This window comes from Vanellus vanellus (assembly GCF_965231255.1).
Source record: "Vanellus vanellus genome assembly, chromosome: 7".
Classification (NCBI taxonomy): domain Eukaryota; kingdom Metazoa; phylum Chordata; class Aves; order Charadriiformes; family Charadriidae; genus Vanellus; species Vanellus vanellus.
In genome coordinates this window covers 34,231,589-34,375,767 of record NC_138912.1, presented here as the reverse complement: position 1 = coordinate 34,375,767, position 144,179 = coordinate 34,231,589, and the positions used below count along the sequence as shown (strand labels likewise).

The window sequence follows — 144,179 nt, the reverse complement described above, 5'->3', positions numbered from 1 at the left end:
TTGCTGGGTCTGGGCCCCAGCGTACGGAAACATCCGGTTTTAGCAGCAGTCAGGGTTATATTTAAGTCTGGATGATGAATTCAGCTCGCTATAAAAAGCCTTGTATTTACACTTATCGCTGATTAGCTCAAACATTTGGCAATCAGATAAAATACGCCATCAGAAATTTCTGAGTAACAGAAGCATTACATACCTCCTCGCTTCTCCTCCCTCCTCGCAGCCACTAGCTGAATATTGTCACAGTGTCAATGCCGCGATTACAGAAAAGAGGCAGCGAGCTGCTTCTATTAATCATGCCACTAGAGCAGGTAGCCGCTAGCGCCGATGCCTAAATCTCCAGTGGGCTCCATCGCAAGCCCGCGATTCGACCACTTGCTCCCCTCACCAGCAATTTTATTGACAGCGAGTGCCCCTGTCGCCCTTTGCCTCAGACACCGCAGATGTGCAATATGTGTTTAAGCACTGGTTACTTCATCCCGGCTCCCTGAATGCAAGACAAGGTGTTTTACCCCCTCGGCAGTCCTACACCACAAACAAGGTCTACCCGGACAGTTATAAGCCGCCTCTGTCTCGAGAGCTGAGTCTTCTCCCGCAGAAGGAGCCCAGCCCGGAGTTCGGAAGCCCTGAGACCCCAGAGGCGGCCCTGCTTCCGCTTCGGGGACAATATGGATGTCATTTACCTAAGGACCCGCGACGGCGGGGTGGTTAGGTGAAACAGCCGCCCTGCGTGACGATGAAGCCTGTTACCCCCACCCCGAGAGGGCTTCGCAACGCGCCAGCCAGCACCCAGCCTTTGGTGTCCCTCGGCCGCCTGCGCGCGTCCCTGAGCAGAATTCGGATCGTTCCAAACTATTCAAAATCGATGGTAATAAAAACAAAACAAAACAAAAAATCATTCCATGTCTATAAACAAGTTAATGGAGTAAGTGAAAACAAAGTACATTTCTTAATGGGAGTGTTATGTTGCCCTCTCTAGGCCCTGGCTCTCAGCGCCGGTTTCTGTAGGCTCCCTGCCAGAGAAGTATCACTCAGAGCTGTTGCTGTTGCTGCTGCTGCTGCTGCTACTCTGCTAATGAATGACTAACTTAGGCCAGAGGGGAAATGACATCACCGGGGTGTAAAACACAACTGCATTAGGAAACTTTTTACCTGCTTTACATTTGTCATAATTATTCTACACAATACGGCCGGCATTTGCATAATTTCAAGGCGTGCCACTATCTTAATTGAAAATTGTTTTCATATGGTTGAATAATGCAGAATGACATCAGTTAAAGCCCCAATGAAATGCACAAGTATAATCACACGGCTAATTACTAGCGGTGTTTGCATGTAAAAATAAATAAAATTGTGCATATTATTAGGAAGGTACGCGCAGCTGAGAACTCTCGTACCGGAGCAGCGTTTTGCTCGTGATGGTAGGATTAATTTTCTCTGATGTTCTTACCACAGTAACATGAGCTGATCATTAAGGCGTATTAAAATGATTTGTGTCCCTTTCCCCAACCCCCCTTCCAAATATCTTTCATTTTACACACACGGACACACGCACACGAGACACACAGAGGCACAGTTTTAAATAGTCACCACGGGCAATTTCAGAGCATCCATTGCTCACTGTCATCTCCCTGATTCTTAGGAAAAGGCTCCCTTATCTCAGTGGCAAGCACAGAAAATTAAAGTGAAGAGGTGGCGGCGAGCGAAGGTGGCTCCGAAACGCGTTTCGACTGCGTACGCATGTGTACGGGTACACGGCTACGTCGGCACCTATAGCCACGCGTGCCTCCGAAAACAGCCCCTGCGGACAGCCGCCCCTCCTTGTACCTACACACCTCCTCCCCGGCATCTCCAACAGAAGTTACCCCAAAACACCTCGTGTGTGTGTGTGTGTGTGTGTCCCGCCTGGTTCCCAGCCCCTCTGGGGGACCTTCCCCATCCCTCATCCTTCCCCCTCCCCACACCCCGCACCGCGCAACCCAAGCAATCAATTTGAAAAGCAAATAACGGGAGGGAGCGGGAGGGTTGGTTTTTTTTTTTTTTGGGGGGGGGGGGGGGGGGAGGGTGAAGAGGAGGGAGGAGCGGCCCGGGGCGGGGTGGGGAGGGGGGGAGGGGGGGGTGCGCAACCTGCGCGGCTCGGCAGCCCCATCCCGGGCGGTGCGGGGGGCGGGCGCGGAGCCCGGCGGGGCTTGCGCGGGTCCCGGCGGTGGGTGCCGGCGCGCAGCGTGTTTGCACCGGCCGCACGGCGGCTCCGAAATACGCCCAGGCATATCTGCAAGTTATTTGAATGTATTATTCCCGTACCTGTCATTTATCACTTTATTCAACACGTCCCTGCCAGCTCAATAGCTTTTGATCTCCCTCAGCCTCCATTTCGTAATTTCCGCCCTCTTAAACATATCGAACACTAAAAAAAAGCCCCGAACAATATCGAACCCCCCCAACGGGGTCCGTCCGTCGTCCGTCCCCCCCCCCCCCTTTCTATGTGTTTTGGGTTTGGGGGAATTTTTTTTGTTAACGAAGCCGGAGAAAGGCAGGGCGAGCCCCGCACACACTCCGCTGCCCGCCGGCCCAGGGGGCGCCCCGCACCCCGATCCCCCCCCCCTCCCCCCGCAGCCGCCCGTACAAGTTCCCGGGCAGAGCGCACCGGAGCGCCCCGACGGCGCGGCCCCTCCGCGCTGCCCCGCCACGCACGGAGGGGAGGGGGGACGCGGGTGGGGGGTAAGGGGTGGGGGGGGTAGCCGAGCCCGGGCATGCAGGTGGGGACGGGCGCGTTGCGGGAAGGAGGGGGGGGGAAAGGGAAGGCGGGGGGGGGGGGGGAGAGAGGGGGGGTGCCGGCGCTGCGTTTACCACCTCGCCATGGTCACTGGTCCTGCCCTGGGGGGTGTCCTCGGGGAGAAAATAAAGTTTGGCGCTGGAGAGAAGTTGCCGGGTGGTGCGCTCCTCCCAGAGCAGCTGCAGCTCCGCGATGCAGGCGGGCTCCTCCGCGCGGCACCGCACGAAGAAGAAGTCGCCGAGGGAGAGGACCCGCGCCCGGCCGCCGCCGCCGCGGCGCTGGAAGCGGAACGCCCGGTAGAAGACGTAGGGGCCGTGCGAGCCGCACGGGGCGCCGACCCACTGCGGGGAACAACAACACGGCAGCGGCATCAGCGCCGGCTCCGCGCCGCGCCGCGCAGCGCCGCGCAGGAGGAGGGAGGGCGGGCGGGGTGTGTGTGCGGAGGGGGGGGGGGGGGCGGGCGGAGGGGAGGGTTGGGGGGGGTGTGGGCGCGCAGCGGCGCGGAGGCTCCGCGGCGGCGGGGGCGGGGGCGGGGCGGGGCGCGCGCGGGGCGGCGCGGTACCTGCAGTGCGCTGCGCTCCATCGCGGCTCCGGCGCGATTGAACTCAACATTCTCCCAAACTTGTTGGCGTGAATGGAGCCCGGCAGGTCCTGGCAGGGCGAAGCCGGCCCCGCCGCCCGCTTCCCCCCCCCCCCCCCGACTTCTCCTCAGCCGCTGCTGCCGCGCCGCCCCGACGGCGGCGCCGCCCCCCCCCCCCCCCCCCCGCCCCGCCGAGCGCGGCGACGCCCCCCTTTTCCCCCCACCCCCCCCCCCGACGCACGCCCCCCGCCCCGACGACGCCCCGACGCGCCCCGCCGACGCCGGCGCCCGACGCCGGCCGGCCCCCCCCTCCTACCCCCACGACGCCCGCCCCGGCCCGGAAAAAATGCCGCGGGGCGGCGGCGGGGGCTGGAGGGGTGGCGCGAGGGCGGCGGGGCGGTGGCGGGGCCCCCCGCGGCGCCCGGTGATTTTTGGGGAGCCGAAAGCGCTGGCGGGCGCGCTGCGGATCTGACAGGACCTGCCTGTATATGTCTAATATAAAGACCATTTCCTGCGGCGCGAGGGGCGCTGCGCGTCCCCGCGCGCGCCCGGCGGGGCCGCCGCGCTCCCACCGCCGGGCCCTGCGGAGCGGCGCGGAGCGGGGGCTGCCCTCCCGTCCCCGTGTCCTGCCGTGTGTGTCCCCCCCCTCCCCCGGCAGCCCTCGGGGGGGCGGCGGCTCGTCCTGGGTTTATTTATCGTTTTTCGCCGGGAAAAGGGGGAAACTGGGTTATCGATTATATAAACACATCAATATTCATGCGCCGCCGCGCTGCGCGGAGGGACGCGGCTCGGCCAGGAAAAAAACAACACCCAACACAACGGCACCGGGGGAGGGGGGCGCGGGGAGGCGCGTCCCGCGGCGGCGGGGGGTGGGAGCGCTTCCCTCCGCGCCCGCGGAGCAGCGCGCAGCGGGACGTGCCGGCACCGCTCCGCCGCCAGCGCGGGCGAGGAGGGGCGCGGGATGGCGGGCGGGGAAGGGGGGGCTCGCCTCTCACCTGCGCCCCCCTCTCCCCCTCCCGGGGAGATCCGCGGGCTCTGCGCATCCCGCGGAGCCTCCGCGGCTCCGCGCTAATGCGGGCAGCGCGGGGCGCCGCCGCCGCCAAGCCGAGCCCGAGGGGGGGGGGGGGGGGGCGCACAGCCGGCTCCGCGACTCTGCTCCCCGCACCGCACCCGCGCAGGGGCCGGGCACGGAAAGTTTCCACCGGGGCCCCGAAGGCTGGGGCCCCGATGCCCTCCGCGCCCGCGGAGACACCCCCGCACCCCACCCCGGGCAGTGACGGGTGGGTCAGTTTTGGGGGGGGGGGGGTCTGCCCCTTCCACCCTTTTCCGCGCCAGCGCAGCCAACCGCGGATCCGCGGGGCGGGGGGGAGCGGGGCAAAGCGGCTCCGCGGGGACCTGCCCCTCTCGCCCCCCCCCCCCCCCCCTCCGCTAATATCGTCACTTTCTCCCCATTTTTTTTGGCCTTTATCCCCCCAAACCCTCTCCGCGGACCCTGCTCCGGGGGGGGGGGGGGAGGGGACACGACACACGGACACACTCGAAGCCACCCCGGCGGGGCAGGTCCGGCCCTGCAGCCGCGAAACGGCGGGGACGGAGATAAATAAATAAATAAGCAAGCAAATAAATAAATAAAAATCCTTAATAATGACGACAGCGGTGACGTCAGCCCTGCGTGCATCACGACACGGTGCGGGGAGCAGCAACAAGTGCGTGGGGCGGCCGAGGGGGGGGAACCGGGAGCCCTCTCGGCGGGTGAGGGGCACCCCTGCTCGGGGGGGGCCGCAGCCCGAGTGAGCCCCCCAGCACCCGCTGCTTTTGGTTACATCGGGTATAGAAACGCGCCTGCCAGGTTACAACCCCCCTCCCCCCTCCCCCCCAGATTCCCACGTTGCCCATCCGGCCAAAATGGCTGCGATAAATCGGGGTGTATGGTGCCAACAGCCGGGGCTGCCCCACTGCTCCGGGCACCTCGGCGGGCACGAGGGGCCACCCCGCTGCCGTGAGCCCTGGGGGCGGGTCGCTGGTGAGTGGGAATAAGGAGCGAGCCCTGAAGGCCGACTTGGCCCCGGGCAGAGGGCACGGAGCGGGTACGGGAACGTGGGGGCTTCACCCCCCAACATCCTCGGCGCTCGCCTCCAGCCGGGCAACTGCTCCGGGTTCCCCTGGGATGTTGGGTGCTTCTCCAGAGGGAGGCTGAGTTTCTTCTGGATCCCCAAATTCTCCATTCCAGTTTGTAAAAGGTTTCATCTTTCCTGCCCCACGTCCTCCTAAGATGCCCCGAGCGTCCGTCCGCGCTGTGGCCCCACAGCCTCTCGCCTCATGCTGCGGCGAGGCGGAAGGAAGGCATCTTCAGCGCCAGAGAAGGGGAGTTTGCTTCAAGTGTTCAGCATGCCAGAGATGAAGACGGCCGGAGGTCGGGCTGTGGGAAAGCTGGTGTGCTCCCTCAGGGCTTCAGAAAGTGGGAGCAGGCAGGACAGATGCTAGAGCAGCTGGGCTGTGGGCGGCGGGGCTGGGCGGGAAGGCGGCAGGTACCAGCGCTTGGGCTTTCACCCAGCACCGGTGGCTCGTGTGTGTCTTAGATGGGCAAAATCAGCAGAATAGTCTAGGAGAGTTGTGGGGAGCAGCTCTTTTGGCCACCAAAGTCAGGTGCTTTGGTCTCAGGAGCTTGGTCACCTAAGGGGGGATATTTCGCGGGGGCTGGGCAGGTGATGCAAGGGAGACCCACACTCGGGCACATCCCCGCAGAATGGGGAGTGGTGCTCCATTTCACCCCCAGTGAACTCCTGGCTGGAATAACTCGCATTTCTTCAGAAATTCACCTTTGTTTTCACTGACCTTGGCATGTTTAATCAGGGTTATATTCTCATACAGATAAAACCCTCCTCAAACGATTGTTTCAATATATTGGGCACAAACAGGTTTTTATTTGTTTATTCATTTTCTTTATCTCAGGCAGGTAGGGCTGCTCCTTTCCCACAATATATAATCAAGCAGCAAAGAGAACCACCCATTTCCACCTGTGCCCGAATCCCTCTGCATCTGCCCCAGCAGCCATGGCCCCGGCACTGCCGGCAGCCACGGCGCTGGCCCTGAGCTCCTGCCCGCTGCACGGAGCATCACTCTGTTGCAGACCCCCATCCTTCCCTCCTAGCCATGGCACTACACCTGCTATCAGTTTTATATATATATAAGGTGGTGAAGCTGGATAACCACACAAAGGCACATTTTGGTCCTCTCAGCAGAGACTGCTTACGCGCGCAGCACGCTGGGAGGCAGGGGTTATGCTCCTGGGATGACCCAAGCCACCACTTGATGCATTCAGCTCCTGCGGGACTCCATCTCACCTCCAGATTCTGGGGGAGCTCAACTCCAGAGTCGGTGCTTGAATTTACTTCCTTAAGGGTTACATCTAAAGCCAAAACTCAAATGGTGGGACGAGCTGATGTTCGCTTCAAGACCCAGAATGTCTCAAAGGTCCCCTGAGTAGGCAGGTTTCTTCTCACTGAGCTTTGATTACCTGAGGGTTTGGTGTCCAGTGTGATCTGGTGGCCCAGCTTTCACACCTTTGACACCAGCAAAGGTAATTCCCAAGGGCCAGTCGCCACTCTCAGGGGACATCCTGTCTCCTGCAGGTGGAGATTTGCTTTGCAGAGAGCTGTCAGAAGAGGACGAGGTGTGTGGGGGCCATCTGCCCATCACCCCGCAGGTCCCTTCCCAGCCACATCCCCGTATCTGTGGGGCAGGGGAGGGAGCCCAGCATGGGCAAAAGGAGGGGTTCACCCTCCATCCCTGTGGCTCCAGCCCCCAGCACACGGTGTCCCTTCAGCCAGTGCTGCTGGCTGGTAGGACCATCAGCATCCTGCTGAAGTTCCTAATGTCGGTAGCATTTTCGAATGACACAGCGACAGAGGCTGTGGCAGTACAGAAGAGGACATCTTCCCAGCAGCAAGGGTGTGCATGTTCATCATTGCTCTGACATCAACTGTATAGGAGCCTTCTCTCCCCCCCCCCCCAAAAAAAAAACTCTCTATACTTCAAAATAATAATAATAATAAAAAATACATAGCTTGTTTATAGCAGAAATTGAAATTCCATGTATAATCAAAAGTTGGATTTTGTCCTGCAGGCACTGGATAAGTTTCTTCGTATGAATATTTTGTATCTTTCTCTGGCCAAAAGAAATGTGCAAAATGTTGTAATGTTTCCGTGCTTTCCTTTGGACATTCCAGGCTTTTGCTTAAGCTTCTCATAAAAGGCTATTTTCAGTGCAGGGAGGAAAAAAGAAAAAAAAAAGAAAAAAAAAGCAGCCTACAGTATGCCGAGTCAATAAAGTAATGCAAAACCATAAAGCACAGCAATGATAACAACAGAAGATCTGTAGATTACAAAGGAAATAAGATGGGGATCAGGCAGAGCGGTAGCTGGAAATGAATGCGTAAAAGCCGAAATAAGACTAGTCCTAATGGACAGCCGAAGTTGAACCAAAAAGCGTTTAAAGCGTTAATTTATTAAATAACTTGATTTTCCTGCCTTACAATTAAAAATAGTTGTGGTCAGGCATGTCAGGAGACAGGAAGCAGTTGGAGTCTTCAAGCCCAGTTTTGCGCTTGGAAGGACACCCACTGACCCGCTGGGCGAGCCGGGCTGTGCCGTGTGGTGCTGGCCAGCCAGCGTCACTTTGGGGTGCTGTCATTCACGTCCCCATCTTCTACTCAGAGCTGGCTTTTAAGACGCAGAGGAGCATTACGGGGAGCGCTCAGGGTGGGAGATGAAGCGGTGGCGGAGCTGCCAGGGCGATGCCACAGCCCCTGCGCCCGCTCGGTGCGTGGGGCGGGATGCAAAGCCCTTTGAAGTTGGCAGGAGGCCTCGTGTTCACTTCAGCAGGTTTTGGGATCAGTCTCTCGCTTCGGGAGCCTGTTGGATCAGAAGTTCGAATCACCAGTTTGGAGCATTAAAAATACTGGGAGGCAGAGCGTTTATCTTCCCTCCAAAAAATCCACCAGCCCCAATCAACGTCCTAACCGAACATAAAACCCCACGTGAGATCAGCTTTCGAATCCCAGCCTTTAATTCGTGTGTGCATTTGGAGTTACTTTCATTTACCTTGTGTTTCTTTTTGTCATCCTGGCATCGTGTTTTTAAGCTCCCCTGTAGGACTGCTAGCGGCTCGCCTGGAACAAGCACCCCACTGCCTCGGGGCTCCCAGAGCAGGCTGGTTAGGAAAAACAATCATCACTGAATATCGAGAGATATAACGGTTAAAAAAAAGTGACTGTGGTGGGACGGATTGCCTGAAAATGCAGAAAATAGGAGGGTGCCCAGCTGGCTGTAGAGCATTGCGAGCCCCATAACGAGGGGTGCAGCCGTGGGATGGGAAGAGCCACGGTGGTTTGGCAGCCCCCAAAATATTTGCTGAACTCTGCCGGCAACAGCAAGCCGAGGCGGCTGCTACCCACTGCCGGGAAAGCTGGTTTCGCGTAGTGGCACAGGGTGATGGGTCAGCTAAACCAGAGCCCGTGTGGTTTCTACCTGATCGGTTGCTAACCGAGATACACTTTTCAGATGCTGTTAATTGAGTCTGATGAATTTTGCTCCAGTGGGACCTATTACGGGCAAAAATACAAGTGACATCAGAGCCATAACTCATAAAAATCAAGTCCCCGAATTACATCTGAGAGCAATATGAAAATGCAAGTGGGATTTCAAATGGTATCAAATAACTTTCTGTCATACCTTATTAATACCACAGAGCTAATAGAAACAGCTATATTATCATCCTAATGTCATTATACATATATAATACACATGCGCGCATACACACAAACAGTGTGTGTAATTATAACAACATTATTTTGTTCACACAGCCTGAAAAATGTGATTAGATGGCGGCTCTGAAATGGCAATATTCAATCAGGTATGACTTGTATATTGGCTCAGAGCTCAGTCTTCTACTTATGTAAAATTATGCCTTGTTATGTGCGGCAGTAGCGCGGACGGCTGCGAAAGAAAGAGGGAGCCGAGGCCACAGAGATCATTTTGTCTCGAGTCGGAAGGACTGAATTGTCATTTCAAAGCTGAAATACCGTCACTGTCCAGCGCGCTATCCTCGGCTATCCTTTCTTGCCTATATCACTTCAGAAAACATGCTAATTTATCTGCTAGAAATAGCTGCCGTCTCACAAAATCCCGAATAAAATCTCTCCACTGGAAATGATCCTAAATATGACCAAACTATTTCTTTTTTTAACCGTAAAGCTCAGAAGGGGACGTCGCCTGGTAGGGCTTTAGATGGGCTTTGGTTTCCAAATGGTGCGCGGGAAACACGCACACCAGCCATTTCACATCCAGCTCCTGTCAAATAATTTACCTCAACTGTTTTTAGTGAAAATATACATATATATATATATAGCCCTGCATGACGGGGATAGCTGGAGCTGGAAATATCATCTCTAAGAATGCCAGGCCATATTTACCCAAATCAGTGGTCAAAGCGAGTTGCTATTCTCGGTGTGCCAGATTTAAATCGGTTTAAGTAAACAAGCTGACCTCTTTCCACTTAACAGGCCTGAGCTATCGTGGCTTTTTTGCTGAGTTTTTTTTTTTTTTTAATAAATTTGGTGGGCCCCGGAGGAGGGTAAGCAGCTATCTCAGAGGGAGCAGCCCGTGCTGCCGGGGAGCAAGCCAGGGAGAGCAAGGGGGGTTTCCCAGGTAAGGGATACTCCAGCCAAGCTCAAAATTTGCTTTTTTTCCTGCCCTGCCCTCATTTGAAAGCAGGAGACTTCACCTCCTCATTGACTCTGAATACCTTGCCCACGTCTGAGTGCTTATGACAACTCTCGCTCTTCTGTTTCGGGACTGAGCTTTTCCATTTTCCCCAGTTTGGTTTGTTCCAGGACATTTGACCTCTTGGTTACCAGGATCTTTTTTAACAGCACTAGGATGAGATGCAGTGACACAGAGAAAGGGCTCCCGAAGTCCCCCGCGTACCTGCCAGGCTGGTAGTCCCACGCTCGCAGCTGGAGGACATGGGGCTGGTGAGTCCACCGCCACGACCTCCCTCTTCCCTTGGCACGCAGAGTTCCCCCTGTACGCTCTAGCCGTCACTTCTACGCATTTATTCCCATGTCTTCATCCTTTATTGGACCTACAAATGCAACAAAACCGATGAGTCGATCACCCAGCACAGTTTCGCAGCGTTTAACCTTTGGCTAAGCTGTCTTTACACCGTTCCTACCTAAGCGCGCACTCGAGGCAGTGCAGCAAAGAGCCCGCTGGGGACTGCCCCGCAACTCCCCGCTTCCAAATTTTGCCTGGAAAAGGCTTTTGGCACCTGGTGCCAAGTGGCAGTAGAGGAGAAACAAAGCAAAACAGTCGCTGGTACCTCAACTGCTCGGCCTGAAGGCTGCTTCTTGCCTGGCAGGACAACCGGCTCAATAAGCAAGTGCTCCTCTGTGCCGACTGGCTGTGGTCCCCAGCACTGGCATCCGGGGGGGGATGGTCATTTCGGCACCTCCCGCTGAACCGGCCTTGCAGTCGCGTTGAAATTACTACAGATTATAAACACGAGGCTTGTCTGGTAAACACTGGAGAGGACGCAGGAATCATTCCTCTTCGTCCTCCTCTCAATTCAGGTACACACGTCAAACTAAACTACCAGAAGGGAAAAAGAATTGATCTGCAAGTCCAGCTCTGCCAAACGCCCGGGGTTATCCAGCCGCTGTTTCCAGGGAGCACGGATATCTGCCATACCAGAGAGTCGTTCTTCTCCTCCTTTCCAACTCCTTTCCTTACCCAAGTGAGCGTTGGACACGTTTCCAAAGTAGAAGAATCTCTGAGGTCTAACCACCGTGGATCCAAGCCTCTGGGGATGATAGAGTTGGTGTGTTGTTTTTTTTTTTTTTTTAAGTCCTCTTGAGAAACAGATGCTTTGGCTCATCTTCATTATACCTAGCCCGATTTATTTTAATTGCTCTGGGTATCCGGAATACTACGATTGCATAATCTCATGCACATGCCTTTAAAAGGAAGCCTTGGCTGCAGCGCCGGGAAGGCAATGTTAAATACGGAAAAAGTACTATGCAAAGTCTCATTTATTTTGGAAATCACTGGAAAGAGTTCTACTGAAAATTTGCAGCAAAACATATGCCACATTTGAATAACGATTTTGAGAGGTGCTTTACCTAGCTTTGCAATTGGAAGGGCTGTGAAAATTGCAGTCCTTCAAAAAGATGTGACTCCCAACCCCTGAATCTCAGTGAACCAGAGGGACAGCCAGGTCCCGGGTGGCAGCCCCGGGGCCGGGAGCCGATGGCGAGGCAAGAGCCGGCTGCCCGGCACCGCGCGCCTGAGCCATCGCTTCCACCGCGCAGGACAATAACCACAACACAGTAACCTAAGGGAAAAACCCATTTTGAGCAGTGTCGGTGGGAACTGTCGGCTCAGGACAGTGAGAAAGGAGGCGGCCGTGCTGAGATCTGCCCTTCCCGGGTTTAGAAATGCGGGACTCCATCTCAATAAAACAAAGCAGGAATAACAGGATCGCAGAGAAATACCTGAATATCATCCTCTTGCCTTATCTGATGCAATTCACAAGATGCCAAATATTGTCTGCTTGAGAAAAAAGGTCTGCAGAAACCTTCTTCCAATTAAAAAAAAATAAATATTATTTAAGGTACTTCATAATTGGACCTAGAAAAAGGATCTATTTTCAAGTCAGGTCAATATATGTTATCTGTTATTAAGACGCTGCTTTTCCGGAGAGAGATCCATATCTTACCAAAAGCTTTTTTTTTCCTCTGTATTTTTTTTAAAATTTATCTCATTGAACAAATTAATACCTGCCTTAAATACTGCCCCTGAAGACAGTGGGGGTATTCTGTGCAAAAATTTGACCAAGAACTCAAAAAAACCCTCACCCCCCTATACATGGCCCGTACCTTTGGTTTGTTGATATGCTTTCCTGTCTGCTAGGGAAAAGAAAAGCCATGAATTTTATAGGTTACCTACACTCTATTAATTATTTAAAAACATGCAACTGAGATTTGGGGTTGCAGGAAACATACTTGATTTATCCTCACCAGCTTTAGCATCCACGTAGGGAAATGCGTCTGTGGACCTGGATGCGCAGCAGACGCCGTGGGGGATGATTAACCAAATGGGCTCTGCACAACACTGAGATGAGCAAGCCCAGTAAACTTCACGGGTGACAGAGGAGACCCGTAATCGCATCTTCTGATCTTGAAGAGGAACCGTGAGCACTTTTCACTTGATTTCACGTGGTATCGTTTATCTGGGACCGAACCGTGTTTGCGTAGATTTGGCAACACCTATTTGCCACGCCAGAGCCCAGGAGTGCAGTCAGCGCTGCTGTACCCAGGTGCTCCCAAAATGGGTCGTATGAGGGGCTGGGAACAGGCAGCAATGCCGCAATTGACAGGCTACACCTTTAAAGGCCCACAAATTTACTTTGGGTTCGCAGACGATAATGAGATTCACGTTTGGGAGAAGGAGCCCACAGAGACTATCAGGAATATTAATGTTATCACAGAAGTTTATTAGTGCCTGTGTGTCGAGAAGTGGGTAAGGAAACCCTCTGGGTTTTGTTGTGCTATCAGCAATTATCATGCAAGAAGATTTCTGTTCCTGGTCCTCCCTCAGATAGGGTTGGGAAAAAAAACACTACAAGACTGATATTTGGGAAGTGTTTGGCTTTTTAAGCAGTGTGGATGTTTCCTCCACTGCCTTCTGCAAACCTCCAGTTCTCAAACAAGTGCTGAGGGCTTTCCCTGCCCATAGCTCTCCAAAGTGTTTCTAGCTCAACGAATCCATGTGCCTCTATGCTTGCGAAAATCCTATGTGCATCTGCCATCACCCAGAATTAAAATAACCCTTCAGATATGGGTCTGCACCTCTGTTTTGTTCACATCCTTAAAGCCAAGCTACAGCCCTTCGCTTTGTTCCCCTCTTTCTCCTTGTGCTCCCATCTCTGCTGGTGGAGAGATCTCACCAGGATTTGAGGTATGCTGGAAGTGATGTGGTGCTGTTGTTTATTCAGATGCCAAGAAGTCATCAGCAGTCAGCTTCACGAGGATGCCATGAAGATGTGAGCATGGGTTCTGGAAACCTGTCCCTGACACACCAGAAACCCTTTCCTTCCCTTCTCCTCTTTCTCTTTTAATGGGGTGAGGTCTATAAAACCTTGTGCCTCTTATCTAGGCTGGGATCTAGTGCTGTGATCAGTCTTTCTGAAAGGCTTGCATTCTTTTAAGCCCTTTATACATTAAAGAAGGGAAAAAAATAAAAAGGAAAGGAAGAAGCCGGCAGTCCAGCTGACCGGTGATCAGAGAGGAACCTCTCAGCACAGTTCAGGGCTGCTGCCCACGGAGGCGTCGCAGAAATCAATGGGCTGGTGGCAGGAGCGCTGGGGAAGAGGGATGTGTTGGGGAGCAGATCCATTTCTCCTGAAAGCGCTGTTAAGCCTCCTCCATTCAGGAGGTATGTACAGTTAAAGGTGAACCAGACTTCTCTGACTTTGGCACGAACCCACCCACGCTGGGTTCCAGAGGAGTCACAGCATGTGTGCCAAATTTCAACCCTGTTTACATTTTGGAACAAAATATGAGCACCCTCAGCCAGATGGTGCCTTCGCTGGTGGACGTGGTACCCCTTAGCATCCCCCTGACGCAGACGTACCAACAAACCTTCTGAACTACAGACAAGGCCTTTGGTCAGTGTTGGTTAAATGCGGTGTGCTTTGAGAAGTGGGGCATTTGCTGATGGAGGAGCTCCCAGCTGTTACATTTAATTAAGGATTCTGCTGAAAGTTCTGCTTAAAATCACAAAGCTTGCTGCTTAGAAAAGCGTAGGTGATTCCCCCAGAGGCCTGGCCAGCATTCCTGCTCCTATTGTACAACATTATTGATTAATCAAAACTAATGCTCACAGCTGTTGCCTGATGGATAATGTCTTTGGTGTTTGCCTGCATATAATTATTTACTACTTTATTGATGTTATTTATTTCTTCATTAAGTATTGTTGGCTGTTTAATTACGTGAAACACAACTGCAAGTGTCGCTGCTAAAAGCCACAGGAAGGGCTGCCCGGAGCTGAAATCTTTCAACCATAAACTCTAAAAATAAATCTAAAGATAAAAATATTTTAGCCAGCATTTTGAGTGAAGACCATCAAACCACAAGCGTGTTACATGTCATCTGGAGGCTGATGCCGGAGTGCCACGTTCAGATAGATTTGCAATGCTGATTTGATTGTGCGTGGCAAAGGACTTCTGCAGACGTGTATGCGGTGTTTTATGAGATCTCCAACACACCTAAGAAAGGTCCCTATCTTATTCTTGGTTGCTGAATGTTTGAAATAAATCCAAGGGGAACTCTGATTTCCCAAAGCTTACAGTCAAGAGTGCCTAACCAACCATCTTTCAAAAACCAACTCCTGTGCCAAGATCCGAGGACTTCCCCGGCCAGACGCTGGCCCTATCCAGTACCCCAGTGACAAACTGGGAGGGTCTCTCCAAGAGCTGCCTGCAGGCTCTCCCCTCTGTCCCCCCAGCTCTCTGCAAGTGATGCAGACCCCATGGCCCCTGTGCCCTCCCTGCCCCAGCACCCCACCACCCCTGCCCTCCTCAGAAGCACCAGGCATAGCTGCTGCCCCAGCTCTGTGCCCGGCCTCGCTGAATTAGGGAGCCGACATCTCATCCTTTGGTCCGCTTGGGACGAGAAGGGCTGCGCTGAGGCTGACTTAGCTCATGATGTAAGACCAACCTCAACAGAACCATTTTCCCTGCCAAGACCAAGCCATGGGGGTTCAGGGGCAAAATCAACACCTTAAATTCTGTCTGGAAACCAAGAGGCAGTAAGGACAAACTAGATTTAAGGCACATCGTGGCTTTCGGCAATCTCTAGGTACTTACCGTTTTAAAAAACCCAGCCAGGTACATGACTACAAATATGGTATTCGAGAACTTGGCAGGATCTTCTCAGTCTGCAAAAAACCCAGAGGACGCACAAACCATGCTGTAGCTCACAAATCATTAACGCACCTATAACAGATCAGAAATAGCTGCTGTATCTCCTTACTCATAAAACAAAAATTCCTTCCCTGACATCCTTTCCAAGCAGCCCTCATCAGGACCTTTCCCCAGGGCAGGAGAACAAATAGCTCTGGCAGTCCTTGCTTGGCCATCAGTGCGTTTGTTATTCAGTAGCTACTAGCCTGAACATTTCTACGCAGCTCCCTATAGATCTCTTTCTGAGGTAGTGCATTAAAACCGGTGGGGTCTTAGCTACTGCCTTGTGAAAAGTACGTCAGATGACCAGTTGCCAAACCTCCAACTTCCCTACGGCTTCTGTCCCAGGGCAGCAGCCTCTGATCTTTCTTTAGGAGCCTGGAGGAGGACCAGACTAACGCCTGGCACCCTTAGGTCACCTGCATCTCTTCCGACACGTCTCAAGCCCCGAGCATGAGCAGAAGTTGACTGTGGGCCTCAAGTTCTGCCCATGCTCTCAATGCACAGTGTACGCTTACCTCTTTTTCAACTAGGACACATGGAGGAGAACCTGAGAGAAATAGTAACCAGAGAGGAAGAATAAAAAAAGAAAAAGGAAGATAATGGGTCTAGAGAGTTTGATCTCCATTTCCCTCTTTGTTTCCTCCCCAAGCTCAACGTTTTCACATATTTCCTCTGTCTAAAGCCAGTTCTTCCTCCGCCTGTTTTTTGAAATGTCACAATCTTTCCTGTATCCCTTGTGCCCACATTGTGAGGGTACCATGGGCACCTTTCCAGCCGTGATGCATGGAGTGATGGGGAGCACAGCTAGGATTTTCAAAGGGAGCTGAGGAAATCTTTATGGAGAACTTGGTGAGAATTTGGCACTTGGCACATTTCTGTTCTTTTGAAAGTCCCACCCTACAGGAACAATCTAAACAAATGTATGCCCCAATGCTGATAAATCCATTTGGAAAGATATCAAAGAAAAGCTTGCTGGGTTTGGAGACCTTTGAAGAGAGGGAAATATCCTGCCAACCTGACGTTGAGATCTATCTTGTTCCACCATGTGGTCCGAATCATCAAGAGTCCTCCACAACTCCCCTTCCTTCTCGGGGCGTGGAGGGCAGCACTGCCTCGCTGAAGAAAGGAATTTGGGGGCCAAGAGGACAGCATAATTTGAGGAAAACTCAAATGAAAAATTACTTGACAATGGAAGTTGTTACTGTGTCTAAAAATACCTCAGTGAGTCACATTACTGAAAACAGCAAAGCTATGGAGCAAAACCATTGCCTCTTCTCAGCAGTCAGCTGGCTTCATTCACTAGCCTGGCATCTCTTTCCCCTTATGTTTTTAATATCATAAGAGTGGTTGTTTTTTTTTTAAGTCTACAATAAGTTAATGTTTAATGGATCGCCCTGTACAGTTCTTGGTGTTTACGTGTTCTCCAACTAACCAAATTTGTAGGGCGAATTAAAAGCCTGTAAGACTGGGACAAGTGAATTACAGATATTTGTTACTCAGAAACTATAGCCTCATGCAGTCCCACATGCCCCCCAAATAAACGGTTTCAATTATGTTTTCACCTTCCCCAGCAATATTAACATCTCTGGCCGGGGCTATCGGTCCTTTGTCTGCCGCCGTTACGGCTTTGTGCACACACGCTTCCTGTGAATGCGCAACTGTGCCCCGCGCCGCGGTTCCAGGGTAACCTATTAAACCAGGCTGGCTTGGGACCAGGCGCGCTGGAGAAGCATGGGAGAAGGAAAGGTGGAGACGACAGTGTCGTCGATGCCTTTTTTTTTATATTAATGAGATGGGTGGGTGTGGCCCCTTTCTTCCACCGACCAAAATATAAATAGCCGGCCAGAGTTTTCCACTTCCCAACAGGCAAATCTTCGCTGAGTGAGCTGTTCCCAGCCCCACACCACTCGCTTGGTTTCTCCAGACTTCACACATGGGTGACTTCACCCAGTTGGTCTAAAGGCCCCAAGACCCCTTCTTCCTTCAGACCCGGCCCAGGTGGGACCCCAGGCTCTGTCCCTGCACCTGCCCCGGCACCATCCCGCAGGCAGCTGTGAGGGAAGCCACCAAATTCCTCAACCCCCCCAACACTGATGGGAGAGCAGGGCAGCCCAGAGGCGCCACCTCCCCCATGCACATGCTGTAAATCTCACCATTATCCACCCTGTGTGACGTTTCGGGTTCATTTTCCAGGTTCCCAAGATCTCCCCGGCGATGCGACCCGAGGCAGCCAATGTCACCATGGAGGGCTGGGGGCAGCCAGAAAGCCAGTGGCCATAGTAACTTGGCACAGCAGGACCTAAGGAAACAAAATTATTTTTTTAGGTTTGAAATCAACAGAAAAAGGCAACGGGGCTCGTGTCATGAATGGTAAAATTCCCACTGGTGCTGATAGGACCAGGTTGAGGCCCAGGCTGCACCCCTGTGCTTTCCCAGGCTCCCGAGGACTTAAAATTCTGGATTTCAAATGATGGTGTATTTCTCGCTGACCCGTTTGGCTTGCACCGTTACCTGTTTTTGACTGTCAGGCTTATTTTTAATCTGCTGTATTAGTACACAAATTTAACTAATAACAAAACATTACCAGCATGGAGCGTTGTTCCTTCCCCTCCATCAGCTGAACGGTTTGAGGTCCCCCAGACCCATGGCGATCCCTGCGTGACACCCAGCTCCTCTTGGTCCATTAGTGCCTTCTTCACACTGTAACGACACCCAGGGGAGGGGAGGGCTGACGGCGATGGTGCACAAGGCGCTCCCCCCCGCCTAGAAATGCCCCCATGCAGAGCTTAGTTTGGTCAAAGAAACTTCTCTCACACACACACACGTTTGGGTCGGGTTTTGTCATTTGATGTCACCGGCGGGCTGTGACATTCCTCTGTGTTACTTTTTTTCCCTCTCCCCGCTATTTGAAGAAGGAGATTTTATCTTCCCTTCCCACTCCTCTTCCCCTTCACCCTGTGCCTATTTCACTAAAACCTGCCTTTCGGGTCAGCGTGCTGGTAAGAGATTAATTTTACACTGCAAGAAACACCGAGCAGAGTATTTCAGCTTTGACATACGAGACGCCTGTTATAATATTGCAGTTTTTCTAAATTAAATATTAGGAAAAATTAAACCCAATTGTGGTTCATATTCCTATGGAAAATATTTCTGTTCAAAACAGTCTCTCCACGCTAAATGACTTAAGTAACTGCAAACACAATAAATATGCAGCAAGTTAAAAACCCAGATTATTCAGGTTTTAAGGCTTATAACTAAAAGTGGTTTAATGTTTCATGCCTAATAATAGATTACTCCTATCACATTTCTAACCTTTATTTCTACCAGCTTTGAAGTCCAGCCATATAAAGGCTGTTTGTAGAACCACACTAAAGTTAAAGCAAATATTACTCAGAGTGATTCATATGAACAAGAATTTGCAATGAAGGCAGAGGGTTTTTTGTGTCTGTATCAAAGGAAATGAAATGTTTGCAATATTTTCCAGTTGATAAATGCATTAAAACATTTTAGTTGTGTAGTATGAACACTGCTGACATAAACAGACTTTGACCTGAAACAGATTGTACTAAAGCTCTGTGGGGGAGGCAGCATTAAAAGAAATAAAAATAAAATAAAAAATAGAAATTCCTAGATTTCAAAATCTGCCACAAGGTCACTGCAGTCCTTAATTAGCTGAATACATTAAGAGAAGGCTAGAACACAGATTCCGTAAAAAAGCAAAAGTATGTTTAATCCTCTGTTCTTTGCTTACAGATTACCCTTTCAGAACGAGTAACCTTATTTTCTTTTTAAATATCTATTTACCTTTTTGAGCTTTGCATAGCAAAGCAGGGTTTTCTTTTTTTTTTCCCCACTGTTGCAAAAGAAATTAATTTGTTGCTAGTTGCTATGCATTGGCAAGATTTCTGCATAAAGAATGTAAGCCATCTATCTTTGTATTCAAGATATAGTTAATCTGGCAGTTAAAATACTTTGGAAACATTTTGATGACTTATCTGGAAAAGTAGCTTTGCATTTTCAAAGAAAACTCAGAACTGTATTGCAAGGGGAAGATAAAAGATATATGGAGTGTTTGTTCCAAGCGATACTATTCATTTAAAGATCAGAATGTAACCCCACCCAAGCAATTATTGTGGAAAAACAAGACAAAAATCCTTATACAGCTTTCTGACACAGTCTTTATTTGGGAAACAAAATAACTATATTACAGTTATAGTCTAATGGATTGCAAGCTGTTTTATTAGAGTCAGCTGAATCCTGTTTAGCATAAAAAAGAACTCTGTTTGCTATCAAGAACACATTTACATTAATATGACTTTGACAAAGTAAAATAAAATCGCATTAAGATGATGTAAGCAGATAAGACAATGAAATCTCTGTGAGATAGTTTTGGCACACCAATTAGAGTCAAGTCCCTACAGGAAAGAAACATATTTTTACACCAAGTATCCATGTGTTTTTAAGTCCTGGAGTGGCCAAAATTAATTCCATGCTTAAAATATTTCCAGCAAGGGAAAAGAGAAAGTTTATTATTATTATTTTTATTTTTCCCTTGAAAGGTAACATTTTTGATAAACTACAATTTTATTTGCAATAATACAAACAAGTTTTGTTCTCCGCGCTAGCCTGTAATCATCCTGATTATTGCAAGGGACTTTCCAATATAGAGCAGCTGAAAACAAGGTTTTAGATTACATGGTAATTTAGGAATGCATGAAAAGCCAAGCAGTCACCATAATAGAGCACTGCATAAACTTCATGGCTTTTACAGCAAAACATAACATATGTTTTGTGATTCAGTCAAATGATTTTTCTATTTTTTCGGGCAAAAAATATGTCGAGCTCCAGTATTTGTCCTATATTTAGGGAACCTTACTCTCGAAAAACGACGCCGACGCCACCTCCCCACCCCCCCCAACTTTGATGTCTCTCTTTCTAGTTCGGTCATTAAAAGAACGGCAGTGATGGATGGTGATAATGCTGTGGATTTTATGAGTAATCAGGCCTTGGCAGCCGCAGCATTGCTTTTGTAGTGAAACTTTAATATTCCTTTGGCCATGGGTAAACTTTTTCTGCTTTTGGAACGATCTTACGCAAGCCGCTCGCTGAGCGGCGCAGAACAGTTATTGCCCCAAATGAGCGCCTTTTCATTTAACACCTGACAGGGTGAAGGTTGTGAGAGACGCAGCTCCCGGGGGGGCGGGGGGCAGAGGGCTGGGGGCAGACCCTGGGGCAGGGCACCCCGCAAGCCCCTCTCCCCTTCTCCCCCTTTCACGTGGCTTTAGTGAATTTGCTGCAACAAACACCAGGTGTCTCCACTTAGCTGGGCTACAGCTTAAAAAAGGGGCCTGCTCCAAAAAAAAAAAAAAAAAAAAAGAAAAGAAAAGAAATAAAAAATTAGGGCTGCTCTTTCCATTGCTTCTAATCTGCCTGTGTGCACGGGGAAGAGAACGTATGCAGGCGCTGATATTCTCCTACCGGGCTCGTATTTTATTTTGTCACTTGATACGCCTCTGTCAGGCAAGGCAGGACTTTCCAGAGTTTGAAATAATCCAAATTCAATCACTTTAAAGCTGCTACAATATGCAAGCCCTGGCAGCCGTTTTAAATTAATGGAACATCAGATGTGCTCTGATCCTCTCAATTTCCTTGGGCAAGGGAAATTCTGCTGTGGTGGTAGCGGGAGGGGAAATACAGGGCTATCAGTAAAATAAATGTCAGCTTTTGTCTGCTGATAAAAAAATGCATACAGCAAAAAAAAGGCACAATATTTATTGCTCCGTAATTAAAATGTATTCCTCTATGCAGTAAGGATTATCTTAGTGGTTTGGACAAGCGAACACTGTGCAGTCTGGTCTACATGAATGGACACTAAATTAAACCGAAAACCAAACCTGCTTTTTATTTGGGCTTTTACAAATACAGCTAAATGTTTTGTTTGGGTGTAGATATTAATTTTTGTGCCTGCTGGCGTGTTTATCAATAAAAATATTCGAATGCCAGCCTTGAAAGCCCCGTCCCAGGACATAGATGGGATTTTGGCAAGAACGGGGGAAAAAATAAATTCCCACAGCAAGATGCCAGCCCATGCAAATGCACTTGGTTTGGGGTTTACTTTGAAAGTGTAAACATTTGTCGGGTTTGTCAAAAGGTTTGCAGACTTGAGAACCTTTTGATCAAACCTGGGCTGTGTTTTGAGGAAACCTGCACTGGAATACGGTTTTCAAGATGCAGTTTGGTGGCTTTGCTTTTGAAATACAAACAAGCCCAAAAATTCAAATCAAGGCTCTGAGCCTTTGCACAAGCTGTTACGGTGCATGGTTTTGGCTGATCTGTAGGGCATATCACCCAGGGCTACGTCCTGGCTGCAAGGGCCCACGTTTCATCGAGTCTTTTTCCTGAAACAAAAGTACAATACCGGCTGTCAGAGTTAAATTGAGGACAAGGTATTTCTTTAATTCTGATTTTTTCAGTTACTTGCTTTGTATGAGGAGAGCCTGGCTGCTTCTGCGCTAACTGCGACTCGCGTTGCCAGACAGTATGTTTTAAGTTATTTTTAAAAATACTGGGTTTTTGAAGGCTCTTAAATCCTTTGATGTAAATGAAAATAAAATCATAGTTTGGAACCTAACAGAGACTTTTAATCTTAATCTTAAAAGCATGAATCATACTACAACATAGAGTAAAACTATTTTCTGTCCCCTGCACTCACCTTCTCTACACATACTGATATTTGATATTTATAGGTGGCAATTAGAGATCTCAGGTAGTCCCAGTGCCTCGTGCCAGGCTCTGTACACAGTTGCTGCTTCACAGTCTATGGCTGAGATTTCCACAGCCTTGCTGTTTTTCTCATTTAAATATGACATTTCAAGCAAGCCTGATTAAAACAAAGCAAAGCCGAAGCAAAATGTCTCAAATTCCACGTGCGTAACGTTATGGCATCAAAACTTAAACCGATTGCTGTCTCAGAGGAGAAAAACTAGTGGCAAGGTAGGGGCGTTGCAATAAAATTACAGAAAAACTTCTCCCATAGCCACCCTGGAAAACCCAGCTGTGGTTCTCCACCAGAGCTGGGGCAGAGCTGACCGGCTGCTCCCCTGGGACCCAGAAGCGCAGCCAGTGCAGGGATGGCAGGTTTCAAATACTGGATGAAGAATGACCACCTGAAATACATTTTATTTTTTTTTTAAATCAGATTTTCATGCTGTAAAATTCTGACTTGACACTACAAGGAGAGCATCCCCTCCCAAATCAGCTGGCAGAGGCATCCCTTCCCTTTGGCTACCTGGAGCGGGGGTTAGAGGCTGCCAGGATGCTCCCTCGGGATGGGCACTTGGCAGGGGCAGCACATACCAAACCCCATTGCCTCTTTCAGTGGTCCCCAAACAAAGGTAACAGTGAACTTGGCTGAGGATGCTCTCCTCAGCCCAAAGTGCTCCCCTGAGATCCTCCTCCAGCCTGACTGCCTGGCAGCTGCAAGGATGCAACGTGGCAGATGGAGCCAGGTATGCTGGAGGCCTTCATCCCAAAGGTCATCCCGAGAGCTGTCAGGAAGCTATTCACGGCCTTTGAGGGCCCCTGTCTGTGAGCAGATGTGTGCGGTGGTGGGAAGGGGGTACCAGGCCCTTGAGGTGTGCCATGGATGCTGACAGATTGCTTTTGTTCTCCAGGATCTTGCCATAGTTTTTGTCCCAGAAGAAGAGGCTATGATCAGCAAGAACTGAATTCCACTATTTGTTTACAAGTTGTGCAGTCAGCAAGTCTGAGGACGACTCAGGATGCTTTCCACGGCTACACCACCAAACCACAATAGAAGGAAACATCAAGATGGAAGTTCCTCCTACCTATATGAACCAGGCATTGAATCTTCATGTCTGAATCCTTCTGGATGTAAAACTCTCCATTACCTCCACTGGAGTTTTAAGGTGAAGAATTTAAAGATTTGTGCCTAAATAAAAAGTGCCAAATTAATATAACAGCATGTTGGAGTTTCCATTTACTGCACACAACAGTCAAGATATTCAGACTTATGGCTCCCACTGCAATTGTAATTCAGTTTCCTTGCCCATACATAATGTTTTTATCTACTCTGAATGGGGTTATCTTTAGTTCCTTAACAAGTCCATATAATTCAGCTGTCACAGTTTCCATAAGAACAATACCTTGGAATTTCCTGCCTTTAATTTGGACTAACTGCTGTCTATAACATCGCATTAGCAATGTTTCCAACGTGTGTGGTGACTATGAAATCAATCATTAAGTACACGTTACATATATATATTTATAATGTTCAAGTACTATTTGTAGAGGTAACATCTCAAAGTAATGTAAGGATCTCATCTCGATAACTCTGGATAAACACCCCAGCTGGGCTGCCTCCTCTCTGTTTCAGGCTCTGCAGCTGGGCTGTTCACTGTGAAGGAAATTCTCCTGCCCAAGCAGGCGGAGACAGCAGAGATGAACCTGCCCCAAGTCCTTTCCCTACCTTTTCTCCCATGGGGACTTTTCCTGTCACTTGACCACAGGAAGATGGTGGTCCTCAGGACAGAAACGCCTCCTGGCACAGGCAGCAGCATCCTACCTACCCCAGAAGCGTGTTAGGGGAGCTCACCCAGACACCCCATTGCACTGAGCTGTGCACAGTCCCCGAGGAGAGATTGCTGTTGCTGTCTCTGTTTTGTAAGGAAATGAAGCAGGACATTTAGCAGTTGAGACCTGAGGCTTCCCAATTAGCCATCCAGTAGCGTATTGACAGATGGCTGTTTCTATTTTTGCCTCCCTTACTCCAAGCCCATTCATTGAGTGCGCTCCTTTTAATTACACAGAACCATGTGCCCAAAACCTTGCCCACATTTTCCTGAGTGTATCAGTTGGTCCAACAGGAGATGCAGGGGTGGCACCTTTCCCTAAAACACCACTTTGGATTTCCAGAATTTGTTTTGCAGCATTGAAAAAGACCTCCAGTTTGACTGCGCCCATACTTGGCAGTTCCCCTGAGCTTCAGGAGACCAACAGCTCTTCACAGAAGAGCAACTGTCATCTCTCCCTTGCCCCAGAGTGTCCCCCTACATACCTGCAAGCCAAGCTGGCAAGAAGGAGCATCAGGACACAGCAGAAGGCAAGAAAGATTCACAGAATCACAGAATAGTCAGGGTTGGAAGGGACCTCTGGAGATCATCTAGTCCAACCCCCCTGCCAGAGCAGGGTCACCTACAACAGGTTGCACAGGACAGCGTCCAGGTGCGTTTTGAACGTCTCCAGAGTGGGAGACTCCACAACCTCTCTGGGCAGCCTGTTCCAGTGCTCCACTACCCTCAAAGTGAAGAAGTTCCTCCTCATGTTAAGATGGAACTTCCTATGTTCAAGCTTGTGCCCATTACCCCTCGTCCTATCAATGGGCGCCACTGAAAAAAGACTCCTCCCATCCCTCTGGCATCCTCCCTTTAAGTATTTGAAAGCATTAATAAGATCCCCCCTCAGTCTTCTTTTCTCTAGACTAAAGAGACCCAAGTTCTTCAGCCTTTCCTCATATGAAAGATGTTCTAATCCCCTAATCATCTTCGTAGCCCTTTGCTGGACCCTCTCCAGCAGATCCCTGTCTTTCTTGAACTGGGGAGCCCAGAACTGGACGCAGTACTCCAGATGCGGCCTCACCAGGGCAGAGTAGAGGTGGAGGATGACCTCCCTCGACCAGCTGGCCACACTCTTTTTGATGCACCCCAGGATGCCATCGGCCCTCTTGGTCGCCAGGGCACATTGCTGGCTCATGGTCATCCTGTTGTCCACCAGGACTCCCAGGTCCTTTTCCACAGAGCTGCTCTCCAGGAGGTCAGCCCCCAACCTGTACTGATGCGTGGGGTTATTCCTCCCCAGATGCAGTACCCTACATTTACCCTTGTTGAATTTCATTAGGTTCCTCCCTGCCCAACTCTCCAGCCTGTCCAGGTCACGCTGTAAAGCCGCACAGCCTTCTGGCGTGTCAGCCACTCCTCCCAGTTTAGTGTCATCAGCAAACTTGCTGATGGTACACTCTATCCCTTCATCCAGATCATCGATGAATATATTGAACAGGACTGGACCCAGTACTGACCCCTGAGGGATACCACTTGTTACTGACCTCCAACTAGACTCTGCACCACTAACCACAGCCCTCTGAGCTCTATATCTATCCTTATGATTCAGCACAAGGAAATCTGTATCAGCATAAATTCAAGCAAGGCAGCATCACATAAAGAGCTGATAAACCTCCCTTGCTAGGTGTCCTCCCTCAAAAGCACAGGTCCTCAAATTCAATGTCCAGTAGGGCCAAAAGATACACAAAGGCTACACAGCCCAGGAGTAGCATGTCATATCATCCCTCTTTCCCTGACTCCATTCTCATCCTAAAGGTTTTCTAAAACCTTGACTGTATTTTCAAACTAAGAATGTCCTGATTCGCAAAATAAAGAGAACTGGGGATGAAAAGTGAGACTGACAAAAGGCTGGTGTGGGTGACCTCCAGCATAGCTCTGGGGGGACCAAACTGCAAGCTGCCCTCTGTGGAAAACCAAAAAATGGCAGGTGCTTGGCCAAGGGCCTCAGGGCTACCTGAGCAGACCCAGCACCACACACAGAGTTTTAAAACAGCTTGCTGTTTCTGGAAGGATCTCAACCTGGAACCCACCATTGTTCTGCTGCTTACAGGGAATGGCTCTCACCCATTTATCTCCTGTCCACTTGTGATCAATGGCCCTATGGAAAAACAGCATCGATAATGAATCAGTAGCAAATGATGTGCTCTATCTTTCCAGCTCTGGCTATAATGAAGACCATCAGGTGGTACAAATTACTTCACCTTAGTAATGTTGTTTTTTACCAGCTGGGAATCTGGCCCAAGTTTCATTTGGTTCATGAAGGAAATAAACCATGTCATATCATTTCTGTGTTGACAACGCAGGTGGACCACAATTTCCGCAAAATCTGGCTGGAGGGAGGGTAAGGCTATTTGCATTGACCAGGTGGCGCAAGCACAGTTTACCAAGCGTGGAAAAAATATCCAGGCACAGAGAGGTTGCTGCCGGTTTGGCTGGGGCTCTGGCACCAAGTCTCTGCACAAACCCAAGCTTCCTAAAGAGTCTGCGAGAAGATGCGAAAGCCCATCCAAGGCCAAGCAGGCAGTGCCAGTGACACAGCACATGCATATGTTTCTCAGAATACTGTGGGGTAGCCTGGCACTCTGGCAAGTGCTGGAAGCCGCACTACACATGCATATGCAGCCATGGCTATCATTAGGGTTTTGCTACTTTGGCACCTCTTCCTAATTTACTTAATTTCTATTTATACCGTTCTGTTTATGTTTTGAGCCTTTATCAGATGCTGACATGTTTTGCGCTGAGCCAAACGCTGGAAGGAGGCTTTGGAAAGAAGTCATTTAAGGGGAGCTTAAAAATGTCAGAGCACTGGGAAGGGCCGTTCCCAAGGGAGGGGATGGCCACTGTACCTGCAAAAAGGCTATTGGGCCAGTCTTCCCCAGGGCTAAGCCAGTGGTGTCCTGCCTGGGGGAGACAGGTCCCCGAGGTTTTGTGGGACACACTGGAGAGTCTGTAAATGCTAATGGAGAAAAAAACTAACCTTGTTGACAGCAGCTTTCCACACCTGGGTCTGAAACTTCATTGGAAAATGGAGGTAGAGGTCTGCAAATCAAGAAAGGTGGAAAACCATAGCATAAGCATGTCCCAGCTCTGTCTCCGGGGTAGCTAGTAGTTGTGTCCGCCTGATGAGTACTTCTGAAATATATTGCTCAGTTATTGTGATCATACTGCAAAGCATAGGCAGAGGGTGTGGGGGGGGTAACACTTTCTTTCCTTTGCCTCCATCTGTGACCCAGTGACACGCTTGTCATGGCTTCGCTGGAGGACATATGGAGCTCCTGAGAAACTGCTTCTAGGGAAAAGCTATACATGCTGTGTCTGAATAGTGCCGATCGACAGTTTTGGTGGCTGAAACTCTGAGAGCTCAAATACTAGTAGCAGATGAGAACACCACAGCTGTTGATGTTGACATGTTGCTGGCCTTATGGAATGATGATAAACAGCTGGAAATGCACGTGATGCACTGGGGAATAGGGATGGAGTGACGAATTTCAGGCTTGCTGGAACATCACAAATGAAAAGGCAATCAACTGAGGATGCTGACTTCTTCCTTTGCAAGTCATTTGTAGATCTTTCACTGCTTCATGCTACAATGGGCTTCTGTCCCCTGGCTTCGGGAAGACGCATGTAGCAAGGCTGCAGGCTTCCAGGGCTGGCCAGGCCCACACAGGCAGCCCCAAAACCTCTCAATACAGCAAAAACATTTAAGGTGGATGGATATCTTCAGGCAGAAGAGGAGAAAAGAGAAACTCTGTTTCTCTGTTTGTGGATGACTGAGGAGAAGATGTAGAGTGGGTTCACAGTAGAAAATCTCCCTTCTTGAAGGAGCTTTTTTTCTTTTTATTTTCCTGAATAATTACACGTTAGCAAGTCCTCAATGCAGAGCAGTCCTAGGCTTCGGAGCACACTGCTCCCTGTACATCTCCAAGGCCAGGTGTGACACTGAGAGCTGTAGGACTTCTCTTCAAGCCATTCCTCCAGGGGACCAGCTACCAAAGTGTCAAAAGCCCTGTCTAGAGCTACCTTAAAACTGGGGGGCTTATCTCTGTATTTCAGTGGCGTCTGGTGTTGCACTTTGCCATAAGCTTTAATTGTTGCTGTTCTGAAGAAAGCCTTTGTTCGATACAACTGCCTACTTCACGGTGACATCATCCAAGACTGTGGAGAAAAAGCACAGCCTGGAGTAGTCAGGCATGTGATGATGTATAAATAGCACTGACAGAACAATATTATAAACTCTATTGGTACAGCTGAGACAAAAATAGCAAGTTGCTGATTCATCTAAGATATCGGCTAGAGGGATGGCATGAGGTTCAGCTACAATAAACCTCCTCAGCTAAAAGCATATTACTTCACCATGAATCAGCTGCTCAGATCTTTCATTCTTGTCAGGAAAGCACCTGTCTCTTCCTGCTTCGGTCCTCCATTACTGAGCACATGAAATATAGGGCCGGATTTTAGTTCTGCTTCCCTTATGCTGAAATACGTCGCAGTCAGAGAGTTCTCTAAGGCTTTATATACATGTAGCAAAAGCAGAAGCATTCCTAAAACTGCTTGCCAAGAGCTTGGTAACAGCAAGGTTTATGTTATTGTTCACAGCTATGTTTCTACTTTGCCTGCCTCTAGAAAAACAAACAAGGGACCATTATTTCAATAAACCTGGAAGTACTGAGCCATACTCCCAACACCTCTGGATGTGTAATGACTAGGTCATTTTATGGCTTTCAGTATAATACATGCAAAGTCAAGTACACATCCACATACAATGTGCTTTTCAAATAGAAAAAAGGAAACATCACAGATCAAGCCTAGAAATACAGGAATTAAAGGAAAACAAGAAGGCAAGAGATGGGTGACATGCTCCTCAGAACACATCAGCAGCCATTACTTGTGCTGTGTCTTGCTCGGCCCACAATTTTATGCTCTTGTTTGATTCGACTTTTTAAGTGTCTAAACTGTAACATCAGCCACGTTGATGGAGGAAAGTACACGGACTACAGTACCAAAAACTAGTGCTAGAGCTGCAAATTCTGGCGCAGCTCCTCTTGGGAAGCGGAGCCTCGGACCACAGCCTGTCTGCTTCCAGAGCACGCCATGTGGTACAAGCAGCTGCCCGGTGGAGGATGCTAACTGGCCCCAGCTACGGATAAACAGGCAGCTCCAGGAATCCCTCTCTTGTGGTAAATTCTTACCCACAACATGACCACCATATTTTTAGACACAATTAAAAGAGGTCTTAAATGTTTAACTTTAATTTGTTAACACTACAGCCAAATGGCAAAAAGAAGCACAGATCATAAATGATAACTTGTAAACAGGAAGATTATGAGGTTTCTCTCCCTCCATGTGGGGCAAGCTCCTCTGCAATCAGTACAGCACTGCTCAGTGCATTGACTTGGGCTAGTGTGTAGAGCCCAGGCGCTCCCAGCCTGCTCCTTGGCCTCCTGCACGACTCTCTCCCCCTCACAAAGCCTCCTATTGCTTGTGCATCACCTTGTGATCATTGCATAACGATGACAAACTCTCTAGCAGTGTGCAAGAATGCAGGTCACCCTCTACTTGCAAACGCCTTCCTGCTCAATCTCTGTGGACAGCGGGTGACAGAAACAAGCTCTAAGAAATGCAATTGCTTTGCAATTTACCACCCGTTATTCCACTTACTAGCAACCTATTAAGTGTCTGTGTGCCAGCAACTCAAGTCCACATTCTGTTCCTCAACAGCATGACCTTACACTGCGATCATCAGCCACATGACTATCAACTACATGGGCACGGACACACCAGCCCCACTAAAGCAGCTTGCTTTGTACAAGTGGAGCGCTTTATCTACCGACTGCATCTTGATTTGCGCCAAAGCTAAGCTGCTTGTTTAGGACCACTAAAACGAGCAAGGCTTATACAATTACAGAAGTTTATATTAATTTTTAAAACTTGCAGATGTTGCAATCTGTACATATGGGAATAGCGCCAAACGTTACGATGACAGGAAAAAGTTATATTGGCTGAGCGTTAAAAGTGAGGAAGCAGGAAAAAGGAAAATCTCACCCTACCACAAGCAAGGCATTACACGTATCTGGTTTTGCACACAACTGTTAGTTAACAACTTTGCATTTCTGATAGCGAGTTAATCAGCTAATGTTTTTATGTGCACAAAACAATTAAATAGTGGGAGGGGGAACGACAACAAAAAGCTCTTATTTGCTTTTGATGTATTTTTATATTCACTGAATCCTTCTCACTATGCCCAGGGAAGACTTCTGCTGCACATGAGTTTCAGAGCGCAATGCCAGCGGTGATCCTACATATCTGCCGCTTGTGTCAACATCCTTCTCTGGGGTGAGCAGCGCTGGGAGAAGCACACATCGGGATGCCACTGGGCCCCTGTGCAGCATCTCAAAGAATTAGGAGTTCTAGCGTTATTTTGGCTGAGGTCACTGGTTGATCAACACACCAAGGTGCTTTGCAGAGAGCATTTAAGTGACACGTTGCTTATGTAGATCATTGAGCATGTTTTCTGTTATCAACATCTCCTTTGTATTCCAATTGCATGTCAGTACTGGTAGAACCTACTGATGCTAAGACCAGCTTCAGCTTTGATGCTCGGGACAATAACAAAATAACCTGCTATTTGTTTATGTTAGTAATAAAATCTACTGGCAACTATTATTTGATCGTGGCCTTAACAAGCAGGCTAGCCAAAGGAAACTTTCTCAATAAATAGGAGATGAAGGAAACGGATGGGTTGTCTGTGGATTTCCTAAATCTAGTCCAAGAAGCTGATGGTTATGCTTTAAAGTCTTAAATTATTTTGGATCCCAGCTTTCCAAAAGATTGCTTGGAGGACAAAGAGAGATTGTAGCATTCGCCTCTTCCTAGGATAAAGGTTTTGAGAGATGGAGTAGAGCCAAACACTACAATTCCTGTTTACCCAAATCCATCAGAAGCAGCCAAGGAGGAGCAAGGGTGGATGAGCTGCCCCAGTGTGGCAGGCTCTCCTAACTGCTCTCTGCCCTGGGCATCACTCCCTGCTTCTCCTCCTGCCCTGCCTCTATTCCTTCTGCCATGTGGTCAGCCGTAGAGATTGTCCTCTCCCTTGGGGCTGGGAGAAGCCCTTGTATTGCACTACAAAGCCATCTCGGGGACTACAGCTGCATGTGCATAATCACCAGATAGCTTATTGAATTGAGATATATATATACAGATATCTAACATAGCAATACCACCAGAACCGTATTCATGCTACATGAGAACAGATCAAGTGTAGCTTTTAAATGTAATCAGTCCTTATGCATTAGTGTTGCATTTCTGAGGCAGAGAAAAGCTGGTTTATAGACCATGCCTAAGATCCCAATTTCAACTTTTGGCATCTCTTCCCCAATATCTCCACTGCCGGTGAACGCATGAATGTCATGTTGGTTCACCACAGCCTGGCTTGATGGATTTTACAACACAGCATTCTGATAACACTGTAGACTTACAAGTAAGACTTCTAGTGCACAATTTATTCCCATTTCTAGTTTAATCGAGCCTTTCTGATTATTTTCACAGCATTGTGCAAGGGTTCTTTTTTTTTTTTTTTCCTGCTGCACAAAAAGGAAAAAAAAAAGCTCCTAATGTGTTCCTGAAACGCCTTGTGAAGTTAATGTGTCTTATTCTATATCATCAAGAGAATGACACTGGAATGAATGAAAGTCAATATTTTTTCTCAAAGTTTCTTAACATTCAGTCCTCATGCAGCGTAAGGGAGTAAACTCTCAATTACACAAAGGCAAATACAGAGAAATCCGTCAAAGTCAATAGAGTTGTTCTGGACACGGGAGTAATTTGTCCCTTGGTATGATTTAGTCTCCAAAATCCACTCTGAATGTCCATAACGACTGTTTGCTATTCACTTACATTTTTAGCTCTGTTATAATTCTAATTTTTTCCATGTTTCACAAATAGCTGGAGTCAGTTTCTTTCAGATGATGCTGTTTCCCCAACTTGGCTTCCCTATGAATAACCTCCATCATCACTATGCTACTTTTGCTTGAATGTTTCGTTTTTAACAATAAACATTTATCCCAGATGCCTTATTTTCAGCTTCATTAAATGTTTTACTAGTTCATCTTGAGTCACGTCAATATTTACCTTGGACACGGTTCCGTATCCTTTAGTTTCTAATACCAGAATTCTCCAGACAAGCTTATTGTTCCTGGCTTGGCTTCTTCCAGTCACAGCTTAAAACTTTTTTTGACATACTAAATAAGATGCAAATTCACCCAACTATTTGTGTTGCTGCGTGCTGCCAGCTATGCCTATTCCAAACATCTCTGAACGGATTTACTTCAATTACTGTGTACACACGGGCCCCAAACCTGTACCCAGTTACTCTGAGCCACTTAATCACAGCAATTAGCAGAAAAGAAAACAGAAATCAGATATCAACCTTTCGGGCATAGTACCATTTCTACTGACCTTTTGCACCCCAGAGAAAGGGTGTCAGGAAAGCAGATGGGGTTGCCAGCCCCTGGGAGATGGGACTGTATTTCTTCACTCCAGCTCTCTGCCCTGCTCTTGACCAGCAGGACTGACAAGAAGGTCACCGTGCTGCTTCTTGCTCTCACCTGTGTACTGAGCAGGTCAGAAGAAACCTTGTTTAACAGTGAGCAGCAGCAGGATGCCATGTTCACCAGAGAGGAGGGCAGCAGCACTGTGGAAGTTTGTTCTCCAGCAATATCAGTAACATGGGTAACTAGTAAAAAAGAGAGAGGAGAGGTGGTGTTGAGGGTCACGTTGGAGCAATACAGAGCCCAGGAGGATGTAAAGGTGAGTGGAACATGTTCTGCCCCTTTGGCAGCTGCATAAGAGCAACCTCCGGCTTTGGCAAGAGGTTGGCAACAACTGGTGTACGGCAACGACAAGATGTGTAAAGGCAAGCGGCCATAGGCATGAGGAGGAGCAGCGCAGGTGTCAGGGGCATGGTGTTTGGGGAGGTAACGGAAGCCAGTCTGTCTGTGTGGGACCACAGTGCAAGGGATACCCGAAATAGCTCAGCGTGCTCATCCCCAAACAGTCCTGAGTTGTCACCCACAGATACATCTGCATCCAGGCTGCTCCTTACTGCTGTAAGCATGCTTGCTTGAGAAAAGTTGTTCTAAATACATACAAGACAATGGGGAACGAAAGTTTGAGAAGTGGAATTTTCATGATAATTTTCTCAGTCTTTACACTGAGTTTACTTCAGGTCCTTTTTCAAAGCAGTAGCACAAAAAAGGTACTGTGAGGTTTGATATATGTATATTTTATATTCATGTACTGCACTGGAATAAAGCATTTTGAATTTTATATTGGATATAAAAAAGCAAAGGTGTCAAGCTGGGAAAGTGCTTTGAAAATAACAAAGGACTTTATTGTGGGATTGTTTGAGGTCATTTTACCTGTTGTTCCCAACAGTATTTAAATACCTCCTCTCAGTTTGAGATGCCTGTGGTTGTCACTCACTGAAATCAGTGGTGGAGACTAGCAGGGCAGCTGGGCACGCACCACAAGGGGATACATGAGGAAAGAAGCACACAGATTTTTAGAGATCTCCAACACAAATATTATACCTGTGCCATCAACCCACGTATGTCATGAGGTGTCAACATGGCCTTGAGAAGCTGTGAGCCACCTTCTTGTGAGAGGGAAGACAATTTCACATAATGCTGACTTCCCTGAACAAGGTACTCCTAGGAGCAGGTCAAGGAGATGGCTTCAGATCTCAGCCCAAGCACGCAACAGTTTTAAGCAGAAATCCAGGGTATTAAGCTGAGTTCACAGTGCAACAATTTCAGCGATTGCCACACATGCAGATACACGGGGCTAGTTTTGAAATACCTTGCTTGGGTGCTTTAGCAATAGCAGCACAAGTAAAGAATTTCTGTAGTTTGCTCACATGCCATTGCTAATATCCCAGAAAGACTACATCTGCACAGTGTAATGAAGCTAATATTTCTGTGCGCCCTAGACCACATTATAGCTTACAGACTGTTCCCCTCTGCTTTGACCTAAAAGGGCTGTACTGCCAAGAGGACAATTGAGGTTTTATTTGTTTTTGAAAGAAATTGCTCACCTCTAAAGCAGAGGTGGTCATTTTCCTCTTTTGGTCTAAGTCAGAATCAGAAAGAGAGCTGAGTTTGAACTGGGATATTCAAATTCCCTTCTCTGCCCTATGTCCCCCTGCACGTATACTCCAGCGAAAAAAAGCAGCTCGGTACAGGAAGAGAGATCAGATGGGATGAGGGACCACTGTTTCCCACAAACACATGCAGCCAGAAGATAAAAGGGAATGCTTGAATACTAGATTAAATGCAAGTTTCATGTAAATGATCACTTACAGAGACCTAATAAGTGATTCTGTGCAATGCATTGTCAGAGATTTTTCTGTGCCATTTTTGTTTTGCATGTGTATTTAGGAGTTTTTTCCCCTTGGAGGATAATGTTCATGTTTTAAAATGTATATTAAGCTGTCACTACATTCATCTGTCACTCTGTGAAAGGGCTTCTTTTTTAATAAAGTGTCTTTTTTTTCTCTTTAATGTGTTGCCTTATCAGAATCGAGTATTTAGAATAAGCCCTTTCAACAGGAGGACTGCATAGGATGAGATGACACGTAGGAAGGCTGCTTTTTATATAGTATGATCTCTTTTGACCCAAACAACTAATTGGAGTTTTAGAGGTTTTGTAGTTATCCTGGCTGGGGACTGGCAAGGGTTTTCACTGCAAATCTCTCTGCTCCCAAGGACAGAGCAAAGGAGGACTCAACCAGCGACAGAGGCCTTGCTGACAGATCCCCAACATTTCTTTCAGGCAAGATTGCTGGCCCAAAAACTATCAGGGTGGGGTTTTTTTTTGTTTTGTTTTGTTGTTGTTTTTTTTTCCCATTGGGTCAGGGGTGCTCCTTTAAAGAATTTACGAACTGCTGCCTTCAGAGCAAAAGTCTTTGACAGCCTCTGCTGGGTACCATTAGATGTCCTTCCCTCCCCTCCCCTGCTCTCCATCCCACCTTCCAGCTAGAGGTTACCCCAGGCTGCGAGCTGCCCCTTACCCATCCTCACCTCCTCATCTGCTGTGGCTGTGAAGATCCCTCGGGCAGTTCAGCCTGTGTGTTGACTGAGGCATAGCGATCAGCTCTGTCCTTTCACCCCTCCTTGGAATATGGACAGGAAGGGGACAATATAGGAAGGCACTGAAAAAAAAGAAAGATTGCAGAGGATGCCCATGAAATCCTCATATTTCTTGTCGTTGCTGTCCTAGATAGCCTGGGCTGACAACTTGGCCAGGGTCTCACTCAGGTCTGTACATTTGAGCCCCTGTGCCCACAGAGGACACCTTTCTCTCACTGTCTGCTGTCTCGATGCTGCCTATTCTGAGTGCTCTACCTTGTGACCTAACTTAAAATGGCATCAGATACTGTGCCATGATCAGTGTGTTCACTTCCTCTCATTCACTCTTTGCCCGTATACCTTCAATATTCTTTCCCTCAATTGTTTTTTTCTTCCCATCAAAATACCTGGAAGCATTCCAATAACTTTTTCCTGCTGCTAAATATGAACATTTTATTTCCAAACGTCCACTTGAATTTGATCTTGAACAGCATGATGGCTTTACATCATATTTCACATAGGGTCCCTGCTTTCAGTGCTGATTTGAGGACAGAGACATGGTAGTCCCACCTGTTTGAGTTCTCTTTTCTCCTCAGCTCTGGGAATTTCCATTTCATTTGTCTTCATTCCCACCAGCCATCCTGCTTTTGGTCATATGATTGCTTTCCTCCTGGAACAGAGGGGACAATCATTCAGCCTGCAGGTCATACCTAGATTATCTTCTAATCACTAGGCAGCTTTGCTGATAGCAATCTCATTTCTTCTTTCAGAATAAGGGAAAAACCCTCCATGAAAAGACAGAGAGTGTGAGGGTGCTTTTGAATTAGTCACTGAAAAAAGGTCCATGGCTCAGTTCTTATTATCATTCTCTCCAGCAGAAATACAGAGTGACTCCAGTAAAATCAGTGGAGCTGCAATGGTGTAGCTGAGATCCAGATCAAGATACAGGTCTTGGAATACGCTGCTCTGAGGGTTTTTATTTTTTTATTACGGACATCTCATCTCCTGCTTTATGAGTTATTTTGAAGGTTTACTGTATCTGAGAAAGTAGAGCAGGAGTTCAGATTATGAACTTTGATTGCTCATGGTTTATTCAATATTTTTAATAAAGTTTGAAAAGGTTCCCTTCCATCAAAGAATGTCCCCTTTGATTAATCAATTGAATTTGATATTTTCTCCATGGAGAATACAAAGCAGTATACCCCTTTGCCAGTTGTTTACAGACTGCTTCACAGCACACAATAGAACAATTATTTTCTAAGTAAAGGAGCTGTGATCATAAATGTTAATAAACCACTTAATAGTGTAGCATCTTTTTCTTCTTTAAAAAAAAAACACACAATAAGGACATTTTTAATATAATCTGCATACTTTCCAAATAACATATTCAGGGAAACAGAGTTGTCTTAAATGGCCTTCTTCGCACTTAAATCTGTAACAGCTGCAGTAGCAGTTCTGTCGGGCTTGATTTTATTCAGTGTTGCAGGTTCAACATAAAATCTAGGCTGAAAATTGAAGGGAGCAAATGTCCCCCTGACAGTAAAGAGAATGATTTTGGGCCAAGAGTATTTCTGGCCACAACTCACTTTCAAAAGCAGCTGTCATTTGTGCCTGGCCTAGTCCCAATCACTGCTATTATGATTTGTTACATTTTCTATAGAACCAGGAGACCATTTATTAGCCCCATGGTATTGTATTGAGCTTCAATTATGTAATAGTCATTATTCTGCTCAATATCTGAAGCTTTGTAAGAAAGTTTTAGTTCTGGAAAGAAACGCACAAGGTTCTCAAATGATTTCGAGGAAGATCAAACTCCCCCTTTTTTGCTAGTTGAAAGAGGAAAGGTCCCTTCTTGATATAAATCATGAATAATTTGAATAGACTTTTTTTCCAAAGAAAAACTCCTTTTTCTTTGAAAGCCATTGATAGCTTGGGATTCAAGCAGGAAAGAATAAAAGAAGAAATAATAGTTTCTTCCTAGAAGAGAACGTGATAGGTATGCTTCCAAATTAGTGAGATTTTAATTTAATTATAACTGAGGAGCGCGTGTGCATGTGTGATTTGCCTGCTTATAAGTGAGGAAATTAAGGTTTCTCCCACGCGTAGTGTGGAAGAGGAGGGGGCAGGTCCCCAGGGGGTGTAAGCCTTGCTAAGGCCCCCTCGATGCTGTTTTTGCAGGTGACGTAAGTCAGGGATGTGCCCCACAGTCCTGCTGGCTTGTTTAGCTGCTCTTTACGGTTCAGCAATGCACATTCTTGACACCTAATCAAATCCCAGTGGCCTTCCATTTCCAAATGGTCTGAGCCACGCGCATCTCCCAGACTTGTCAACAAATTAACCACCATAAAATAACTAGTTAACATCCATAAAATAACTGTTACCTGACTGCCATAAAACAACTAATAATGAGTTACCTGACATCATCCTCTGTCATCCCTTGGTGTTTTTTCTAAAAAAAAAAAAAAGAAAAAAATCCCCAAACATAGCTTTTAAAAAGCACTGACCTCAAAATAAAAACTGATCAGCTCCAAGGAATTCTGCCCTTCACAAGCCATTTTACATGATTGAAGGCTTCAGCTTCCAGTTCTCCGAGGCTTCTCCAGTTCTCAATCACATGCACGTTTCCCTGCTCTCTGTCAACAGCCAGACACTACGGTGCCTGTAACCACCAGCCACCAGGTAAAAGTCAGTCCAGCTGTTGCCTCCGATTTTTATTTTTTTATTTTTAAACTAATAACAAATACATCACACACACAATGAACATACAACAATGCACACGCAACAGCTGCTCTGCCTCCGAGTAGCAAACCCAATTACTCCCAGGTATTCTCAGGAAATAGGAAAGCAATGTTCCCAAGGCTGACAGACTTCTGAAATGATCTTTCTTTAATGTGTGCTTAGTTTAACTGGTATTGTAGTAAAATGACTCTAGCTTTATGCCAGCTGAAGAGAAAGCAGAAAGTAAATCAACAAGCTTTTTTTCAGATAGACTTCAGTATCTCAAAAATTCCCAACCAATGGAAATTTGCTACCAAGGTTGCACCCCCATTACAAAAACAATCAATTCACACACTGCTGCTGCAAGTCGGAGTGACTACAGCCATTGCATAGCAAGCATATGTATGCTTGCATGCACGCTTTGCCCTCCGTGAGGGCAAGCAAGAATAAAGCAGGTGATAATACATTTTGACCACAACCATGTCATCCCCTGGTTATTTTTGCAGTATAAATGAGTTATATGTGGATCAGATGCATTTGCATTTCATTCACTAATTCCATTCAGAGCAGCATTTAAGCATCCTTAGTTTTCACCATAAGAGGAAAGAAGTTGGATACCCAGTTTATCTTAAAAAATGTGAATTGAAGTATTTGCAAGTTGCGCATTTATTGGATCAAGAGAAATAAGGCATCAAGCCAGAATCTGATCTTGTTTGCCACTATGTAAACGATGAGTAAGTCTGCTAGGGTCAACAGAGCAGCAGCGGAGTCACATGAGTCACAGCACACTGCTCTTTGGAAAGATTTCTCTGTGGCTAAATATACTATTACAGTTGCTTCAAGAAATGATCTGCATCAAGTTCTAATAAATGTTGGCAGTGATGCTGAGCTCTGAGAAGACACAAACCCAAAAGGATGAGCACGAATTAAAAAGTGGCCTTAAAAACCTATTGAAGAGAATGGAAGTTTTGTCTGCACAAGAACTGAAGAATCAGAACTTTTGTAATTAAAATCATGACCTAATTTTTACACTGCCCACATTTAGTCACCTTTCAAATGGGTTTGGGGGAAAAAAAAGTAGAAAAGGAAACAGAATTTTCTTCAGGATCACAGCCCAGAAAACACCACTAAACTTGACAGACTAAGTTTGTACAAGTTACCACTCAACTACCACTCGAGACTCTAATTTTAACCAGGCTTGTCCCAATAAATGATGTCTTGCTCCTCCCAGGGGAATACCTTGAACAAACCTACTGTTATCAGTCAACGGGAACAGCCACACCACCAGAAGCCAATCCAACACCCTGTCCCCATGATCCAGCAAAACGGCAATTCCAATAAATACCTTTTATAACTCCATCTGATACACACAGTGCTGAATCTGGAAAAATGAGAGCTCAATAAACCATAAAAGAGATGCCCTTTGGTCTTTTCTTTTTTCAGTGGGGTCATAATTTAGTGCTATTACAACAACAGTTTTAGGTAACTAAAATTGCTTATCAAATGTAGGTTTACATTCTCTATCAACAAAGTACTGAATTAAAAGAGATTTCATAATTCCTTATGAATTTCTCTCCTACCTAGTCTTTCCACTGGAAGCCTGATTAAATGAGTATTATTTCTTCTTAAGTGGTTTTACAGGTCATTTATCTTAGATTTATGAGTATCAACCTACTTTAGAAGGTATTAGATAGCTTTAACGTTTGACACGTATTCTCTAAATCATTTACAGTGCTCTCCATTTGCACTAGACGATCAGTAATCTTCTCAATATTAGGTTTTATTGACAATGCACCATATAGAGTCCTTATTATATGGTAATGATTTAAGATAGGTGCAAGATTGGGAACTAATAAATCCAAAAGCTCATTTTTGATTGTTGACACAGAGCTGAGGAATAATGTGCATCCATCTAAATCACTCTGTTTCTCAATAACATAACACACACACACACACACACGTTTAACCTGTTAGGAGCGCAGCGTGGGGATGTGCAAACAGATCCTAATTCCTGCTTTGAGCCCGAAGGACTCATGCTTAAAGCTCTGTATTTAGTCAGAGAAAACCACCAGTGGATGCGAGACTCCCCCATGGCATGGAAGCACCTGCGCCCGCCTTACACCGGGCAGTGGGTGCAGGTCATGGTGTGGCAGGGGGAGCAGGGGGCTCAGCCTGCGGTTCCCGGTTCATGCCTGGCTCTATCCGGCTCGTCGCAGGCGGCTGCCGCTGCTCTCCAAGCCTGACAGCCTCAAACAGCCCAAGCACGCCTCTGCTGTACTTGAGTCACGCCAAGGTAAATATGCCTATTGGGATCAAGAAGTATTTTGCCTGAGTAGGGAGTTAGTAAGACTGAGATCAAGGGCTTAAAAATCAGCCCCATGATTTATATTTGGGAGACAGTATCAAAAGCTGTCATACGTAACAAAGATATACCTTCCTGTAGCCCTACACAATAATAATTTCGCAGAAATATTGGCATTGGTAGTAAATGAATTCAATTGAATAATTGATTCAACTACTTCAATAGATCAGCCCCATATCTACATTACTCACAGAAAATTGGAGTAGAAGAAAAAAGAAATTAAAGCAAGAGCCTTTGTGAGCAAATGAACATTTCTCCGCTGAGTTCCACAGAATTAAAGTCTCATCTGCAACCCTGTAATCCAAAGGTATGTCTTTGAAATGCAGTCAAGAGATCTGTATCGGTCCTGCTTTTATAGCACGTCATTGGAAATGGTTTCTGGGGCGTCGGAGCTGCAGGAACTGGCAATTTGTTAAGTTGAAATGCGACATTTCAAAAAAAGGCTGGAATGATCTCGGTGCAAAACCAACACAAAATCTGAATCCTGCTTTTATCCCAACAGCCACCTGGTAAGAAAACTCCACAGAAAAATTGGTGTTAGTGGCAAAACTGTCCTGTGACAATTACACATGACTGTAATTGTGAATAGCAGGGAAATACAGTAAAGAGGTGGCTTTCTCTCACCTTGCTCATTCAGAAAACAAACAACCCAAAAATCCTTACTCAGGCTAGAGGCTTGGCAGCCTCGCTCAGCTGTCTACAAATGATTAAGTAGCAGAGGAACTGGTGCCACTAAACGTTGAGAACACCGAACTCCAATCAAAATAAAACAACTCGTTCAAAGCAACACAGTAAGCATGGCTGTTACTTTGTCTTACTTCGGTAAAACCAGGCACAGATTTGCTGGGCAAAGAGGAGAGGGGGAAAAAAAAAAAAAAGTAATAAAAGAATCTTCCCCAAATTAGCACTCCCCAGCTCAGTATGCACACTTCTGGCCTTGACACAAGGGAGCGCCTGCAGACCCCCAACCTAGTGACACATTAGCAGGCAATTTACTAACATACTGTGAAATAGCAGAAATATCACAAGTTCCATTTTTCTTATTAATGGAGCTAACTGCATTCTGCAATGCAGTATCTACATTTTTGTAAGCTTGTTTCATTCACCCAGTTCCTAAATCAGCAAAATATAGCAATCTTCAACATCTCTCAGTGATGACTGAAATTTCTTTTACTACTGTGAAGAAGGGAGGAGGTCAAGAAGGCTTGGGAAAATTTGTTAGTATGATCTGTAATATGAATTTGGCAGAAAAGAAATTGAGAACATTTCTTTGGAAAACAATCAAAGGGCAAAGTTCTCCTCTTGGAGCTGCATGGTAATTCATGACTTAGATGCTCCAAAGAAACTTGCTACTCTGATGATTAGGATAGCAAAATATTCACTGTCTGCCTGACAGACCAAAGATGGTCATTTTTCCTCCCTTTGTCAGTATTTTTCTGTTCAGGCAGGGCCACGCGTGCGTCCCTTGACAGACAGATAAAGATAGACCGATGCGTCTCTGCTCAGGAAGATTATAATCCAAGTTAGATATCGCACAAAAAGAGATGACAAAAAATAACAGGGCAGGTGGCAGAAATTTAGGCTCAGTCTTGCAGAGAATGACAGTGCTCTCTCTTACCTGGATCTCGTCTGCTCCTGGTGTACATGAAAAGTTGGCGTCTCCACGGTTCACCACTGACAGCACCTCAACACACACAAGTGACCAATAAAACTGAGGGCCTTGAGGGCCTCTGAGATGAGTAATCTTGAGCCTCCTGTATCTGTTTCAGCTGGGGTTAATCAACACAAAATTAAAGCATAGAATTTATTGCCATGGAATAGTAGGGTGGCCAGGAGTACAACTGAGTTCAAAAAAGTACTAGACAAATTCATGGAGGAGATGTCCTTTGATTTCAAACCACTGTTGGGACTGGGTGCACACTTTGGCTCCACAAGTTCCTAAAGCTCTGATCAATGGAAGGGTATGCCTTCATGTCGTGGATCACTCTCAGGGTGCCCCTTTCCTGTACTCTTCCATAAGCATCTCCCATAGCCAATGCCAAAGGATGGACCTTGGGACACCTGGGTCCTATTCTATGCAGACATGACATTTCTTACACTGTAATGAATGCAATCACAAAACCAGACTGTTTAGACAAGAAAACTGTGCTACCTGGAGTTTAAAAGAAATAAGATTCACATTTTAAGAAAATGTTGTAGGAGACATCTATGGAAAAGGTTAAAAAATAGCTCAATGAAAACTTTGAAATATTCATTTAGACTAACCTCAGTGGAGGGAGGCAAAATCCCAAAGCCGCCTTCTCAGTCACTGGAGGAACTGGCTCATCTAGAAGGTGCTTCAGAGCACCCTGCAGAGGCTCCCACCATGAATCATCATCCACATCAGCATCCCAAACTGATACAGCTCCAGCAGCCTTTTTCTAGGAACAGAGAATCATAGCATGGTTTAGGTTGGAATGGACTTTAAAGATCATCCAGTTCCACCCTCCCTGCCATGGGTAAGGACACCTCCCACCAGATAAGGTTGCTCAAAGCCCCATCCAGCCTGGCCTCGAACACTTTCCAGGGATGGGGCCTCAACAACCTCTCTGTGCCTCACCAACCTGACAGTAGACAATTTTTTCCTGGTATCTATTCTAAATCTCCCCTCTTCCAGTTTGAAGCCATTATCCCTCATTCTATCACTACATGACCTTGTAAAAAGTCCCTCCCCAGCTCTCCTGTAGCCCCCCTTTAAGTACTGGAAGGCTGTTATAAAGTTTCCCTTAATAAGCCTTCTCCTCCCCCTCTGGACAATCCCAACTCTCTCGGCCTGTCCTCATAGGAGAGGTGCTCCAGCCCTTGGATCATCTTTGTGGTCCTCCACTGGATCCCCTCCAACAGGTCCATGTCCTTCTTATGTTGGAGGTCCCAGAGCTGGACGCAGTAGTCCCGGTGGGGTCTCACCAGAGTGGAGGGGCAGAATCCACTCCCTTGACCTGCTAGCCATGCTTCTTTTGATGCAGCCCAGGATACGGTTGGCCTTCAGGGCTGCCAGTTCACACTGCCAGGTCAGGTTGAGCTTCTCATCCACCAACACCCCCAAGTCCTTCTCCTCAGGGCTGCTCTCAATCCATTCTCTGCCTGTATTTGTGCATGGGATTGCCCCGATCCACATGCAGGACCTTGCACTTGGTCTTGTTGAATGTCATGAGATTTGCATGGGGTCACCTCTTGAGCTTGTCAAGGTCCCTCTGGATGGCATCACTTCCCTCCAGCATGTTGACCGTGCCACACAGCTCGGTGTCGTCAGCAAACTTGCTGAAGGTGCACTGAATCCCACTGTCCATGCCACCAACAAAGATGTTAAACCACACCAATCCCAGTACCGACCCCCGAGGAACACCACTGGTCACTGGTCTCCACTTGGACATTGAGCCATTGACCATAGCTCTTTGAGTGTGACCGTCCAGCCAGTTCCTTATCCAAAGACTATACTAATTTTAGGTGAATAAATTTTGTGGACCATTCTTCCTTGTAGTCTCTAAATGATCTTCTGTCAGGCTCCAGTCTCCCCTCTTGCCCCTCCTACCCCGCCCAGTCGGGGTGCTTGCAGCAACTCACCTTTTCCTTTTTTATTCTTTGAGTCAGCTGCATAAATATGCAAAATACATACAACTACCTGCAGGCCTAGGCAAACACTGTGAGTGCAGAATTCTGCACGAACAAAAACCTCACATTTAATGCAGTATTTGCTGCAACAGTGACAGCGCAAGCTTTAATGCAGCGGGCTACTAAGTCTACTATGTAAAAAGTCAGGTTGTTTCTACCCTAGAAATAGTTAACATTCTGTTCTTTCTGCTGTATTACTAATTCCAAGTTCTGTTTAATGCTCTGCATTTGAATGGGACTCTCAATTACATGAGTCACTGCAACTATCCTTTGATTTTTTTTCCTTTTTTTTTGTCACGTACATGTAATCTGAATCCACAACTGTTGGAGCCTGAAGCTTGCTCTGCACACTTGAAGTGCCACAACAAAATGGGCTGAAATGTTACATTCAGCTTTGAGCTGCTGATGGCAAGCAATGCTGCCCGTGTGTTTTGTCACTGCTGTCACTTCCTTGTGAACGGTGGCAGAGAAGTGGAGGTGATTTCACCTTGAACACAACCCCTCCGTAGACTGCCAGTATACAGGAGAACTCTGTGGTTGCACATTATGGTAGGCGCAGGTAGAACAAACACCATTCTAAGATGAGGGAGGAGGGAGAGGAAAGAGGGTGAATGGTCCAGTTACCTAGAATCATCACAGAACCATAGAATGGTTTAGGTTGGAAGGGACCTTCACGATCATCTAGTTCCACCCCCTGTGCCATGGGCAGGGACACCTTCCACTAGACCAGGTTGCTCAAAGCCCCATCCAACCTGATCTTCCAGGGATGAACGCTTCCAGGGATGGGGCATCTACAACTTCTCTGGGCAACCTGTGCCAGCATCTCACCATCCTCACAGTAAAGAATTTCTTCCTAATATCTAATATAGATCTACCCTCTTCCAGTTTAAAACTGTTACCTCTTGCTGAGGGTGCACTCAATCCCACTGTCCATGCCAACAACAACGATTTTAAACCGCACCCGTCCCAGTACTGGCCCCTGAGGAACGCCACTCATCACTGGTCTCCACTTGGACATCGAGCCATTGACCACAACTCTTTGAGTGCCACCAGTCAATTCCTTATCCACCAATTGGTCCATCTGTCAAATCCATGTCTCTGATTTAGAGGCAAGGATGCCTGCAGGATACCTGCAGTATCTCTCGCTGCTGGGTGACATGCCACACTGACATAAGAGTACAAACATCCTTTTCACGCCCCAGTAAATCTATAGGTGTTAGCTATGAATTCTTTACCAGCCTTGCTAAGTATGTAACCCCTGTTAAAGTTCACCTGTCACATCCACACTCTGCCATAAACAGGTGCGAGCTGCAGATGAGCTGCAGATGCCCATGTTAGCATCCTCTCTTCCGAGCAGCTTTTCTGCACACTTCTGGATTAGACCAGCATCAAACCTATGCTCTGCAGGCTTTTCAGATAAATACAACATGTACATCTGGATGAATGTGTTTTGGTGGTGAACTGAATCATGCGTTTAAGAGTCTGATTTAGATGGACCAATGCTGACTTTGCACATATTTTGTGGTCAGGTTGGCAGTGGAGGTTATTGAAGAAAATGTCTTTTTCTCACTTGTGAAAAGCTGAATTTGAAGCCTACGCACAGTGGCTTTTCTGGGAAAGCAAATTTTCTAGGAATGCCAGTTACAATTTTAGGAAGGAAACAATGTGGTAATTTTCAAATTCAAATCAAGTTTTGGCACAGAAGAAGAGAAGCAAGGCTTGAGAAGAAAAGGTCATAGCAAAACACTGAAACAGGTAAAAAACTGTTTTCTCTTTTTGTCTCCTTTCCCATCTTTTTCAAGCCAGCTTCTTACTAGAAAAGCTGCTTTCCATCTCGTCTAAACTTCCATCACTCTGTCAGTATGATGCAGGAAGGCACTGCCTGAAAATAGAGCTTTTCTTTTACTAGAGGATAATTACTAGTTGTTCACTGTCTCATTATAAAATCCTAGTGAAGGCCAGGATTTTACCACGAAGACACTAGAAAACATCAATATTAGAACTTATACAGGAAAAACTGTACTGTTTCATCTGTCCCCTGTCCCCTGCAAAATCACCACTTCTCTGGCGGACAAGGTAGAACATAACACCTCCTTCCTTTCTACAAGATCCGTCTGATTTAAATTGAAAGCTCTGTAGGTTGGGAACCCGTTATGAACTACATTAAGAATGTGTATTGTTAAGAACTACTTACATCAACAGCATTGCAAAAAAAAAAAAAAATCAAAGATTAACCAAAGCCTCAACTGTAGGTCCCAGGAATGACAGTATAATTATTTTTAGAGATGACTATAGCAGTAACTCAACATGACACGAGAGACCTGAGAAACAGCAAGCTTGATTTAAACCAATGGAAAAGCCAGGAATGCAGAATGGAGACTGTTCTTAATGCACCATATTGCATCTGAACATTTTGTTCCTACCCATCTATCCAAAGTATGACGTTTTGCATTTCATATTAACATTCTGAAGACATTAAAGGATTCTTCAATTTGATGTTCATATGCTGTGTCAGAACATGCACTCTGACTGCTTTGAGAGATGTTATGCCTACCTTTTACCCATCTTCCCTCCTTCAGCCTCCTAACCATCCTCCCTCCTGCTCCCCCAAAATCCCTGGGGCTATTTTTATTGGTAGCATTATTTAGTTCAGCAGCAAGATAGTTACAAATATGGTTTGTGGGATTTGAACTTCACTGTGAATTTCTGCAATACCTCAGCTGTTATGCATATGTACTAAGACTGAACGCTAACAAATCATTGCAGTAATACTTGATGTTCATATACAATTTCTCATCTTCAAAGCACTTTAAAATTTCCCAGAGGTTCTACAAAATCTGGGAGAGGGAGGAAGAGATATGGGCAAAAGCCTTTGTTTAGCATTGGTCTTAACATAAATCATAGTCCCTCTCTGCTTAGCGCTATAGCAGGAACATTGTAGTCTTCAGATTTAAGTCTGAAGTGCTAAACAATGCTAAATTGCCAATAACACATTTTCACTAAAAAGTATTTAAAATACTCTTTTTTTTTTTTTTTCATACGGACAGTTCTCTTCAGAAGTTCTGTTCTCACCTTTGAGTTCAAAACCAGGGAAACTTGTGATATTAGCATAATGTGTTGGGAGATGAATTTATGTATCAAAATAAAGGACATTTTGATTTCAGAAAGTTTTGATAACAAAAAAATCACATATCAAAGCAATAAAACAACAAAGAACATAACCAAGACTCTTAACAATTGTAAAAGATTAAAACATTTTCAAAAGTGGTGGGTTTTTTTAATAGGTAAAACTAATAACCCTTCAGTGTTCAAAGCAGAACAGTTAGCTTTTAATAGCCGAGAGGACGCTCTCGCTAATTAGCTGGCCAGCGCTGGAAAGAGCAATCGAGAAAAACTTGCGAGCGGATTGTTCCGGAGCTTACCGCTCCTGATCACGTACCGGGGGAAGAAATTTTTCCTCCGGGCCTGAGACCAAGCGAAATGCCCTGCCCGCTTCAAAACAGCCGGCCGGGGCTGGGGCGGCGGCGGGGCGGGCAGGCGGTGCCCCCTCCCGGCTGCTGCCGGCGGCGGCCGCCCCCGGCCGGGCCCTGCAGCGAAACCGTCTCATGCGATTTTCTTTTCTTTCCTTTTACATTTTTTTTTTTTTTGGCTGGGCTGAGTCAGGCTTGCAACCTTTTTTTCATTATCACCATAAAAAATGGGGGTGAAATGAAACAAAAACTAACTCTTTACTTAATGGGAAACAAATATGAAGTCGTAATGAATAAAACATTCTATTTCTCAAATATTCCACTAAACGTGTAATCCAATCCAGCCTTTACGCTTGAAAGCATGACTTGCATTCAACATGCTTTCTAGGGCACAGAGTTCTGCAACATAGCAATTAGTACAGGCTACGATTGTGAAACATAGATGTTAAACCAGTTCTTCTGAGGTCATTTATTTGGTCAGATTCCTTTTGACTTTGACACATTTCTGTAAGGTCTGACAAAATATGGAAACATTCTCGGATGAAAGGTTACATGCATTCCAGAAAAATTTTCACAGAAATCACAAGGAACTCTTCTTGAGAACACTAAAAGTGCAAACTCTTTTTGTGCAATTTTAATACGGTGGAAATAAAGAAGTGTAAAATATGAAATTTGTTTTAAAGTTTAGGAAACAAGTTAAAATTAAATAACATACATATCATTAAGGAATAACTACAGTGAAAAGTGTGTAATTACATGTTAATTAAATTCTTTTTATATTATATCTGCAGTGCCTCAAAATGATGTTTTCTCTCTATGTACCTATGTATTCTCATTCGAGCAAAATTACCTGAAAAAAGCCATAGGTGTAAAGTAGAAACTGTTAAATAGTTCACAACTGGAAAAAGAAATTAGAATGAAACTAGAGCGATTTTTTTTTCTAAATTAGGATTTCTGCTCAGAAATAAACTGAACTTCAACATGTTTTAATTACATATCCTTCTGTTTATAATCTTCCTACTTAAGTCTAAACTAAATAACAACACTGGCAGAACACAGTAAATTTGAGGAACTGGGATGAACTATTTCTAGGTAAATGTTAACAGAACCATTTTCCTTTATACAAAAATAATTACGTTCAGGCAGGGAGCCAGTCTTGTGTGCACGCCATCCCCTACTGTCCAATTTCTGTAAAATTCAACATCACCTTTCTTATCTGGCTATTTAGGCCTTTTTAATTTTTCCGTTCACAAAGTATAAGCTTCTTCTTGCATTTGCAGCTTTTCATTTATCTCTGCCTGTAGAGAAAATCAGAAGAAAAAAGCGGTTGTGATGGAGCTATCTTAGGCTGCACATTGTCTTTGTGGTTTTGACACACTGTAGTGCAGTAAGACAGACATTATCCTACACACCTTCCTGTTTTGCAGACAGAACGGTGTTTCAGCCTGTACTTACGTGATAACACTTTATCATATTACTGTGCACAATCCCGATGTATGGTATGACTGCCATGAACAGGAAGTGATCTGGGACAGCCATTTCTCGTGTAACCTTGTCTTGGGAGATAGGCTAATTTGCCTCTACTCTCAGACAGCCTTTACCAATAAACACCAAATCAGAAAAATTGCTTTGGGATTTGGTTGTTGCCACTGTTTTCCTTTGCTGCAGATGTTTGTTCTCTAGTGTAATACATTTTATTGAAACACTGCTGAAATTAGAAAGCATTACTGAAAATGAACAATAAAAAAACATATTTCTATGATGTTGCTTGTCTTTCTTAATTACAAACACAATTATGAATGTGTATCTCATTCTGGAAACCCAGACTGCTGTAGACACTGTTTCATTTGCAGAGTAACATTTGTGGGAAAGGTACAAGCGTTGAGACATATTTTAGTGAAATCTTTGGCAGTGATAATGCATAGCAATCGTTAATTCTACAGCATTTGGCAATGTGGGATCACTGGAAAAAAGGCCACAAATACTGGGGGTTTATTGAGAAATATACATAAAATCCCCATATCAGCCTTCATCACAGCAAAGACACATGAGGAATGGAAGGAGTACAATGACAGTCTTTCCAAGAATCGCACAGTTTTTTTCAAACAACTGGAACGGGCTCAAAGGTCCTTTACAGACTCCACATAAACTGATCCAAAACTTAGAGTTACATTCTTAATGGACTTCATGTAATTTTGATAAAGTGAATTGATTTTGCCCAGAAAAGCTTGCAGTAACTTGCCATTTTTGGAACTTTTCGGCATGCCAGTCCTAAAAATCCCTACTAGTGCTATACTGCAACCTATCAGTGGATAATCACAGCTCAAATATTTTCAAAGTTCTCAGTAGCTCAGATTAGCATCAAAAAGCTGGAATTTCTACCTCAACTTTGTCTCTTTAGAGATGGCCCTCACCATGTTCATCCTCAAGCATCAACAGGTATGTCTCCATCCCTTTACATTATACGTATACTTAGCTGCTTTGCTGTGGAACACTGAACCTCCAGACTATTCCTCTCCCAGCCACCCCAGCTGCCTTTTCTTCTCCAGTTTTTATATCCCTCTGTCTCTGATTCTACCTTCAGTGAAAATCAGCTGCCACCATACTCACTATGGCTGAGATCACTGAGTGTCAGCACTGTGATTGCAGACTAGAAGTTATTTTCTAGACTCAACTACTAGAGCAAGAGATGCCTCATGTCCCCTGGAGATGTAATGCAGATTGTGAAATCACAGTTCACACATAACAACAGAATGGTATGAGTTTGACCAGGTATCAGGTAAAAATCCAATAAGATTACCTCAGAAGTCAACAAACTGAGAAATCAGGTGATATATTAGTGGAGGACTTTTAAAAACTAAAAGGAAATTATTTTCTGTGTATATAACCAGAGTTTCAAAAGAAGAAGAATAAAAAACATTTTTTCTAGTTGTGCAGCTCTTGTAAAGAAAAAGAGCTTTGAGCACTGACGCTAATGAAATCAAGGTCAAGTGAAAACTGGGCATTTCATTTTTTATGTAGGTGGGGACAGGACTAAGACAACATAGGCCAGGTTCCCCCTCCTGTTTCTAAAGACATGTTGAAATGGAATATGAAATCAAATAGGTACATCTAATGATGGCATCATTATTCCAATTTATATTCCCCAGTCATCTATAATCCACGTAAAGCAATTTATCAATTTAGATAGTTAATAAACTGTGGCTCAGTCAACAGTGTCCAGTGTGCTGCATCGAAAGTTTAAAGTGCCTAATGCTGCCTGGTTATTGCAAACAAGACCAAATTCCACCAGTTCCAGGGTGGAACAGAGTTCTAGCTGGTTTGCTTTTAATAATTTCATATGCTTGAGGAAGCAGTTTACAAAATAACAATGATCTACTCTGCTGGCTTTCCACATGTTTCAATTTATGGACCTCCCTGTAGAGAAGCAGATCACCCTACAACAAATTTAAGTCCACTGACAATAGCTTCCTTCCCTTTCATGAACCCCATAGAAAGGACTCATGGACTCCTCAGAGTCTGCAGACCATATACTGAAACCTGATCTGTTCCATTAAGGCAGCTCTTGTATAGTTATGCACCTATCAAATGAAGTCCAGAATTGGCATAAATGTGTTATTTCTTACACAGATTGAAGGATGCGTAACATAGATGCCTCTAACAATTTATATTAAGCACACATTGCATATACTCCATTGCAGTAAGCTGATCCTGAACCCCCGAAAAGGAATTTTACTGCTGACATCACTGAGAGCAGGATTTGGCCCATGTTTCTTAACACATAGTAATGCTGAAGATATATGTTGTTATATTACTGAATATTTTTTATCTTATCACATATAAGCTGACTAAACTAGGAGTTATTTATAGAGGCTAATTCACAATTTTACAGCATATGGATGTGCTTTTTGCCAGCTTAAGCATGAATACAGTTTATATTCATTAAGGCTGAGCTAGCTAATTAACCATAGACAGAATTAGCAAATAACTTTCTAGTAATAGTACCTCAAGGTTGCCAATAATTTCATTTGGGATTTCACCCACTGCAGACTTCTGATCTTCAGCAGTAACACCAGCCACAGCATCTGCCTTGAAGGACTCTACCTCTGGACAAGGCTCTTCCTCATGATCAGACCCCTAGCAGCAACCAACCACAGGAGAGACATGAGTTAGAACATCCTCCTGCTCTCTATAAGACCAAACAGCGTCAGCCCAAAGACACACAAAAAACCACGAAGGCTGCTTTTGAGAACTCCTGCTCTTACAGAGACCGTCAGAGTCTCTCTTTCACTGCCCAGCAGATCCGGAGGTTATGAAGTCACAAGGAGAGAGAGCCCAGAGGTGCTGACTCAAATATCCTCTGTTGACTGATTAATGCATTAAAAGCAACTTCATTCAGTCTTAGAAGAGAATGCATGGTATATTCTGGGGAACAAACAGCATTAGTGACTGGACTCCAATGAGAATAAATGAGGTAGGAGACTCACAGAAAAATAGCTTTTAGGAAAAAAAAAAACAACCCCAAAACAAAAGGAACAAAACTCTATACCTTAGATTCTGCCTCTGCAGCTGTTGGTGATATTATAAATGACGAATAGATATCTGAAGGTATGCCTTCTTCCAGCAGAGCAGGGAAGGGGAGAACTTCAGGTTGGGCAAGTTCAATCACATACTGTCAGTATTAAGAAAAAAAAAAAAAAGTAGTTCAGGTTTAATTATTGCTCAGAGGTTTATTGCAGATTTTTTAAAATGGAAATGAAATGACTCGCAAACAACAATACCTTTTTTGTTACTATCCAGGTGCTCAGAACTGGAAAACGTACTGAAAATGATTATAGATCAGCTTTAATTTCTAGCTGCATCTCAAGGGGCCCTCTTTATAATACTTGGAAAGAACAGATGATTTTCATAATTTCATAACACTACAGCTTCTTACTCATGTGAATAATTAAGTTTAGAAAACACAGAGCTTGGGTAACATGCAGTCTTCCCAATGCAAATTTGTCACTTCTGAACAGGGATCTTGTTGCATTTTGGAATTAAAGGGCCCAGCTGACCACCAGGGTATTCTTTCAAAGGGCTCGGCTGTAATAAAGTTGTAGTGACACTGCATCAAATAAGGCCCTAAGAAAAATATTTTAATATGTGACTATAATTTAAGAATTGCTAACAGTCCAAGTTTTGCTGCTTCATCAACTTGCTCCTATTTTGCTTTTCTGTGAACATGGGAACCTCACTGGTATTCTGCTGGCGTGTGAACTGCGACTCCAGGAATGCTCTGCCAAGGAAATGGCTTTTCCGCCCCAGAGAAGCTGGATGCCGCACTTAGTCCTTGCTCGGGCTCTCAGGAGTGATGCAGAAGGCAATTCTGCGTCCTCTAAAGGGACAAGGGTTTGTGGTGTTGTTTTGGGTTTTTTTTTGTTTTGTGGTTTGTTTTTTTTTTTTTAATGGATGACATAAAATACATGCCAAATAGGGTGACAAAAGGCATTTTTGAAGGAGCAAGGAAGAGGGTATAACACTAAAATTATATGTGTGGGGCCTCTACAATGGGAAGAGCCCACTGAGAATATCAGGCAGATGTTCCAGTTCTGAGTCAGCTATTACAAACATGATTTTGCTTGGATGGTGCAAGCCAACTACTTTAATTCACATCAGCGTAATTGCAGCTCCTGTAAATTAATTTCCTCAAACCTTTGAAATCAGTGAAGTCGATATTTGGCATATTTAGTTACTTGCTACAGTTAAGCATGCTGAAAATATTAAAGGTTTGTACATTTGCAAAAGTGATAGCAAAACTTGTAAATAAACAGTGAGACCTAGCCACTGTACTTCATTGCATTAAAAATCTCTTTTGTAATCCTAAAAGCTTTTCAGAAGTTATGTTTGACTCTGTCATTATCTTTGAGATAGTCAGATAGTTTTTGCATTAAAATGAAAAAGCCTTATGTTGACCTAAATGTTACTCTTTCCAAAATAAAGAGCTTTGGTTTAAAATTGTATTTTTTTTTAAACTAGAGCTATTTTGCTTTAGCAAATATTTACATTTTCTCTGATTTCTCACCTTCTATTTTCTTATTAAAAAATATTAGCTGAATTGGATGAGAATACACAATTACTTTCTGCTTCCTTAAAATAATATTTTTTGGTTAGCTAGTTAACTCTTCACTCAAAATATTTTCTTTATCTATATTAAATCATTATTCCATTTATTCCCTCCAGTCCAAATTTTTAAAAAATGAAATAACATATAAAACTAGACTGTTTTTTTAAAACCAGTTCCTGGCTGATCAAATACATTTTTGTAGCATGGATAAGATTTTCAGAGGTTCTGTTTTAGAATAATATTTTTACTTCACTGCATCCTTTTAAAGAGAGCCATTCTTTACTCATCTGTTCCGCGTCTAATAATAACCCCTGGATCATTAAGAAATAACTAAATTACAGCAGAACTAGTCTCTTTAATGAGCCATAATAGTCTCAACGTTTAGCCAAAAGTTTTTTAAAAGACTGTGAAACTTCAATGTAGAATACGAAGTATTTTGTTTAGTAATAATAAGTTTATGAGCAGTATTACAGTTTACAGCCAAAATATAGTGACCTAAAAATGCCATTCTGCATTGCTCCTTCCTATACACTTTGTCCTTAACAAGTCCAGGGGAAAATTAGAACGAATGAATTGTGGTGAGAGCCCGAAGCCAACAAACGTATTTAAATGAATCCTTCTGATGCAATACTTTCCTTTAAAAAATACAATTAAGTCTTTGTATTTCCTTTGAACAAAACCTCATGTTTAATAGCACCAATGGCTCTGTAGTAAAATCTATTTAAAAACAGAGAAGGAGACACAGTAAGTTTTATACAGTTACAGTTAGCCTTAAAAATTGTTGCTAGTTTCTGAAGTCTGAGTAAATTTATGGTGAATTACTTCCAGTGACCTACATTAAAAAATTCATCCTCCTTTTTTTAATTCCCGAAGATTTGTCATTATGTGAGCATTATTCACTATGACAAAGACATATTACTGCAAGTGTCCTCTTGAATCAATATAACTATCGAAATGTGAGAAACAGTTCGGCAAGATGATAATGCCTTAAAATTAATTGGCAATATTTGCCTGCACATTGCAGTCCAAGGGGTGTGTGAGAATTCAAACATAAAGCAATCATAAAGCAGTCGCACAAATGTAGAGGGCATATCAGTGTCAGCTACAGATAAAAGGATGCTCCGAAAGAGACTGGAGGGAGCAGAAGTTAAATGCAATATTCTTACTAATTCCTAGGTGTGGTGGGGTGCCAAAAGCCCACTTGAATCTGGACAAGTTATAGCAGGTGGGAGGCTGCCCTAGCATTCAGCAAAGGTGGCTGTGGGAAATACCATTCAGCGTCACCTTTACTTTCCCATCCCAGTTCCACTGAGGTTCGGCGTAGTCACAGCTGAGGGCAGTAGCTAGCGTTCAAGCATTGCTCTCAATGTACAGCCCCATGCCACAATTTTTCTCTGCAATTCTTCCTCGTAAAAGCGTGCGTAAAGAGAGGGAAGTATAAGAAGTATCATGTTGTTCTGTACATAAACTCACATACTTTTCTTGTTGTTGAGAGCTAGCAAATTACCTTTTTACAAATGTAGGCAGAGCAAAGACAATAAAATAGTGTACAGGAAAATTTTTAAAACAGAATAATGGCAGGAAAGAAGATTGGTAAAGCGTTCTAATAAATGAGTTCCACAGATGTGGTAGTTATTATAAAATTAGCTTTGCATAACTTACCAATATACCATTACATTTTCCCCAGATGTTATCTGTTACTTAAATTAATTTTGCTTAAGTTACTATTATGGCAGATTTTATCCACCCTGTATTTTATTATTTAAGTTTCTGTGGCATAAAACAAGCCCTGGCTGATAGCATTACTTTTAATAATATATGTAAGAGGTTTTAGTATTATACAAATGGCTGCTGGGTATATCTTAATAGTCATAGCGCAGAATGTCTGCTCTCAAAATATTATGTAGATTAAAACCAGCTATTTACTTACACTCTAATTCAAGTCATTGGAAAGGTTTGCAGTATTTATGTATGTGGTATGAAGGCAAACAATCTACTCAGGGAATAAGTATCAGAGTTTGGAAATTAGCAAAGCTAAGGTCAAGGTCAGTTTGTATTTACTAACATACTTGCTGAAAATTAGAATTTATAGTTTATGCTTAGCTATTTCACAAATGAGAAAAGAGACCGAGGGGGTGGTGTGTTTGCCTCTGATACAAGGCTTTTGTATCATAGAAATATTTTAAAGCCACCTTTGCAGCTTAATATTAACTGAAATTCGGTACTCCTCTCCACAGAGTCTAATATAAATTCTCTGTAGCTAATCTTACCAAACATAGGAAAATAATTATTTATAAGGATTGGAAAAAATCAGCATGGACTGTTTCTAAAGCCTTGTAACATCTTTCAAAGCCTTTCAATGGCCTTTCAATGGATATGGATTTGATTTTGTATGAATGACAGATGCATTTAAAAAAGGGTATTCTTTGTGTGTTAACTCTCTATATTCCTACCATCCCTGTAGTTACTAATTGTATGCCATAGGACCCTATGCTACCAGAGACCTGCGCAGAATTCTCTCTTACATGTGATCATACATGAGATTTGCTATGAACCAAACTATTTAATACAGGAGTTACATTAGTTTGCCATTCATGCTAAGCACGCCCAGCTGCACACCTACAGATGCGCTGAACTTCAGTTGCTGGAGTAAAAGGCATTTACAAGATACGGTTTGTTAGCTGCCTTTGTTTCATGTGGTTGAATTCGAATGAATAACTAATGGACAGAGATGCACTGTCTCACACTGACTCAAACCAGCCTGCCTTTGTTTTTTTCCCCCCTCTTTAACCTGCCAGCATATGCAAACACAACAAATCCACCCTACTTGCCTTCTGAGGCATCACCCACCAGTGTTCTCACAGGTGAGGAGGTTTCTGGGAGGCTGCTGATAGCTCTACAAATACGTTTGCCATCCTATTTTGCAGCAATGCCATACACAAGGTCCAAAGGGCCAAAGGATACTATGAAGCACTCAAAAAGTTCATCCAGATATATGATCTGTGCAGTGTGACTAAGATTGCAGAGCTTCCTTCCGAACTCCTTCACTGTACACATTTGTATTAATATTTAAAGTAGAATTAAGATCAATGAGGGACTAAACTTGGCCTCTGAAGTATGTTCCCCAGTTCGTAATGATGCACATGGAAATTCCGTGTGCATGTTCCTGGGCAGGAGTTTTCAAACCACTATTCCTTAAATTAGACAAAAGTTCAGTAAGTCAAAGGTTTACTTTATGCTCTTTTTCCTGCATTTCAGAATTCAAGTTAATATGTTTTAAAGAGAGTTTTCCATGTTTCTAAGCTGAGATGTGAATCAACTTTGTTGACAATACATCAGTAATTAATCTAGTCCAAAATAGCTATCTGAAGCAATTTGGTGCCTACATTGACAAGACAGGATCTACTCCTCCCCCCTAGGAAGCCGTAAATCAGTCAGTGACATCTGGCCTCAAGGACATCAGAGTCATCTGAAATGTGGTAATTTATATTAATGAACATCAATATTAATTTTTAAATAAAAAGAATTTGCTACTGCCATTATGTTTACATACGGAATGTTATTTATAGCTTGTGTTCCTCCTTTCCTACATTTTGCCCATAAATTATTGTAAGGAAACACTGTCACAGTTATAAATATTTTTCCTTGGAGTTAAAGCTTTTACATATCCTCTTACTGTTTTCAGTAACTATATGAGGGCAACAACCAGGATTTTTTTGCTACTCCAGGAACTGCTGCCAATTTTAATGCTCAACTGAGTAGAAAAGGGTGCTTCTACAAAAACAACCAAAGCCTTCCTCTCTAGAGATATCTTAATGCAAAATGCCCTTAATACCTAGATGCTGTAAGAATATCCTAACATACCAGAACAAAAATAATACTGATTTTACTGGGCAGCAGTCATCTACTTCTGCTTTTACAAAGCTTCCAATTATTACTGCCAATTCACAGATTATTTAGAAAGACAAAATAAGAGACATCCAAAAAAAAAAATATCCCCAGTTGGCTTTCATGCTGGGGACACATCACTAAATGATTCACCTTGGAATGGTCACTCTAAATTCACATTGTGCTTTGCATTGCCAAATCTCTTAGAGTTATGGGATTACAAGAGAATCTCAGCTTTCACTTAAAAATAAAGTTAGCGTCTAGCTCTTATGGTTGCAGAGGAAAGACTGAAAACAAATCTTGAAAGCTCAAAAACTGTACTGCAAGCAAAAGGAACAAAGCAACAATTATTTTTAAGCAAGTCTGATGATTTTTTGGGATCTGTCTCACCATTTTAAAATGCTTGAGGTTAACAAAACGCTTTTAAAAACACTGCATGCAGATATTGCGGAGGGGTGAAGGATTTATTTTTAGTACCTGAATGTGCAACTCTTGCATGTCAGGACTCTTCAAAGTCCCAGCCCCCCCTTTCTACTTCAAGGGCACCCATCAAACAAGCAAAGAGCAGGCAGCTCCTATTCTAGCTGTACAGTTAAACTCAACAGTGATCTAAAGCCATTAAAAAAAAAAAAGTAATCAAGAGCCTTGTCCACCGTAACCACCTTGCTGGATCTATAAATATTTAAAAAAAAAAAAAAAAAAGGGATTTTTTTACTAGTTATCTGATCACATTAGAAAACCATGAAAGTATGTTCTGTTGAACCTGATGCACAACAGGCAGTCTAATATATTGGAGGCATGTGCTTTATCAGGCCAGAGCTTTACATTTCCTTGTTGTGCATCTCTTTTTCCAAATCATTTAATCAGGAAAGATCTGACATGAATGCTAAAAACATTATAAAGTATGAAAGCATATTTGGCCAGGTGCATTTTGGTTCCTCTTTCTGTGAGGTGGCTTCATACATTTTATAAAGACTTGCTGCAGTCTCATACACGCAGAAAACCAATTTGCATGAGAGCATGTGCCTTTGGCAACAAAGTGGCCTATAAGAATTAAATTGCTTAGGGGGATGGTATTCATCACACCTGCTTTAGGGGCTTTGTCAACCCCCTAAACCCCTCCTTGCAGTAAGTGCAAAGACGACTGTATCTCCTGAGGGAACGTCAGAGCAACTAAGATAAATTAAGAACTTAACAATTGCTTAATATATCTGCCCTGGTCCACAGCAAGCACAGTCTGTTACCTCTCCCATTGACTATACAGGGAACCTAGGAAAGTTGGGTCCCTTGCTCAGGCTCCCCAGTTTGCCTGGCGCTGGGAAATACGAAATATTCCCTTTTTCTTTCAAAGGACTGCTGTAGAAACAGTGGGGATTAACAGCACCACACGTTCCTCCTGCAGCCCTGAACCCATATGGCAAAAGTCAGATGGCTGCTGGTACTATACTGGGCTGTTTTTTCCAGGTGTTACATCTGAGATGCAGCAATGTCTCACCAACTATTACTGTTCCATAGGGCTTCAGGTCAGCCTTAAGACTGTCAAAAAATGCTACTGTAGACATGCCTATCTCCAGCATGCATGTCTGTCTCTGGCATTTCTCATGCTGCGCACACACTAGTTAGAGCAGGTGGGCGTAGGGAGCTGTGTTACCCCACCAGATTTCTCTTCATTCATTAAGCACAGTCATCAGGCTTTATGTAAATGTAAGTACAATGTACACGAAAGAAAGGCACTAAGAAGGTTCCCCCCAAAAAAGGAAAACTTCGAAAGAAACCTTTGAAGCAAAAAGGGTTCGAGACGCAATTGGAAGCTCTTGCTGAGAAAGTCTGAGAGCAGAAAAAGTTTTTTTGGCTGTTGATACAGTGATGCGCAATCACTGCCTCAAGTTAGACAGAGGTCCCACCTCCTGCCTTTGTCCGCTGCCACTCTTGGACAGCCTTCCCTTCCTATCTGTTTCCTCTGAAATCAGCATTTTCTCCATGCAAGACAAGTCCTTCACACAACTGCCCCATACTCTGTACATTCCTGCACCACCAATCGACAAAGTAACAAGCTCTCTCGAAACTCCTCTCAGTCATCAGATGTGAATAGACTTGTCTATATTGATTCACCCCTAGCTGACGCTACAGTAAGAGCTGCTCTAACATTTAAAAGGTTGCATTCGAAAAAAAAAAAAATCAACAAAAAACTCAACCTAAATAATATTGATCTGAGCTAAGAGGAAAAAAAAATTGCTCACACAATTTAAAAACTACAATATAGATTTTTTTAAAAATATGCTACATTAGAGAACTTTTCAGGATATACAGTCACATAAAAATGGGGAGGTTTTGTTCTTCGTTATTAGACCTAAACCATAAAGCCTTTGCCTGTGTAAGTTTCTGTTAAAACAACAATTTGTCCTGTGGACTGTAAATTCAATTACTGTTTTTATTGGAATCACATTTTGCTTTGGAAACAATCGTGCAGAAAAACAACCAGTAACTTAGAGATCTTAAAAACATCTTAAAACAGGCATGGCTTTGAGAACACATCAGTTATGGTAATTCTTCCACTGTGAACTGCAATGTTTTTGAAATCCATTTCCATATTTTTAATTAACACCTAGTTCAAAAAAAAACCCCTTACTGTAGGTCATTTTAATCACAAATGGGAAAACAAATTTACTTTATCAGAAAATTGACTCGACACTATTTTAGGGACTTATTTTTCATGTTTTTATCATCAAAATTAAGTCATTAACATATATTTTTCCAATATGGGAAGGCAGAAGTAAGCCAATTTTTCTCTCAAATTTTGGAGTTAGTTTTCAGTCACCTCTCTATGTGAAACTAGTCTATTTTAGCACCAGAATATTTGATCAGCACGCACAAAACCTCACATGAGTCTAAGATATCAGTACTTCTTTACAATTGTGCTTCTATATAACTTGAGTCTGAAGTATTTTAACCATAGCCTGTTAGTCAAAAGAAGACACCACTTCCTTATATCACCCTTGAATTTCATATCCCATTGTAAACGCGCTCTCCTTATTACAGCACATGTTTATAAATCTGTTTATACTGGATCTCAGCTTTAATGCTGGGGTTAGTTTTAACTCTATCTTATAATATTGTCATTCAAATTAATAAAAATGCAGCTGTGGATAGGGGCAGGGTTAGTCTGGTGAATGCAAGAGTTAAACAAAGCTTTGTTTCAGCATAGCTTGGCTTGGTGGGTGATTTGAAATCTAATACGTTTCCTCTTGGTAAACTGCCAAAGCCAACCACACCTTGGATGATGTGAGGTTGTTTTTGAGAAGGTAACATCTCCTTACAGATTATCTCCTCCCACTTTGACTTAGAAGGTTTCTGAGAAGAGTCATTTCCATGTCTGTTGGGGCATGAAATGGTTTCTGGTGAAAAAGCGCATAAATCTCATTCTGCTTTGACTTGTATAATCAAATATGGCTATTTCAAAATTTGTTTAAACAAAGGATGAGAAGAAACAAGCATTTCTACTGAATTATTTCTTCCCATATAAAAAAAAATCCAAACAAACACACACACCCTAGCTTAACTCCTTATGCCTTATAAACTCTAAGTTAACTTCATCTTTTAGAAAATTACCACACACACAAGTAACAAAACCAACAAAAATGTGACATTTTTTCAAAGAAGGTTTCCACAATTGTACAGAATTTTAACACGTCGGGACTGAGAGCAAATGCTTCAAACTTTGAAGTGAAAATCTTGAGTCAGCTATAGAATAAGTGAATATGAAGGGTACTGGGTTGACTCGTACACTATAGGCTTCCTCTCCTCCCCTTGTGTTTTGTCTTTTTGAGAAACTTTGTTCTACAAGAATAGGCAAAGACAATGTCATCACAAAGTTTGCGCACAGTTTGCCTGATGAGATAAAGACAATATGTCTATGATGGTCAGCTTTTGATGGAAAAAATGAAGCAATGATGTCAAAGGGATTTATCTATTTATTCCCTTTAGCAGCACCTTTTCCCTGGCAGCTTTCCTAAATAGCAACATCGTAACTACCTAGAGGGACCAAACGCCAAACAGCAGCAACTTCTCTTAAGAATGCACAGCTACACCCAGAAACGTGGCATTGTCTACTCTCAGGCTGCTGTCATTCGATCTAACCCTCAGAAGAAAACACCTATCAGGAACATCAAATGTGTCTGGATTGCCAAGCAGAGAAGTTGAGGAGAGGGTAGAAAAATCACTAATGGATGACACACTCAGCCGGCAATAGAGAGAAAGGTGGGGTGGATGGGGACACAGGAATTAAATTGGTCTCGTGGAAGGAAAGACTTATTCAGCAGCTCAGGGAAAAGTGTGGGTCAACGTGCAGAGGAAGAGAGCAGGAGTGGTGGGAAGTAGCTTACAAGAGTCAAATGTCTCGCACAGGGAGGAGAGGCAGTGAGGCTGAACAGATCCATCTTCACCACACTGGTAGCTGAGCGCAACGCTGAACTGTAACACATATTATTCTAGCCTCAAACTCCCCTTTGGCGCCAAGTGCCAAGCACACCAGACTGCATGAAGCAGCTGAATGTCTCGTGTGGCTCCAACAGCATCTCTTGTAACCAAACCAAGATTTTAACTTACTTTTCCAATAGATTCATAACCTGAAGATCATATCAAAGACGGAACTCTAAAGACTTCTGAAGGCAGGCCCTATTAACTTCCTTACCTACACCAGGCTATTTCCCTCCAATAATCCCTTGCTCCATCTAGACAAAACGTCACATACCCTGGGTGCTCCCGTCATATGATTCTTTATTTTGATTTTAACATTTGGCAGAATGTGAAGCAACTCTCACCACTGCCACCGGGTTTGTGTTTTTATGTTGGCCAGAAATATTCACCTGTGCACCAAAACGGTCTTTCTCCAGTTGACACAATCCATGTATATACAAGCATATATATATCTGTAACTGCTAATTGTTGTTTAAGCTTAGAAGGACTAAAACAATCCAAAACAAAAAATGGCTTTTAAAGAAGGAATGATACCAAGAGCTGAAAAGAGAAAAGACCTTACCAAACATAATAAACAATTTTTCAGTATCGTCCCTCTGCACACACTATCTTCACAATTATAGGACTGACTGGTTTAAGTGTTCTTTGCAGGTGTTCATTATATCATGTATACACCCTAATAAATCATACTGGAGGCACAGCTCCATGTGGAAGAAATAGAGCTGATAGGAGACACCTTTGAAAAACTTGGCCCCAAAACCAGAGACAGGTTATTTCTCTGTGACAAGTAACTTAACAGATAGATTTGTCTCTTAACGGTAAATAAGTCTCAAAGCAACATCCACTATCAAAGAAAGATCTTAAGGTGCTCTTATGATACAAGCAATAGCCAATTTGAGCACTTTAACTGCATTTTTTTTACAGCCCTAAAATTATTAAAATTGTGAACTTTAAATAATTATATTTCAACCAGTGTTTTACTAGTTCTCTCCCTACCTTCTCTGATTTTAATTTTCTCACTTGTCAGCATCTCTTGGCAGTGAGAACAAGAAAGACCTCAAACCTTTGCTGATTGCTTTCCACGCAATCTGATTTCTATAAATTAGAAGTTGCTGATGGGGAAGCAGACAGCAGTACCCTTTGATCAAGATACACATCTTGATGTCTTTTATCATTTTTAAAAAACAATAATATTACAACAAAAAAAATCATCATACAAGCTTTTCGATCAAAGTGTGTCACTGTCTGCTTCCCAGTCAACATACTGCCAGTAAATTGGCAAGGTGCCTGGAAAGAGCAGGCAGCAGCTGGTGGGTTTGATTACCATCTGTATATCCACTAATGTATAAAATATTATGTCTCCATCTAGTGGGCAACTGCATTTAACAGGAAATTTGGAAATGGGTTGGAACCTACTTCTGCGGATGGCAGAAAGAGCTTCACTAGACTTCCCATCAGCAGAACTGGGCTCTAAAGCTGTATCGTGCTGGAAATCTATCTAAAGCAAGAAAGGCCCTGAAGGACCGCTGGGTGGTTTCATCATTGGGCTGGCACTCGTCCTTGAAATCGTGTTTTCTCCAGAAGCACTCAAAGAATATCTATTTCCGTGCTCTCCCAACAAATCAGCTCTTTCTAACATCCTGCAGCACCCTGGCCAAAATTTGAAGATGTAAAAGAGATAAAAGGAAACGGATGGTGAAAGCAAGGATGCCATTAATGTCCAGAGCACCTGAAATAAACAATAACAAATTAGATGAATATGCAAAACCAGTGTCTTCCTTTAAGAAGAATTAAGCTACAGCATATTAAAACATTACTACTTGATGACAGGACATGCGAAATACTATATTAACTTCCTCATGCCGTTTCAGTTGACATCCTTGACTGAATAGCAATAGGGGTAACGAGATATGTAAATTTTTTTTTCATAAAAGTGCCACGGTAACAGTCCTTGGGACACAGATTTTAGAATCTATGTGGCTGCTGAAATAAAGGAGAAACTGAGGCACAAGCCAGTGCTCTGACAGCCCTCTCATGACAGACACAGGACTACAACAAATAGTTATTACAAGACGAATTTTACCATGTTCATTTTACCACCCTCCCTTTCATTGATCACCATCCTTTTTGACAACAGCTCTGCCAGCAATGTACTGACTGGACATATTTTGTGCACAGCCGTCTAGTGTGAAAACTGCATCCTAATGAAGAACTATCAGTACAGCAAAATGAAATAAAGAACAACAACAAGATCATACTATTGATTTTTTCCATCCACATACGGAGTAGACCTAAATTCCCTTAGCTTGAGAAATCTGTTGAGATAACTCTCCAATATAGCATGATTACGTCTCATTTAATGACTTCTCTGGATGCATGATAGGTCCTAAAACAGCTCTTCTTTTTCTGAGTATCTTTTAATAAAGTTGTTTAAGATGAATTTTTATTTGACATACCTAAACTGGTTACAGGGAAGTATTTTCTACTTTTATCATATACTCCATTGCATTAGAAGTAAGTTTATTACTCGGTAAGTAATTAATTCAAAATAACTTCAGTTTAACAGCACCTAATAGACACAATCACTTAAGGTAGCACGTTGGCAAATTTCAGCTTTAAATCAGAAACTGATCTGTCTTCATAAAAAAATAAATATCAACTTATCAGAAGAGAGCATCATTTTAAAGAAACTCAGGCACAAGCGTTTAAAAATGAAGTCAATATATGCCAACAACTTTTGTGCTAATTTATGATATTGCTTGTTTGTGAAGGAAGGGGATAAGAATTGTTTCAATCTAATCTAATTCCCTTTATTTCAACATAAACTACAAGAATTAGAAATGAATGCTGTTCCCTCAACAATTTGTTGTGTCAGAAGCTTTATTTTTCAGGTCAGCACTCTCTGTTTTTGATTGCTCAATGGGACCACCACAATGGCTAAAAAAAGAAGGCTCCGAAACATTAGGAAATAGAATCTGCTGACTACCTGGTGAAGGAATAATGATTTATAATATATGAATAGGGGCAATAATTGGATAGCAGGCTGTACTCAAAAAAGCCTTAATTCACAGATCTGACATCAGAAAGTCATAATCCATCGATCTAGTATCAGAATGATGGATTATGACTTTTTAAGAACATGTAGACATGTCAGCTTCATGAGCATTCCGGGAATCATAGTCCAAATTATTTTACTGAGGTCATTTGAACAATTTCAGCTTTTTTCAATAAAGCTGATGGACTAATATTTTGAGATGTAAAAGTTGTGTTGGATCCATTTTTTTTTTCTTTCAAACCCTAGAAGTCCTCCGACCAAATATTGTAGGTTGCCATAATTTGTGATTGAAGAATTTATTTTTTTTTAAATTACTTCAAGTCTGTGTCATTTTCTTACAGAGAGGAAAACAATTTCAAATCCTAATTGATTTTTATGCCAAAAATTTTTGTATTCAAATCCAAAGGTGAAAAAAAAATTGCAAAGTGAGGGCTTCATTACCATGTTTTCTTTCAGGAAAAGCATTGACATATACCATGGATGTTTCCCCCTGGACTACTGCAAAAATATCTAAATTTTGACCTCTGACTCCTTTTTTTTTGACCCTGATTTAGTTTTAAGCTCTCACATCCAAAAATAAAGTTACGATGTGAATTTAGATGAAATCTTTTTTGAAAATAAATAATACTCTTGCAATGTGTGAATACCTAGCAGTTGAAATGTATTTTTTATAATGAAACTTTTGCCATATTGCTTCAAAGACATCTAGCCTCTTCAATGAAATACTTGGAACTTCACTTTCCTCATAAAAGCAAACATGGACTAAGGTTATTGAATGAAAAATTCAGGAAAGTTCCAGAGATCCTTTCATTGAGCATCACATAATTATTTACAAGTAAACCACAATTTCATCCATAAAATCCTATTACAAAATGTTCCAGTGGTGTTTCCCCACTACAATTAAGTGAAGCCACCTATAAATTAAAGACTGTTATATTATACTAATTCAATAGCTTTGATAGGAAAGAATTCTTCAAAAAATGCTTTCTGCTCCAGACAAATGTTGAAAATAAAAAGAAAATCCCACATTAAATATAAAATATGATTATATATTTTCAAGGTATACACATATTAAAACCATAAAAAACCTGAGACTAAAACCTCTTCCAAAGGTATAAAAACTTTCAGTATACAAGTAACAAAGGCCAAAGGGCAAAGGAAACAAACTGAACCAAGACAGGGTTGCCTGTCTCTGTATTTTACCCACAAACTCCTTTTTATCTCCCCTTGTCTAGAAGGCTGAGTTTCTCCTTCCCTACTCTTCTCACCTTATTTCTTTCTTACTCATAAGATGTTTTTAAGAAAGCTTATGAAGGTTGGGGTTTTGGGGGGGGGTTGTTTTTTTTGTTTTGTTTTGTTTTTTTACTTTTGTATATGTATATGAGAAGAAGTCATAGGGCTCTTTTACAATGGTTGAAAGAATTTATTTCACTAAAAAACATGTACATTGAGCAAAGGCATCCTGGGTCCAGTCTCAGCCCAGATTTCAAAACAACCAATGACAACAACAAGACCAAAGGAAGAGAAAAGACAGCTGTGAAACAGTACCCTTTAAAATCTCAGTGGTTCATAGAACAAAAAGGAAAAATAATACACTTTCTACAACAGTAGACACAAGCAATTTACTTCATTTTGACAACTAAATATGAAATGGCTAATAAAAAAAAAAATCACTGCCATGTTACACACACTCCTTTCTCTAAACACACCTAATCTTCTTAGAGGTCTCACATAAAGGGATCACTTCACTGAAAAGCAACTACTTCTTTAAAAAAAGCCTTCAACAACAATAATACCACACTTCTGATCAAAAGAGAGAGTACCTCATTCGATTAACTTCACTGGAGAATTAACGTTGGCAGGCTGTAATTACTCACTTGGAAGGTAGTTATGAGGACAGCATGGCCAACAGCTTTCTGCTTTTGATTTATATGCTAGAGGTAACGACAAGTGGTCAGGATATCAGTTTTGCATCTTCTTTCAAAGAGCCTGTTGTGCAGTGCCCTAGCAGCGTCCAGCCAGGTTCACTATTACTTCATCAACAACCATCTTCTACCTGAATTATCCTTGGATCCTTTCTGACCTAGTATTTACCCAGCTCAACTCAATTAAGCTTATGGCATCAAATGAGACCAGCTAGGGCGGCTACAACCTTTCTAACCTTTCCAGACTGAAGAATGAACACAACCCTTAGGACTGCACGCAGCGCAGGAGAGGATCCTGGTAAATTGGGTATCTCCCTATTCCTCCTCTATTTTGGACCTATGTATTAGTCATACCTCTTGTTATTAAACTGGTTGTATCCTTTCCTTGTCTCCACTGACACCACAAACTCATTTCATCTATATTACGAAGCAGCAGTCAGATGTTAACTTTCTGTCTTTAATGATGTGTGCTTGAACCAATGACCTTGGAGTGAAAGGCTCTGTAGATCTTTAGCATTCCCTCGATACTCCAGGCCCCTTTATTCATCTAGTTTATAAGCAAAACCTATGTGCAAAAGGAACACTTACTCACAATTACTATTATGATAGTTCTGCTGTGGCAGTACATTGCACTGAAAAAATATGAATTATAAAGTGCACGGGTTAGTAAAATTTAAATCAAGCAAATGTTTAATATTAAGCCATTTCATCTTTTTCCAAAGTTCGGCAAATTTATTACAAAGCACTGAAATTGCACTTCAAGCCCTAAGGCTTGCCGTGTTGGAGCCTACCTGATTAATGTAATTAAAAGAATAGCATAACTCAAAATTTATTAAAAATTAAATATATGTGGCCTTATTGTTTACTTCCAACTGATAGCATGATTTGTAGCTAAAAATTTGCACTGCTTAATACCTGACAAGTTGTTAGAGCACATCTCCTTTCTCCTGCTGTGCATATGATTAAAAGAGCAGAGGTTAAACATGGCAATAAAAAAAAAAGGGGAATTCTATTTTTGGTCACAGTGGTGTTTAGTTTCCCCTTCTCATTTTTACAATAAGCAGGTGCTGCTGAAGAGGTGGAGTGTCTCACGATAGGTGGGCATCAAGCTGGAAAATGTTTCCTTAGACAGAATCTTCCTCCCTTCTATGGTCACTAAGTGTCTTGTACTGCAGCTTTTTATCTTCACCAAGTCCCGGCTTACAGGAGGAGCCAAGCTATATGAATCAGATTACTAGACATATATAGCTTATGAGGCCTGATCCAGTAATGTTCAATGGGTGTAAAGCTGGCAAGTTTATGTCACATAAAAATACTCTCTTATGCAGTGCTTGCGAGACACTTGCAAGTGCATGGCCAGCAAATGCTGGCTAGCGTACTGAGGGATCCCAGAGGTCTGAGAGGCAGGTTTTATGTGATGGAAATCTAATTTTCTTCACTCTGAAACCACATTAAAAATCTTTTTTTTTTTTGCAAATGTTGCCTCCGTATCTCCATTTTCCCCTGCAACAGTTCCGCATTTTCCTTCAGCCTGTGTATGATCAGCAGCCCCTCCCAGTACATGAGGTGGAAAACGAATGAAAAAATTAAAACAAGTTGGCAAATGTACCTATATATACATATTTCATGTTAGCACAGTTATGCTTTAGAAATTATGGCAACAGCAATAGAATTCTGCTGCTGTGATCATGGATAATCAAAGCAAGTAAAAAAAAAAGCCAGTCAGTGCTGAAATATTTTCAAAGGTATGAAAGTCTTTACTGTTGTGTAATTTAAATTTACTTGCCATTATTTGAAATTCCTTTTCGTCCGTGTGATTAGAATTTAAATGCTCACAAAGTATATTAACAAATATAATTCCTGTTATATTGCAGAAATACTGCAGCAATATTCTCTTAATGTTGAAAACTAACTAGGGTCCTTAATTTACTATGGAAAATACAAAGCAAAATTAGTTAAAATGTTTTGAATAGGAATTCTTATTTGGGAATGATACATAAGGTGAAATAATTCAGCCCTTTCTACTGTACTTATACATATGCACATATCAGAAACCTATAGCAGTATTTTATACAACTGTAAATATGGGATGTTTGCATCTCTACATGAATATCTTTGAATTTAATAATTTTCAGTCTGAGGCCAAATTTTGCTACCACTACATACCATGATAATGTAGTGTCTATTTTAGATACAGTCCTAGCAGATGGCCTGAAATTACTTGGGGTAGCGTGGATTGAGGATACCTGAATTAGATTGTAATTCCTAACTGGACACTCCAAATTTATATCTGACAGCAGCAGACATTAAAAGCCTTCTCATGGGTTACCCCATGATGAATTTGTCCAAAAGTCTCCATCTCAACATTTTTTTTCATTTTCAAATTCAAGACGTCATTGATGAGTAGAAAGTACTGTTCCCTGAAGACAGAGTTCAGTAGAATATTAGCATCACATTGAAGTTTTTATGCAGTGCAAGTAAATTGGGTTTCCACAGGAAACCAGTTGACAGAGTCAATCTGACCTCCAGGTAAAAATGAAGCTGCAATACCCCACTGCATCACTACTGTTCATTGTAGCATCGGGCAAGTTTAGTGTACTCTTAATGAGAACCTTTATTTATTCCCCCTGCCATACTAATCTTACTGGACTTGACACACAGAATCCTGTAAGTGGCACAAATCTATAAAAATGGCCTTTTATACAACTGAATTCCACAGAGCAAGGTTTAGTTTTTAGCATTCATGCTACCTTTTTTTTTACTCTTCATCCATTCTTCCCCAATTGATTTGGCAAAAAGAAAAAAGGGAAAATAAAAAAATCAAATTCTATATTTCTGTATAAGATGGAGTTATTGACACTTATCTGATTAAGCAATTATATTTTTCTAGAATTGGTAATACATTAACAGATAAGTGCTAAGGAAGAAAGCAGGTTGTCTTTTTAACTGTATTTATTCACTACAAAGTGGAACGAGAACAATTCATGTTATAGTCTGCAAAGTGGTAAATGTATTAAAATAGCAATCAAGCATTGAAAAACTTTAGTGTCTAATTCCCAATCCCCAGAGCAACCCATAGTCCCCTGTTTAATATACCATGTCCTGTTGGTCATTTAATGTACAGTCTTTAAACTTCCCTCTTTCCTAAACAAGCTCCTTTACCGCAGACTTCTACATTTTATTCTAATGCATACAGCTTGCTGCTTATTAGTTTGTGTAATGTCCCCACTACTATGAAAGAAAAAAAAAATAAATCCACAAGTTCTCATTTTATCTTACACTTGTCAAATATTAAGATTCTCCTAGTCTGTCAGACTTCTAAGCTTGTCTAATGCCTGTCATTTATATCCAAAATTAATAAAGTCTATCCATGCTGTATGATTTTTTCAGTTGCTCTGATTCTGATTATACACAATAATTTGTAATTTAAATTCACAAAAAATGTGCCAATGTAGCAATGTGTTTGCGTTGTCAGTTTTAAAGGCTTGGCCTTAATGACTGATACCAAAGCCCTGCTCTTTCCACTCACTACAAAGTTCCAGTAATGCTTGGACTGACCAATTACTTCTGGTAATTTGATTATGTACTCTCTTTCTTTTATTATTTACCCATTTAACTGAGGATTGATCAGAACAAAGAAAGACAATTAAATACACTACAATAAAAACAGTGTGAATAACAAGAGTAGGAACTGAAGTCAAACCAGCAGTAGTTAGGAAACACAGAGATAACACTGAAATCCTGTCTTTAACTTCTCCTGTTGTGTCTTGCTGTGCCAGGGTTGCAAAGAAAAGGATATTATTTTTACATTCAGTAATTCAGAGAGATATATTTGCAAGTGCAGCAAGGAGGGAGGGACAAAAGATAAAATCTCTGTCATGGTAAAAGGAGTAACGTTTGGCTCCTTACTTCCACCTTGACAATTTCTTGATTTCTCAAACAAAATGTGATTATTAAACAGAAATGAATGGTTCAGTACTGAGTTACATACCAGCATGCATGCACCTATCAATAGACTCAAGGGGTCATTCTCAAAATGGACAGAAATGTAACGATATTTTTAGAAATCCCACTGGAGGACACCACAATGCATCAGTGGTAAGACTTAAAAAACAAAACAAAGCAAAACAAAATCTCAGCAACCTACCCTCTAGCTCTCAACTTTCTTGTAATCTAGGCCTGCAGGGACAACAATAATGCTAAAAACTGAAAATAGTCTCCTGCAACAAGTCTAAGTGATGGTAAAACCTTTAAATACTTCATTTGAAATATGATCATTACAGCTAATTCAACATTTCTCCAAATGTAAATCTTCAACTACATCCTAACTCCTGAAGAATACAAAAAGCTGGCAAAGTATATTCCTTAGAACAAAAGAAAATCATTGAGTCCTAGGTATACAGCAGAGAGAGATGAAAATGATAAATGGGTGTCATGAATACAAAATGAATGCTAAGAAAAACTCTGAGAGAATGTTAGGCAGATATTCAAAGTAGAATAAGCTCTCGGGAACATCCCTATCAGTACTCTGTTTTATTAAACAAGAGTAATACACGGAGTCTACACATATTGTCAATGGTTGCAATGTATTGCAAATCTATTCACAACACACAACATCCAGTGAATCTAAAGATATAGACCTGAATTCCAGCCTGTTAGTGCCCAAAACTTGCTCATAGCCTTGATCAATACAAAATTCAAGACCTCTCAAGCATGGGATGTTTTCGCAACTCTTAGACCATATTTGGATGGCCTTGCTATAAGTGAAGCATGCAACGTTCATCTTTATCACTTATAATCTATGCCATTTCCTTAGACTGTATTCACAAGCCAAATTTGATATACACAGTCAAAACAAACTACAGAGCAACCGCACAGAAGATATTGTTCCTTGTGTAGCAATATTTGAATAGAACAAAGAGACAACAAAACTTTTACCAAGCCCATGAATTCTAACACTAAGAAAATAAGAGTAATACATGTATTAGTATGTAATTAATACAAAATATTCTGTGCTCTGAGTGCAGGAACAACATTTTCTGCAATATGTTTTTATAATACTGTTGGACTCCTGTAGAACCAACCAAAAAAGAGCAGGAGGACCACTTATCATAAAAAGTGGAGAGCACAAAGTTAATGTATTTCAGCTGAAAACATTCATGTTTGCTTGGGTTTTATTCGGGACACAGCACTATCTGCAGTGCAACTCTGCAGAACCTATGCGGACTTTGGCACAGGCTTTGCAATCTGAGAAAATTTGAGGGTGAAATCAGTCTGGGAAAAAAAAGGCCAATAAAGTTCATACAAATACTCACCACCTTAGAATCCTAAGGTCAGCCAAAGATTCTGACCACTGTTACAATTAAGAAAAAGCAAATAGGTATAAACAACTAAGTATTCCTCCTCAGCTGTTTTCAGTTGGTCAAGAGGAGACTCAGGATGACTTCACTACCAAATTTTCAACAATGCAACCAAATAAAATACTTCAGATAACAGTCTTAATCATGAAACACTCTAAGAGACTCCAGCTGCCATCTTTTCAAGCACACTGTGAGCAGATACGGTATAGTCTACCTATTCAGTGTTGTTTTTCTGAGTGCAATAACTGGAAATACATAATGCAGTCTTAGCTTCTAGAAGTAACACAATGGATTTGAGGGAGACTCACAAAGCGTGAGGTTAGTTGAGGCTGATGAAAGTTATAGATAGGAACCCATTTCCCAAAACAGAAGAACAAGAGATAGCAAAGCTGAGCAGGCTGGAGGTGGCCACCAGCCCACACTGAAGGACAAAATTTCCCCCTCTGCTCTGTCGCTAGCAACCTGTAAATGACTCCTGTTTCAGGATCAAATGGTGAAAGAAATAGTATAGGAACTTGTTTCATGGTCCCTTTCTCTCCTATGTGCACAGTTGCACATGAGCTACCTCAGCTTGTTCTCTTTAGGTGCTCACTAGGTACAGGGAAAGGGGGACATGAAGAGCGTATGGCTCTCCTTCCAGTACCATTTGGCAGCTTCTTCCTATATTTCTGGTGCCTAATAATATCGTTGCAGTGTATTAGGACTCTCATGAAAGAATCAAGCATTATGCTTTGGATAAAGTTCATCCCTTCGCCAAATGTCTGCCCCATTTAAGCCCCAATAAAAACCGTTTTGAATGATTACACTGAACCTAAATGGTGTCAAAGTCTTCCAAAAGTCTAGCAAGCTACAAAGAACAAATAATACAAATGTTGAAGAAAACAGTTGTTTTGTTAATATTCTATTTACACAGCTGGGATATTAGAATTTTTATCCATCTGTATATTTAGTAAGCAAGGCAAATTAATGCAAAGAATTGCCATTTCTTAAGTGAAAAAAAACCAAACAGTAAAATGAAAAGAAGGCTCCCCTCAATCTGTCTTTCTCTGCTCCGTTCCAGATAGACATGCACACCTCCCCCATAGCCACGAACCACAAAGTAACTGGAGAGTATTCTTCACAGACAGATGTAATTTATAACAAAGGCAGGAAAAGGCAACCCTAACTCAGAGCTTGCTGCCCTTCCTATAAAGTTCACCTCCTTACCAAGAAAAAGCACAGAATAATTTGTTTGGTTTCTGTACTCAACTCCTTTTTCTTTTATTGTGAAAAGTTTCCATTGTCCTTTTATGTTTTGATTATTGAGTAAGTTTAAAGACTTGCCAAATAGCCCTAGATTGTTAACAGACCACCACTATTTAACTTTGAATGCTTTAACAAAATAAAGGCACAGTTCACATTAATATTCTATGCCCTCACTTTATTTATTATCTTTTCTTTGAAATTTAAACAATTTTCCTAGCTAAGGTTTATTAAATGTAAGTCTAAGTAGCAATATAAGTTACCTCACATTCCAACCAGACATCCTATAAAACTCAGCTTTCTAATTAGTAACACTGCATTTTGCTGAGCTTAGCATATTTATAGGAAATCAAAATAATGTTTTATGAATTAAATATTCAAATGCATCAGATTCAATGTTCAGTAAAAATACTTTATGTTGTATCTTATGACAAGTCATAAAATTCAAGGTGAAATTAGAAAACATACAAACTTGCTGGTGCATTTTAAAGAGGGACTTTAACAGATTGCAAAATTTGTCTGTTATTTAGACTTTGAACGCATTTGTCCTCATAACACCAACTACAAGGATAAAAAATTATAAAAGTGTATATTGATTATAAATCATTACAGTAAAGAAATGCCATGGTGTTTATTTATATGAATAAGGTCAACGTGTTATTCATAACGTAAGGTCACAGGACATATAAATTTGATACATAAATATTCACCCATGGGGACACATTCCTGTGAAATATCACATCAATTGTACATTCCACAGATACTTTTATGAATACAATTCAATACTCAAGATGATGAAAAGCTGCAGATAAAGGTAGGGGGTACAAAAATAGTTGTCCACTGTAGTATAAGTTCATGGATCTCTGCCTGTCAATTAACAAAAATGATGCCAGAAATTTTGGAAATAAGGCAATTGCTCTGGCAAACCAGTCTTCAGTAAGTCACACTGTACACGCAAGTACCAAAATGCTACCTGCTGGCAATTAAAAAAAAAAAAAAGCAGCTCAATTTGAATGACAAAAATATAAATGAAACATAGTGCCTTCTTGAATAACTCCTTGATCCACACTGTGTTATGTGGAAGAGTTTAACACTGAAAATGGTGTTCTGCAGCAGACATAATGCATTGGGTTAATTCAAATAAAATATGTCCTTTTTTCTTTGGCAGATTCCTTACAAATGTTGTTCTTCGAACTCCCTAAAAAAATTAGGATGGAGTTTGTGCAAATTATATTCTATCAACATGCCAGCAGCAGCCTACTTGCTTCTCACTAGCTTACACGCAAAGCTCTTTCGACATAGTTTGCTACATCGGCTGACCCAGCAACCTGCTTTCTAGATTCCTGGCTCCCCAACAACATGCCTTATGGACAACTGACAGCACATCGCAGACCCCAGAATCAGGCGGGCCTTGCTCCAGCAAAGCCTACTATGCTGTATAACACCAGGATGGAGTTTGGGCTCTGAAATGCCTTCAAGAGCTCTGCTTTGGTCTGAGGGAGTTTAAACAGAGACATGCAGGAATAGCAATTCTGTTAAAAGTGTTTATTTTTTGTTTTACCCTGGAATTAAATCAAACTGCAAAAATCTCAGAATCTTCTGTGAAACAAAATACTGATCTTTGCTCAGCTCCAATTATTTTGTTTTATGCTGTTCAAGTAACACAAGAACTCCCAAAGGGCATCAACAGAGTACGTTATTAAGGAACACTAGAAAAGTAAAAGAAAACTAATATCCTAATAGTCTACCTTCAGGTACTTTGCTTAACCATTTTCAAATTTCCCCAAGTCCATACATTTCTGCCAATCTCATTGTCTTCCATTAAAATTTACATATTGATTGATAAATACTTCTAAATGCATGCTATAGCCTTCTGATATAGCACTTAGTCATTTGGATCTTGCAACATTCTGATGAATAGCAGAAACATGCTGTCATTACTATACTGTCTGTCCTTCCAGTCAAAGCATATAATTCCTAGTTGATCTGCATTCCAGCAAATAAACAAGCCATTACTGCTGTTATCAGAACTATATGTTTACATACAACACATATACAGAAATCAAGCCACTTTCTAAATAAATAATTTTAAAACTCTGAGAGCACATCTGTGTATATATTAATTTCTGCACAGTTCCAGAAATGTTTTACTGCCAACAAGTCTTTTTCCTCTCTTTCTTATTTAACATCGTACAGTCAAAAAAATGCGATGCTTTGTCAACTGTAGAACCGAAATAAAAAGTTATGATGAGCTTCAAAATTTCTTTTGCTCTAGTGTTTTTAGCTTTTCATCCTCCAGGGTGCTGAGCAATGTGACCCCAGTCACTTCTCAGTTTAACTCTGTGTATATGAATAGGTCCATTGAAATAAAAGTTCCCAAGTGCTTAAAAAGAGATGCTTGTTTAAATGCTGGCTGGGTCAGAACCATAGTGCTCAGCATACTGAAAGCACAACCTATGGCAGCTATTTGGCATTTTTCCCGCCTGAATTTTTACTTTCATGACTTTACGCATGTTACTGAATTAAAAAGCAGGTTTGTTTTGTCTTTGGTGTTTGCTAAGAAAATAATTTAAAAAACATTTTGTCAATCATTCTCTAAAGCAAGATTTGTAAAAGTACTCAGGACTGGCTTAAGAATTCCACTAACTCTCTGGAGCCCTCACTGGCTTTCCAGGCAGCACAGTTCAGCTACCAAAACTCAGGAATGTTAAAATTGCTGTAGAAGACCATCAGCATGTGACCTACATGGAAACGTTACTGTTAAAGGTCAGTATATCTCCACTATTGGCAACTGAGTATACCAACGACAGTCTTTGAAAACCAAGGGTGGTTTCTACTGTGCAAGATATGCCTAAAATATTTCAAGTAATACTGCATACAATTCCAACAGACTCTACTTTTCATTCAGACTAATCACAAGTCCTTCAAGAGATCTCTCTGGTTATAGCCATAGCAAACTTCAAGATCAAAGGACTGAATATCAGAGATTTTTGTCACAAAACCCGCTGGCTCTCCAGCTGTTTACTTCAGTAATCTGGTCTTGGGTACTACACACTTCTGTAACGGACATCAAAAATTTCCCCTCAGACATCAAAAGACTAAGCACCAGTTTGCTGGTTTTAAACATTCATAATCGTAAAATAATGAACCTACTCCCGATGCTGTAGTTTTGATCTTCATAGTAGTAAAAGCTTGAAGAACATGTTTTGAAGAAAAAAATAAATAAAGACATGGAAATTAAAGAAAAATGGGATACAACACAACATCGGTTTATCAAAGATACACAATGCCAAACTAATTTCATAGTTTATTTCATAAGATAACCAATTTTCTAGACAAAAGAAATGTGAGAGATACGATCAATTCATGAGAGAGCAGGAATATCATACAGATGGGACTGAATGACCTTGAAGACTTGACTCTTGTATTCAATGACAAATTGTGAGGTGACATTGTAGGGACATAATTTTTTTAAAACCTACTGTGCTCTGGGAGTACCTCAGCTGGAAAATACAGCAATAAAGGAGAACCAGAATAGCAGACCGACGACGAGACAGCCACATGATACAGGTATGAGATGTGCAACTGATTCTAGGAGCTGTCATGTAGGCTATTCCCAGTACAGAACAAGAAAGCACTACTGATATTGTACAAGGCCTTGCTTTTATCTCAGCAACAATATTATGTGCAGTTTAGTCCCTTGTGTTCAAACAAAACTGATTTAAAGTGGAACAATTATAGAAAAAGGCCAACAGGATGACTAGAGGCTGGTATGAATGTACGAATGCAAGTATCAAAAGCCTACCTTAAAAGCAAAGATTAGAGAAGGCTGGCTTTTCTAGTTTAGCTAAATGAAGGCTGACAATAAGATTGCCGTCTCTTTATACACTAGAAAAATAAATGCTGGGGATGGAACAAGAAATAAAGGTCAATACTGGCACAAATTGACACAAGGACAAATGCACATAAGCTTGACATGAATACACTTAGACTGAAAATTAGAAGTTTTATAGCCATCACAAAGATCAGGCACCAGGGCAGCTTTCTAACTGGAATAGCACAGACAATAAAGTTAACTTTTTAAGCTGGAGCTTGACAAGTTTCTGAAGAGGATTATATATGTTTTCCTATGAGAAAGCAGCACTAGAGTTGACAATCAAAGAGGTCCCTTCCAGTCCTATGCTCTTATTTCCTTCAAAGCGGTCTTGATGTCTTTTGCCATGGTGATATTTACAAAACAAAGCCACAAAAGATCAAGTCAGTGGTTTTAAGCATTACAAATATTTGAAACCTCCAAGTTTTGAAAAGCATGCATTCCATTAGCTGGGGAATGATTCTCTCTAGTGTGAACTGATATGCTTATGGAAATCTTCTAGTTTTATAAATCTTTAAAATGCAGTTCTCAAGAAATGATTGAGCAAATTTGTTTAAACAATGATTGATTGAGCAACCTAAATATGCAACACCTAATGAGGATTACATATCAAAGTCAAGTCCCAGACTTCAGGTCTTTTGCCATCAGAATAAGAGCTTTATTAGCTTTCAAATAGTATATTCTTCCTATCCACCCCCTTAAATTCAAACACAGAAGGGATTTTGTTCAAACTTTCAAAAAAAGACCCAACCCACAATTGGATAAAGACCAGACATAGTCCAAAAGCTTAATGTTTCAGCAAGTAAGGAGTACATGGAAAGAAGGCATTAATGGAAACTGGTTTGGAACTCTAAGTACAGAGGATGATATCTAGTGACTGCTATAATACTGAATCTGCACTGCCATTAAACTTAATCTTCGATATTTTTATTGCAACCTGACCCACTATGACATCTCTAAAGAAAATTACATTGTACACTACTATTTCAAGAAGTCAAACTTAGCTAGTCATCTGGGCCATAAAATAGCAGATTACTCCATCAGACTGGCTAAAGCGACTAGGAATAAAACTAGATTTACCAACCACATTATTTTTATTAGGAAATGTTTCAAAGCAGACATAATCCCAAAAGACCTTAGCCTCATTCCATCCAAAAATACACAACCGAGAGTGGCAAAAACATGAACTGCATTATAAGGTACAATTTGTAAATGTAAGAAAAAAAATACAGGATGTGCTGTAATATATCATCCTATCAAAGCTAAATAAATTAAATGAACATAGGAACAGAAAAGAATAAAAACTTCAACACAATACATGTATTAACAATTTAAACCTGTGTTATAAGATCGGACATTTGTTAATAGGAATTGCTCCACTGAATCCCCGCACATCAAGATTTAGTCTGTACTCCTTTTTTTGCTTTCTTTGCAGTTGCAGGCTAATATAGGTGTACTAAATCACAGCTGCAGAGTAAAACCTCCAGAACCGGCAAAAGGAAAAAACAGTATCTTTAACGACAATATTCCTGAAGAACTCTGGTATGTTAGCACTACATGTATTTTATTTTGGATCACAGCCACAGAACAGCTAAAGCACTGCTTCTTCTGTAATCATTCTAAATGTGGGGAACTGCTCATAATAGTAACAGAAAAAAGCAACAAATTTACTTGGCAATCCTAACACTTCTCAGTAATTCCTTGTACCGTCATGTTTTCTAACAGGTATTCATGCATACATAATATATAGGTCTTTGTAGATCTGGAGTGAAGGAGAAGTAAGGGATTTGAAAGCTGGAAAAGCAAGTTTTAAATTTTAAATACTGCCAAAGTAGGTTAGATGTATTATGTGTGTTTTATCATCTAACCAAGCATTCACATCTTTCAGTTTTAACCTTTTTTTTCCTAGGCAATGTGATCACCTCGGGCAGTTTGGTTTAAAGGCTTCAACCAATGTACAAATATATTTAAATTACCCAGGCATTTGTTACTTTTATTTTTACTTAAATACTGTCTGTATTTTACAAAGGTGGTTCTATTATGCTAGATGCATTGGACGCAGAATATTAATCAGACTGTGAAACTCCACTAATTACATGCCACATTTAAGTAACTTAAATTTTGTTAAGTGGCATGGCCACAGATATTGTATGCATAATCTAACTGAGTTTTGAGTCATTTCCCTTTTCTTGTCTGATTTTATTCTACGCAGGAAATGACAGGGTCATTTGGAAATAACGGCAGTGAAAGATCAAAAAGGAAACCTGATTGAGAACACTGTATAATTGCCTGTGCTAGAGAAAAAATAAAATCCAATGAGTTTACAATCCATCGCTTTAAGATTTCTCTGGAAAACACATACTGTGGTTTCTCTAAAAGGATATCCATTATAACACTAAGTAGTCCTTTTATTTGTTGTAGCTGCATCTCTCAAAGAAGCAGGTCTTCTCATTAGGCTATTTGACTTTTATTCAGTAGTTAATGCTTTCAGCACACATGGAGCACAAATTTACTCACTGAGCAAAAGCAAGCCATTTCAGTCGAAGCAAATCATCTCAGCTGAAGCAAGTAATTTCACTGACTTGTCTCAAAGTCTTCATTTGCAAAAGTAGATATACTGTAATTAAGCTCTTGGAACACCATGGTTCCTGTTATTTGAGCAAATCTGGCCATTACAACTTACAGTCCCCATTCCAGAAGAACAGACTTTTATCGCTGGAGCTAAAATAAAACTTTTTAGACATTAGCAGCACTCAGCTTAGAGTAAGGATCACATCCATCTGTGGACCGCAGTGTGTCTACATGGGCTTTTTTTTTTTTTTCATGGTAAGACACTGATCTACATAGCAAGACAGCAGTCAGCCTTTCAGTACAGATTTATCATCTACTTTCAGCACACAGATTTCCCAGTTGATCTCGGGCCCCCTTCTGTTCCCTGAGCAGATGCACTGCAGAGCACACAACTCCCAGCATGCTCCTGCCACAGCCATACACACCAAACCACATCTGCCCCACGTACTTGTCAGGGTTTGAGCCGTTGAGCTGCAAACATAGAAGGTAACACTCTCCTCTATGGATAAGCATCCTAAATATAACAAGGTTGTAGCAAAAGAACTTGAAGTCTATGTTGGGTTCTCCTCTCATCACATTTTAACACATAAAGCAAGTGCAAATAATGCCATAAACTTGTATGTATAGCTTCAATGTCTTAAACTGTTACTCATTGAAGAACAATGTATCACCCTATCAAAATAAACTCTTACAGGAATAAAAGCATTGGTTTTCTTGAGCATTTTCTTTTAAGCTAGTCTACAACTGATAAGATACATTACCCAAATTTACAAAAGAAATTACTTAACCAAAACCTCATTAAAAATAATTTTACCAATTACAAAGTGCCAACCAGCCATTGACCTGATTAGCTAATATAAAAATCAACCCTAACACAGTAACGCTGAAGTCCTGCTCGACGTAAATAATGACAGTTTTGTCACTGATTTCATCATAGTTGGGATTTTAACCCACCTTAGGAATGATTAGAATAATTTCCAAACACTTGCATCCATGTCAAGAAGAGTCCTTCTTTTTTATAATATGGCTACTTAAAAGCAACACAGGAAGAAATTATCCCACATCATTTACAGAGTCAAACCACCAGCTTAAAGTGCAAAGAAAATTTTCCAGTACATTAACTTCAACTTCACTGTGTACTGATAAGCTAAAATATAAGTGCCATCAAAAAAATTCCACTACTGTGCCTCTCTGAGCAACCAGTTTTCTCCTAATATAAATTACAAATGTAAATCGTTTTCAATGTATTGTAACATACATCCTCAAAACTCACAGTCAGGCTAAAGGAAGGTTTATTTGATGAATTGAAGCTGTCCGTTTGATTAAAGGCCACATCCTGCATCAATACATTTTCCTTTGTATTTTTTCCACATATAATTTAGAATACACGGTAAAGTTTACAGTCAAGCCAATTCACTATTAACTGAATGCTTTCAAAACACTGAATTTCCAGCTAGCTTGTTTCTTTATGGTCAGTATAATTAACTATTGGTGGCTACAGTAGAAACAAAACTCTGTACATACATGTGCATATATTTATATTAGAACTGTGGTCAGACGAGTCTTGGTACACAACCTTTTCTGATCTTGATTGCTTATTTTAAAATAGAATCAGGCTCATGCATTGCTAATTCAAATTACATGCATCAGCTTATAAATACCTACACAAAAGTATTCCGAATTTAACACAGCTAACATCTTAACCAAGCAATGCATTTACACTTTTTTGAAATCCAAAATTAATTTTGAATATGAGGATCAAAACATCTATCTTGTATTCTTTAATCAGCCATTTTACGTTAGTAATGCAGTAATGTTGACACGAAGTTGCTTTGAGCAATATAAAACATATGCCACGGTGCATTCGTTAAATAACTCCGCATAATGAGTTCCATCTATATAAACTACTTACCTCATTACTTATCATAAGTTCTTCTCTAGGACTGTGGAAGAGGTATTCATATAGTTTATAGTGTTTAAATAAGCTGGAAAACAAGAGAATATAGTACTATTACAGCTGTAAATCTTTGGAAAGGTAACAATATTAAAAATTCTGTTAAACTAAGAGTTACTCTCCAGCATGGTAATGCTCCATATTCTTAAAAGAAATGGTTATTTAACTTCAGTTACAGAATATTTAATTTACAGGATTCACTATAAGATGGCCATAGAAAATACAGTATGATACTTACAAATACATCCAATTTGTCCTTATGAATTCGAACTCTGAGAAGACAAAGCTCTACTCTGGAAAAAGTAATTCCCGAAACACTTATCACCAGGACACTTATGCTTTTAATATCAGCAATAGTGGACAAGAAGAAAACAAAGCCAAATCAGCTTTCAGATTCTGGGATGGGCTGCCAGTCCAGGGAGCAACTGTCATGTTGGAACACCAAAACAATAAAGAATGGAAGCATTTATTCTCTTAAGGTCATGTTTCAAAATCAGCATAGTATTTCATAGAATCATAGAGTTCATCATCATCATAGAATCATCATCATCATAGTATCCTCAAAGAAAAGCTAAAACACTAGACTGACACACTGGAGTTTTGTGTATTACAACAAAAGTAACTTTAAGTAGAATTTCTCAATGGCCTAAAATAATTATCTTTCTCAAAACATACATGGCTTTCCTTTTCACATGTTTTAAATAATTTTCCTTGTTCCCTTTCCTAATGATCAATGATATGTCATTTGTTTAATCAAAGGTTTGGTTTTCACAGTCCATCTGTTACAATTACTTGTTCTCTTCAAATCATGATACAGAACCACTGGCTTCTATCATGTCATTTTGACATACGATTTAAAACACAGCTCTGATTTCATAGCAAGTTCAGGTTAAAAAAATGATTCCAAGAGTTTATCACACTCCTGTCTGATGTACCCGTGAAAGATACAGCGATATTTGCAGGGAACATCTGTAACTGGTTCCTGTGCTTTCTGGCTAAGGACAGGACACAAGCTCTTTTCTTAAGGGAGCCATCAACTGGGATGGCAATGCCTCTTTGCTTGGCATTTGCAAGGCCACATCTGGAATACTGAAGCCTGCTGTGAGGAGGGCTTTGGACTAGATGGCCTCCAGAAGGACCTTCCAACCTCAATTTCTCTATGGGTCTATGAAAGTAACTACTACACTCAACATACACAATTATCCAGCTAATGCTAAAGTCACTGCTACTAGCTGCAGAGTATCATGCAAATGCTATGAAAATGTGTTTGACACCAGTGCCTGGCCACACAACCCAGCACAGGCTGCTCTTTGAGGTGTGGAGCTGCCCGAGGCTCCCAGAGAGCCAACTCCCACATGAGGACTGGTGGTGCCCCATGGCACTGAGGCTTCTCTCCCACCCAGCAGCCTCACACCCCAGCACAGCCAGCAGAAGGGCTCCACCAGCCAGCTGTGTGCAAAGCCAGAGGCTGCGGTGGTGAGACATAGGTGTCTGAAATACAATCCTGGCTCTGGGAGGTAACGGGGAAGCCAGCTGTAGAAGTCGATGCTCAGTAAACACTACTTTAGCTGACTGTCCTTCCCTGAATCACCACCAGTACTTACACGTTGCCACAGGCACTGCCACAGTACCAGAGGTTCCACGAAATACAGCATACCAAGAACCAATTGCTCCAATTCAAACAGTGCTAAAGTGCCGATTAACGTACAGCAGTGGTTCTTCCAGCCCATAAAAGCAGTTCAGAATTAGGAGACTAAAATGGTGGCACGGCCTGCCTCTCTTACATGACAACTGCACATCTTCCAGCAGTTAGTCAAACACATCTGTGAAACTTTCAAGTACGTTTTTACCCAAATGGGCACAGACGTTTTTGCACATATGTACAGACGCATTTCCTAATTTGGTGAGAAGGATTATGGCAATCTCATTGAACATTTGGTTCTTTAAGTGCCACATAAAAGTTTTATTCTACAGTTACATTTAATTCAGTCATTCAACTACCATTAGTTAAAAAACAAATTTGTTTATGAACTTGCACAAGAAAGTTGGCTACCATAAACTACAAGTTCCCTTCCCCCAAACCGAAAGCACATAAACAATTAAGTTGTTACAATATTTGCCATTTCATTTGCTGTACGTTTTATTGCAGTACTTCACCAAAGAATTCCTGCCATGTTTCAGTGGAGATATAGGAATTAAGTTTAAGCAGAATTCAGGACTTAACCTGGAAATGACTCACACCAATTTATGAAAACACACATGTCCCCTCTCATACCCACCTATTATTTGGTAAAATTCTAACACGGATTATTTGAAAAAGACAAAAAATATTTTATGAACATCACAGACACACGAGAAATAAGATATATATCTTTCAAACTGCACTGGCAGAATGTACCATTTCAAACTTTTTTCTTTTATTTATTCCTGTGCCTTGGAAAGGAGCCAGATTTACAGCACCTGAAATCAGTTCTTCCCCTTCCCCTCTAAATGTGTTATATTCTTTACGGAGTACATTACATATACAGATAATTTATAATATTCCCCAAAATAGAAATCATTACTTTTGGCATTTCTGAATTTTATTTATTTATTTTTAAACAGAATTCTGTTCAACCTGGCACCCTTAATCCTATATCAAGGAAATAACTCCTCTATTTAATGCTCTTTAAATCAAATAATGTAAATTATACATCAGTATTTATTTTGAAATAACAGTGTAGTTTTCTTTCTTCTGTCAGGCATTATATAAAATGCTTTTTTGTTTATATCTGTTGTGAACAATTAAAAAATTCCATACCAACATTTTTAGAAGTTGCACAAAAATAATTTTACTCATGCAAGACCGATTGTTAAGAATAGACCCTCTTATGATGTCATATGAGAATCTGAAGGTGATTAACAATGACATATTTCCCTAGCTCCACTACTTCCTGAAAGAAAATGTCAAGAGCTATGCTGATGTGTGTTTGCCCAAGGAGACAAGATAAAAAGATGATAACTGTCACCTTCCACCAAACCCAAAGGTGTCATTATAGCTGCTGCACAGTTTGTGCCAATGTGGTTAAGCATTTGTCCCCATTTCCATTATAAATCCCATGGGTTTATAGCTCATCTGTAAAAATGTGATCTGAACTAAAACATGTCATACTATCTTGAGTAGAAAAAAAAAGTGTCAGACCTATCATTTAAAATTAAACAACAAAGTGAAGAACAAGAAAATATGTTGAACTAATACATTAATTTGAATTGTAATAAAACGCAACCTATTTCTGAGTTCATAAAGTTCAAAATACACCCACATAAGAAGCGTGCTGATTCAGTTCTTATCTAGAAAAAAAATATTCGAATGACTGAAATAATGGATTGTATAAACTGGACACATATGATACACTTCAGTGTATGTGTATATATCCGTGACCTTGCAATAGCACACACTTGTAATAAATTGAGCAGCTTGAACATAAACCCACATATCTGGTGGCCAAAATACCATTTTGCTGCAAAAGTCTTGTGGCTTGATTGTATTCCTACCCAGTTAATACTTCGGTGGTAGCAGGATGGAGCACCTAATCTCTTGGATGAAATTCTTGCGACTATGAAGGAATTACTTTATGGACAAGATAACTTTCAATGAATAATTTACACAAGAACTATAGGCATGCTATGTGGAAAGAACATTTGTTCCAAATAAATATACAAAAGGCACAGACAGGAAGGGAGAAGTAAAAAAAAAGTTGAGTGAGACATCTTAAATGCCAAGTTTCCTTTTGGTTTAGGGCTAGTACTTGGCAGGACATTGGTTTGCCTTGACTAAAGAAATCTGAGATTTAAAGAGATGTTCTCATTTCATATGGGAGGAACATGAAGTTTTTGATATCTTCATTTTTATATGAAAAAAAAATGAAAAAAAATGAGAGAGCAGGAGAAAGAGACAAACTTTCCTGCCCAATTGTAAGAGAAATCAACTCTGATGGGTTTAAACACCCAGTCTGAATCTGAGTACCCTAAATCAGGAGGGTATCGGCTGTCCTAGTACTTTTGTCTGCCTTCAGGAGCAAATACTTTTCTGTATCCAAGAAAACATTCTAAATCAGGTCAGAAAATGGGCTAAAAGGTACAGCTGTAGTATATATACATATATATATGTATATATACATATATATATGCATATATTACAATAGTACCTTTTCCATGTTCCATCTCCTTGCCCCCCAGATTCATGATTGATACAACAGCTTTAGAACAATTCTGTCTATCATGTATTGGACAGTGGTGTATGAGTATAGCCACTGTCTTAACTATGGCACTTCAGTGGAGAAAAGTCTGTATACATTAATGTATAGTTAAGACTTTACATGGAGAGGTGCGATTGGCTGCCATTAGACCCTTAATATTTTTCTCAGATAAATAACTGAATTACTGCTGTTTGCATCTCTTTCTGTGTCTGTTTGAAAGATGAGACCTGTCGTGAAACCTTTTCATATAGATACTGAACTTTTGCTGTCTTTGAAATGCAACTTTTCTGTCACTCGTATATGATCATAGCCTTAATTCTGTAAAGAATCTAACTTCAAACCATCTAAGAAGTCCACTACAACTGTCAAGATCAGACAAATACTTAAAGTTACAGACAAGATCTAGGATTTTGTTCAACTGGAATCCAAAAATTGAGTTTTAAGAGCAAACCAAGAAAATTCTTTATACACTACTGCTATCCCCTTTTCCTTTTAGCACCCTAAACAAAACCCAGAAGGAAGCTTTTCAGCACAATCTTACATTTTTATAATCTTGCAGTCTAAGTTTATTTCCTGGGCTTTGACATCTGAGGCCAGATCTTTACTGCCACTTGCATATTCTCTCTTGTTTTTAGTGTTTTAAAGTTTGGTGTCTGCATTATGTTGGCACAGTATGAACATATCATAGAATCATAAAATGCTTTAGGTGGGAAGGGACCTTAAAGATCATCTAGTTCCAACCCCCCTGCCATGGGCAGGGACACCTCCCACTAGACCAGGTTGCTCAAAGCCCCATCCAGCCTGGCCTTGAACACTTCCAGGGATGGGGCATCCACAGCTTCTCTGGGCAACCTGTGCCAGTGCCTCACCACCCTTAGAGTGAAAAATGTCTTCCTGATATCTAATCTAAATTTATGCTCTTCCAGTTCAAAGCAATTATTGCTCCAACTAAATAATTTTCACTTATTTTAGAAGCCCATTTCCTACCACGTTAAATTATTCAAATAAGAAATAACAGATCCTGTAGAAATAAATACCTGATATTCAAGTAATCAATGACTGTTTTGGCTTGCTCAATGCTGAAGAAATTCAAGTCACCACTTCTTTCTGCATCAGTTTCTCCTATTCCAGCCATTGCTTTTCCAAGTTCTTTTAAATTATCTCCTAAGGTCATATGTTTGTCTGCAAAGAAATCCCAAAGAACAAAAAATAAGCATAAACAGAGCAGGGTGGATGTGTTTTTTTTGTTCTACTTTAATTGCAAGACTTATTCATGTTTAAGAAATTACATTATGAGCCATGTAGAAACTTAAAAAGCGACAACAGTCAAACCTGTTGCCTGTTGCCATTATTCTTACCAATAAATGTGCATTAAAATGCCACCACAAAATCACTGATCCACCTTCATAATGCAAGGATCACAATAATGCGTGTTTAAAATACTGCAGCTTGGCCTTTTATGCAGAGATAACCACAGTCAGAGTAGTGTGTAAATTTGAGATGCATAGTATGTTTATCTTTGAAACAAACTTACTACTGTTTATGTATTGTTAAAGAATGTTCTTCTGACCATGCCCCTTGCAATATAAACCAGTAATACAGGAACAGATGTTAAGAAGGGTAACCATGTTTTTTAAGTCCTTGCAGTCATAATTGATTAAACATGAATATGCATAATATTCTGCATGTATCATCAAACTTGGAGACATTTTTTCACCTGAAAAATCTGAACTATATCAGCATTTGCTTTATATCCACAAACCTTTAAAAAGAAAGGTTTCATCTTTCTGATTTGCACACATTTGCCATGTCATTTGCCATGACTTTAAGTTTAAAAGTTTTTAAACGCAATTTACTTGTTCTTTTTAAGTCTGAAAAAAATTTAGAGTAGAAAATGGGGAAATATCCACCAGTGGTGAAATAGATTTATTTTGCTTATTGTTTTAATTCTCTACTGATCTGCTCCTTGGTTCCTTGTACAGAAAACAAACTAAAAAACTCACAAGATTCGGGTCTTGTAGTTTTGCCCTTCAGTGGTACAGCAATCAAAACCCTGAAAAATTCACCTCAGATTTCAGTAACAGAGGCAGCACAATATAAATAACCATAATGGAAGAAACAAGAAAGAAATACAGAGAACGTGGAGAAAACAGAATGGAATTGAGTAGAAGCCATGGGAAATGAGAAAGAGCAATAGAACCAGAAATATCGCAGTTAGTAGGGAAGTGAAGACACATAACAAGATCATGAGAAATCATAACACCCAGGCCTGTCGCCAGCTAGTCAAAATTTTCTTTTTCCTCTGCACAACTGATTTTCAGACCAACTACCTGTCTCAGGAAGGCTCTCACAGTACTTTTGTGAGGTAAGGAGCACTTTACCCTCAATGTATAGAAGATGAACCAAATCATGTAAGTAATTCATCCTGCCTCCAAATCAACTGAAGCCTCCAGTTTCCAAACCTCAGTTTTCCTCTCTCCTTTACCAGCCTTAAATGAGTTTCCACTACTCTCCTTCTCTAAATCCATTCTTTCTGTTCCATGCTATTCTTACTATTACGGTCAAATCAGCTTAATTCTCCAGGCCACTTGGGTTCAGTGTAGGGAAGGGAAAAGAAATGGTCATTAATATAGACGATATTAGCATTTTGCTCTTGGTTGAAATATTTGGTCTTGGAACTTGCACCGTCTGAGAACAGTAATTACAAGGAAATTCATCTCAGCCCTGGGCTACAGCATACTTTATAAGATGGATTATTCAGGGAACTTAGCTGTGAAGAAAAAAAAAATAGTCTCCTGTAAGCATTTACACACTGCATTTTCTTTCCCTAAAAGCCACATATCTTAGCCAATTCCGAACAGATTTTCACAGGACAGCAAAAAGTAAATTCACAACACTTGCTTGCCAAACCTTATTTTTTTATTTCAAAGCACAGGGGTAATAAAGCTGTTAAAAAAAAAAGACCACAAAACAATAGATTTTTTTTTCCACAGCCTTTGTCTGCAAGCCCATTGAACTGTTTTAGTTATAACTTTATATATTAAAATTAATCAGAGGCAGACCCTGCCATGGAAAATTTCAGCTTAAGAGTTAAAGTTCAGCAAAGCTTTATGCAACTAAGATCACATTCCTGAAAAATGTCAGCCAGCTTTAATAATCGGTTGTGCTACCAGCCTGTCTAGTACACAGGCATTACATACAGGCTCATAAAACTAATTTCTGACATGTTTCCATTCTTCTCCATTGTTATATTAATATAGTTAGCATATGTTAAGATACTTTCTCATTGGAGACAGGAAGGACAACTGGAATTCTAATGATCATAAAGCACGTACATATTCTGTCAAAATTCCAAGTCAGAAAGGCCCTTGAATTAAATTACAATGAAAGAGTATAATAACTATTATAAGCTTGATTTTAAATATTCATCTCCTCTTTGAATGGAACTGCTGAGTCCTTTTGCTCTTCCTATGGGATGGACTTTTCTCAACATAATCACCTTCAAAGTGAATGTTAAGTAAGCACTGTGATCTCTGAAAAATGGGTTTTAGAGGACACTGCTACCATTTTTCTGGCTATTTTGTTCCCACTGGATCCCAGCTATATGCTTTGTTGCAAATTTCCTTGCAGCCACAGGAGCTACAGTCCTCTCATGGTCATTTTTCATCTTCGGCAGTGATGCCAGTTTACTTCCCTCACCGGTCTTTAGTTAACCGATATATTTTGTGCCAGAAGTGCAGCATTTGCCATATAGAAAGCTGCCTGAGAGTTGACCTCCAAGGATAAAATAAATGTAATTCACCTGCTGTAACGCTACAGGATGTACTGAATATCTCAAACAGCAAAGAAATGTGCCCAAGGCTACAGTGAGTCAGTCACTGAGACAGCTGGAATTGAAATTTAGGAGCTCCTTGCTCTCACTCTACTGCAATTATTATTTATTTTACCATAGCAAAGACGAGGTCTCTTCAGGACCTGGCCCTTTTGAACCACATACTGTACAAAGAATGAGGGATATTCTGCTAAAAAGACTACAGTACTCTCTAACGAAAGTTTAACGTCTGCCAATAAGAATTATTTTCAGGTACAAGGTATAACATGCCAACATTCAAGAGGAAAAGTAATAATTTTACAATTACTTGTAATTAAATATCGCTTTATTAAAATGACTGGAAAACATTCTTGCCTTCCACTTCAGATATTTATTTTATAATTTTAAATTATACTTACCACTGAGGTTCTCCAACAGGAAATTTAATAGGTCCATGAATCCTGAGAGCTGTATAAGACTGAAGTTCATTTCTTTAGCCCAGCAAAATCCTGCAGTATAATAATCTAGCAAAATAGCTTCTTTCAAAGATGTCTTTAATTGTTTAAAATTCAGAAATTCTTCCAGCTTTCTGGAAGAAATTACAAAGTAAAATAATGAAATTAAAAAATGAATTACAGATTCCAAACTTTCAATCAGTCTGCTTGTAATTACAATATAATTATATATAATATATAATGTTATGATATTATAAATACATGGATATATCTTCCTGGAACTCAGCTACATCACAGAATCACAGAATAGTCAGGGTTGGAAGGGACCTCTGGAGATCATCTAGTCCAACCCCCCTGCCAGAGCAGGGTCACCTACAACAGGTTGCACAGGACAGCGTCCAGGCGCGTTTTGAACGTCTCCAGAGTGGGAGACTCCACAACTTCTCTGGGCAGCCTGTTCCAGTGCTCCACTACCCTCAAAGTGAAGAAGTTCCTCCTCATGTTAAGATGGAACTTCCTATGTTCAAGCTTGTGCCCATTACCCCTCGTCCTATCAATGGGCGCCACTGAAAAAAGACTCCTCCCATCCCTCTGGCATCCTCCCTTTAAGTATTTGAAAGCATTAATAAGATCCCCCCTCAGTCTTCTTTTCTCTAGACTAAAGAGACCCAAGTTCTTCAGCCTTTCCTCATATGAAAGATGTTCTAATCCCCTAATCATCTTCGTAGCCCTTTGCTGGACCCTCTCCAGCAGATCCCTGTCTTTCTTGAACTGGGGAGCCCAGAACTGGACGCAGTACTCCAGATGCGGCCTCACCAGGGCAGAGTAGAGGTGGAGGATGACCTCCCTCGACCAGCTGGCCACACTCTTTTTGATGCACCCCAGGATGCCATCGGCCCTCTTGGCCGCCAGGGCACATTGCTGGCTCATGGTCATCCTGTTGTCCACCAGGACTCCCAGGTCCCTTTCCACAGAGCTGCTCTCCAGGAGGTCAGCCCCAAACCTGTACTGATGCGTGGGGTTATTCCTCCCTAGGTGCAGTTCCCTACACTTACCCTTGTTGAATTTCATTAGGTTCCTCCCTGCCCAACTCTCCAGCCTGTCCAGGTCACGCTGTAAAGCCGCACAGCCTTCTGGCGTGTCAGCCACTCCTCCCAGTTTAGTGTCATCAGCAAACTTGCTGATGGTACACTCTATCCCTTCATCCAGATCATCGATGAATATATTGAACAGGACTGGACCCAGTACTGACCCCTGAGGGATACCACTTGTTACTGACCTCCAACTAGACTCTGCACCACTAAACACAACCCTCTGAGCTCTATCTGTCAGCCAGTTCTCAATCCACCCCACTGTTCATTCATCTAGCCCGCACTTCCTAAGCTTGCATGTATCAATTTCTAGATATGAACGTTTACGATCAGAGGACATATGAACTGAAAAAAGTAAACACACCCCTACAGGTTTTAACAGACACTATTTAAATGTTAAGATATAATTAATGAAATAACAAAAATAAGATAATTACAACAACCAAAGAGAAATACACTGGAAATCCCAGAGAAAAATTAGTGTTTGTTCAGGAACGGGTTTGTAGGATGAAATGGAACAATTAGTCTCCACTTTCTACTACCACTCTTTCACTCTGATTGAGATAGTTTTACAGTACTAAAAAGATCTTGCTACCCTTTCATATTATTTTTCATGTAGCCTCTGAAGAAAAATTACATTTGAAAATTAATGTAAATAATATACTACAAAATTACCGAAAGTACCTAAAATATTTGGAAGTTCAAATTCAACTTTCATAATGGTCAAGACATGTAAGAAGAGCCTCATCCTATTTTACTGGCACACTGTGGAAATTTTTCCACTGAGTTTAACTTGAAAAAGGAATGAAAAAATACAGTCCCTTGTAGGAGATCACGCTGTTGCTGACACATTTATGTCTACTCTATCCAAACACAGAATTAGTTATGTCTTTTATAATAATTGTGCACATTTTTCCACATGAAGAGAGGGGATCAGGGCTAGGGCTTCAGTTTGCAGTTTTTCCAGTATAACATCAGCTGTGTCTCAGGTAGTTACGTTTTACATTAAAGCAATCCTTGGCTTCTTAACTATACCTGACAATACAGGTGCCAGTTGCGATCAGAGTTTCTAGTCCCCTGTAGAAGAGCAAATTCTTTTGTCCTGCCCCCCACTTCCCATTTTTCCTAAGAGCCTTAATCCCAGACCTACTGATAGGCAACCATTAGTTTTTCACGGTTTTCACCAAGCCAGCGGAGATATACTGTCAAATAAGATGAGTTTCTTTTTTTAATTAAAGCCTCAATACCTAACAAAGTAAAGCATATAATCCAATCAGTTTTGTTTAAAACATGTATTCCTTTGTTCTGCATGACAAATTTGTACGGCTGTAGACATGCAAGTCGGTTAAAAACACTTAACTGTGTACTGAAATAGAAGTGGAACGTGGCCAGCTTAACTTTCCAAGGTTTGAAACAGTCCATATCCTCTCTTTCTGAAGCTTCTGCCAACTCTGTGTTTTCACAATCAGAGCTTCTCGGGGATTTAGATTTTCTCTGATGGTGCTAACAATGCCAGTACTCATCTTTACACTGTTCTGTAAGGCATGTCACTGACAACAGGATCTATAAATGATTGGGAAATGATGGGGCGTTTAGATTTCCTAGTTACTCTAATTGTTATTGCTCCCTTCACCAAAGGTGCTCAAGTCCTACTGAGATGGGCAGCAGTATAAAACTCCATGATAGATGGGAACGCAGGACAGCAAAATTCTCATAATGAATCAGATCTATGCTGATTTTCTAACCTTAGCTGTGGCCTTCAAACTGCTCTTGTCTACAGACACGATGCACTGTGGTAAACTAACAACATTTCAATGCTGCTGCTAAACTGCTTAGAGTGCATAAAATACCCTGTAACTATTCTCTTTTCAGTTAGATACAGTATATGTTTTACATTCCACTTGTACAGCGTGTGTGTATATATATATAAAAGAAAAGGTATGAGACCAGCTGAGACTAAGAAAAGTACTATCTTTCAATGCTTTTCTTTTTAATCTTAATGAGAAAGTTTTACAATAAATTGTGTTAAGCACATTTTAGTCTCCAGTGAGTTGTATGCTTCAGCCTCCTCTAAAATAAGAGGCCTATTGTGGAAGAGAAAACAGTAAATGAAAGAAATTTTTTTATTATTATTTGATGATACAAATCTTCTTTCCAGTTTTCTTAAAAAAAAAAAAAAAAGAAAAATCCCAGAAAACTTTTTTTTCCTCAGAACAGTGACAAGTAGGAGGAACAGAATTATTTAACAAATAATATTTTAATCTCTAATTACTGGCTTATCTATTCAGAGGGACAAGGTTGGATTTTTTTTTATCCCCCCCTCCCTGCACTGGTCCAGTGGACCAGCCGTTTGACTTTCACTTCACTACGAATTTGCTAGTAGACACAAGTGCTCCTACATAATTTGGGCACTTCTGAAAAATCCCATCCCTAAAATATAAGTCTAGAGTCTCAGGCTGAACTGGCCTCCTAAATTTAGCTGCTATTAAGCACTAATAACAAGGGAGAATGTTGCTACAGGAAAGACAAGATGGGCTGACATCAGAAGTCTTTGGCTGCCCCCTGTATCCCCAGTGCACCATAATGGCTACCTACTAATACCTTCTTAAGCTTTCCATCCCTTTCTGAACTTTTAAAACCTTTCTGATTTTTCAATAACTCATGTTATAGTACAGAATCTTAAATGTTTTAGCAAAACGTTACTAAGTGAGACTTATAAAAAAGCTCAGTATTGGCCTGTTCTTATTTTCATTTACAGCACGTTTAATACTTTTCTAAACTCAGAAACCGTATCAATCTGAAATATCAGTGGGGAAAAAATAAAAACAGAGTCAAAGAAGAATCAAGAGATATAGGAAATACAGTAAAACAAAGTGGATCTGAGATCAACAGTATTTCTTCCTGTCTTTTATGATTCATATTAAATATCAATGATTCAACTGAACAACTAAAGACTAAAGATGTAGCCATCACAAGAGATCTACCAGTCTATAATTTCTATTTCATTATTATATTGGTTCCAGCATTTTTATTATTACCACTCACTTTTGAACTCCTTCTACATTTTGTTCTGACAAAGCAGTGATTTGGGAAAGAGAAAGAAACATCCGATTAATAATCTTCTTTCCACCTATGGCATCCTGATCTCGGTCTTCTTCCTACACACACATATGTATACAGGAATATAATTTTAAAAGGTTTATATTATTATGCCAGTAGCTTATCTAAATAACAGTTTGATTTTGAGGAAGTATGCAAGGGATTAATTCAACAAATGCCAGAAATGTAACACAGCTATAATTACATGGCAGCAACACAATACCCTAACACATTTTCACTAGAGAAAAGCTAGGCAGATACATGGAAAATACTATTTTTATCTTAAATTCACGTGGGAACATAGTGACATTATGTGCAGCACAAGATTAAATTAACTTGCAAGTAAAAACAACAGAAATACAAAGATGAAAAAATCCATGAATCTAGATTTGACCAACATGATACTAGATTGCACAGTAATTAAATTTTAAAATCAGTTTCTGCTTAAGATGAGTACACAGACATGTCACCGTGCTGTTTGCTCTCCACCCTGTACTTGATTGCATTTTCAAATTTACTGTCTACACTGACTCCTTCCCTAACAAAAAAAAAAAAGAAGTCTAAGACGCTTGCTGGAACACAATGATACACTTATAAGGTCCCGACACTACTGTTTCAGGGAAGATCTGTATATTTGTAACACAGAAGGCAGTTCCTTATAGGCAACACAAGGATACACACGTTATAGGGGATAACAAAATGAGCATGAACCAACAATGCAATGGTCTTACAAAAAATAGGAACATTTGATTATTTAGTGTGTATCACTGACCAAAAACATTGAACCAGAGACTTCAGTAAGAAATCTATGAAGTAAATAAAACAGTGGGAAACCCCCCTCTGTTTTGCAATCGAATATATAGGTGAAAAAGGGAGGTATCAAAAAACATTATAAAATGTGAGATGAGCCCGACTATTTACAAAGGTGCATGGCAAGGGAACAAGGGACAACGGGAATGGAATGGAATGGAATATAGAATAGAATAGTTCTGTAGGAAGAGACCTACAATACATTAGCATGGGACAGCATAAGGAAAAATATTTCACTAAGAAGATAATTAAGCATTAGACTAGGTTACCCAGAAAGTTGCAAGAATCTCCACCCTTGCAGGTTTTCAGGACTGAACTGGGCAAAGCCCTGGTCTGCATTCAGTGCTGGACTAGCTCTGGGCAGGCAGCTGAACCAGTTCATGTCTCAAAGATCCCTTCCAGCCTCATGAATGTGAGCCTAATTGGCCTGATCTGCTTCTGCACCAGGACACAAAAAAGCTTGAGTAAAACCTGATCATAATTTACCCACCGTGGGCACACTTCTGCATCTGTGGGAAGATAGGCTTCACAGAAGTGCAGCAAGATAAAGCTTGCAGAATAATGTTTCTAGCTCACCTAGAGAGAGAGAAGTGGAAGATTTCCTAAGACGAGCTGATTTTTGAGCCTGAACAGCGTTGTTCTGGGCTAATAATGAACTAACGCTAGCATTGGTCAAGGAGAGCACCCAAATAAAGCTACACTACTCCCCCTGCTGCTGCCAAACTGCAAGTTATACTTAATACTGGAACCAGCTGTATTACAACATTCAAGACTGATGAAACAAGACTGAGAACAACAAAGAACATTTAGTGGACAGACTAGTTTTTTTCCTCTAACTAAGTACTAGAGTACTTTCACATGTAGTTTAATATGAAAAATTATTTTTCCCAACTGTAAAGAAGTTAGTCTCGATAGAGTGTTGCAGCAGAACGACAGGAATGAAGTACTTCACAGTTAGGAGCACGATATTAGTTTGCTTTTGTTTTTATTAGCAATAATTCATGCAGTATAAAAAGTACTTCTACAGTCAGTAATGTTGATGTAATTGAAACTGCATGCCCTAGCTAGGGGAAAAAAAAAAAAAAAAGAATTAATAGCTCCACATGTTAATATTACATAACTATTGAAAGATCTTTTTGAATAATTAGGAAAAATATAAATGCTTTCCCGAAGTCACCGGTGGCATTAGAAACTAGTTGAACAAGAGATTCTTCAGAATTCGTGAGAGCTGAATTAAAAGAATAACTGATATCCATGTTTTGGAAACTGAATAAATACAAGTTCATCTCTTTCTCTCAGAATGTCCAATACCTAGGATACTTTACTGTGTATTTTTACACCACTTTATAAATGACATATTACCGGTCAGTCAGTCAACACCTTACTGACCATACTTCTTTACAAGGCAAAATGTTAACATTTTACAGGTATTGCCCCAGATGGATGTTATCAGTATAGCATGAGCAATTTAGCACTGTATCAGAAAAAAAAAAAAAAAGCATAAGTTCAAAGCATAGTGGTTTTGTTCTCATCAAGCTATCTTCCAGCTCCTCCTCTGTGGCTACAGGCCAGGTGGGAGAAAGAACAAAGACCCTCCCATAACACTCTCAGCTACCTGCATGACACTCCTCCACCATTCAAGATCACAGCAGAAGCCCTGTAAATAGAGATGTATATCAAAAGTCTGTTTCTTCCTCCCACTGCTTACATCTCATGCTGTAAGGAACAGGTTAGTAGGCAAAAAGTTGAACCTTCTGGAAAGCAACTTTTACCCAAACTCCCAGGAATCTTATTCAAACTAATTCCTCACTGCTTCTTGAAAGGTATCAGGCAACATCCATCATGTCAGAAGAAGTTTGTCCAAAAAGGAGTTTTCTCATGCCTCCAGTATGTACCTGGCTTACTACAGTATGAAACTTTCTAACCCACACCATACTGTCAGGCCCAGCACACTTAACATGCTGATGCTAAGGCTCATCTCATTCTCTGAATTACAAACAGCAAGAAGGACCTCTGGGAAAATTTGCCCAGGTCTTATCATGTAGTGTTGTATTACAGCAATATATAAACTATACAAGATTACAAAAGTTTATTTAAAAATAACTCCAGGTGCCTTGCACTCAGTCACCTACCATTTCTTTCAACACTTTTAAAGGTACTCTAGAATTAGCAACATATTCTTTAAACAACTAAGGTTTTCAGTTTAAACTTAAGAGATATTCAAACTGCTGTAACTCAGTATTGCAGATAAGGCTCTGTAATCTGCACATCAAAATCTGACAGTTTACGTGGCAAGGTGAATGCTTTCCATTTCATCACCTAACATCTGTAATGACATTCCCAGCAGCAACACCCCTCACCAGTGGGGGTGTTACTTGTTGTTACCACGCATGGTAAGGATGGATTTGTGGCACTGCTGCCCACTACAACAAGCACAGGTATCAGATAATAAGAAATACTGTTCCAAATGACTTATGAGGAACTACAGGAGAGAAAGAACATAATTTAGAAAATGAATTTTTTAAATTATCAGTGTTTCTGTAATTTAAAGAAGTAATGAAAGTCCACAAATCATTTGAAAAATCTCATATTTGTGGGAAGCTTCTGTTACCTACACATGCACACAGGACTAAAAGCTTACAATTTTTTGATTGAATACTGTTTTGTCTTTTGATTGCTGTCTTTAACCACCACTTCAAAAGCAAGTCATTTTATATATGTGTTGACTGATGTCAAAGAATTTACCGTTCATTTTACTGTTAACTGTAGTGACTGACTGAGGTAATTCAAGGCGAGTTAATTCTGGTAACACTATCCTCATGTGTTGGGGAAAAAAAACCCCGCAACCCAATCCTTCCAATACTCCCAGCAGTAGACTTAATCTCTTGAAATAAAGACTAGCATTAGAGAATTATTTGTTGCTGTTTTATTTTCCTTCAAATAATTTTTAGCTGTTCTGAATGTATGCTATGTTTCTGGCTGTTCAATACATTACTCCAAATGCTTTGGGCACCCCTTGTCAACAGCATCAAATCAAAACACAAAATCAGGTATCCTAAAACAAAAGAATAAGGTCTTCCTTGAACCTTTCGGCCAAAGTTCACAAAACCAGCATGAAGCAGAAAACATTAGGAGAAGGGTGATAAATAGCAAATTGCAAAAAACCTTTGTGTTTGGGGGTGTGTGTGTGGGGAAGAACACTCTCTCCAAAACCCAAATCCCAGTGTAGTCATACCTGACTAGAAAAAATGCCCTCTATCTGCAGTTTTGGTGAGAGCCTTTCAGGAGTGCAAAACCTTGAAACACAACAATGGAAACTAGCACCAGTGTTCCTGAAGGAAAATAAGCTTGCCCTTTGGGATGAGTCCTCTGCACTGGCTGAAAATGGTAATTATTTGCATTTATTTGACAATGCAACACCATGCTTTGCAAAATAATGACTTTCAAAAATATACTCACAAAGGAATAGCTTATCGGCTCTCTTAAATTATAGCAAATACCTGAATTGCAAGGAACCCAAGATCCTCCTGTCCTCACTCCATCAGGGAAGTTACTGGACTAAACTCTGCTGCCACAGCTAGGCAGTTTCCAGTGCATGAGCTAGATTGTTTAAAGCTAGTTCAGCTACCTCTGTGTGAGCGATACTGCTGACAGCAGTACAGATGTACCCTGAAAGTGCTGCATATCAGTTACAACTTTAATCAAAATGAGAATGAAAAAAACCCAAACAACCCACACCAGCAACACAGGCTGTTATTTGTATTATTATAAGCGTTTTGTTATCAAGCTGTCAAATACTTCAGCAGAAGCAGAAAATCTTGAAGCTGTCTACATAAATAGTTAAGGCAGAAACAGAAATGCATTCACTGTTCCTGTTTGTTTTAAAAAGGCCCCACTTGCCCGCTCCCACAGTGGGAAGTTAAAATCAATAGTTGCTATTTTTAGTCATAATATTTCTTTTGTTGTCAAATAAATAAGGAAATAAAAACAATAACACTAATTTCAGCTACATTCCAAAGAGAAATATGCAGATATGTCAAATGCAAAAGATAAAACCTATATGGAAGGAAAGCTTTCAGAAGCCCATTATGAACAACACATCCTGATAGTGTCCTTTTAATAACAAAATATGTTTCAAAAGTTTTGTACAGTCCAAACTTCAAGATTTATGGATGATCAAATGTATTATGACATTAAACTTTACTGGTGTTTTCACAGCTGTGGACTACTTATTGGAAAAAACGTCATTAAAAATAAAGCAGTGGCAACACTTGCTAATATAAGGATTCAGATTTTCTAATATGCTTTCTGCTGAAAGTAATTACAAGTCTGAACAATTATAAAAATATTCAATTTACATCAAAAGGAATTGTCTCAAGAACTAAGAAACAACAAAAATAGCAGCAGAATAGTGTTCCCTACAGCTTACATATAGACCACGCAAAGCTAGCTTCAGCCAAAACCTGAGACTATATAAATTTATAAAAATGCACAATTCCACAGAGTTTACAATAGAAATAAACAATAAAGGATAGTAGAAAATATCAGAAAGGTAAGCTATTGTGTGTAGAACACCATTCAATACATAAGGAACAGAAAGCACTTGAAAAAAACCCGTTCAGTGAATTCCTCTGAAGATTCCTTTTATAAAGCCATGAAGTAAAAATGACGAAAATTTCAGTGGTACATTTCAAATAGATGTACGATCTATTTTTGACAGCCTGTCGTTTCCCATACAGTACACCTTGTATCCTTTTACTATGATCTAACTGACTGCATTACCCCAGTGTTACGGTGCTCCAACCGCCAAAATATTTACAGAGAACACTAACAGAGAGTACCCTGAAAGACACATGTATTTTTTTCATAAAACATTTAGAATATGTAATAATACATTTCACAAGGAAGAGAATTTATTTATTTAAGGAAACCTAAATGTTAAGCTTTTGCAGGGAATATGGCTGGAGTAGCTTTGTGCCAACAGATGCAACCATTACAGTGGCAGAACGCGGCTAATCCCTTCCACCACAGTCACAGTAACTTCTCAGCCATCGAAGACCACAAAGAAGTTCAACTGGAAGAAAATTCTCTTGTAGGAGCTACAGCTACGTAGACAGGCTTGAGGGAGAAATTCTGAGCTGACGCAACACCTCATACATTCTTGGGAGGAATAACTTGTATTATTGTATTTCTCTTGACGTGCAGCACGAGATGAGTTGCCTGACTGTCAGAAATCATGCCTGTCTGTCATGGTTTAGGCTATTTAGGCTAATTCAAACTATTCAGACAATTTATGACAGATCTGGTTGATCACTGCTCACGCCTCACATTGGGCGCCAATTAATCTGTCATGGTTTAGGCCAAATCGGCTACTGGGGACCTGGGGGACCCCAGATGGGACCGACAGATGCTCCCCTCTACCCCTCTTCAAAGAGAGAGGCAGAGGAGGAAAAAGAGACTTATGAGTTTAGAACGAACTAAACTACTTTAATGAAATATTAATAATAAAATAAAAAGAAATAATGAAATATATACAAAACTGTATCAAGCTCCCGAGATGACAATCACTACACTGGCTGGCACTGGGGCAGTCCCAGGCTGGACTCAGTGACAGACGGGAACTGGATTCCAGATCTGCATTCAGGGATCACAGGCAGACAAACAGAGTCCTCCTCAGACGTCGGCCATTGAAGGAAGAGCACTGACCCTTTGGTCCCTCAGTTTTTATACTGAGCATGAGGCAGATGGGATGGAATACGCTGTTGGTCAGGTTTGGGTCACCTGTCCTGTCCGCTCCTCCCTGCAGGTGGGACCCCACTATGCTTTTCCGCTTCCAACCATCCAATGGGGCAAATAACAAAGTTTGCTGGCCTTGGGGGTTATAGCAATAAGTATAAGTAAGAGCCTCTCTGCATCCCATGCCTGGGCATCAGCTATAAACAATTGGTCTTATCACTCTGAGAGTGAACATTGTCTGCACAATATGCTGTTAATTTCAGTAGTTAGAAGATGCCCAGCTAAGAAGCAAAGTTACTGAACAAAATTGGTCCTGTTTTACCTCAAACCAGGACACTGTCAATCAAGCCCAAAATTGCAACGCAAAAAAAAAAAAAAAAGTAAACAGGAAAAAAGCGAACATTAAGAAGAATGGTGCAGATTTGTGAAACCGTCTAGAGCACTCTAGCTACCTAAAGCAACAAAAGGTGAGGAACACAACAGTGACGGTGCTAGAGGCAGGGGGTGAGGTTGCTCCCACTCCCTCAGCACCCTTTGGAGGGAAACCGTATGGCTTTCCCTCCACCTTCCGAAATTGAGTGACCCCCACTGCTGCGAACCAGCCAAGAAACACCCATACTCCTAAAAATGAGATATTCTTCCCTTCAACTATCTCGGAGATTAAGGTTACGCCGGTACATACATCCAACACTGCCTTTTTAACACCCTTTTACCTTCTCTGAAGCTTAGTGAAGACATTAAAATAAGTTACGGTGATAAAAGAGGGGGCGCGCGGGGCGGCCCCAGCCCTGCCCCCGCCGCCTGGGCGGCCCTTCACACCCTCCCCCGGTCCCGCGGGATGTGCCAAGGCCGGTGGAGGGCCCGGGGCGGGGGGCGAGCGCAGGCCCGGGCGCCGCGGAGGGGAGTACCTGCCCTGCTGCCGCCATGCTGCCCGCGGCTCGGCGTCGCCGTCGCCCAGGGAACGGCGGCGCGGCGCGAGGCTCCTCCCCCGGCACCCGCCCGCCTGCCCTCAGCCCGGCCGGGCGCCATCTTGGCTGCGTGAGGAGGGGTCCGTTAGCCGAACTGCCCCACCGGATCCTCGGGTCTTTGCAGCGTGTCCGGCCAGTCACTGTCACACCAGCAGCGGTGGCCTGCACGGTTCACACCGCAAGGAGCACGGATGGTGTTGTAAGGAGGGTGCAGAAGCATAAGGTCACGGCACTATGGAGCCTGTGAGACCAGCAGTCCGGCCGAGAAGGCGGCAGAGGCGGTCCTCAGCGACAGTGCCCACATCTGCCTTCCTGTGCAGGGATCGCTGCCGCAAGGCCCGCCTGGAGAGACTTCACCATCCACCATGACACAATCTTTCCATGCCCGTTTTAATTTAGATCTTAGTGTTTTCCTAATCCAAATAGTGCCAGTAACTACTGTAAGTGTTGTCTGAATAACAATTACAAGGACAGAATCACGCAGCTATCCCTGCAGTTACCCTAACAACACCCCAGCATTTTCAGCTTTTTAAAAACCATGTTCGAACTAAATACCTAAACCTCAATAGAGTCCACGAATGTCAACACAGATTCCTATAGCTCAGATGTCAGCAGCTGTAAATCACGTCTGCTGTGGCCAATGGAGGGATACAGAGTCACTCCAACCCACTTAAATGTTCATACTTAATGTACAATTTAGGAATAATTTACAAATTATAGCAGGTAGAAGAAGACTTAGAGAATGAACTGCACTTTCATTAAGATATCCATCAGTATTTCTTGTTTCTCCTCTTTGTCCTACTCTTTTTTCATTATTTCTTTTTTTTTTAAGCTTGGAAGACTAATAAACTAAGCTACGCTGAAACGCTTTCTGTCAGATTTGTGTTGCATGCAGCCTCGCAGCAGCAATTCGGAGTAATAGCACTTACCTGCAAGATCAAGTAAAATGTGAGCAGTTGGTGGGTGAACAGTAATGAGAACAAAGAAAAAGCTAAATTATTTTGCAAAGTTTATTGATGCGGTGAGGGAGCTGGTATGACAAAACAATTTCTTTGCAGTGCCCCACATAAAGCAAGGACCTCCTGGGATTCCTGCAGCTGTTTCAAGGTCTGCTACTGTTTCTGAGCAGTTTGCCACTTTCTGAAGGTTGTCATCATCAGTTTTTTAAAATGTGCAAACCACTAAGTACAGTACCTGTGTCTTAGCTGGGTCACAAGAGACGACAACCTGCCCATTACCCACTAAGACTCTGATTTATAGCTTGAGATTCAACACACACGTAACTCCTCTTCCTGCTCAAACACCCTGACCCTCACTGACACACGTACACCAATCACGCTTCCAAAAGGAGTCAGAAATCTGTTTGAGTGAGGTTCAGAGAGCTGGATCCTGCCGTGTTTTGTAGAATTATTCATAGTATTTTAAAGAATTGCTTAGCTCTCTGCAGAGCCCACACTGTGAATTCCTACAATTTGTGCCGTGCTCTGTAGCTGACAGCAGTACAGCTGCAGTTACTTCCCCTTTTACTGTGTATATAAATCTAACCAAATAAGAACATTATTCAGAGCTGCAAGCACTGCATGCAGTAAGGTGTAAAAACCAGGGAATTAAATGTGATAGTTGGATGCAATATAACATTGTATATATTCGTTCTGATGTTATCTAGTCGGTAACAGGTAGATTTTGGACTTAACCCTGTCTTCCTCTGGTACTGAAAACGCTCACCAACTTCCATGAACATTTTCAATGTGAAAGACATGGAGGGTCAAATCCCTCAGAAGGAGCTAATTCCATTTCCCTCACTCAGTATTAAAGGACTGTATTTTTTCTTACGCAAAACCTGCACTGAGCAGGTTGACAGAAGCTGAGCACTGACTGAAGCTCAGCCCACATTTCCAGTAGTGGGGTCCTAAACTCCCTACTTTTCAATTTAAATTTTTAGATAGTCAGTGTCACAAAGGTTAGGTATAAAAAAAACCATACTAACAAAAAATGTCAACAGTAGCATTAAGCCATTCCTTCTAATTTCACATGAATCCTTCACGTTTACAAACCCCACATTTGTATGCACATGTGAGTATTTAAGGCAGCTTTTTAGTTTCCTTCAAATGCAGGACGAAGTGCAACACAGAAGTAGTGATCTTAAAACTCTGATCTAGTCCTTTCCTAGCACAGGTAACCATAGTAGATTTTCTATGATTACGGTCACAGACACCCCAGGTCAGAGGAGAAGAACAGCTCCTGCTATAGAGCTCCTTCTTCTCTACTGTGTTAGATGCAAAGGTTCCAGCATGTGTAATTTAAACAGACCATATTTGAAACTCCGGCCTTACACAGTGTTACGCAATGAGCGCTCTTCTACTTACCTGAGAAGCAACCAGAGTTCAGGTTTCTGAAGTTGGTTTGCCAAGGCCAGTATCACCCAGCACATGAGTAGGAGGGAACGCTTTCCTCTTCTTTCCGTCATTGATTAAAGCTCTTCAGCTCATGGTGCCTGGGCCACCTCCAGCCTGTTAAAGATAACCATGCAGCCCACTTACACTCAGCCCTGCCAGGGGCTGGGCGAAGAGCTGGTTGCTCCCCTTAATTTTCACCACATCCCCAGATTTTCATTTTGCTAACAATGCAGAAGAGCATCATGAATATAGGAATTCCAAGCTCCTCACTGCACAATAAACTACACCACTGTCTTCCTAGAAATACTTTCCTCTTCCTCACTAGATCACATCTTTTGGCAAGGAAGCAGACTCTCCCGCATCACCCAAGTCCATGTCAGAAGGGGAATGGAGGTCACAGCTGTACGCGAAGCTTTACAGGGCTTTGACAGTGTAGGCCACCTGCAATTGGAACAAAAACAGCTGCAGGAGGGCTCCAAAATGTTCCACTGAGTCCTTCAGTTTTAACAACCAAGGTGATTCAGCCTGATTTTGTCACTTTTTTGCAGTGATCTTCGCATTTCAGGAGTAGATGAAGTTTATGAATTGAAGAAAATGAATGATTTTTCAAGAAGCCTACTTTTAAAATGCAAAGTTTTTATGAAGTCCAAGCCTATTCACACATCCTCCTATTGAAAGAGATCCTATGAAAACATTCAATTGCAAACATGTTTCCATTCACCTTTAGTTAAGCATCACCAAGCACGGTAATTACACGTAGGTAAATTCAGGAGGAAAAGCAGATGGAAATTCCTAGCGGAGCCTTGCTTGTTACAAAAACATCAGACGGACATATAGCTCCTCTGGCTGCCAGCCCTCATGACAACAAATTGCTTATGTTCTTGCCCTGTGGGACGAGGATCAAGAAAACATGGGCACGTATGGAGATCTTGCACACAGTATTTGGGTTTGATCCTCTTGGTAACAAATGGATAATTTGTGAAAGCAACAGTACATTAGTGCTACATGGCTCTTACTAAGGAGTCATGCATTATTGTACGTAGGTGCATTAACACAGTAATTAATCATCCTCTCCTGCCTCCTTTGTAACATTCATCACAGATACTCTATCCAGGGAACAGTATTCCTTCTAGGTAATGTTCTTCTGTTTTACATATCATATATCTTCAGAGAAAAATTCAGGGCAAGATTATGTACTAGAAAAGGAAACACATAAATCCCAGGTTGTCAGAGAAACTTGTTTCTAAAACAAAAAGTTAATTCTGCCATTTCTCAGGCAATATCCAATTAAAGTAAGATATAAGTACAAGAGGATGTCTGCCTCAGTGTAGCAGCAGCAGGATGGAGTCCTGAGTTATGTAGGGAGAGATGTTTCTTCTTTCAGCTCACCATTCTTCAATACAGACTAGCTCAGAATCTCCCCCATCTATTTAATTAATAGGTAGGCAACATTTCCATGTGATTTGATAGTGATTTTGAGAGACTCGTAATGTTAGTACTTAGCCCAGCAATAAGGAAGTACAAGTTAAATTTAGCAAATCATAAATTTTCAATTATTCAAAACAATATGCATACAGAAAAATGAAAGTAAAACATGTACTCTATCAATGATTCCATTATCTTCTCCCTGTAAAAAGAAGTGGCCCAATGGAGGATAAAAGCAAATATTAGATTGATTCTATTCCTGATCTTAGCCAAAAGACTGCTATATCTAGTGCCAAGAAATTGAATTGAGGTTCATAGAAATCCTGGAAATTAGATAGAAAAGACTTAAAAGGACATGTAGTCCATCTCCAGGGGACCTGTACTTTTTCCTGCCAACAAGAACTTCAAGAAGAAATATGAATTTATTTAACCCAGTAGTTCAAGACAATCCCTTACCTACATATTACCCTGTAGAAGTAATGTAAACGTCCATATAACGTTGCAGTATGATATCAATATGAACTAAGAAAGCTTAGGATTTTCTCCCCTCTAAGTACATTTTAGTTCAAGAATGTAAACGATGAAACCTGATGCATACAATAAAGCAATATGGGCAATTTAGAGCGCAGCCAAAACAAACCCAAAATCTCTGTAGATCTAAAGGACTCCTCACAATCAGCATTCAGACCAGAACAATCCACTAAGAATTCCCAAATTCAAGACGAGAGAAAAAGAACAGTGCTGACCATTGAGTGACTCTAAGCCCCTTGGGACAGGAATTGACTTTCTAAGTCTTATACAGCTGTGAGTACACTGGTGACAATGAACAAAGAAATAATTTAACATAAGCTTAATGTAGGTCTTTGGGTTTATTGAGAGCACATGGGAAAGCATCGTTTCACTGACCGAGAGCTATATTCTTCAGGGGGACAAGCTGTTCAGTACAGATCATGCCAATTACTGTTGTAAGGAAAATTACCAGAAAGAATAACGCAAATTAAACAAAATATATTATAATGGCAAACAGAGATAAAAGTTGTTAAATACAATTTTGCATATATTATATATAAAAATCAGATATGTAAGTATTGTTTTTATTTATTACATATGTATATATTCTTTCTTCAGACTACCTTTTGAGCTCAGATTCCTATCATCTCCTTTATGTTTTTCCTAAAGATATTAGCTACTATTGATCTTGACAAGTTTGCATGAACTGGAATATTAAACTCCATGCAAAAGACAAGATACTCATCTTTTGGGCAAACTGTCTTCAAATTTCATTTTGATAGTCAAAACTTGACTTTTCAGTTTGAACTATTGTTTCATTTTGTTGGCAGACCAAAGAATATAGAAAGGCACAACTGTGTAAAATAAAAGCCTGAAACTATTACTCCATCTTAATAACATAGCAAAGCCTGTGAAAAAATATAAATTCACTGATCCCATTGTCCTTGCCCTTTTGCCCCCAAATGGGAACATCATTTCTTTCAGCGATTTCATATTTTACTTCTTTCATGTCTTTGTTGTGAAGCTCTATTGATTTTTTTTGCCACCTTCTCTGTATGATGTTAACCAGCTTTTAGAATAACATATAACAATTTAGGGCAGTAAGTGAAAAAATACATCCAGCTGAAATTACAGGGGGATTTTCAATAGAGAGACTATAATTACCCAAGACACAGGTTGGCTTGTATACTGGAGCTTACGAAACTATCTTCTGAAAAAAGAATGCCCTGTGACTTTTATGCCAGCCTAGATCTGTCTGCAACTTTAAGCTTGTCATTATTTCCAGTTTACACTGACTGTATTTTTTCTTTGCACACTTGTGAACAGTTTGCTTGTTGGACTACACAAAAAGCTTCCAAAGCGTCTTGATATTTCTTTACTTATTTAATATTGACTGGCAAGCCTGAATTACTGGGACATAAAATAATGTCTAAGTGACGTCTTGGAGGAGGATCACAACTATAGCAGCAATACCTGGAGAGTCAGTACGGCAAGCGTATTCCCACTATACAGAGTGGGGTCTATTCAAGAGTGTGAAATTTGTCACTTTGCAGTCTAGCATCAAACCCTAACTGTCCCTGCCACCAGACCCAAGTAATAAAATTGGGGTAGATGGTACATGTGTTTTCTCCTTGCGTACTTGGAACCACAGAATACAAATCCCAGGGAGTGGATGAGCATGCTCAGGAAGAATGTGTCCATGTAGTCTCCTTAAATATCTAAGCATAAAGGTTATTCTGTGATCACTAGGCAATATGGTTAAAATTACGATGAAGCTGTTTGTTACTGCCCTTCCCCTTTTCTTTCCTGACTCATTTGAGGTTATGGACTCATCTTGGCAGAGTACATTAAAATAAAAGGGTATATAACTCAGTAATCAGTCCTGGGAGCACTTTCCTTCCTGGATTCTGAATTTGAAATATCTGCTGTGCAAGCAGATGTTTATAGAGAGCTGCAAGGAGGAGTTAATGTCCATATTCACTCCAAAAAGATTATGTAGTTGCATGTAAAAAATGAATTTGCAGAGCTCTAGAGAGCTTAAGTATATTACTTCTAGTAAAAATAAAACTCGTTGAGGAGAGGACCTGAGGCCAGCACATGTATTTGTGCTAAGAATATCACTAACTGCACACCAGCTCTGCCTGTGATGTCATAAGAAACGTTCATGGATCCAGTCTAGAACTGGGGTCAAACACTTCCATAAGGTCTTTATTAAAATAAATTATTGATTTAGTTAAGGCAGAATTTAAAATTAGCCTCTTGGAGAGTGAAAGTCTAATTAGCCTAACCCAGTCTAACCCATTCTTGAGTTCTTCAGTATCTTGGAACTCAAAATTCAAGGGAAGACAAAGATGGGGCACAGCTCATGTCAGCCAGTCTTTCCCCCAGCTTGAGCACCCAGACATACTCTGTTGATACTTGTGACTGTTGAGTTATGAAGAACAATGGCATATTTTGGTCCATGGGGAGCAGAGTTACCCACGTGCTTACCCTAGGAAGGTTAGAAGCAGAATGAAAGCTTCGGTGCAATGTTTGACAATGTTCTTCAAGCATGAGCTCATGCTTTCCTCATTTACTTGAAGAGAAATTTGAAGGAAGATGACAGAAGGTAATGGAGTTTCATTATTATATAGCAATGTAAATGAATCATCCTCCCCATTTTAACATCTGTGAGCAGTCTTCCTCTTCCTCGCAAACGAAACGTATGAGATTCTGCTCATGCTTTAATGCTGTTTGGCATCCGTGCATATGCTGCCAGGGATATTCAGAACCACTTATATTAACAGCAAATATTATTTTTACTCTAAAGAAGGGAACACATCCTTATTGATATTCAGCAAGTGGTGCATTGTCACAACCAAGATATAATTTACTCACTTGTCTGACTGGATTACATTACTCCGTGCATTTTGTGGTTTCATCTGTGAAAAATCGAACTTCAGTTCTACTGTTGTCATTTCCCATAATTCTTCAAAAACAATCTGTGGCAAAAGGAGAAAAAATAGCTCCAATAGAAACTGCTTCTGGGGATGGCATTTGAAAGGACATTATTTAGAGTTAATGAATTAGACAAAGAAGTTTGTCATATTCTTTACACGAGCTGTGAGTCAGACTCTGTATACAAGTATTTCTTCCATTTGTGTACTTTGTAAAGGCCACGACTTCCTTTGTTTCCTGGGAACCCTGCAGTGAAAGCATTTGTCTTCAGAAGTACATGGCTTTGTTAGGCTGCATAAGTAATATTTCCAGTTGTTCTCCTCAACCTTTCGGTTTGCTCAGAGCCAGCAATGCACCCGCCCGTTGTCATCCCCAGTCAGGCCTCCCTTAACTCAGCATGGCAGCCACCTGATAGGGACGGCAGCTTATCAATTTACAGCTAAATCCAGAGGAGTTCAGCCTACACGAGGATGGTAGGACTGCGCCATTACTTATTTATAAAACTAGCAATTAGAACTTGAATGCAGTAAAAGAGTTAAGTCCCAAAAATGAAGGATCATAGATGCTCTTTCAACTGTGATTTCTTCCTCTTATGTAAATTTTGAAACTCCCTTTGATGAAAAGATCAAGCTCCAAAACCAGATTTAGCTTCAAAAGATGATTATAGGCTTTCCTACATAAAACTGACTTAAAGTTTTATTTCCTAGGTCTATCAAGCACAATCTCATTTTTCTTCTACCTCTTGCTTTTATACTATCACACGGATCGCGCGTTACTATTTGGTAGCTACCTTTTCCATGTTACTCAAGCCAAGAAAGACATTACTCTTGATAAATGACTATTTAAATTTTAACTGCCTCTTCCGTGTTTAAAAGTATAAACTGTAACTGGATGTTTTATATACATATGAGAGAAATATTTTTTCTCATAGCCACAGTGAAAAGTTGTTTTGTTGAAAATATAGAGAAATTGAATGCAATCCAAATAAAGCATTTTTTAAGCTGAACTCAGCCATGTAAATTTTTGATGCCAAAAAAGAACTAAAAATCAGAGGCTGCAAGTAGGGAATTATAATGGAAACCATTTTTCCAGTCTTACCTACACCTTTTGCTGCTATTCATGAATCCCATTATCGCTCATGTAATAATGGTAAAGTAATCATAATTATTTCTGTATCAGGCCAAAAAAATTCTCTGTATGATTTCATCTGATGTTAATAAAATGTAAATCATTATACTAAGTTGATAATGTTTGTCTGCTTATGGAAAAAATGGACTCAATCTTCTTTCTCCCCACCCTATACAATTTAAAAAAAAAAATCAGAAACCAATTTTTAGCCAAGCATTCATCAGAGTACGTATTGTTAACAGGTGTTGTGTATTTCATTTACATTCCAACACTGTGTGCATGGAAAAACTGTAATACTGCTCCTAGGAACAAGTAGCATAATTAAAATTCTTTGCGAGTCTGATTTCCTGGGTATTTTCTTCGTTTAAAATAACTACATTGTAAACAAGAGCCAATTTCTTAGATTTGATCTATGGGTTGTACAGCTTATACTTCAGGTTCAAAATGGTGATTTAGACAATAATGCATAACAGCTGAACAGTTATTTATAATAGCGCAGCACCTGCGGCAGATTGTCAGCTGAAAAAGCAAATCTAAATGCTTTCAAATTCTCTTGTGTATTATAATAGGAGTAGTAGTGGCCACTATAGATACAATAGTTAGGCACGTAATGTAACTTTTGTTTCTGATTGCATGCCATTTTCTCAATTTTATTCCTTTAAGATTGAAAATGTTCATACTTACTATCAGTCCATATGCATTTTAAGAAGTTCAGGCACAATTTAGCTTTTTGTTAATTATGGGGGTGTGTCAATGAAATTAAATATTAAATAGAACATCAAACTCTTTTCTCATAATTTCAAGATTTCCCACATTCCCTGGACTTTCGTACATGCATAATTAACACAACTTTAGGGTTTTTTTTTCATCTTGATTAATGCTGCTGAGCTCTCTGGAAAAATTTGATCTGAAATTTTAAAACTATAAAGACATTTTTCTCACCTCAGAATGTAGCAGGATTTTCCTATGAGCCTTTTAGCAGCAGCTCCCATTTAAAATTCTGAAATTGTGGACATGCAGTTTCCTTTTATATTTGGTTCCCTCCTGGATTCAAAAGAGCATTGATCATATGTATGATGATGTGATAATTCTGCAGTGATCTGAAACACATGTTAGGAAGAAATGTAACAGTCTGTTGCAGCAGATCCAGGACCATACACAAACCATCAGTGTGCTGATGTAACCTCCACCCACAACATGGAGTCCGTTTAGATGCACAGTCCACCAAGCAACATTCAGCTTTCCACCAGGAGGAACAGCTGGTATGTGAATGCACAAGGACCATTCCCAACATGCAAGCACTCTAAACCCATTAGAATTTTCAAGGCGAGACAGAGTTTTAACTTCTCTTGTCTATGAAATATCTATAATAGTACCTATTTACCTTCTGAGTGTTATGAGGCATAAGATTGGTAACGTGCTTTGGGATCTTCAGTTGCAAGGTGACAGGCAGTGTAAGTACAATGGTACACTTCCATCAGAACAAGCAAAGTCGCATTAGCTTCTAGTAACACTAAAAACATAAGCAGAAGTAGAATCTGTGTCTGGATGAAAGGAAAGATAGTTTTCAAGGAGCTAATTGCTTCAGAATACAAACAATAGAAGTAAAAAAAAAAAAAAAGACAGGCAGACATGACTGGCTTTTACTAGAAATAGCTGTAATGGAGGCTAGAAGCAATCCACTTGCTCTGGGGTGATGGGATGATGTCATTGCCAATTAGCATGAGTACTTTGTTTTATAACATCCATCTATTCAATGTATGACCTATTTTAGTGTACAGCTACAAAATCATCTTTGGAGTGCTTCCACTGGAGCCAAGGGAGTTACTCCAGGAATTAGCTTGGCCAGTGAAGTAGTTCATACACAATAGAAATACTTACAGAAACTTAGTCGGAAAAGAGTAATAGAGAGAGATTCATTCTTGCCATAAATCTTCTTGGCTTTGTGCTAATGTTATTTATCCACCCGAGATAGGGAGGACATTATATAATGTATGTATATTGTGTAATACAGGATAGTGGCTTTGCAATGTAAACTGTCCATTAGTAATGCAAAGCAACTTGTTTTCATCTGCTAGATCATTACTGCAAATTTTTCTCCTGGGTTTTGACATGCTATAAATCTTGATGAAGTCAACACTTGTTCTCTTTATCCTTGGCTTCCGTTTGATTCACTCTATTTAAAATGCATATAAACACACTGTAAGACCACTGAGCTTGATGTGATTTCAGGATGACAATGTTTCTACTCTTAGGAAGTAGCTGATATCCCACATCTCAGCCCGCCAGTCTAGCTGGGAGAGACTCAGATGCTCCCCTCAGCACCCCTCACTCCACGGTGCCTGTACCACCATAAGACGCAAAGGTTTTAAGTGGGTTAAGCCCAGCTTGAGAAAGCCAAGAGGAACTGTGGCTGTGGCACGGCGGCCTGTCATGGTTTGGGCTGGACTGGCCACTGAAACAAATGACAAATGCTCCCTGACCTATCTCCCTTCCAGGAGAGGAGGAAGAGAGAGGAAGAGACTTATGAGTTTAGAAGAAACTAAACTACTTTAACGAAAATATTAATAAAATAATAAAAAGAAAATAATGAAATATACACAATATATACAAAACCATGTGGAGCTCCCAGAATGACAATTATGTCACCAGCAGGCACTGGGAAAGTTCCAGACTGGATTCAGTGGCAGATGGGAACTGGATTCCAGCTCTGCATTCAGGACCGCATGGATTGGGATCAAAGGCAGACAAACAGAGTCTTCCTCAGACACCCGCCATGGAAGCAAGAGGCTGACCCCTCTGATCCCTCAGCTTTTATACTGAGTTTGAGGCAGATGGGATGGAATACGCTGTTGGTCTGGTTTGGGTCGCCTGTCCTGTCCACTCCTCCCCGCAGGTGGGACCCTTCTATGCTTTTCTGCTTCCAACCCTCCAACAGGGCAAGTAACGAAGTTAGCTGGCCTTGGGTGTATAGCAATCAGTATAAGCAAGAGCCTCTCTGCATACCATGCCTGGGCATAAATTACAGCTAATCAGGTCTTACTACTCTGAGAGCAAACAGTGTCTGGACAATAGACTGTTAATTTCAAAGAGTTCAGTTAGTTAGAAGAGGCTTAGCTGCAAAGTAAAATTACTGAACAGAAAAATTGGTTCTGTTTTACCCCAAACCAGGACATGGCCCTACAGCCACCCGCTAGCAGGGTGCCAGGGAACAAGGCATAACAGCTCCTCCATCATCCCCCTCCCCAGCAGTATCCAGTGTCCCTCTGGAGTGGTACACGCTTCTCAAGTGCATTGGCAGCAATACATGATAAAGCAGCTTTTGGCTGTTTGGAGGATAGCTGACTCAGGGACTGACTCACATCCCGTTCAGCCTCCCATCCTTCAGTTGCGTGAGCACTTCTTGGCATTGCTTTCGGAAATGTAACAGTAAATGATTGCTAGCAGTACATTCGGCCCCTTGCCAGCTGATGACACCAAACCAAACGTGACCACTTTTACCAACTCACAGAACTGACATCTCAAACAAGCTACCATACGGTAAGTTTGTAGATACAGGTTCACCTGTATTTATTTGATATGGTCACAATATTCATTTTGCATCCTCTCCATTTGCCGATAAAGAAACGGCGGTATGAAAGGAGGGGTAGGCTGCTTCTCACTCTGCAGGACTTCAGGTTTGATGACAGTACTTGGGCTTGTCATTAACCCTTTGCCTATAATGCCTATACAGTACAGCATGATGTACTCATCTGGGCTTCTGTCTCGGCCAACTGTTTCTTATCAGTAAACCCGGCTCTCCTTAGTGCAGCAACATCTACATTGTTGCACCCAACTCCCTTCCTAGAAGGGCAATTCTATGCCAAGGGAATAGCTTTGCATTCCAATACCAGGATTATTTGTATACTCTACATTATTCCAACTACCTTATAAGATAACAACGCTGAAAGAAAGAAATGGGCTTTTAGGGTACCCACCCTATTCCACTTCCCACTGAAGATCTGCAAACACAGCCACAGCCACTGACAACTCTTCCACACTATTATGCTTTCGCATATGTTTAATGTTTTCTTTACCAGGCTGTTGGTGTAGCCTTTATCACCAAACGTTTGGAGCAGGTGCGTGAAAGCAGGAGCTCGCTGTTGCAGTTGGCAGTTCATCTAACTTGGTTGCATGTAACCACAAGGTCCGGCGATATCTGTGCCTGGTGTCTCATTGTCATCCGCAGATCTTAAGGCATAATTTCACTGAGTATTGAAAGCTGAACCTACTGGCACCTCAAGACAGTTAGATGGGCAACATTCGCATATCTTTGGAGTCAAGAAAGCTGAAACAAAATCAGTCCAATACACACACAGGTTGGTTATGGCAGAATGATCTTAAAAATTAAAAAAAGGATTTTCATTTCCAGCTCTTAACTTTGCCTCTCACTCATTTTTCTGGTTTTGGTCAAGTCACTAACAGATTTTTAAAAAGTGATTTCAATATAAAAATGGCCACCCAAGATTTTCAAAAGCATCAAGGTATTAATGTAACTTAAATCTCAAAGTGTTTTTAAAAGTCACCGAAGGTGCGTATCTGAACCTTTCATGCAGACTTCAATTTTCTTTCTAGATTTGTCTCCGTTTCCTTCAAAGTCGTGATTTCATTGTGTAATAATTGCATACACTTTCTAGAAATCTTCTCAGTTCACAAGGATCTACTAAAAATTACTTCATTCATATTTATAAACCACAAGTAAAGCTGTAAAGCTTTTTTCCTACAATAAGAATTACTCTTTTAGCATTGCACATATATATTCGTAGGAGGTATTTATTGGATTTAATAATCGTGACTCTGTGGGAAGCCTGCAAAAATTAAGATTTAGCTGACATTCATTTACCCAGGAAATCCTGATTAGTGGAATCTTACTTAAGAAATATATAAAAGTAATGCAGTTTTGTATTCTCTTTAGGAATAGGCTCTGGGGATCTGGATTTTCCCTCTTTGGACATGCACTCCTAGGGAATTTCAACACAGGAATTGGAAACCATTGCTTCTTTCTTTCATTCTCTTCCCTGCCCATAAGCCATCTCTACTCTTCGAAGACTACCAAACAGCTGGCAAGGGGATGCCCTTTATTTTTAAGCAGTACTTAGCCCCTTAAATAGTTCACTAATAGTGACAGGTTAAATAAGATAAAAGCATTAAGCACACTTTCTGTGTGCTTTTCACCCGAGAGGAGTTCCCAAATACTTCATACCATAAACGAATACTGCAATTTGCCAGATAACCAAATCTAGAGTCATTGGTAACTCAGCTGACTTCCCATTGTTGCAGTTCACAGGGACTAAAAAAGCTCGTTTCTGTCTTCCACCAATGTTTGTGTGCTATGACACATCTCAAAATGAAGGTCAGGGTTCAGTCTGTGGTCCAGTTCTGTTCACGCTAGTTTCCAGACAGGCGCAGCAGAACTGCCTTGGGTATGTGAGTGTCCGTGCCTTAAACAACGACTTCCCTCTCCTGCGGCAAGGATGCTGCCTTGCTCCTTATTGCAAACACATGGACATGGAGCAGTCCCCGTTTTGTGCTCTTCTAGTAATCAGCACCACTCCTTTTTGGCAGGAACAAGCCATACACCACAGCAGAACAGCCAGCAGCCATGACCAGTTGCCAAGCCTTCCGTGTAGCTAACAAGAATGTAATTTTTGGCTTCAGGCTACAGAAGATGCTAAACCCACCCCTTTGCATCTTTCCCCTTGCTCTGGCAGGCAGGAAATGCCTTTCCTCTGCCACATCTATTAGGGGAGGTTTGATGAATGATGACCCTGTCCTATCCTGTGTTTACATCAAAGTGGCAGAACCATATTGACTTGTTATCCCATGCCATTTGATGGTAGTCACTATGCCACTGAATCCCCTATCTTATGCGACCATTTTGAGCTTGACAAGCTGCCTGACAGCAAACTGACACCAGATATTCTGAAAGCCTTATTCACTTTGTATAGATTAAAGCAATATAAGCCCATAGGTTATATTTGACTATTGGAGATAAATAGTTTGTTAGCAATAATCTGTCATATCTCAAACTATTTGGCAAGAGGCAGAGAAACTCTTAAAAAATGCTATAATTGTAAGGCTGAGTAATTTCTTTATATTTATTTTAATAGTATGTATTTTAAAGTGCCCTCTGGGAGCAAAAAGATGTTTGTAGAGATAAAGCTGTAGGGAGTAATACATTCATGCCAACACGTGTAGCTGAACCACCAATTTTGTTTTATTAATTTAGTTGCTGGATTTGTTCCTGCTATCTACAGCTGTATTATCCCCTCATAGAGGTGGATGAGTGGGTGGAATGAGGTTGATTACAATTGATTTAGTAACCAAAGAGTAATTTTTTCCATTGTTTGTTCAGCACATTACTAAACATGTGGCTTAATTACAGTTGCCTTGTGTTCTTTTCAGTCTGGTATTGCTTATTTTAGTGAGACACTGATTTATGCAAAATATTAATTGAAATAGAAAACAGACTTACTATGAGAGCTGACATCCATGAAAACATTAGTTACTCATATTTTGCACCGAGCCTATTGGACTTCTCGGGGGAATCAGCATTTACAGTTTAATTTGGAACAACACAGGCTCCCTCCTTCCAGAAACAGTGGTAGTGCATGTACCGCATCCTGGAGAACGGGTCAGAACAACTTTACTTTTTCCAACAGCTGCAGAGAGAAATCCTCAGAGTTCTTCAGTCAAAGTCTCAAAAATGTGCTGAGGTAGCTCTTCCGTTTCACTGTGATTGCAATAATTGTATGCAAATGTCTCATTAAAAGTAATTCAACTTTATATGGCTATAAATAAGCTACTATGCTGTTGTAATGTGTTTCCAGGCCATTAAGTAGTTTAATAAAGATTCATGGATTCTCTCAATAGGTTAGGTAATCAAAAAACCCACCAACCCATCCCCCAAAGTCAAGCAACTATATGTTGAGAGATCTTGTTTTGTTTTCAGAGTCATCTTTGTAATTAATCTGTTTGGAATAAATAATTTACTAAATATAAATAGAAAATAATGTTCAGTCACAGAACTCATAACGCAGTATATCCAGGAGGAATGTTCCTATATCTCATTTCCTATTCAGGATTTTAATTCAATCCCTTGAATTTTGCTGTCTCTTTTTCATAAACCAAATCTAATATACAATCAATTTTATAACCAGATAGTGAGAATGCAGAATTGAATGGTTTTGCAGAGAGACACATAAAATCCTTCCAAATATTTTTAGGGGAGAGCATGAGAATTTTGTAACCATCACTACCCACTAATAGCATTCAGATATCCACTGTGAAATGATCCAAATATTTCCTGGGTAATGGCCTTTACAGTTATAATATTAACATTTAAAAAAAATACATAGCTAATGCACATATCTCTACACTGCAGTACAGAGGTAGTTGTAGAAACCAAGACTAGACAATGAGGGGGAAGCAAAAGCAAGCCACAACAACAAAGCCAGCAGAAACAGCAGAGAGAAGGGCTCGGATGCCACCTCCAGGACCACATCCAAGACCCTGGCTAGAATAAGAAACAGAGAGCAAATCCAAAATAGAATTTAAAGTTTGGCCTATCAGGAAGTAGAGTCTAGATAACACAGTTTCTCAGTGGCGTCATTAAGCAACTAAAATGCATGTGCACGACAGTGCACATGCAGGCGCGTTATTGCCTCCTGCATTCCCCTCTGCCTGGCCTAGGCTTCACCAAGAAGGTTTTCTTTTGCTTGGTACTTGAAACTAAGCTAGGAAAATCAACAGATTTCCTAATCAGAACAAGAATAGTAAGCATTGTTGTGGGGCCATAAAGGGGTGTTAAAATGGATGTATGGTACATTTTTGCCTTAGCTTAACCTCCAAAGATTTTCAAGGATTCAGAAACAGGAGGAAGGGTCAAAGGAGAAAAAGAGGAGATGGAAGGCAGGAGGGAGGAGAAGAGTTGAAGTTTTGATGACCTTTTTAAGTTTAGAAAGAAAGGATAAGATGATATTACGAGGTTGTGGAGGCATCAGGAGAAAAAAGGGAAGGGAGGCAGGGGAGGCATGGAAGATATGGTTATCTTCCTTGCTGAAGTTACCTAGAACAGCAAATGGCCACTGTAAGTGCAAGGTACTATTAGACACATGGTTACTCTTAAACGGCAACCACTGTGCATACTGTTTGGTTTGCTTCTGCCGCCTTTCACTCCCAAGCTGTCATGGAAACAAACCAGAGACAATTATTTCAAATCCCAAATGCTTTCAGTGGCAATTTCAGGAGGCGTAACATACCTGATCCCTGCGCTAGCACCTGTAGATGGGCACAGCGCAGATTATGAAGTGAGGCAGTATCCTGGTAGCAGCAAGAGCAGGTGCTGCAGCCCCTAACTCACCTGTTTCCACTCTGGGTCAGCTCCTACAGATTCCCAAGCTCTTCCCTTCCACGTCCAGCTAACAGAAGAACGACTACATCTTCTCCAGGCTCCTGAGAAATCTTGAAGCCTGTATTGGGGCATATCAGTGCTCGCCTTTTCTGTGAAGGGCTGACTGCAGCTGCAGTGTTTACACAGCTCACCGCTCTGCGTTGTACCCTGGCAAGGGAGGAAAATTAAGGGCGTAAAGTTGCAGAACTAATCAAGAATAGGCAGCTCAGAACAAATGCCAAGCACAGGGGGACAAGCCACCAGGTCTCCAAACGCAGCATCTTCTCCTCCCTGAGGAAGTTCTAAGCCAAGGAGCTAAACCTGAGCAATTCCCAGTTCGGGCAGCTCCTAGCAAAGTTCATGGGCAATAGGCAGCACTGACAAGCAGGGTCTGTTTTTTTAAAGCTTTGAATACTGCTTTCAAAACCTATTCAGCTATTGGAGACTTTGCCGCTTTAACGTCTTGCATCCTCCAAAGGTTTGTAGCAGCCTATTAAACGTAGTCTTACTATGATACACTCCTAAACCTTTCGTCCTCTTGGAATGAAATCACAGCATGAGGCAAGATGTAATTCAGTGATACATATGCATAGTGACAATTTTCCAGAATGCAAGTATAGGAGAAAAAAAATCCAAACCCATCACAATCACCCTCACATAGTGGCTTGGAAACCTGAACCAACAGAAGGAAAAAAAAAAAAAAAAAAACACCAACACAGAAAGAAAAAGAAATAACCAACTCTAAAATGAATTGTTAATTCAAGATTGCAATATAATCCGTATAAAATATTTAAACTGTTTTTCTATTTATTCCTGAACCTATAGTGATTAAAATGCAGCCATAATACACTGTGTTGCTCTTTTTTTAATCACAAATGCAATTTTAAGCAAGTAGACAAACTCTAGGAAATTAAAGTGAATATTTATGTCCATATAAACTTCTTAATGGCAACATTCTTGCTGTGAGCACAGCAGCTGAAGAGGGTGGATTAAATTATTTTGGCCAGATCCTGTTACTATTGTTTTCATTGGCAAAATTCCCACTGACTTAATGGGAGCTGGATTAGATCCTGACTTGAATAAAGTACAATTCTCAGATGCATATATAACAATCACTGATATTTCATGCAGACACTCTAGTTTTCATGTCTGTTTCCCCTCTGTGAGTTTTATTAATGCTCTGAAAACACTAATCAGGTAAACTATATACCAGCGATTAAAGGTATGCAGTCTTGTGTTTCCAGGATTTGGGAAAATTTGTGTTTTACTCAAATTTGGACTCAAAAAACACAGTCTGAATGATATCCAGTCTCTTGAGTACAGAGCTTCAAATCTTGGTATGTTTAGTTCATCCTCTTGCAGGCTTTGCAATGCATATGAATAGCATTTATTTAAAAGGCTAGGGAATTACAATGCATTTGGCAGTCAGCAGATGCTGTTGGTATGATATTTTCTCTCTCTCTTTACCATTTCTGTCATTCAGGAATATTCAGAGCATCCTGGATAAGCTAGGAAGCTCTTGGGCTTCGTTCCTTCTGTATTGAATGATGATCTCATACAGACGAGAACAAGAGGACAAGGCTGTTTCTCCGAGCCTCCAGAAATTTTAAGAGAACACATTGATGTACAAAGGACACTGCTTCATCAAAGGTCTTATATTAGAAGTAGTAATTCCATCTCCCTGGACAGCATGTTACAATGACCGCAGTTCTTCAGGCAGATACTGCTTAGCTTCCTATTGAATTTGGGACAGCCACTGGCTGTCACACTGCCAATTCCACTTCAGAGGGACCTTGTCCTGGCGCGCACATCTCACTTTGCTGTTCTCTGCAAGCCACTTTTAAGGATTGCTAAGTGCATGCTCTGTAACAGTTTGCATGTACCAGCCATGAATTCTGATGCCTAACTACCTGACTTCAGATGTACCTATAGCTCCAAGAAAGAGAGAACAGCCCTGGAAGGAGGCTCAGTCAGAACACCAAAGTTCAAGCTGTCCTTTAAGATATCTTATTCCTAGAAACAAAACAAGCAGGAGCGGTGAGCCTGAGAGGTTCCCAGGACCACCAGAGCTAATGGGAATTAGTAACTGTGTACTCCATATGCTCTGAATCAGGCTCTGGTTTTGCATGCACAGAGGGGAGTGGGTTTTATAAATGAGTACTCCAACTCTGTGGAGATTTATCTGCGATTACTAGTGGCCCATCTTTGTTTCAGTTTGGGAAAGCAATGTTACTCTAAAATGACAGTGTAATTTCCTATGCAGAGGCTGTTTCTCTGTATGACTCATCTATGTATTGTATTCCAAGATGTAAGTATGAATCATAGATAACTGATAGAAAAATGCAAATGAATCCATTAAATTTTATTTTTTTATTATGCTCTACACAGAGAAACTTTTTTTTTTTTCCTCCTGACTGTGAAACTTACTGGAAATAAATTGGATCAAATCCAATCGAGAAATCTTTGCATTATATAAAGCCACAGGGTTTTTTGTCGTTGTTTCAATGGGGTTGGGGATGTGGGGGTGGTTGTTAGCACGGTTAGTTTTTATTTTTTTTGCACTAAGCGTACAGCTGAAGCTTTATAGCAAATGTCATTAGCAGCAATGTAGCTAGGGTTTTTTTGTTTGTTTGAAATGTAATAAAAAGGATAAAAAATTGACTGTAGGGCTGTAGGTAAGAATTTAATTCCAGGCTTAATACCTAGCATCTAATGAATGAGTACATATTTGAGAAATTCACTGCAGACCCGTTTTAAAGAGAATGATCTGCTGTAGCAGGTTAATCCTATAGCATAAAGGAGTAATTTAGTTACAATAGTGGAGAAGTCACTTATGGTAGGGAACCTTAGAGAGGAGCACATTGTGAGCACCAGCAATGCTGAGCCAGTGCTTAGGCACTGAGTGCAAGAACGAGGCAGCCAAGAATCGGGTATTCTCTGCCTGACACTGTTATTAACAGTGCCTGGAGTCCTGCAGGGAGAGAAGCCAGGGGACCCATGGCCCTGCAACTGGTCTTGGGACCATCTCTTCAATCTCCAGGGATGACTGCGAGGAAGAGGATGGTCATATCTAAAGAAGGACATGAGGCATGGCTGGAATGATTAAGCTAACCTGTTGATTTCTCTCCTGGACCATGCCACCTCTTCCACAGAACAGGGAAGATGTGAAATTCCAAAACTTGCATATATCTATGATTGAAGTGTTTTGGTATGCAAATCTATCTAGTCTCTGCCCTGTCATTTGGTCTTAAACTGGTCTTAAATGGCATCAACTACTCAATTAGGACTGCTTTGAAGTTTAAGGAGTGCAGAACCAAACCTGTGACTCTAAAGATGCCAGATTAACAATATAAGATACAGAAACAAAGACCTAATTTCCAGTGCTGGAATTTTACCATAGTTTTATCTTGTCTCAGAGCTTTTGTCCATTACCCAAATTAAAGTGTATGGGGTTTTTGATATATTATTTTCTGTATGCTGCCACTTTTCCTATTTTAAGACCGTAACACTGAGAAGAAAAGGGACTATTATGCCTGGCATAATGACCGAAACTCAAAATACCTTTTCGTGGAGTCCCTGGGGCAACAGGACATTTATTTCTTTGATGAAATTAAACTGACAATGCCAGCTTAATATTCTTCTATAAAGAGATTAGGATAGTTTGTAGTTAACTGTATTTTGGGATTCAGTAAATGTCTACCTCTCCAAAGCTCTGCTTTCTGGAAGGACTGTTGCTAGATCTGATTCCTTACAAGTAGAGGAATTTTATAAGGTAATTGCCCAAGTAAGAAAACATAAAAATGCAATGCTAGCTCTAATATTTACTTTATGCTTTTTGAGACATTATGTCCTGAAGTGAAAAATAAAATGTTCTTAATTATAGATTTTGAGATTTATGAAGTTTACAACACCTGACAAGATTATTTTTTCCAGCTGACAAATAAATGTCACTTTTAAAGGAATCTTCCACAGAGTGATAAAAACAAGGAAAGGGGCAAAAAATTGTTCTGTCTTCATTGGTAGAAAACATGGAGAGGTTTTTGATATGTACTTAGAATGACTGCACTGTTGACTTGGCATACACATCAAAAGACTGACAGACTTGATTCATGTTTCTGCGCAATACAAACAATGACATGGAGGCCGGATCTGAGCAGCTCTCAGCAAGTAATTGAAGGTAGTGCAAACAGATTCTAAAGAACAAGCAGCACACGGTCCCGCTGTTAATAAAAAGAATTGCAAACTACACATGCGCGTTGCTATTTCATGTGGTCCTTCAGTTAGTTATTTAATTTTTGAAACTCCCTTTTGCCTTGGGTCAGGGACTTTCAGAGGCTAACCAGTACCATTACTCTGTAAAAAGCACAGTTTCTTGTAGCTGGTGGGGCATTTTTGCACTAACTGGTATCAGTTTACACAGGTGATCTGCCTCCTGTTGCTACAGAAGTGAAAATGCCTTTGCAAACGAATACACGTTGACCCTGTACACTTAAAGGCACCAGAACTGGAATGTGTCTGGCTTGATTAGATATAGCTGTGGTGGTTCTCCATAGTCATTTCTGGTTTTGGAGGACTGTTCTAAATAATATAGTACAAGCAGTTCTGTTTTTAAATACAATACTCTTTTCACCGGTACCACTGCAAATGAATAGGAAATTACTAGCATCCTAGCAAATTACACTAGGTCAATACATAATGCTTTCATTTTCCAGATGCCTGAATTCAAGTCATTTCCTCTAAAGATGTTCATATGTCTTCCAAATTAATAATGCATTTTGTTGTTACATCTTATGGAAAACTATGCTAGTATATGATTCATAGCAAAGTCAGAGGCAGTACACCGTTAAAACGAAGAAACTCAGGAGCATATATATTGGGAGAGGCTGGATAGAAGGATAAAAAATAATTGGGTTTTTCATTCAAAATTCTTTGTTTTGGTCTCTAAAGTGTGACTAGTTCTGTGTTCACCTCCAACATGTCTGATCTTAACTTGTTTAGGTCAACTACTGTCCGCAGATGCTTGGGGAAGCTGGGGGCAAAAAAGAGTCTTATTTGAAACAAAAGATATTTATAAGGTTAAGTGCTCTGAATGCAGCACTGATTAGGAATATAGAATTCTAACCTCCTTGAAGTTCAAGATATCTTAAAGTGGGCATTAAAGGAAGTTTTAGAGTGAAAGAAGAAAGAAATCAAAAGCTTATAAAAAAATGTTCTGTTTAAGCTGTCTTTTCACCATAAAGGTGCGAGTTTTTATTAAACATACTAAGTGTCACAGAAAAGTTTCCTTTCACTAGAAAATGCAGCCCAGGGGTGCATTCAAAAAGATGAGGTTACATATTTTGGATCTCTACTAGCTTACAACATCATTTAAAGCCAAGAAAATTTCGTTTCAAAATTTTTATTGAAACAATAATTTTATTCAGGTGTTTTCTGTTCCTTCAGGAATTTTTATGCTCATTTTCATAGAAAATTAGTTCAAGCAAGTCCCTGATTTGAGAGCGCCAGCATTTTAATCTGCAAAGAATTCAGATAGCCCGTGCAGGAAAGAAAAGCAATAATCACATCTGGAGGCAAACAAAGCATAAATCACTGTGCTGGCAACAAGCCAAGACAGTAGGGGACAAGTGTAAAAATATTACTGAAATGGCAGTACAATATTCTAACCACATGCTGTTAACAAGACAAAACAAGGTTGACTATTATTTCTATTGTCACAGATCATTGCTTATCAGAAGGAAAGAATAGCAGGGACGTGCAAACCGAGGGTCATATTCAGTCGTGGAATAACAGGGAGCGAGTCCTTTGAGAGACAATAGGAAAGTAGCACTTATTTATATCAAAACCACACTTAACCCACAGGTATTCCAATTGGGAAGGGTTAAGTATTCAGAGGTTGGCATTTCCAGTAACTGCTTTAATATTGCATTCCTCATTTAAAATACAACCACACGAGTTTGAAGCAAATCAGGCTGGAATGGTAGAGGGCACTTGGAATGCTACACACACCGATGACAGTTTAGTTTGTCATCAAAAAGCAAATATAGCTGCATGAGATGAATGCCAAAGCACTTCATTATGTAAAGATTTACATGATGCATGAAATTATTATCAACTAATGCTTTAATATTAGCAAGACACTCAGTTCAGCTCAAGGATTATTTTAGACATTGCTCAAAAATAAAAGGGGTAACCTTTGCCACAAAAAGTGAGTTTTAAGATATAATTTTAAAAATAATGATTAGATCATCACACAGGTAAATTGCTTAATGATAACCTTGTAATCTGCAATATCCAACGCAGTCTGACACAATATCCATCACGACCCTCATATAAAAAAAAACCAAACAACCTATGATTGCAGGCAGACAGAAGACAGTGAAGACGAGCAAGAAGTGATAAACTACTTCCAAACACTGTGTGACAGTGTATTATAGGTCTTGCAAGACTCATCTCCATGTTTCAAGCCTGATGAAACGAAGCTGAATTTTCACTTAGAACCTATTTACAAGGTTCTAAACTATTTTAGATGCAAACACTAAACACAGCGAGTGGAAGTCAGTAATTTGATGAGCTTTCCACTTAGGGATGGAATTCTGAGAGAATTTATGACTGACACCAGCTGTAATAAACTGGAATTGCAACTAAATACTGAAATTATGCTTCAAGAGTAGTCACCATTTCTTTAGATTCCTATGAAACCAAGTGAGCCATGAATTCAAATGCATCAGAAATGGGTACCTTTGATATATGGTTAAAGAGAAAAGGAGTTTTCTCTAAATGCCAAGAAAATGATTAGGCAACCTGCAACATCAGAAAGAATATGGAGACTTGAAATCTCATTGTATGAATAACATTTGCAGTCAAAATGGCCTATTTCCATCACAAAGCAAATCTAAGACCACGCAAAGGTAGATCTACGGAAACAGGCAGTTATGGTTGCATTTCAAGTCAGCTGGATGCAATCCTGTTCCAGGCAGTTGTGCCAGCTTAGTATCAGGGCCATGGAGAGGAAGCCCGGCTGTGATTTCCAGATTGGCGTTTGCTTTGGCATCAGCTTGGGCAATGGGGAGAGCACACACTGGGCTACCTACACTTGGCCATTTTGATACTTTCTAAGACGACCAGCAGACAGATTCCCACGTGTGTACCCCACCCTAGAAAAACCCCAATTACAGCATATTTCTGTGAAGGGGATAAGCCTTAAGATGAGAATCCCCAAGTTCAGAGAAGCAGAAAGCACAGACTTACAGACAGCATTAAACAACCAACACACACAAGTGCCAGGCCTCCAGATACAATTGCCACCTCCTAATATCACAAGATAGATTTAAAATCAATTAGCATAAATGAATCCAGATTGGGAGGAAGTTAATTTTGTGCCATTGCCTTACCACCTAAACCCTCAGAACTACTTGGATGATACCAGTTTCCTGAAAAGAATCTTTTAGTCAGGGTTTGTGCACACTTTTGCTATTTCTTGCCAGGGCCAATAATCTGTTTAGAAATTATTCTGCCTATAAGGCAAGAAAGCACTACTATGTGACAGCTTTCAGTTTGGTGACCCCCTTGAGCTTGATATCAGACTTTGAACAATAGCACACAATACAAAAAGTGAATAAATTTTCTTTTTCCTTAGCATAGAAAGCATACATTGATACCCAAGGGCTAACTGTGACTGCAAAGCAGATCCCCCTATGCTATAAATCCCATAAATCTAGTTTCTGTAGAAGGAAACCACTGTACAACACACTCTTTGGAGGAGGTCTAAGAGGAAGACATAGAAGATTCAGAAACAAATCAGAGAACCGGGGAAAAAAAAGCTTAAGAAGTTTGATGAAACAGGATGAAAGCCCGACTGATGAGACACATTACTTCTATTCCTGTCAGCTTAAAGAAATTTGCTGAAGCACAAAGTACCTATAAGTTGGCAAAGGAAGCATGCAGTTAACTGCCTGATGAGAAAGGGAGGCAGAGCATTCATCCTTTCTTCTGTTAGCCAATAGTCAGCAGTGGTGCGACTTATTTAATCTTGTGTTTTCTCTGAAAGCAGATAAAATTGAATGGAATTATATTCTGTGCTGTTACCCTGAGCTTGTGGGGCAGCACTAATAGGGTACTGTCACTGCTTGGGGCAGCTAACTTGCTGCACTCGTGCTGGAGGGCTGGTCTCTCTAGGGTCTTTCAGGTTTTCCAGCAACTAGGGTAGAAGACACACTAAATTGCTCTGAACTAACCCATGTGCGTGTGTTCCCAATTTCAGTTTTACCAATGCAAGATAGCTCTATAAAGCAGACCGTGCAATTCTCCTCTAAATATGAACCTTCTTCCAACCATTTCCATTCCTGCCCTCTTTCTTTGCATTGCACCTCAGTGCCAGGAACATATTATTTTTTGTGTCACATAAAAACAAAACACTGTGTTAAAACATTTTCATTACCAACAGCCTCTTAAAAGATTATTTTGGAACTCCATTTTGATTTTCCAATACTTTGTCCCTTCCGAATTCTATCACATCACCCTTTCCCTACCATAGCTTTCTAAGTCTGCTCCCACGCACTTCTAATTTTTTGCCTCGCAGCCAGTGTTTGTCCGTGATGTAGAGGGTAAAGAATTATTCACCAGAACGCAGCAGCCTCCGCCCATACTCTTTAGAGCAAGTTAAGAAAGACGGTAAGAAACTGTTTTCCCTTAACACATGGTCACAGTTTAGAGTGAAAAATAAAAACTACCTATAAATCAGAAGAACTGTTTAGAAAAATGTAATATGGAAGGCTGGCTGGAAAGCACGTTTTCTTCGTTGCAGGCTTTATTTACTTGTTTGTTTATTTTAACTCAGCTGGGGATAAAACTCATACACATGAGGAGTTCCTTACACAGGGGGAAGCTCAGCAAAGCAGATACTGGTGTTAGTTCTGTAACTGCTGATAGAGCAGGAAGCTGGTATGACTGTTTTCCAGTCCAAGCAGCAAACCTAGAACCTGACTGATGGCTCTGCTGTGAGCCTATGCACCTCATGGAGGGATGAGCATATTGGGCTGCGGAGCTTGGAGAGCGCTCCAGAGCTGGGGATCTGGATATGTCTCAAAGCCAGGCAATCCTGGTTTGGGGAACACCCACCTTCCATCGGTGGAAACTGTTGCTTAGGAGCCTTCAACAGGATGAGGAGCACAGCGGGCTCAAGTCATTTTCCTTCTGCCCCCATCTTACCCCCAAATATCCCTGAGATTAGGTAAGCACCGATTTTCTCTCACCAAGATACAGTACAACAGGAAGAATTCGTGCCTACTTTTTTCTCCGCATTGTACATCTAGAATAGTCCTCTGGGTGTTTCACCTGGTGGAATATCTGACCATGCTGCCAACATTTAAGTATGTTCATCAATCATAACAAACAAACCTGGTTACAAACTTAGCTACACATGACAATAACGCCAAACTAATTAGATTCTTGATAGAAATATGCCATATTCTATCACTTTGCTTTGCTTTCAATACCTGATTCTGATCTTATGCCAGTTTTGCATGGCACAACTAGTTTGACTCCAGGGGAGCTAATGCTGATTTGTAGCAGCAGGCAATCAGAATAAGGCTTTTATTTTTCCTTGGCAATGCGTCCCCAGGGAAAGCTTGTCCATCTCCAGCAGCTGTTGCTTTGCTGCATCTGTCTAACTTTCCTTTTTAATGTCCATTTTTTTCAAGTTTTTTTATGTCAATCAGTGTGAGATAACATCACTCAGTTTTCCCTCTTGCAATCAAGTTTTAGCAATCACAGCCAGATGTTGTTTTCATTACAACCCCAACCCCTTTTTCAATAAAGTTTCAATGTTTAACTATCAAAAGCACTCTTTACTTTCCTTTCAATTGCCAGATCTTAATGCTTTCATAATCTATTTCACCCTGACATCCTGTCTGTCTACAAATATGGCATGTTTGATCACCTCTGAATGTTTGCCTTTGTGTGCTTTGCACTTTCTTTTCCTGTTTCTTCTGCAGAGTATACTTTATCCTCAAACCAGGTCAGTCTAAAATACCACAATACATTTCTCTGTCTAAAGATATTTAGAGATCATTAGATAGCAGGTGGGGGAGGGCAGATGGAGGCAGATAAAAATTTATCGATTTCAGGATCTGAACTTTAAAGAACTGCTTGATCCTTTTCTTTCAAAATTCTGCACATATTGAGGAGAGACACAGTTGATATATTCAGTATTATACTCTGTGTCTGTAGGGAAGTTCCTTCACAACCCAACCTGCATTTGATTTTTATGTTATAAAATACAGACAGTTCAGCATCTAAGGAAATGTTTCTATAAGGAAGGAAAAAATAAAATACTTTAAACAAAATCACCACGTCCACATTGTACATCGCTCAGGGGCTCTTATGTGGCTACATAGTTGTGCTAACAAGAGGATATACTCTTACTCATGGAGGAAAGAACGAACAGAAGGTCAAATTCCTCTCTGCAGAACTGGGGGGTTTCACACATATAGCCAAGGTGTGAGGAATTCAAGTAAGCCTGGAGCAGGCATGGTGAACAAGTAAGCAGAATAAAATTTATCTGAATGATTCCGTGAACTATGTAATCATTCCTGTCTTGAGTGCAGGCCAGGTTTGCTCTCACCAGTTCTGAAGAAAAGAAAGAAGGAGTCAGGGCCAAGACTTTACCATTGTATATTTGCCAACTCTTAGCAATTGAACAATGACTACGCTTCCCTGAAGGAGCCGCCTGGCTCTTCGAAATGTAGGTTAGTGTAATGTGTGTCAGATATAAGAAAGGGGCTTCAGAGCTAATCCTGTATTCAATTTGATTGCAAGATTAATTCCCAAATGGTGCTATATATGAGCAGATCTTCATCATATGATATTTCCTCTCTGCAGAATACAGGCGTTCTTATTTAAGCTCCAATCTTGCAATCCAATCAATAGTGGCAGTTCTTATGTCCAAGAGGACAGGCACCTAGTTCCAATGAACTGATGATACAGGCTACATCCATATAGATAAGACTGAAGGATTGGACTTATTCGGAAAGAAATTTATATTCTTTAAAAAGGATTGAGAATTAGACTCTAATCAGCACTGGGTTTACTCTGTCGTGGTTTGAAGAATCTGGCATATGAAATCAATAGGAAATGATACAATGAAGGTATTTGTCATCATGCACCTCGTCATTACTTGCATTGTTCCAACTGCTGAAAGGAATGCAGGGTGGTGTAACGGCTGCTAAACAAAAAGCAGGCAAGCGTAGAATTACCTGCTTTATATCAAAGATTTCTCCTAATTTTTTACTGCAGAAAGAAAACCCAGCTTGTTAAAATAAAACACAGCTCATGAGTACATTAGTGAACATGACTGAACAGCTAAGTAAATTACTCAACTCTCTTTTTCAAAATTCCATTTCCATTTCAACTTCTGCAGTTTCTTTGCTAAGAGCAATGACATTTAACAGGATTCTTTAGATCGTTTCTGTAATGCAATGTCCTAATTACAGTAAACGCTCTCTGTACTTTACCAGTAGCTTGATAAAATTGATTTGATTTTTCTTTTCATTAGCAAAGGAAACAACAAATTAAAGCCATGGTTACACACAGGTTGGAAAACAGAGTCGCATTATGCTTAGAAAATGCTAAGAAGAGAAAAATTGACGAGAGGCCTAAAGAAATCAAGTATTTGTTGTTAGCATAACTGAAACAAAGGTGTAACCCACTTAGAATACATTTTGGATGTGTACTGATACACTTTAGAGCTTTCAGTAGAAAAATTATGAAAGTGATTAACTGCAGCTATTTGGTGCTGAGTACTCACATTTTTTATATGGAAAAGACACAATAGAAAAACACAGGCCATATGGTCAAATACTCAGCCCACTGGCCACAAGAAGAAACTCTAGCTGGTGATCCACCTCTCATTGTGGATTGTTTGGAATGGTAACACGAAGGCTATTGGCCAGATTCTTTGCTTTGAAAGATAAAAGGAGCTCAGTAACAATTTCAACAGCGTGCAGAACACATTCCACTTGCACCGTTTCATTTCTGCAGATGTGTCCTTGGGTGCAATGCCTACATCAGTGTTTTGGCTAAGAGTGCCTGGGACATGTGCCTGGGTTCTGTGCACTTCCATGTGGCCGCGACAAGACGCCGCACTCCCTCATGTTTACAGTGGTGGTTGCTAGACCACTAGGTAAAGGTTTCTGGTGTAGAGTCTAACTAAGGTATATTTTTCATGTAACGGATTGACTAAAAAGTGTTAGAAGAAAAATACTGGACAGAGGGTGCTGCTGGGAAGGAAGAAAGAATATGAGCTACATCCCTTTTGCCTTAGCTTCCATTTACCACCTGATTGTAAGACTAAACCTGGTCAAACTGGAGTGTTCCCCGTTTCAAGCCGAGCCTCAGAGGCCAGCTATTTTACAGCCTCATTTGCCTACACCATCACCAGGCTCAACATTCACTTTCTAAAGTAATGGTGATATGCTGGTGGCTTTGTGTTCCATGTCCTCAGTGGCCTGCCATAGCTTCCCCCACTGTATAGAGAGGAAAGGACAGGAAAGATCTTCCTGGTATTTATGAAAATCACAGTCCCTTTCTAGACAAGGGAAGGAAAGACTGGCTTCTCAGCAACAGGCAGCTTAGAAAAATAAGCAAGACACTTCATTTCCTCTCTTTCCCACCTATTTAGCAGGGTTAAAAACTTTCTTAGCTCAGGGTGCTATTGTGAAAATAAAGTCAATTTATGCTAGACAAATTTATGTTAGATAAATGCTTTCTGTAAGAAAGTATTTTTTAAATTGTGGGTCAAAACAGCTATTGAGCTAGGAATAAAGAAACAGGATAAGATCATTTCTCTGCTATCACATTTTTGAGTGTTGCAGTAAGGAGGAAAAACAAGTCATTCAACTAACATATCTGACAAATATTACCCAATTATCTCCATAAACAACTACAAACAACCAATCCCACTATTTGCTTTCCCTTTTAAAGTCCAAACTTGCAAACTTTTCTCTAGCACAGCTTGCTCTACAGGATAACTGTGCTTTGTCGGGGAAAAGATTTCAGGTCTTCGGCACCACGGTCACATGAATGAGGAAAAAAGTGCAGTATATGAATGAGTTCAAGATAAGAAATAGAGCAAGTCTTATATTCCATTCCAGTTTAGGATTTGCTGTTCACTTAAGCAGGACCAGATCAAGACTGGTATTTAAAGACTGTATTAATTTCTAATGCAGAAAGATGATCCTAAGGTGGAAAAGAAGAAAATCAATTACAAAAGAGTTCCGCCCCTCCCCCTTTCTGTATTATTGTGTTATTTAGATTGACTAGTAAGTGAGAACTAACATCAATTTCATTCATGTATCCAAAGATGTCCAGAATTGTCACAAGTTTACCTGATGTCTATGTCCCTGAGTGGTATATTGTGTACTTTTATTTCTGATAACATGAAAGATGCAGCCAGAGAAGTCCTATTGGGCAAACACCTGAGGAGAATCAGGAGGATAAGTTATCCCAGCTAAGTGCACTTGTGGGGTTTTTTATTGTTGTTGTTGGGATGTGGCAAGCGAGCTTGCTGCTGAAAGCTCCCCAAAGACCAAGCGAAATCTCAGTGTTGGGGCAATCCACACAAGAGATGTGGGGCACAGAACTTGACCCATCAGTGCCACTGGGGTAGCAAACCTCCATAAGAGCAGCAATGTGTGGCACAGTGCAAGGGACTGAAATACTGTCCGTGCCCATCCGCCACAGCAGAGCTCCCTTCCCAGACCAGTTTCCTGAAGCTGGGCCCTGGACTAGAGCACCAGGAGCCGGGCTGATCATCCACTGCTCAAAACAAGGAGACGAGCGAGCTCCTCTCAGCAAGAACACTCTTGCTTCTCTCACTTTCCCCCCACAACAATACTGCAGCAAGTAAGTCCGTAAGCAGAAAGTGCATCTGCCCTCTCCATCCTATGCAGAAGCATAAGTGTAAGGCAAGGTAACAGGGATTTGGGGATACAGCTTTTTAAGATTAAAACCTTTGGAGAATGCTGCTGTACTTTCTCTGGAGCTCTATTCCTCCCGCTATACAGAGAAGATAAATATGAGCTTATTTCCTATTGAAGCACACAAAACGTACAATAAATATTGCCATATATGCAGAGGATTTCATTTCCTGTAACAGCATCCAAACACCCTCACCAATGTTTACCTCACTACACCAACTCAATTTTATTCTTGAGTAACAGAGTCAGGTCATCAATTCTACAGGTTATTCTCTCAATGAGCTGTCAGATACACGCCAGGATATTTCAGGTGGTGTTACTGAGCTATTTGCTGGCCTGCCTAAGGAGCAATGTGTGAAACACAAGCTTAAGGTAACTAGTTCAGCATGGTGCTCCCCACCCAAATATAGACTGCATTGAACTGTATTGGTGTATTTGCTTAAATATCACATTTCCATGAGCTGTTTTATCTGCTACTGATGATCTTGAGACAAAGATCATTACAGTAACTTTAGCATACATTCTAATCCTGGACACACAGAGCCCCAGTTTTTACCCTGTGCATTTGTCAGCACTCAGTACCCCTCAGGTTGTTTCAGTGTCCAGAGAGCTCTGCCTGGCCTCCCGCACGCAGCCCCCATCCCTACTCATCTCCCCTCCAAAGGCACAGGACTAAAATAGCTCCACAGAGTTTGGAGGAAACAGGATCTGCTGCTTGTGCAGTTACAGGCTAGAAGAGAAATTGGCTGCTTAATATCCTTACCCCTAGTCCTGCTCCATAGTTCCTCTTAGAAGATCAACAGTAAGGGAGTGAGAAGAGGCTTTTGCTGGATCTTGAGACGAAATGGCAGCCACACGCCTGAACCACTGCTGCTCCTATCTTCTGTAATCATTCAGCTACTTTGCACCTGCCCTGCCTCTCTGTAAAATCAAGGAATGTAAAGGACTGCATTTGGCCCTAAGCTATTACTTTGCTTTAATTCCTTTCCCAAAGAAAATTTGCTTCGACAGTTTGATATGCACTTTTTTTTTTTAAAGAATAGATGATATTAGCTCCCTCCTGCAGATAAGACTTCTGAGTTTTAAAGCTCCCTGTTTTCATTCCAATACTTTGATTAAAGGTTTCAAGAGATTCATTTTGGTCATTTTAACTTCTTTTCTCTGGGAAGTGGTAAAGGCTACATTGAAAAAAAAAAAAAAAAGAGCGGCAAAAAAGTCCTGAAACAGGACTTCCATTCCACTTTTCTCTGTTATATATAGTAAAATTTAAGTCTGCAGAAAAAGTTGGGATGCTAGCACACTAGGCAACCCACATTCATCCTGTTTGAGTACTGAGACACAGCCTGAGCATGGGAAGATAGAGGTCAGTTGAAATCACTGGAACTCCACTGGTTCAAATCAGGAATAGCCAAGAAGTGGTGGACTTATACGGAAGCTTTTGTCAGACTTGAACTGTTGGTAGGACAACAACAAAAACAAACCAATACAAAACAAAACCCACAACCAGAAAAAGGAGCTATCATCCTGTGTGGGGATAAATTCAGCACCTTGCCAGAATAGGGAGAGAAAATATCAGGTTAATGGGTCAGGTACCAGGATGAGCCAAGACAGAGCAGTGTGTCCAGCTCTACGTTACCTGCATGGGAAGAAAAGATACCTCAAAGTGTGCAAAAATTGGCCATTCTTGCTGTAAACCTACAAAGTTCAACTGACAGTGTTCCACATGTCTGTTGCTTTTTTGATTCTGTTAACAGGCTTAAGGGTTGGGTGGCACCTCCCAGGTTCATCTTATATAGCTACCCTTCTTTCTGCAGTAGTGGAGTTATTTCTGCTAATAACAAATTTGATTTGACATATATGTGAGTACATGCATGAAAGCTTGTCCTTAGCAATGCTGTTTTTAGCAAAGTCTGCCTTCCCACCCCAACATAGAAACATATCTTAGCAAAAATTGTTATAGAGGAAAAAAAAACACATTGGAATGAAATTATTTTTTAAAAGGGTCTCTTGGAAACATTTTGCTTAAAGTAACGTAAATTGATCTGTACGTGTTATTTCACAGCTTGCCAATAATAGCAAATACAACATGCTCCCCTACTAGTGTTGCACTAAGACATAATAGTTGAAATATTTTTCTTTGTTTGTAGTGGATTAAAAAAGTCCATAACATCAGCTACTACTTAATTCTAATGCAAATGTGGCTTTCCTTTCCTTGATCACAATGTTTGCTCCTTGCAATGAAAGACAGCTCATCATTTAGTTTCACGTCAAGTAAATATATAAATAATCCTTGTCCCCCAAATGAAAATGCACTGTGAAGCTTCAGAATTTTGATGCATTTTTAAAATTCCATACCAAAAGATTTTCAGACTTGATATTTTAAAGAAATTGCATTTTGCGAAATTCAAATGCTATTGCTATACAAAACAACAACATCTTTTGAGATATCTATTGTAAATAATTTCTTCTATAACTTCTCTCAGTACTTTTTCCTTTGTTTACCTCTTGACATGTATTTGATAAATTAAAAGGGTTCAAAAGATTCTGTTCCTTCCACAGCAAACAAGTTTGCTATCTAATGGATGGCAAGATACCCACTACAGATTCATATCCACCATTATATACAGGAAACCGGAGTTCTTGCATTTAACCTGAAATCCTCTTTAATCACTGCCATTCAAGTAGTACCTGAAAAGGTGTCCCTTCATCTGGGAAATGAGAAACAGATGTACATTAGTTTTCTGGCTCTGCTGCTGTGATTCACTATTCCCACACACTACAACCACGTTTCCTTTGGCCCAGAGTATCTTCTCCGTTAATATGTTACTTTTCTCTTTCAAGAATGTAATCACAATACTACAGTAATAACTGCAGTCCGTGTGGCTACTGAGGACTACTGCATCCTTCCAAACACAAAGGCAGAAAATAAGGATGAGGGGAAAAGTGAAAACAAAAAATGAACAAGCCAAACATGGGAAATAGAATTAGTCTGGGCAATGTTTCCATTTAAGCTAGTATGGTACATAGGAGACACTTACTTTCCCTTTCTCCTGACTCCTGCCTACCTCTCTTGCAAGATGCTTTCATTTCAGGTCCTGTTGTTTATGTGGTTTGTATCATTTGCATGATATTGAAACTAAGCCTTTCATTTTGTTCTGATTTTGCTACTGTCACCAACAGCTACATTATTCACTGTTTGTTTCATATGTGTAATCAACTTTTTTACCTCTGTGGCTGCATTTTTCCCTCCTGATTCACAATAAGAAATATGAGATTTCTTGGGCCGCAGGGAAAGCAGAATTCATCAGAGCAGAAGGAAGAGGTTACACGTATTAGACAAAGCTGCCACCTTAAGTTTGAAAAATTATAGTTGTTCTCCATCAGTGACATAGCTAACTTTCTTTTGTTAGTGTAACAGTATATTTTATGTTCAGCTGAGTCTTTAAATTGGCTTAGCAGTAAGTAGCCCTTATTTACATTTTTATGATGCAAAAGCTATGTGATCATCAGAAGGTTTTGATTTTTATCCTGGTAACTTCATAAGGGATTTTTTTTCCCTTTAAATGCTCTCTCTGAACATTTATTATTTTTAACACTTTCATTACTAAAATTTTCCTGTATGTTTTGTTTTAAATAAGCATCTCGTATGTTAAGCCTTAATATCTATTTATTTGACTGTTTCCTCTTATGTTGAGCGCTGTTTCCAAATTATATTCAGATGTTCCAAGGCCTGCATATTTCAGTTTTCGGGCACAGATATGAACCCGTGTTGGTTTTGTTTGTTTGTTTGTTTTTTTAACTGTGTTAAGACTTTGTTTTTTCCAGGTGGTTTTATTGTTTTGGGTGTTGGGTTTTTTTTACATCACACAAGTCCATACAACTATACCCTAGATACATGGCACAGAGCTTTGAGAAACAGGTTATTGTCTTTTGAGTCCTAAATCACAACAAATAAAAAAATCACAGTCCCCAAACTTACTCATGTACCTCAAATTTTCCTTGTGGGCAAGGGACTACAGGACCTTAGATATATTCCTTGCCCTTACCTTCAAACAAGTCTGCCTCATATTTTTCCTAGTTTATTTTTCCCCAGCTGTCTCTGAAGTCATTGACTGTCCACAGCTGGGCTGGGCTGGCCACCACGACCAGGGGCAGCAGAGGCTTGCAAGGAGAAAGCTGGGGTACTGCAGGCTTGCTCTCGGGATGCCTTCCTCGCACAGCAGCCTAACGCTGAGGCAGGCAACAAGGGCCTGGAGCTCAAGAGCCATCCGAGCAAACACAGCAGGGCACAGATAGAGGACAAAAGCAGCAGTCAGGCTTGGAGTTGCCTTTTGCCAAGGAGGCAACAAGTAGAATTGCCCAGCTGTGTTGTAGCTGGTGCTGGGATCACTGTGTGTCAGTACACCCTCCCTCACTGCTCCTTTCTCAGTAACACACTGTTGGGACAGACCCCATTGATTTGACGCGGATCTCACCCATATCTAACCTTGCAGATATGCTTTTCTACTGCTGAAACCACTATTCTTAGTGAAGACCTCAAAAACCGCTACCACTGAAGAACTGGCAAAATAGCTGCTCCGATCTGCACACAGACACCCTCTCTGCATCGCTCTTTTTTCCACTGCTTCCCTACAAGCCTCCCATGATTTTGTTCTTTACTCATAAAGACAGCATAGTTTGTTTCTCAGATTGGAGTTTGGCTAGAAGTCTGCCGAAGGATATTCATCCACTGAAGTTCTCTGAGAAAACTGACAGCATTTTTATTCCCTTCAGAACTGGTCACTTAGTTGATTATGCTACATAATGAGCGATAGACCAAGCCACGCGTTGTAACTCACATTCCCCGGTGACTCAACATCAAGTCTTTCAGTCTCTTTTCAAAGCTTATAGAAAAAACAACCTTAAAAGCTCCGCTCCATCAAGGGTCCCTTTAGGCCAAGATGAAAAGCAGATTCACATTTATCAATCCTTGAACAAGAAAACTATCAATCACTGAAAATACTTAATGCAAAACAGTGAAGAATGTTTGCTAAAGGCAAACAGTACTGAGCACGGAGTTACTCAGGAATACAGGGTAAAGTCAAATACTGATTGTCTCTGCAGATATGCACAACGTATACATGACACAAAGACACACTGCCCTTTGCCTAAACAAATCAAGATCTATAAATCATGCTGACACTCACCACGCTTTAACTCCCTCACCTGAGAAATTACAGCATTCTTGCTGTTTATGACTTGCAGGGGTACAGTGGAATAGAGTTTGTCCTTGTGAAATTTAACCGTTTCCAGTGTATTTTCAGAGGTCTGGTAATATTAGCGATCCTTACCATGCTGCTGTAAGTAAGGAGCGATGACATATTGTTGCATGGTATGCAGTGTAATTGTTATTGCTGGAACAGAGTACTTCCAATTTTTGCCTTGCCAGCCAGCAAAGGCAGATCTAAGACTGCCTGTTTACACGCAGCAACATATTTCTCTAGAAGAGAGTTTGCCATATTAACTCTCACTAGCCAATTTTAATGAGACCGATTTGTACTGAAAAATGGATTCATGATATAAGGCAATTACTTAGCACCGCGTGTGTGCAAGTAAAACAACTTTTTCAGGAAAGGAATAGAGTCAGTCACCTCTAATGAGGCCTGTGCACGTAACCTAATCTCATTTGTTCTGTGGGGTTCCTAAGATGTCTATTATAATTATATCCCTTTTTGGATTTCAGTTATTTCCTATATTCAAAGAAACCAGCCTTTTCTTGACTCCGCTGATCTCTCGGAACAGGAAACACAATATATTGCTAAAACTAAGGTCCACAGACAATTAGCATGAGTTACATTTACTCAGCAAGTCATGTATTTCGGTCTCTGCAGTGCCATGGAAGTCTTTGAAATGTGTCCTAAGCGGCTACAACAGTATTTCAAAGACCCCCTCAAATTCCCACAGATTTAGAAATGGTGATACCAAGCAATTGACAATCTCCAAGGAACATTCTGTAAAAAAACAACTTTTCAACAATTAAATTATCACAGGGAAAAGATCAGAAAGGGTAGTATTGTGAAACCAATTTATCCAGCCCCACAAACACTAGCAGGGTAACAGACTGATTTTTAAGACTGGTGTGTTGACATTGATTAACTCCAAAATCTGGGAAGGTATATACAAACTTTTGTTGTAGCTGTTCCTACTTTTCTGTAACTTTCCCTGATATCTAAGAAGTGACATGACAGCTTTTTTTTACGTTTCACCAACCAGGAGAAACTTGATGATCTCCGACTTGCATCATTCCATTAAATTTGGTCAAAATGGGCTAGCAGTTATTTGGTACAGAACAATAAAAAAACCCCAGACTTGTTTGTATAAGCCTAAAACCGATCCAAATACCACTGCGTTTTGGAAAGGATTCCAAAGGTTAGATTCACAAAGTGTTAACATATATATGAATGGTGACATATACATGATTGTTAGCAAGCTATCAGGAACATTCTCAACAAATCACTGAAGTACAACAATTTTTCCTTCGTACTCAGATGCTCTCTGACCAGGCAGAAGAGTCTCAGCCCTTGATGGTTTGGATCAATTCATCTCAGCAGATTGGGTCGGAGCAGCCTAGCATACAGATGGGGCTGTTCTAATGTACGCCAACTAGCTCTAATCTGAATGTATGGCCAGCTAGCTGAGGACCATAACTACCTCCGATTCTGATTACATTCCTATCGTGACTTGAAATGGAGGTCCTGGTATAGCATCAAGAGAGGTGAGCCCTTTGCCTGCTGGGAAAATACAAGAACTCTCTTATCACCCCTTGCTGCAAGATCAGTAGAAACAGAAACAAACAAGATAAGCATTGGCACAAAAAGATGATTTGGGGGTATGTGCCCACCAACATTTATGTTGATTTTTCCCCTGCATATGAATCACCACCATCACCACCACCTCCCCCCCCCCCCCCCCCCCAAAATAATAAATGCAAAGCACAGTTCCCATTCGAGTATTACATTTTGGGGCCAGCTTTCAACTACAATTCATTCATTCCAAATGAGCTATGAGCATAACTCAAATGCAGCCACGTGACAGCACAGTTTAAAAAGAGAAGCCTATAGTAGTCAGAATGTGGGGAATTAGCTTAGTAAAGTGAGAGCAGCTGCATTCTTTGGTCTAAAAACTAAAGCAAAGTGGATGTTCATTACAATTGTTGGGGAAATACTTGTTAAGATGCCTATTTGTTTTCTCTCAGATTTTGGTGAAGCGTCTAGTGGCAGTATGACAAGAATAGCTTTTGTAGCAGAACTTTCCAAGTCCAAAAGGGGAAATGCTGAAAACTCTCACGAAAAATATCTATTCTTGTGACACTTCCTGCCTTATGTTTAGAAGAGAAGGGACCGAAAAGGCATCTAGAATGACTAAAACTAAATATTTGATGATTTGTGTAAATACAGAGAAGCAGAGAGAGAAAAAAGTGCCACACAGTGGTCACTTGAATCCCTTTATTTTTCCTCATTATTTGCTCCCAACTAGGCCAACAAAAGTGCCAAAGGGAATGCCTAGCAGAACTGTTTGAAACATCAGCTCCCTGGTGACCTTTATATCTTTACGTGGTTATATACTCAACTCATGTCAATCACTGCAGCTTCTTTAAAATCAGTGCTGCTATGTTCAGCATCTGTCCCAAGGATTTCAGATTTTTTTTCTTCTTTTGAGCAGAGCCTGTAGCACCCGTTTCTTTCATTATGGTGTGGTAGCAGCTTCACGTGAGTAAGAGTTATGGTGACAGTCACCTGTCATGACCAAAACTATTTATTACTTGCAGCATTGTGCAAATATGAGTGGGATACAGGGTATATCAAAGTAACCAAGGAGATTCTTCTTAGGCTTCAGTGCTGTGTCACACATAAAACAACTTCATTTGCTGAAGCTGTGCAGTGAAAGAGTGAGGTCAATACAGGGAAAGAAGGGCAAGAAACAAGTTTACAGACCCTGAGGCTACTGAAAAGGAAAAGGTAGGCACATAACCATCTGTATAAATGGCCCATTTAAAAACACAAATTCAGTTTGGCTTACGTTTGATAAAGTGTAGAAGGAGAAAATTTTAAACTGTCAGAAGTACCTGGCTAGGAGATAAGGAAACGTCAGCAAGAGAAACAGCAAAAATCTTCACACTTGTGAGCATCATCATCATTAGGTGCTCTGTAATATTCATTGCTGTTTGCTCAAACTATATTTCTGGCCAGTTTAACAGTAATAGAAGAAGTAATCAAGGGGAATCTCTGATGAATATTGCACTTCATGATGCCAACATTTTGTTCTCATTGCATTTTCTGAGGGTGTTGCTAGCAACCACCTCGCTATGCTTGTGCACTGCGTGGCTACTTCTGTTCTGATGACTGCTAGACTTTCCCCGCAGGGCTCCAGTGGGCTCCTCCATGGTTCACATGCCTCAAGTCTAAGATCTCGGTAAAATATTTGAATTTAGATTAATTTCTATAACTGTATTATGAAATAATTGAATCTTGTGCATATATATTATCGAAACATGATAAGCACCTCACGTAAGCATCGTATTTGCCTTCAAACAGTCAATTTATTCAACCACAAAGGAGACTCCATTACAGCAGACCTGCCCTGCCAGGTACTCTTCTACAATGGATCCTGAAACTACGTGGATGTTTGGACACAACAGCATTAGAGAAGAGGAATAGGGCTTTAGATGACATGGCCGCTTAAGGCTGACTTCAATTGTTGCCTTGATAGTAACTGCACAGAAATGCCTCGTTGCTCTTAATTTCCTCTTCAACCCAGGTTAAGGCCTAAGAAAAGCAGAGAGAAGCAGTCCAGAATCTACTGCTTTTACTCCCTAGAAAGGCCCTGTAGAGATAGCTTCCTCTGCCTGCCTTCCTGCCATCCTCATCTGCAGTAGCAGTCTCCAGTGTGCCAAATCAGGGGGCGCTTCAGAGAGGCACTAAGCTTGTCTCACCAAGAGCGCTTAGTAGGAATTTCCACAACACCATATCAAGGCTCTTGATTGCAACATTTAGGACAAAGGCTATTATTATCACATTTATTATGTTCATAAAACTTTGAGAACATTTCAGGTGCTAGGTTAGTTTTAAATGGTAGCTACATGCTTTCTGCTGCTCCTCTGTTGTCTTGATTTCGCTATAAGGGACTAAGTAATCTAAGCAATATTTACTAGCACTACCTGTTCATCAGCAATATAATAAAAACTGTAGACTTAATTTACAAGTACATTTTTTCTAAGAAGCTAAGGGGTTATCACAGAAAGTGGTTCTCCCTTACATGGTCTGGAATGAGCAGAGTCTTTCACTCATGCCTTCTCCATTTACATCTGAGGCATGTTAAAAATATCTAGCTTTCAGGTTTTTTGGGTTGGGTTGTGTTTTTTTTTTTTTTTTTTTTTTTTTTTTTGTCCCCTGCTAGCTGATTTACAACCTTTTTTCCCCCCAACTTCGTGAAATCTTAATTTCTGGCAGTTTTCACAAACTGCACTTCAGACTTGTTCCATCCATGTAGTGACTTCATCTCACAACAGCCAAGATAAACAATTCTAGCCATTTCATGTATCTCTTGATAATTTCCAGATTTTCCTATTCCTTATGAATCTGGTAACATAGTATCATGCATTTTAGCGATCTGCTGTTGTTTCACTCAACAGCTGTAATGACGCATTCTCTAATTTAGATTTTTCCAATTTCTATTAAAGCTGCAATGTCTCTGATTACACAGGACTAAAACCACTCCTGAATTGGCAAAATTTAAGATCTACTCCAACCCCCAGTTAGTGTAAAGAAAATGGCTTCTGATAACATCATTTATTGAACCATTAATTAGTATTCTACTTCACTGACCTTTTCAGAATGTCTATGGAAATAGAAGCTTCTTTAAAAATGAAAGACTAAAACATCCACTTTAGTTACACACCAGTGGCATAATATTCTCTCATATATTAATGTGTGTACTGAAAAAGTAGCATGACAATTCTGTTCCATAAAGCTGGGACAAACAGATAAGTTTAGGCAATGATGTTAACAACACTAAATATTTTTTTGAATGTCAAAGGTCAGCGTTTTCAGATGATGGGAACTACCCTATACCCAATACTTGAAAGAATTAAAGCCATTGATTTAATGTCGTAGTATTTAGGAGTCTGAGTTTAGTGTCTGTATTGGAAAAGAGAAGAGAAAAAAAATCAAAGTAAAAATAATGTTCTGTTACATAGTTCATTCTCTGAAAGTCTCTGAGACTTAGGTAAGTTTGAGAACAGATGCTACCAGCTAAGTAGGACAAAAAAAATCCAACTGATACTGAGTACATTACTGTAATTTATGCATTCATAAAAGTGATAGACACATTTCTGAAAATCTTTAAAGTAGAAGTAATAATGGAGCTAGTCAGCAATTTACCACTAGCAATTAATCATTCTCACAATATTCACAACATTCAGTTTTGTTCTCGTTATTTGAGGAAGTAATGATTAATTGATAAAAGTTTAGCAAGTGCACTAATAGCAGGTGCTCCTAATTGCAAACTCTCAGGGATAATTTGGTCTGAGCTACTTTATGCTAATTTGTACAGCATTAGTCATAACAGTCTGTAATTTTACTTTTAGAACAACTTTTTCCTATAGTCACTATAATCTAATTAAGAATTTTAACTACTTATTTGTATGGAGAACACTGCTGAATTGTAGCTGTGAGAGCCTGATTACCATAAAAGATTAAAGAAGAGGTCCTTAAAAATATGCCCCCACCAATTAAAAGCCTGTGCTAATTTGTTTCAGAGATAGCTCTGTTTTAAAGTACTTTTAATGATAACATTTACCCTAATCTCACATAGTTTGAAACCCAACCCCATTGTTCGCATCCGCCATCTTTTCTGAACTGAAGTTTCCTTTTAACAGCAAGTACTTCTCTCAGAGTCTGAACGAAATCAGAGGAAAAAGCTGCATTCAGCTACCTGTTATCCATTTCTGCAGTTGCTGTGCATCCAGAAGGCTCATTGAAGTAAATGAACTCAAGCTACTGAGCAAACAACTGTTAGCAAACAACTAGACAGACAAGCGCTTACTTACGACAGCCAAAGAATTGAACAATGGAATTTTTTTATGCCATTGGTCTTTGGGCACATCAGCTATATCAGCTCTTGTTCTTTAAAAAAATGTTTCTACTCCCAAATTTTTGCACAAACCATTTACTATTGTATTTTTTCAAGAAAACTGTGGTACATGCCAGAATTTGCTACTTTTTCATGCATATCATCTGAGAGATATCTGAAACCATGCACCAATAGCACTGGGGCTCATCCCACGTCTAGCAAATATGATGGGAATTCACCCCAGCTCTTCGCGCTCTGCCTAAACCATCTTCC

General features: G+C 41.1%; 1 protein-coding gene across 1 annotated transcript; it reads right to left on the bottom strand.

Moving 5' to 3' along the window:
- Window positions 1–48,585: 48,585 nt before the first annotated feature.
- CABCOCO1 (ciliary associated calcium binding coiled-coil 1) lies at window positions 48,586–101,955 on the bottom strand (the record flags this gene model as incomplete). Its single annotated transcript, XM_082486249.1, has 8 exons — window positions 48,586–48,636; window positions 51,344–51,475; window positions 51,888–52,010; window positions 81,748–81,820; window positions 87,065–87,209; window positions 90,258–90,427; window positions 94,430–94,542; window positions 101,938–101,955. 8 exons carry the CDS (start codon window positions 101,953–101,955, stop codon window positions 48,586–48,588), a joined length of 825 nt encoding a protein of 274 aa, XP_082342375.1.
- Between the last annotated feature and the right edge of the window lie 42,224 nt (window positions 101,956–144,179).